Source organism: Anomaloglossus baeobatrachus, chromosome 1, assembly GCF_048569485.1.
Source record: "Anomaloglossus baeobatrachus isolate aAnoBae1 chromosome 1, aAnoBae1.hap1, whole genome shotgun sequence".
Lineage (NCBI taxonomy): Eukaryota > Metazoa > Chordata > Amphibia > Anura > Aromobatidae > Anomaloglossus > Anomaloglossus baeobatrachus.
Window position 1 is genome coordinate 170,735,797 of NC_134353.1, and position 144,179 is coordinate 170,879,975.

Genomic DNA, 144,179 nt, shown 5'->3' on the forward strand with positions numbered 1-144,179 from the left:
CGCAGCCGTCTGTGGGACTCGTCCATCCAGCCGTTTGTTTTACCAGAGACTCCGTGTGTGTTACTGGCTGAGTAAGTACCACCGTGCCCCCTGGCACTGCACTGCCCTACGACCCTGCACCCGGCCAGGCCCCGCAACCCACCTTCAGACCTCCACCACCGGGCCCTGGGACCACCAAAACCCCCCCTACCCACGGAGGGGAGAAAACATCTCAGCTGCTCCCTGTCAACGCTCCCGGGATCCCCGTACAGAGCAGCGGTGGTGTCCCGACCTCACCACAAACCGTGGGTGGCGTCACGGACAATATCCCTACACCAAAAACCACCCCTTTCACTCACGGGCGAGGAGCGCCGCTTGAGTCCCCGGGATCCGGCCCACCGCTCGAGCCACCGACCGAGCAAGCAGCAGCAGCCGGATCTGAGCAGTGGGTGAGCGCAGCATCACCTCCCCGCCCGCGACACACACAACACAGCCCCACACACTGCTGTATGCTCACCTGTCGAGGGCCACCGCTGATTCTGTTGTCAGCCCTTTACTGCAGTTGAATGCTTTGTGGAGCCATAAAGCATTCAACTGCAGTAAAGCTATGACATCAACCTGCAGTGGCCGCTCCGTACACCACACGCTATCACGGAGGAGTCTGTCTGCTGCAGCTGGAGGCTCCACGGGCATGGAGGATAGGTGAGACACGGCATAATAGGGGACAGAAGGGAACCAGCAAGAGCACATTACTAAACTATGTGCTCATTGCTGCAGGGGAAAGATCAGCCTCCCTTCACCAGATCTGTATGCCCCATCCCACCTCACCAGATCTGTATACCCCCAGCCCCACCAGTGGCGTAGCAAGGGGGGGGGCGGAGGGGCGGTCCGTGTCAGAGGGGTGGCATTTTGGCCACTCACCTTCAGTTCTGCTGCCCCCGGGCCAAGTTCCGGGGACCGCAGTCCTCGCAGACTACAGCGTCCTCCTGGTTTGAGCTTCATCTGTGGGCGGAGCTACTCAGTCCCACAGATGAAGGAGGCGCAGTGCCAGCCAGCGACCTCCGGCGCTGTGTGGGCCCCCTCTCCTCCGTGACCGAGCGGTAAGTGCTACCCCTCCCCCCTCCTCGACCTGTATGTTCCCTCCCAGCCACCCGGTTTATGGGCCCCAGTGAGCTGTATGGGCTTCTCCCCTCCCCCAGGTGTATTCCCTGCCCCCCCCAGCCATGTGTGCTGGCCCCCAAGAGCCGAGTGTGTGGACCCCCAAGAGCCACGTGTGTGGGCCCCCAAGAGCCACGTGTGTGGGCCCCCAAGAGCCGAGTGTGTGTCTATATGTGCAGCAATTTGTGTGTGTCTGTATGTATTTAGCAGAGCTGTGTGTGTCTGTATGTATGCAGTAGAGCTGTGTGTGTCTGTATGTATGCAGTAGAGCTGTGTGTGTCTGTATGTATGCAGTAGAGCTTGTGTGTCTGTATGTATGCTGCAGAGTTGTGTGTCTGTCTGTATGTATCCTGTAGAGTTGTGTGTCTGTCTGTATGTAGGCTACAGAGTTGTGTGTCTATCTGTATGTATGTTGCAGAGTTGTGTGTGTGTCTGTATGTATGTAGCAGCTGCAGAGTTGTGTGTCTGTCTGTATGTATGCTGCAGAGTTGTGTGTGTCTGTATGTATGCAGCAGAGTTGTGTGTCTGTATGTTTGCAGCAGAGTTGTGTGTGCCTGTCTGTATGCAGCAGAGTTCTGTGTGTCTGTCTGTATGGAGCTGAGTTGCGTGTGTCTGTCTGTATGCAGCAGAGTTGCGTGTGTCTGTCTGTATGCAGCAGAGTTGCGTGTGTCTGTCTGTATGCAGCAGAGTTGCATGTGTCTGTCTGTATGCAGCAGAGTTGTGTGTGTCTGTCTGTATGCAGCGGAATTGCATGTATCTGTCTGTATGCAGCAGAGTTGTGTGTGTCTGTATGCAGCAGAATTGCATGTGTCTGTCTGTATGCAGCAGAGTTGCGTGTGTCTGTCTGTATGCAGCAGAGTTGCGTGTGTCTGTCTGTGTGCAGCAGAGTTGCGTGTGTCTGTATGTATGCAGCAGTTGCGTGTGTCGGTATGTATGCAGCAGAGTTGCGTGTGTCTGTATGTATGCAGCAGAGTTGCATGTGTCTGTATGTATGCAGCAGAGTTCCGTGTGTCTGTATGTATACAGCAGAGTTGTGTGTCTGTCTGTAAGTATGCAGCAGAGTTGTGTGTCTGTCTGTATGTATGCTGCAGAGTTGTGTGTCTGTATGTATGCAGCAGAGTTGTGTGTGTCTGTATGCAGCAGAGTTGTGTGTGTCTGTATGCAGCAGAGTTGTATCTGTATGTATGCAGTAGAGCTGTGTATGTATGTATGTAGTAGAGCTGTGTCTGTATGTATGCAGCAGAGTTGTGTGTCTGTATGTATGCATCAGAGTTGTGTGTGTGTGTCTGCATGTATGCAGCAGAGTTGTGTGTGTGTCTGCCTGTATGTATGCAGCAGAGTTGTGTGTGTCTGTATGTATGCAGTAGAGCTGTGTGTGTCTGTATGTATGCAGCAGACCTGTGTGTGTCTGTATGTATGCAGCAGAGCTGTGTGTCTGTATGTATACAGCAGAGCTGTGTGTGTGTCTATGTATGCAGCAGAGCTGTGTGTGTGTCTGTATGTATGCAGCAGAGCTGTGTGTGTGTCTGTATGTATGTGTGGCACCCCAGGGTTCAGTTGCCACAAATATACCTGCACCTGGGCAGGGAAGGATCTCCACATTAGGTAATCCCACATACAACATTTCCACTCCAAGCCTGGAAGGGGAGCTCTACAAGTCGAGTTCAGGTGAGGTCCCCTTTAAATCCAGGTTTGGAGGCGGAGTGAGAGAGACAGTTGACAGTTGGAGAAGAGGAGACTGTGCGAGCAGAGAGTGAGGGAAGACATCAAAATGGAGAGGGCAGTGCTTAGCCCGCACAAGTAACTGTGTGACCACCTGAGGGATCAAGAGTGAGGCAAAAGAGGAGAGACCGGGGAGGTGGAGCCAGATCCGTTCATCCCCAAGGAAAAGCGCTGCTTATCGGACACCGGCGTCCGAGATTGTGAGGGATCTAATCTGCCCAGCAATAAAGACCGGGGGCCAGGGAGACTGCAGATCTCCTGGCCGCAGCAGCATCTGAAGGCAAAGCCGCTACACAGAGCTTAGGGACCGCAGTGAGTACAGCAGTGCCCCTTAGAGAAGCTCCCGCTGCCTGCCATACAAGTGAAGACAGTGAGAGAGGGACAAGGTATAGCTACAGGCAGCCTAGTACGAAGGAGAGACACAGCGCAGCAGGGAGGCCACACAACTGACCTGGTGCAGAGATCCTGAACTGTTCCCAGATTACCCAAAATCTGTAACATCAGAAACTGAACCCATTTTTAATAACACTTGCAAGTAAAACCTGGTCAGAGTTAATGAATTGGTGTGACGCACTTTATTTCTTTCATCTGAGAAGCCATAGGCTGCTGCACTAAAGTGACAGTTGAAAAGGCTGTGAAGAAAAACCGCCATATCTGTGTACTACTAAAACTGCCCTGGGGACCCCGCTTCACCTACGGGAAGCGTAAACAACTGGCTGCCTAACCATCACCCCAGAGGTCTGACCTGCAGCCCCAGTAACCATACTGGAACGGTAGGTGGCGTCACGAAATACTTTTATTTATTTATTTATTTTTCTTTATTATTTTTTTTATTTTTATTATTTATTGACTTTCAGCGACCACCAGGGCCACGGAACCGGGCACAGGCCCCCGTGACATAATCCCATTAACCAACACCCAGAACCGAGTACCCCACGGCCCTGGGGCGGGTCAGCTTTTGGCGTCACGAACAGTATCTGGACAAGGCCCAGTAACCCTGGGTAACGTGTGCCTTGAAAACTGTTTAATAATAACTGAACTTTGCCGCCATTTTGAGCATTTGAAAAACTAACTGAGCCACAGTGAGGATGGAGATGCAAGGCGATGCTGATGCCACTGGAGCAGCTGCAGCACCTGAAGCTGTAGCCCCGATCATGCCGCTTGCTCTGCCGTATGTCCCAGGGGCGGCATGGTTACCGCAATATGCTGGGGAGCCCAATACCCTAGCTGAATTTAGCGAAAAGATGTGCAATTTCCTGGATATATACTCTATGACTGACAAGCAAAAAGTGTCTGTTTTGCTGGGGCAACTGATGGGTGCAGCAGAGCGAGAGGTTAAATCCTGGCTGAATACAGATAAAAGGACAATAACCCAGTTATTTGCTAATTTAAAAGCTGCTTTTGAAACTCGTACTGTAGCTGAACTAAGAATGAGGTTTTACAACTGCAAACAAAGACCGCAGGATAGCATACGGTCTGCATGCATTGAACCTTCAGGAGGCGCTGCAGGCTGTAAAGCAGGTAGACCCTGAAAGTGCACGAAAGGAAGATAAAATGTTAATTGAACAATTTCTTGAGGGGCTACATTCACCAATTCATCAAACACAGCTGCGTCTATGGGTCATGGAGCATCCGAGTCTAGACTTTGTAACTCTAAAGAACCGGGCCATTAGAGCACTGCGAGTCCCTGTGACTACAGACCCCGCACCTCAACCGCGGCAAGCCATCACCTCTCCCTCAGAGGTGGCGTCCCTTTCCTTAACTCCAGCAGAAATCAATGGACAGGCTGTAATACCTGGTGCCTCTGATGACTTGCGTTCCCAGGTACAGCAGCTGACAAAAGATGTGGCCATGCTCCTAAAGGCCATGCAACTCCAGCAGAAACCACAGTCGTCGGAGAGGATCCAGTTGGCTAACAGCCCTGAGGACATCCCGTGGATACGAGTAAGGAGGAACCCACCGCCCAGAGGAAGACCCAACGACCGCTACGACTCGTCAGGACAGCCTATCTGCCGCCGTTGTAACGAGGCAGGCCACTTTGCCAGGTCATGTCCTTTAAACCAGCGACTCCTGGGACAGCGGGCTGGCCACCAGGAATAAAACAACCAGGCCCATCGAACTGGAGCGATAGATATGTGGGAGGACGACCATTCCTATCTATCGTGCTAGATGGGATTCCCACAATTGCTCTATTGGACACTGGCTCACAGGTGACGACGATCCCGCATATCCTTTACAAAAGATTTTGGGCCGATTCTGAGCTCACTCGCCCAGACCCAGACCTTACTATATATACTGCTAATGGACAGCTGGTATCACAAGTAGGGTACAAGGAGGTGACAATAAAGGTGGGGAGGGAGGAGCTAAAGGGCCAAGGACTTATTGTGGTGGATACTGATTGTCGTGAAAGAAATCCAACAATGATATTAGGTACTAATGTTGTTGAAAATTGTCTAGGAGAAGTTATTTTCTTGCTCCAGCAGGTTGCAGAAACTGCCAGCATCGGGCAGCAGAGGGTCCTACAGAAAGAAATCAAAGTCCTTCTGCAGAGACAACAGGTAGAGTTGTCTGGTGGAGAAATCGGCAGTGTACGGGTAAGCGACCCGTTCCCCATTGTGTTACCCCCAAGAAGTGAAGTGATGATTTGGTGTCGGGCAGCTATAGGCCTCAGAGGGCGGGATTACCAGGCAATGGTAGAGCCCATGTACTCAGATAGTATGCCCACAGTCCTGACAGCCAGGGGAATAGTTGATGTACGCAAAGGGAGGGTACCTGTACGAGTTTTAAACTGTGGAGAGGAAGAGGTCAAGCTACCCAGATATGCTACTGTTGTCAAGTTGTTCACTTTCAACAACAACTCAATTCAGGCAGTGGAACCCTTGACCCCGTCCGACCAGGCGGAGGACAACAGCTCCAAGGGACAGCTGGAGGACTGGTGTCAGAAGCTGCATGTCGGCACTGATTCCACCCCTTCTTACCAAAGGCACAGAGTTTATCGGGTGGTGAAGGAATATGAACGGGTCTTTAGTAAGCATCCATTAGACTTTGGGCGGATAAAAGGGGTACACCATCGCATACCCACGGGAGACCATCCGCCTGTAAAAGAGAGATACAGGCCTATCCCACCAGCTCACTATCAGTGTGCTAAAGATATGTTACGGGAAATGAAGGAAGCTGGGGTTATTAGAGATAGTTGTAGCCCTTGGTCAGCTCCACTTGTCCTGGTAAGAAAGAAAGATGGCACAATGAGGATGTGCGTTGATTATAGGCAGATAAACCGCATAAAACACAAGGATGCTTACCCGTTGCCCCGCATTGAGGAATCACTTGCTGCACTGAAAGCTGCTAATTTCTTTTCCACCTTAGATCTTACCAGTGGGTATTGGCAGGTTTCCATGGCAGAAGAAGATCGAGAGAAGACCGCATTCACGACGCCGATGGGTCTGTGTGAGCTCTACAGCATGCCGTTTGGACTCTGCAATGCACCCAGCACGTTCCAAAGGCTTATGGAGTGTTGCCTGGGGCACCGAAACTTCGAGACTGTACTGATATATCTTGATGACGTCATCGTGTATTCCAAGACGTATGAGGAACATCTGGAGCTCCTGGCCGAGGTGTTTGAAGCATTGTCAAAGTTTGGTATGAAACTAAAGCCTTCAAAATGCCATTTGCTGAAGCCGAAGGTTCAGTATCTTGGGCATGTGGTCAGTGCGGATGGTGTGGCACCAGACCCTGAAAAGGTCACTGCTATCAGAGACTGGCCAAAGCCAACAACCGTCAAAGAGGTGCGTCAGTTCTTGGGGCTGGTAGGATACTACAGGAGGTTCATAAAGGACTTCACGAAAATAGCGGCTGATTTGCAAGATCTCCTGGTAGGCCAGACCAAAAAGGGCAAGACTTCCGGCCCTCCGTTTGAATGGGGTGAGAAAGAAGAAGACTCCTTCAAGCACATGAAGTGGGCCCTGACCGGTGAGGAAATCCTGGCCTACCCTGATTATAATCTGCCATTCGTGCTGTACACAGATGCCAGTAATGTGGGATTGGGAGCTGTGCTGTCGCAGGTGCAGAATGGCAAAGAACGTGTAATTGCCTTTGCAAGCAGGAAGCTCCGATCTACTGAGAGAAACCCAGAAAACTACAGTTCGTTCAAGCTGGAATTCCTGGCCTTAGTCTGGGCCATCACTGAACGATTCAAGCACTACCTGGCATCTGCGAAGTTTACCATATTTACGGATAACAACCCGCTTACTCACTTGGACTCCGCAAAACTAGGTGCACTAGAGCAGCGATGGATGGCCCGGTTGTCAAACTGTGACTTCACCATCAAATATCGGGCAGGCCTCAAAAATGCTAACGCTGATGCATTGTCGAGAATGCCCCATTTACCAGATGCAGGAGAAGACTCGGATGAGCTAGAAGAGATAGAGCTGCCGGCTTTTCACCGCAACAGTGCATCCCAGTGTAACCAAGGTGTTAAAGGCAAACGCCAAGAGGCCACGCTGAACCCGTTACCTTACCACGGGTGGGAGGAAACGCAAGACAGCGATCCGGCTGTTCGCCTAGTTAAAGAGCTAATAATCCAACCAGAATCAAGTCTTAGCCCAGATGCCCCACCGGAAGCGCAGCACCTGTGGAAGGAAAAGAGAAGATTGTTCATCTACAGGGGTAGGCTATGCAGACATTACATCAACCCCCGAACCTATGAGAGGGTGTGGCAAATAGTGGTACCGAAGAGAGATGTTCAGATGGTGCTGGAGGCATACCATGATGGAGCAGGACACTTTGGGTGGAAGAAGCTTGAGGTACTGTTACGCAACAGATTCTATTGGGTTGGCATGAGAACTACCATTGAGAACTGGTGCCGAAACTGTGGCCCATGCAACCTGAGAAGAAAGGATCGTGACAGTCAAAGAGCTCCACTACAACCAATTGTCACCAAGCAGCCGCTGGAACTTGTAGCCTTGGACCATGTGAAATTGACACCCAGTAGATCTGGCTATACGTATGCCCTCACTATGGTGGACCACTATTCCCGGTTTCTAGTGGTAGTACCTGTAAAGGACTTGACAGCAAGAACCGCAGCGAGAACCTTTCAAGCCTACTTCTGCAGACCACATGGCTACTCGGAACAGGTGTTGACGGATCAAGGTTCTGCGTTCGAAGCTGAAGTGTTCCAGGAGTTTTGCAACCTGTATGGATGTAAGAAAATCCGAACCACACCGAATCACCCACAGACAAACGGCATGTGTGAGAAAATGAACCTGGTTGTTATAGACCTGTTGAAAACCTTGCCCTTGGAAGAAAGAAGCATGTGGCCAGAGAAGTTGCCTGATTTAGTGGACATGTACAACAACATCCCTGTGAGTTCCACCAATTGCACGCCAGCATACTTGATGAGAGCAAGACCCGGGAAGTTACCAGTTGACTTAGAAATGGGAATTGTTGTTCCTGAAACCAGTTCACCTGAAGCTGATTGAGACACTAAGCGCCAAGAGCAGTACAAAAAGGTACAGGAGTGCGTAGAAAGAAGACTAGACCAAGTTAGAGAAAGGCAAGAGAAAGATTATAACAAGAATGCACCAGCTGCTCCAGCTCCAGCTAATACCTGGAGAGATGGTTCTAAAAAGAAAAAGAAAGACCCATAAGCTTGATGACCAGTGGGAAGCAGAACCATACACAGTATTGCCCTCTAAATTTGACAACAAGAAAATCTGCTTAATCAGCAAGGATAAGGGAAAAACGTCAGCAGCAGTTTCTAGAGACCACCTTAAAAAATGTCCTGAACAGTTGAAGCAAAAAGAAGTAATCCCCTGTATACCTCAACCTAAAGAGGAAAAGAAAGAGAAGATGATAAGAACAGTACTTGGTGATTTTCCTGAAAGTTGGCCTCAGTACAATGGAGCCATAATTATACCATTATTGACTGGCGCTCAACCAGTAGAAGTCCCAGAAAGACTGGAAGAACCGGTCAACGTTTCAGAAGAACTACCTGTCGCAGTAGAACCAGAGAACCCTGCTATTTATTTGTTTATTGCAACTAAGTAAATCCGTAACCGTCAAGCGTGTTGAGCCTGCAGGACTTTTTGCATGAACTTCTGCATCTTCTTGAACTTTTATGGACCAATGAACCACAGAACTGGTAGTGGTCAAAAACTTTCTTATATATACCATACTCACATTTTGCAGCGGAAGGACCGCATTTTTCTGTTTTATTGTTTTTTGTAATTTTTATTTTTTTAAGACTTTGTAATACTCTTTATTATTGCTAATGTTTTATAAGTTTGTGTTTCCAGTCCAGGAGTACTGAATTTAACTAAGGGGGAATGTGGCACCCCAGGGTTCAGTTGCCACAAATATACCTGCACCTGGGCAGGGAAGGATCTCCACATTAGGTAATCCCACATACAACATTTCCACTCCAAGCCTGGAAGGGGTGCTCTACAAGTCGAGTTCAGGTGAGGTCCCCTTTAAATCCAGGTTTGGAGGCGGAGTCAGAGAGACAGTTGACAGTTGGAGAAAAGGAGACTGTGCGAGCAGAGAGTGAGGGAAGACATCAAAATGGAGAGGGCAGTGCTTAGCCCGCACATGTAACTGTGTGACCACCTGAGGGATCAAGAGTGAGGCAAAAGAGGAGAGACCGGGTAGGTGGAGCCAGATCGGTTCATCCCCAAGGAACAGCGCTGATTATCGGACACCGGTGTCCGAGATTGTGAGGGATCTAATCTGCCCAGCAATAAAGACCGGGGGCCAGGGAGACCGCAGATCTCCTGGCCGCAGCAGCATCTGAAGGCAAAGCCGCTACACAGAGCTTAGGGACCACAGTGAGTACAGCAGTGCCCCTTAGAGAAGCTCCCGCCGCCTGCCATACAGGTGAAGACAGTGAGAGAGGGGCAAGGTATAGCTACAGGCAGCCTAGTACGAAGGAGAGACACAGCGCAGCAGGGAGGCCACACAAATAACCTGGTGCAGAGATCCTGAACTGTTCCCAGATTACCCAAAATCTGTAACATCAGAAACTGAACCCATTTTTAATAACACCTGCAAGTAAAACCTGGACAGAGTTAATGAATTGGTGTGACGCACTTTATTTCTTTCATCTGAGAAGCCATAGGCTGCTGCACTAAAGTGACAGTTGAAAAGGCTGTGAAGAAAAACCGCCATATCTGTGTACTACTAAAACTGCCCTGGGGACCCCGCTTCACCTACGGGAAGCGTAAACAACTGACTGCCTAACCATCACCCCAGAGGTCTGACCTGCAGCCCCAGTAACCATACTGAAACCGTAGGTAGCGTCACAAAATACTTTTATTTATTTATTTATTTTTCTTTATTATTTTTTTTATTTTTTTATTTTTATTATTTATTGGCTTTCAGTGACCACCAGGGCCACGGAACCGGGCACAGGCCCCCGTGACATAATCCCATTGACCAACACCCAGAACCGAGTACCCTACGGCCCTGGGGCGGGTCATATGCAGCTGAGCTGTGTGTGTCTGTATGTATGCAGCTGAGCTGTGTCTGTCTTTATGTATGCAGCAGAGCTGTGTGTGTGTCTATATGTATGTAGCAGAGCTGTGTGTTTGTCTGTATGTATGCAGCAGAGCTGTATGTGTCTATATGTATGCAGCAGAGCTGTGTGTGAGTGTGTGTGTGTCTGTATGTATGCAGCAGAGCTGTGTGTGTATAATAGGCCTACATATGTGTGTAAAAAGGTGGAGAAAGTCTAGGACTAAAGGGTGCTTTACAAGCTGCGACATCGCTAGCAATGTCGCGAGCAATAGCACCCGCTCCCGTCGTTGGTGCGATATGTGGGGATCGCTACCATAGCGAACATTATTGCTACAGCAGCGTCACACGCACATACCTGTTCTGCGACGTCGCTGTGACCGCCGAACAATCCCTCCTTCAAGGGGGAGGTGCGTTCGGTGTCACAGCGATGTCACAAAATGGCCTTCCAATAGAAGAGGAGGGGAGGAGATGAGTGGGACGTAACACCCACCTCCTTCCTTCCTCATTGCCGGTGGACGGAGGTAAGGGAGATGATCGTCGCTCCTGCGGTGTCACACATAGTGATGTATGGTGCCGCAGGAACGAGGAACAACCTCGCTATGTACGAGACAACGATTTTTGATAAATGAATGACCTCTCATATACCAACGATTTTTGTCTCTTTTGTGATCGTTTAAGGTCGCTCCTGCCTGTCACACACTGCGATGTCTCTAACAGCGCCGGATGTGCGTCACAAAGACCGTGACCCCGACGATATATCGTTAGTAGAGTTGAGCGATATTCGAGGTTCGAGGTTCGCCAATTTCATGTTCGAGTGATTTTGGGGGTGCTCGAGATCGAACTCGAGCTTTTTGCTAAAAGCTCGACAGTTCGAGTTACGTTCGAGAACGGTTCGATCACCAAAAGCAGGGCTTTTTACAGCTACAGTGTGCAGGGAGTTATCGCTGGCAGCCTGCGGTAAGCTGGTAACCAAGATAAATATGGGGTATCCAAGCAAAGCGCTTTGCTTGGTAACCCGATATTTACCCTAGTTACATGTGCAGGGAGCCGAAACTTCCCCACTGGGCTCCGCCCCCTCCTGCACTCGGCATGTACACACACACACAGACTCACACTCACCTGTCCCCAGCCATGCAGTCCCCGGCACTGACGTCCTCAGCGCCACATGGCCCCGCTAGGCTCCACCCACTTTGCACTCCGCCGCCCATTCACATGACCTTGCTAGGCTCCACCCACTTCCCACTCCGCCGCTTGCACACATGGCCCCGCTAGGCTCCACCCACTTCGCACTCCGCACACATTACCCCGCTTAGCTCCACCCACCTCACACTCCACACACATTACCCCGCTTGGCTCCACCCACCTGGCTCTCTGCACACATTACCCCGCTTGGCTCCACCCACCTCGCATTCTGCACACATGGCCTCGCTTGGCTCCACCCACCTCGCACTCCGCACACATTACACTGCTTAGCTCCACCCACCTCGCACTCCGCACACATTACCCTGCTTGGCTCCACCCATCCAGCGCTCCGCACACATTACCCTGCTCGGCTTACCTGCGGTGATGAAGTCCCGCCCTCCCGACCTCAGCGCTGTCACTGTCCTCCATTGCTGCCGCTTCACATTTCCTCTCGCTGACGACCCAAGACTGTGACTAGCGGTGACGTCACAGGCTCCCGCGATACTTGGCTGTGAAGGCGGCAGTCATTGAAGGCAGTGACAGGTCTGCTGTCAGCAGTGCAGGAGATCGTCGCCGCAGGTAATGTACCTCGCTCCAGACAGCAGCACTTGTCATGCCCTGCAGTGACCTGGGCTGATCTATTGATGTTAGCTCAGGGCACTGCATTGCTCTCCCAGCCAATGGGGAACAGAATGCTCTTCATTGACTGGGACAGTGACTATGGTATGGATCGTCATGGAAACCCCTTGGATTACAGCAGACCTGGATTTGTTTTTCTTTCTAATAAATTGGTGAAAGAGGGAATGTTTTGTGCAGTGTTTTTTCAAATAAAAATGTGTTTGTAGTCTATTTTTTTTATTACTGACTGGGTTGGTGATGTTGGGTATCTGATAGACGCCTGACCTCACGAACCCCAGGGCTTGATGTCAGGTGACATTACACATCTGGTATTAACCCTATATATTACCCCGTTTGCCACCGCACCAGGGCATGGGATGAGCTGGGGCGAAGCACCAGGATTGGCACGACTAATGGATGTGTCACTTCTGGGGCGGCTGCGGCCTGCTATTTTTAGGCTGGGGAGAGTCCAATAACCATGGACCTCCCTAGTTTGAGAATATCAGGCCCAAGCTGTCCGCTTTACCTTGGCTGGTGATCCAATTTTTGGGGGACCCTCACGTGTTTTGTTTTTTTTTAAATTATTTATTTATTTTTATTTGGGCGGCACGGTGGCTCAGTGGTTAGCACTGCAGTCTTGCAGCGCTGGGGTCCTGGGTTCTAATCCCACCAAGGACAACATCTGCAAGGAGTTTGTATGTTCTCCCCGTGTTTGTGTGGGTTTCCTCCGGGTACTCCGGTTTCCTCCCACACTACAAAGACATACAGATAGGGACTGTAGATTGTGAGCCCCAAAGGGGACAGTGTTGCCAATGTATGTAAAGTGCTGTGGAATTAATAGTGCTATATAAAATGAATAAAATAAAAAATTTAATTTAAAATAACAGCGTAGGGTGCCTTCAGTTTTGGATTACCAGCCAAGGTGAAGCTGCCAGCTGTCTGCTTTACCCTAGGTGGCTACAAAAATAGGGGGAACCCCACGTCATTTTTTTAAAATGTATTTGTTTTTTTTTTGTAAATACAAGGCTAAGCACCCCTTAGTGCCACACGAAAGTCACCAAAGGGTGCAAAATTACAAAACGCAGGAGAGTGGGAAATTATGTGTCTTTCTGCCATTATAATGACAGAAAAGACTGTTATGAAGTGTACAAGCACAGGAAAAAGCGTTCAACCAGAGCGCTCTACACTGTGAAAAGCAGTAGAAAATGGCACTGGAGTGAACATGTGACCGCCTCATGTAGGTTGAAGCTATGGATCCTGGGTAAAGTTATGTATTTTCCATCCTTCAGTTTTTTTGCAGTACGCAAAAAAAATGGAAGGCACATGGATGACAAACAGATGACATACGGACCGTAAACGGAACGGAAATGGATGCCACACGGATGCACCCGTGAAAAAAAAGGACCGTTTTTTGCGGACCGCAAAAAACGATCGGTCGTGTGAATGTAGTCTTATTCTGATCTGCCGTTTATAAACAGCAGGCAGAAATAAGTGAATAGCGCCCCCCAGCGTCAGAAAATCTCCGGGGTTTCAGGGGGTAGCTGAGACCCTGGAGATCATGATTAAGGCCGGTTTTTCCGGTCCCCGCTCACGTGATCAGTTACAGTAAATGACAGCGCCAGTAAAAAATTATTTATCTCCCATCTGGCATGAACAAACATGTTCCTCCCCGGTCCCCTCTGGTCCCCCGGTGTCACCAAAGTGTCCTCCCCCTACCCCCTCCCGGACATCCAAGATGGCCACGCGCACAGCAGCGCGCTGGCCGCATTCACCCTACTCCTCTGATTTCTGTCGCATGTGCCATGACAGATGCAACAGAAAACTCCTCGCCAGGCCCTGCCAGGTCACCCCCTATAACCCCACCGGTGTTCCCCGGTGTCCCACGGTATCTGTGCAGTGTTTATCCCCCGCAGCCCCCTCCTTCACAATAGATGCTGCTGCATGCACAAACCAGCTGTCAGCTCAGCTTCTTGCGTTCAAACACAGTGAGTGGTGGTAACCATGCATCTGTAAGCTACTGCAATGCCCTGCTCATGAGGTAAGGAACATAGTTAATCAGGAGAGCTATACTACATTTCCAAATGGAGGTATTTGATTTTATAGTTGCCCTGCTGAACAACTACCAAATATGAGAGTCTGTTATACGCCACAAGAAAACATGTCTAAATAGCAAGCTCTGTTGTTTAGTATTCATTCAGCTGGATAACTGGACTTAAAGGGGTATTCCATCTCCAAGATCCTATCCCCAATATATAGTAGGTGGAATAGCAATAATATCAGCAAATACCAATATTTGGAAATGTAGAATAGCTCTCCTGATTATGCATGCCCTTACCTCATGAGCAGGGCATTGCAGCTTTGGTAGCAACACTTATGACATGGACTCTGCTGCTGTGGACCCGGGGAGAGTGGGAGCAGATTCATTGCACCCACACTCCTCACATGGAGGGTCTCCCCTCCTAGAAAATGGGGGATACGTTCCCTGAGCGTGTCCCCCCATATTCTAGATGGTCCAGAGTCATCGTGGGACCCCCCTCTTTTTTTTTTCCTTACAATAAATTGGTGAAAGAGGGAATGTTTTGGGGAGTGTTTATTCAAATACATTTTTTTTGTCTATTTTCTTTGTTAGTACTGACAGCTTGTGATGTCGGGTATCTGATAGACGCCATAACATCACAAACTGCTGGGCTTGATGTCAGGTGACCTTACAGCTAGTATCAACCCCATTTATTACCCCGTTTGCCACTACACCAGGGCACGGGATGAGCTGGGGTGAAGCGCCAGGATTGGCGCATCTAGTGGATGTGCCACTTCTGGGGTGCCTGAGGCCTGCTATTTTTAGGCTGTGAAGTGCCAATAACTATGGACCTTCCCACTCTGAGAATACCAGACCACAGCTGTCCGCTTTACCTTGGCTGGTGATCCAATTTGGGGGGAACTTTACGTTTTTTGTAATTATTATTATTTATAAAATAATTATAAAAAAGAGCCTGGGGTGACCTCCACATTGGATCCCCAACCACAGTAAAGCTGCCAGTTGTGGTTTTCAGGCTACAGCCATCTGCTTTACCTTAGCTGGCTATTAAAAATGGGGGGACCCCATGTCATTTTTTTTTAACTATTTTTTTAAATAAAAAAAAATGAATGGGCTTCCCTGTATTTTGATTGCCAGCCAAGGTAACACCAGGCAGACGGGTTTGGCAACCCATAGCGTCTGCTTTAACTGCACTGAGAATCAAAAATACCGCTGGGTGCTACGTCATTTTAATGATTTATTTTTACAGCACTGTCATGTCAGGCAATCAAAATACAGGGAAGCCCATTTTTTTTAGTTATTTAAATAAATAACAAAAAAAAATATATGGGCTCCCGCTGCATTTTTTGTATTGCTTCATAAGGGTAAACCAAGCAGCCACTGGCTGCTAACCCCCACTGCTTGGTGTTACCTTCACTGGCAATGGAAAATCCAGGGAAGCATTTTTTATAAAAAAGAAAAAATTACGTGAGCTTCGCCATATTTTTGTATGCTAGCCAGGTACAGCAGGCAGGTATGGGCTGCCCCCAACCCCCGGCTGCCTATTTGTACCCGGCTGGGAACTAAAAATATAGGGAAGCCTTTTTTTTAATTATTTCATGAATTTCATGAAATAATAAAAAAAAAAAAACGATGTAGGCTTCGCCCCATTTTTGTGTCCAGCCGGGTACAACTAGGCAGCTGGGGATTGGAATCCGCAGCACAGGTTAGCCCGAGGTTTTTGGGCCCCTCTGCTGCGAATTGCAGTCCGCAGCCGCCCCAGAAAATGGCGCTCTCATAGAAGCGCCGTCATCTGGCGCTGTATCCAACTCTTCCAGCTGCCCTCGTGAGGGTGGCTTGCTGGGTAATAATGAGTCAATACTAGCTTTGTTTTACTAGCTAGTATTAAGCCAGAGATTCTTAATGTCAGGCAAGTTTGATCCGGCCATTAAGAATCTCCAATAAAGGGTTATAAAAAGACACCACACAGAGAAAAAATACTTTAATAGAAATAAATATACAGACACACTTAGAGACTCCATGTTTATTACTCCCTCTTATCTCTCCACGATCCATGGTCTTCTGTCTTCTTTCTCCTTCAACACATGCAGCTCTGCTCCATCAGCAGCACTGCATGGGAGAAAGACGCTGCTCCCCGTGCAGGCTTTTCACTCCGTGAGTGATCAGTGCTGCTGGCTGTTAGCGGTAACATCACCGCTGACAGACGGGTTGCCATTGGAACGGTGGTCTGATCACGTGATTCCCGATGCCGCTGCGGCTGTTAGCGGTGACGTCACCGCTAACAGGCGCGTTGCTATGGCAACGGTGATCTCCGTTATTCACCGGCTGAGTCAGTCGGTCAATAAGGGAACCGGGAAGTAGAACGGGGAGTCGACCGTGTGCCAGAGCATGTTGCTGATACACGGAGATACACAAATGTGCACCATGTACCGGAGAGATGCAATGACAGGACCTAGCATGACGTCCAAGCCATGTGACCAGTCTGTAGCCAATGAGATAATAGACATGTGACTGGTCACATGCTATTTTGACGTCACAATAGCTCCTGTTATCACTGCTGGTTACCGGGAAGACGCAGCGATTATCCGATGGAAAAGCTGCGGGAGACAGAGTGCAGGACGGGTGGCGGGGACAGGTAAGTGTTATGGCAATGTTTATTAACTGTATGTGTACATTTATAATGTGTTTTTATGTGTTTGCGATTCCCTCCCATTGTTTCCTATGGGGTTCGAGAGTTCAACGTACGGTTCGACGAACGGTTCGTCGAACGGGGCACCATTCGGCGAACCGAACTTGAACTCTAGGGGGTGGCTCATCTCTAATCGTTAGCGATGTCGCAGCGTGTAAATGGCTCTTTATAGCAGCAGTCTACAATTAGATCTTTGATTGTAGTTCCATGAAAAATAAATATTTTAATGGCTTTCCGGATTTTTGAAGGGTCCTGGATTATTGACGGCCAACGAAGGAGGGTGGCAAATTTGACGACCGCCCCAGGCGGCAAAAGCAGTAGCTACGCCACTGAGCTCCCCCCACCAGATCTGTATACCCCCAGCCCCCTCCTACCAGATCTGTATGCCCCCAGTCCCCCCTACCAGATTTGTATGATCCCAGCCCCCCCCCCACGAGATCTGTATACCCCCAGTCCCCCCCACTAGATCTGTATGCCCCCAGCCCCCCCACCGGATCTATGTGCCCCCAGCCCCACCCACCAGATCTGTATGCCTCCAGCCCCCCCACCAGATCTGTATGACTCCAGCCCCCCCACCAGATCTGTATGCCACCACCCCCCACCAGATCTGTAGGCCCCTAGTCCCCCACCAGATCTGTAGGCTCCCACCGCCCCACCAGATCTGTAGAACCCCCACCCCACCCAACAGATCTGTATGCCCCCAGCCCCCCCCACCAGATCTGTATGCCCCCAGCCCACCTCACCAGATCTGTATGCCCCCAGCCCCCACCAGATTTGTATGCCCTCAGCCCATCCACCAGATTCCTATACCCCCAGCCCCTCCACCAGATCTGTATGCCCCCCACCAGATCTTAATGCCTCCAGCCCCCCTCACCAGATCTGCATGCCCCCAGCCCCACTCACCACTGCTCCTGTCAGCACCACTAAGCATAGAGAGATGTTTCTTTCACCGCACTCCCGATGCGATAACATTGGGCCTATTTCTAGTAATTAAAATAAATCCGGATGAAAACCATACAAGGAAGAGAAAAAAGTACTCTTACTGTGTGTATAGTGAAAAATTAGTGAAGGAAACGAATAAATCTACATCTCTGTGCATGATAAAAAAAGTTGAATAATAAATTAGTTTGTGATAGTTGATCAAAAGATTTTTGATAATTAAAATTAACTATATATATATATACAGTATATATATATATATATATATATATATATATATGTGTGTGTGTGTGTGTGTGTGTGTGTGAAAATCATGATAGTTGGTATTGGACCAAAATATGAATTGTCGGAAAAAGTGATTTGTGTGGAGTGAAAGGTGTTTGGAATGGTATTAGAACTCATGGATAGGTGGAGGGATGTTTAAAACGATGTAGGGCAACATTGATATGCCATTCAGAAACTAAAACAGACTGCGGTATCTGTTCTTTTTGAAGGAAAGAGAGTTAGTCCCTGAAGGGGTTAAAATAATGAAAAAATGAAGATAACATTTAATATAAATATGAATGTATTCAAATATATTGAAATATGTGAGGGTTATAAAATATATTAACACTTAGTGGAGATTATAAGAGAAAAAGGAATTCTTTTTATTTTATATTATATGGTGGTATGTAGGTAAAGAAAGTTCACTGAGTGAACCTCTCAAACTAAAAATCAATCTGTATGGAAAAAAGTAGTGAGATTGTATGCGTGTACCAGCGTAGGAGCAGACACATAGAGCGTACTCCAGGTAATTATCTGGTGTAAGTTCATCTGAGTTCAGGGTGTGGGAAAAAAAATCATGTGCGCCTGCACTTACCATTGATTTTCCACTGGAAAGCGGTCAGGAGATGTTAGTACAGGTTGGTAAGTGCAATACCAATATTCAATTTTTTTTTTAAAAGATAAAGGAACACGAAGACCTGTGAAAAAAACCCTCATATAAAATCACATTAAAATTACATATAAAAGAAAATTATGTAGACAAAACAATTTTTTTTTTTATAAAAAGATTCAAATTAATGAAATAAATCTGTAATCTCATTTAACCCTATTGGTTTTAAGGTGGTTAATTTGTAAATCTAATAAGTTACCTTCCTGCTGAGAACATCCAAACGATTAGGAATATTTTTAGGAACTTGTTCAATGAGAGTGATTTTTAAGGCAATATGTTTATTATGATGCAAGACGCAGTGTCTTGAAAGCCCATGTTGCATAAATCCTATTTTAATATTATGCCTATGGGAGTTTAGGTGATTGTGCAGGGCTTGTGTGGTCCTCCCAATATATTGTTTACCGCAATCGCAGTCTATTAAATATATTACATAGTCCGATTGACAAGTGAGCCTACTCTTAATTTGGAAGATTTCAGTGCAGGAAGGAGACGAAAAAGAGAATCTCTTATACTGTATCGATTTACAACAAAGACAATTACTTGTAAAACATTTAAATGACCCTACAGGATTAGTTTGTTGATGATTATTAGCTGTCCCTTTTAATCTGCTTTGGGCTATGATGTTTTTGATAGTGGGGGCTCTACGAAATGTAACCCCTGGGATCTTGGGCTTGACCTCCTTCAAAAAAGGGTAATTCAGGAGGATTTTCCAGTGCTTCAGTAATATATTCTTTATAGTACGATTATCTGTACTGAAGGTTATAATAAAATTAGACGTAAAGACAGTATTAGATGTGGACGTAACTGATTTATTTTCATTTTGGACCAGATCTATTTGTTTTAAACCAGTAGTCTGTTTAAATGCTTTTTTCAGGAGTCATTTGGGATAATCCTTATCAAGGAACCTATTTTTTAGAATATTGGCTTGTGATTTGAAGTCTTCATGATTGTATTGATTTAGAGGTATATTAGTGAGCCATTTTGGATAGTGATTGCTAGTATAATGGTTATAGTCATTGCTATCAACTCCCTTGAAGAAAGTGCTAGTGATGATTTTTTCTTCACAATGCCTTATGGTCAAGTCCAAAAAAATAATTTTATCTCTATCAAAGGATGGTGTAAACGTTAGTCCCCAATTATTGTTTTCAATAGATTTTAGGAATGCACCAATGTTATTTTCGCTATTGTCAAAAATGAAAAAGAGATTGTCAATGAATCTCTTGTAGAGGATGATATATTTGAAAAAATTAGAATTATAAATGTATATAGATTCAAAAATTCCCATAAACAAATTTGCATAACTTGGTGCGCCCTTTGACCCCATAGCTGTCCCGAGCTGCTGTTGATACATTTTTGTTATGATCCGGAACCATGGAAGACCACCATAAATCATTCGTAAAAGGTGACAAGAGAATTGGCAACTACTCTGGCCACCATCCCCTTACTAACCATCAACACTAGAAATAGCCGAGCGGTGAATTAACATCCTGTGCACCGTGAACCCAGCCAGAGAACTAGCTATGCTAAAGGAAGGAAAGATGAATAACTCTCTGCCTCATAAAATACATAGCCAAAGAATAGCAAGCCCCCCACATTCAAAGACTGCGGTGATATAGGAAAACACAATACACAGATAGATGATAGGATTAGCAAAAATGAGGCCCTACTGACTACATAGGACAGGATAGGAAAGGGACTGATGGTGGCCAGACAAAAACCCAACAAAAATCCAAAAACATGTTAGTACAAAACGCCCTCAGATTGCTAGATCTGAACTCCGTCCTATACCAGGCGCTCTTCTCATACCAATGAACACAAAGCAGTTACCATACAAATTCAAGAAGCAACAAACACATGGACTTATAGGAGCACTACTCCAAACATAGATGCAGGGAGCTTCCCAGCTAAGCAACTAAGAGGGAAGATTCCTGCATGCAAATAAACTGACAATAACCACAGTAAATGACAAACTCAGATAAGAGCAAAAAGAACCAAACAACAAATAAAGAGCCAAGCACTTATCTGGGGAAGATGTGGTCTGGAGCAGGATGAAGCAGGCTGGTGTACAAAGAACAACTGACATCCGGCATAGCCTGCTAGCAGACCAGGGTTTAAATAGTCAGATAGTTAGCAATGGAAACGCCCATTGCTCAACACACACCTGGTCTCTGCCCAAACCATTCCTGGCCACAAGAGGGAGCCTCACAGCAGCAAAAGCATAACTGACATTCACAACAGTACCCCCCCCTTGAGGAGGGGTCACCGAACCCTCACCAACGCCACCGGGTCGCTTAGGATGAGCATGATGGAAGGCGCGAACCAACCTGTACGCATGAATGTCAGAAGCCACAACCCAAGAGTTATCCTTCTGCCCATAACCCTTCCATTTCACAAGGTACTGAAGCTTTCGCCTACTGCAACGGGAATCCAGAATTTTTTCAACCTCATACTCCTGATCCCCTTGTACCAAACCAGGGTCAGGAGGCGCTGCTGCAGGAACTGTTGGCTCCACATGTCTCTTCAACAAGGACTTATGGAAGACATTGTGAATCTTAAATGACACAGGCCGAGTCAAATGGAAAGATACAGGGTTGATAATCTCCAAATCTTATAAGGTCCAATAAATCTGGGCTTAATTTTAAGAGAAGGAACTCTCATAGGAATATTTTTAGAGGACAACCACACCATGTCCCCCCCTTTAAACCAGGGACCAACAGTCCGACACCGGTTGGCAAATTTCTGGGCATATTCTTGGGTTTGAAACAATTTATCCACTACCTGCCCCCAAATCTGCTGCATTCTGTTTACAACCGAATCCACCCCTGGACAGTCAGATGCCTCAAGTTGCCCCAAGAGGAACCTGGGGTGATACCCAAAATTGCAGAAAAATGGGGACACCAATGTGGTAGAGCTAGCTCTATTGTTAAGGGCAAATTCAGCCAAAGGCAAAAACGAAACCCAGTCACCCTGATCCGCAGAAACAGGGTCTGGTTAGCCCTTCCAGTCTGACTGTTGGTCTGAGGATGAAACGCCGAGGAGAAAGACAGCTGAACACCCAATTTGGAACAAAAAAATCCTCCAAAATTTGGATACAAACTGCACCCCTCTGTCAGAAACAATGTTTTCGGGAATACCATGCAAACGAACATGTTGGAAAAACAAAGGCACCAACTCTGATGAAGACGGCAACTTAGACAGGAAAACCAAGTGGACCATCTTGGAGAATCTATCACAGATAACCCAAATCACAGTCATGTTCTGAGAGATGGGAAGCTCTGATATAAAATCCATAGAGATGTGCATCCAAGGTCTCTTAGGTACAGGCAAAGGCAATAATAGCCCATTAGAACGTGAACAACAGGGCTTGGACCTAGAAAAAACTCCACACGACTGCACAAAACTACGGACATCCCGGGACATTGAAGGCCACCAAAAAGAGTGTCTCACAAGATCCCAAGTACCAAAAATGCCAGGATGACCTGCCAAAACAGAGCAATGAACCTCAGAGACAACTCGGTCTCTCCATTGGTCCGGGACAAACAGTTTCCCCATAGGACATCTCTCAGGCTTATCCCCCTGAAATTCCGCCAGTGCCTACCGCAGATCAGGTGAAATGGCCAAGGAAACTACACCATCATTCAGGATAGTAGACGGCTCGACAACCTCCAAAGAGTCAGCACAGAAACTCCTGGAAAGGGCATCGGCCTTAACATTCTTGGAGCCTGGCAAAAAAAGAGAACAAAAAATTAAACCGGGTAAAAAACAAAGCCCACCTGGCCTGCCGAGGATTCAACCTCTTGGTAGATTCCAGATAGGTAAGATTCTTGTGGTCCATAAGCATCACAACTTGATGTCTAGCCCCCTCCAACCAATGCCTCCACTCTTCAAATGCCCACTTTATAGCCAATAATTCCCGGTTCCCCACATCATAATTCCATTCAGAAGGAGCAAACTTCCGAGAGAAAAAGGCACAGGGCTTAAGTTTACCCGAAGTAGCGTCTCGTTGAGACAAAACAGCTCCTGCTCTGATCTCTGAGGCATTGATCTCAACCTGAAATAGGCGAGACACATCAGGTTGCTGCAGGACTGGGGCAGAAGTGAATCACCTTTAAAGCTCCTGGAAGGCCACAATCGCCTCTGGGGTCCAATGCTCAGCATCAGCTCCCATCTTGGTCAAATCTGTCAGAGGTTTGACAATGGCAGAAAAATTGGCTATAAATTTACGGTTAAAATTAGCAAACCCCAAAAACTGCTGCAGGGATTTTAGAGAAGTCGGTTGCACCCAGTCGTAAATAGCCTGAACCTTAACTGGGTCCATTTCGATAGCGGAGGGAGACAAGATGAACCCCAAAAAGGAAATTATTTGCACCCCAAAAGGCACTTTGACCCCTTAACGTACAATGCATTATCCTTAAGTGTCTGAAAAACAGTCCGTACTTGCCCAACATGAGAGTCCCAATCATCAGAAAAAATCAAGATATCATCCAAATAGACAATCAAAAATTTATCAATAAGGTCCCGAAAAATATCATTCATGAAGGCCTGGAAGACGGAGGGGGCATTAGTGAGCTCAAAAGCCATCACTAGGTACTTAAAATGCCCCTCAGGATTATTAAAAGCCGTCTTCCATTCATCACCCTCCTTAATATGGATCAGATTATACGCACCCTTAAGATCCAGTTTCGTAAACCATTTGGCACTCTTCACTCTAGAGAAAAGATCCAACATCAGAGGCAAAGGGTACTGATATTTGATCGTAATTTTATTAAGAAGACGGTAATCAATACAAGGTCTCAACGACGCATCCTTCTTAGCAACAAAGAAAAAGCCAGCACCCAACAGAGAAGAAGAGGGCCGAATGTGCCCCTTCTCCAATGATTCCCTGATGTATGACCGCATGGCATCATGTTCGGGCACAGACAAGTTGAAAATCCGCCCCTTGGGAAATTTACAACCGGGCACCAGCTCAATGGCACAGTCACAGTCCCAGTGTGAGGGCAGAGAATCAGATTCCTGGTCATTAAATACATCACGGAAATCAGACAAGAAGTCCGGAACATCAACTGCCTGAGCAGATGTGGACGACACGGAAAGGTCCTGATGCACACCTTGACAACCCCAACTAGCTACCGACAAGGATCTCCAGTCAAGAACACGGTTATGGGTCTGCAACCACGGACGTCCTAGTACCAAGGTATCCTGTAGATTATGCAATACTAAAAATTTACAAGTTTCCTGATGCGCTGGTGCAACTGTCATAGGCACCTGGGTCCAAAATTTGGGTTTATTTTCTGCCAAAGGGGTAGCATCAATGCCCCTTAAAGGAATAGGAGCTTGCAAAGGAACCATGGGGAAACCACAATCCCTAGCAAGCCCAAAATCCATCAAATTGAGCGTTGCCCCTGAGTCCACAAAGGCCAATGCAGAAAATGAAGACAATGAGCAAATCAATGTGACAGACAAAAGAAACTTTGGTTGCAAAGAACCCACAGTAACAGAGCTAGCCAATCTCCTTTCACGTTTAGGACAGTGAGAGATAGTGTGAGAAGCGTTTCCACAATAGAAGCATAGTCTATTCTTCCGTCTGAACCCCTGCCGACTAGCTTTAGAAAGGACCCTATCACACTCCAATGGCTCCAAAGGCTGTTCCACAGGCACAAAACCAGCAGGTATCTTCCTGCACTCATGTAACCGCCTATTAATCTGAATGGCTAAGGTCATAGAGGCATCAAGACCAGAAGGGATGGGGAATCCCACCATTACATCCTTCACAGTATCAGCAATACCCTTTCGAAAAAGAGCCACAAGTGCGTCATCATTCCATTTGGTAAGGACCGCCCACTTTCGAAATTTTTGACAAAAAGTTTTTGCAGAATCCAGACCCTAAGTTAAGGACAACAAGGCCTTTTCTGCTTGGTCTACAATATTGGGTTCATCATATAATAATCCCAAGGCCTGTAAAGCACTGAGAATCGGATCATCAGACGCCAAAGAGAAGGCCCAGTCCTGAGGGTCACCACGCAGTAGGAAGACGACAATCTTGATCTATTGTACGGGATTCCCTGAGGACTTAGGGCGCAGGTCAAAAAAAAATTTACAATTATTTTTGAAGCTCAAAAGCAAGATGAATAACTCTCTGCCTCAGAAAATAGATAAAGAATAGCAAGCCCCCCACATTCAAAGACTGCGGTGATATAGGAAAACACAATACACAGATAGATGATAGGATTAGCAAAAGTGAGGCCCTACTGACTAAATAGGACAGGATAGGAAAGGGACTGATGGTGGCCAGAGAAAAACCCTACACAAATCCAAAAACCTGATAGTACAAAAAGCCCTCAGATCGCTAGATCTGAACTCCGTCCTATACCAGGCGCTCTTGTCATACCAATGAACAGAAAGCAGGAACCATACAAATTCAAGAAGCAACAAACACATGGACTTATCGGAGCAATACTGCAAACATAGCTGCAGGGAGCTTCCCAGCTAAGCAACTGAGAGGGAAGATTCCTGCATGCAAATAAACTGACAATAACCACAGTAAATGACAAACTCATATAAGAACAAAAAGAACCAAACAACAAATAAAGAGCCAAGCACTTATCTGAGGAAGATGTGGTCTGGAGCAGGATGAAGCAGGCTGGTGTAAGAAAGAACAACTGACATCCGGCATAGCCTGCTCGCAGACCAGGGTTTAAATAGGCAGAAAGTTAGCAATGGAAACGCCCATTGCTCAACACACATGGTCTCTGTCCAAACCATTCCTGGCCACAAGAGGGAGCCTCACAGCAGCAAAAGCATAACTGACATTTACAACACATTTTATTGAGAAATCTGAAGAAATTATTGTTTAAAATGAATGTAACCCCTTTTAGAATGAAATTCTTTTGCTCAAGAGGCAATCTATTATCAGATTTTAAAAAAAATCAGGCAAAAAACACCTAGGTTGTGCGGAATATTAGTGTATAATGCTGAAACATCCATAGAGATGAATATATAGGATTGTTGCCATGATATTCGTTTTATTGAGATCAATGAGATGTGCTTAGTCCCTCAGATAGCTTTTTAAACCCAGCACATGTGGTCATATTATCTGGTCAATATATGCAGCTAGATTAGAGGTAAGGAAATTTATTCCTGAAATGATTGGTCTGCCCGGGGGATTGAACAAATGTTTATGAATCTTAGGTAAGTGGTACATAAAAGCAATATTGGGATTTTTTATATCAAGGAATTTTTTCTCTGAGGGAGAGAATATATTGAATTTCTCAGCTTCAGATATAAGTTTAGAATATTCGAGGATGGCTTTCTCATATTTGGACAATTCAACAACCTTATAATGTAGGGTATTTGACAGAAGATTCATTGCTTCCTGTATATACGTCTCTCTGTCCTGAATCACTATACCCCCGCCTTTATCAGGAGACCGTATGACAATGTCCCTATTATTTTTAAGGGAATGGAGTGTGTTTATTTCTGCTTTGGTGAGATTGTTTTTAGTTTTAGAACGGGTGATGGGTATGTTTTTGAGATCCTCTAAGACAAGGTCGCAAAAGGTCTTGAGATGATGTCCCTTGCTTTCGATAGGATAAAAATTGGATCTAGGTTTAAGGCTGGTATGCAGAAAATTGCTTTCAATATTTTTAGTATTATGGGGTCATTTGAATTGCCTTTTAAGGAAAAATGTCTGGTTAAGTTTCCTTATATAGGCTTGGAAATCGAGAAAAATTCAAAAATCATCTGTGACATTGGATGAACAAAAGGATAATCCTTTTTTAATAACATCTATTTCTTCGGGTTTGAGTGTATAAGAGGATAAATTGAAAATATTACTTTTGACAGTCTTTTTTAAGGTTATTTTCTGCCTTTTTGCTGGATTTTAATTCCTCCTCGACATCCTCTGGAATGCTTTTTCTTTTGGCCATTTTTGGAGTTAGATAGTTTTTTTATCGTATTTGAATTTTCCACCACTATCATATTGGCCGGCTGTGGAGGCTCAGTGCTCAAGGAGAGCAAGGAGGGAGGTGGATTAGAAACCTGTGTTTCTGAGAGGTATAAAATCATCATGAACAGAGAGGTCAAGAAGATCAATAAAATCTTTGTCTGTATCATTGAATTGTACAGTATTGTTAGGTTCCAAAGGTACCGTTGTGGTCCTTTGGTTACGAATTCTATCTATTTGGGATTTAATCAAGGCCAGTTGTTTGCGAGTATTTTCAATACTCCAAGGTAATGATTCCTCAATCCCGTTAGAGGTGTTTTTAGGGGTTTCCACAAACACATCATTTTCAATGTCAGTGACTGGGTTCTGGACCTTGGTAATGACGGGACTACGTGTGATTTTATTGGTATTATCAATATTGATATTGGCGTCATTATCAACAGTGGTATGATCAACCCTATTGGTTTTGGTCCCTTCAGTTTTGTTTACACTGTTAGCTCTTTTATGAAATTTACTGTTAAAAAAGTTTTTTGTAGAGCTATTACATCATAATGGTTGTTTTACAGTAACTTTAGTGTTGTTATTAGCATTAGAACTACCATTACTAGAATTAATTTTATCCTGTCTATCACGTAATTTTTTGGTCTTTCTTATGATTGTATCATGTTCGAGTTGTGTAAGTTTGGTGTTGACCTCAGAATTAAGATGCTTAAATTCTGGGTGCAAATCAAAACAATTTAAACTGTTATAAATCTCAGCAATGTTCACTGTTGCTTCCTTAGCAATATCAGTCCGTTTTTTGAACAGGCATTGCAGCATACTTTGCATGCAGGAGTTGAGGATATTTTCCCATTCAGAAGTGAATATAGAATCATATGGAACAGTAGATATATGATTAATTCTGAGTCCTCTAGGGCACAGTTTTTCTTCCAAATAAATTGAAAGAAACCTGGCATCTGGACTATAATGTAATTCCTCTTTGAGGAAATCCTATAAGCGTAAAAATAGTTTCCTCATAGCCTCAGTCTCTTCAAAAGAGAAGGAAATAGGTACCTCAGAAAGTACCTCATCGATTATGGAATTAGGAGTCCCAACAGTGTGTAGGATCAGTCGTTCTCAGCAGGATAAACGAGAGTTGAAATATTCCATGGATGTGATGTTTACATATTCACTCCAGTCTTTTCAAAGCGCCTCACAGTAATTAGTGATACATTTACTGCTACAAAAGAAATAAATAATACAAATCTATAAATATCTACATTTCTTTTTAGTAATGCTGCAACAAAATAGACATACAATTGTCAAATAACGGATACTATGTAGTTACTGAACAACATCCACCAGACTCCCTGCTGCTGTGTCCACGGAAAAAAGAGACCCAGTCAGGCTGGAACCCAGGGATAGCAGAGGAAACAAACTGTGGACAAGAAAGCGCAATAAAGTCTTAACTGGTAAACAGTAAGAAAGGAAGTTAATGGAAAAACTCACCTATAGGGGTTGTGCCAGTCACAACTCCTATATTGGCGTGATCACAGGGGGAATCAGCTGCAGCCCTGAAAATGTATGGATATATGTGGTTGTAGAGGAGACCGGGTTTTATGCCGCGCTTTTCACCAATTCCGGGAGGCAGATAGGGTTAATCCATGTCTTTTATTAAACAAGAACAGGTCTACGCGTTTCAAGGGACTCAGCCCTCTTCCTCAGGACATGTGTTAATGACAGGGTAATGCAGTCTGGAGAGACAAGCCAGTACTTATATGCTCGTCATATTGACCCTGTGATCACGCCAATATAGGAGTTGTGACTGGCACAACCTCTATAGTTGAGTTTTTCCATTAACTTTCTTTCTTACTGTTTATCAGTTAAGACTCTATTGCGCTTTCTTGTCCTCAGTTTGTTTCCTCTGGGAGCCATCTATTGGCTGTCTATACAGCAGCGTTGTACCATTGATGTGAATAGAACAATGCTGGAATACCTTCAAGAACCTCTTAGAAAAGTACAAACTAATGACAGTGAAAGTAGCAGGGCCTGACGCTCACTGAGCACCACAGGACCTGACATTAGCTGAGCACCGCAGGGCCTGATGCTCGCTAAGTACCGCAGGGCCTGACGCTCGCTGAGCACCACAGGGCCTGATGCTCGCTGAGCACCGCAGGGCCAGCAAACATTGGAATCAGCCGCAGCCAACAAACCAAAGAGCGCCAGAGTAAACAGTAATACTGTAAAAAATAGTCTTTTCAAAGCGCCTCACAGTAATTAGTGATACATTTACTGCTACAAAAGAAATAAATAATACAAATCTATAAATATCTACATTTCTTTTTAGTAATGCTGCAACAAAATAGACATACAATTGTCAAATAACGGATACTATGTAGTGTTACTGAACAACATCCACCATACCAAGACCAACAATAGTACTATGTATAATACTATGCCACACCATGACCAAATATTATTACCATATATGACTCGCCCGCCCCAGGGCATTAGGTGACTCAGTGTCAGGCCGGACTAGTCCGGGGTAGTCAGCGGTGGCGGGGCCTGGCTCTATGACCCTGGCGGAGTCAATTAATGTGGTTGATGGGGGAAGTGATGATGGGAGTTGTAGTTTATTGAAATTCGTGATGCCACCTGTGGAATTGTGCGGCTATGGAGCCGTAGCTGCTGGAAGGGACCTCCGGGACTGATGTTGTGGCAGCTAAGGTGTTTCTTGCTCCCCACAGGTGGAGCGGGTACCTCGGGGCAACCTTTGGAAAAGTCAATGGTGTTTATTTAGGAGGTGCGAGAAAAAGCACACGACACAGGACTTGCAGTTAAGATGTTTACTCACTGTTAGTCTCAACACTGCAGCTAACCGGTTACCTGCGGTATGTCAGGATCCGCCGTCAAGGGCCTCTGCCGATCCTGAATAGTTCACGGGTCAGTACCGGTGCACCCCTCAATGTGTCCTTTCTGGCTGTCTCGCTAGCTCCGAACTGCACTAGGCTGTCCTACGCCTCCGCCACCGAGCCTGTCCAAAGTGTGGCTGACCTAGGTCTTCTATTGCTCCCCCTGTAGGTGATCTGTGGCAGGTTATGGTCTCGGGCACGTGAAGCGATCTACAGGGCCTTCAGTTTCGCTGAAAGTAATGTCTTCCTTCTTTCTGCCTAGGGACCGTCCCTGTGTTGCAGCCGGATCCCTCCACCCGGTATTTCTAGTGGAACAGGTCCATGGGACGTTCGTACTTCCGTGGCACCCTGGAATCCCTTCTATCGGTGTCACCTGGGCCTAGCAAGACCCCAGGATCTCCACCAGGAACCTCCTGCTGACTTGGTCTTTCTGTCCGCTGTCACTTTCCTGAGAGCCCACCTCACACACTCCTCGACTCCTTCTCTCCCCCTTGTCTCTCTCTGACTGACTTTCAACTTGAACTAACTGGTTCCTCACACCACTCCCCGACTCCTCCCACACTCCCCCTTGCTAGGCTCCACCCCCTCTTAGGCCAGTGAATGGGACTTAAGGCCCCATAACCAGGTATACTGGTCGTTACTCTCAGCATTAATGGAGTGCCTGCCTTAAACCCTGACCCGGTGTGTGACCTACCAATTGGTGTGTGCTGGTTTTGTCTGTGAACCGGTAGATGACCCCCTTCCTATTCAGAATGGGATACCACACCTCTGGCTAAGGTGCAGTACCTCTGTGGCAACGAAAGCCTCAGGGGCGCCACATATAGAGTCTAAATATAACCACCATCCTGTTACTGAGAAAAGCACAGGGGTGATACACACAGTGATGTCACAGCACAGGGCAGTTTCTTTCTGTAATGTTACAGGCAGACATTTGAACATTTTAATTATCACTAGAGATGAGCCACCCCCCTTGCGTTTGAGTTCAGTTTGTCTAACTGAGTCTCCATTCGACGAACGTTCGACGAACCGTTCGACGAATCACTCAAACCCCATTGAAAACAATGGCAAGCAAACACAAACACATAAAAACATATATAAAATACCTTGAAAGTTGTCCAAAAGGTGACAACAACTCCCAAGACACCACAAACACATGGGAAAGTGACAAGGACATATACTCATGCGAAAAAAAAGAGCTGGATGAGTAAAAAGAGGAGGAGACACAGATATAGGCATGTCATGCCCTTCTAAAATCATGTAAAACACAGCAAGTGGACTCCAACCAGAGTCTCCATTTTTCCCAAAAATTAGGCCACAGACACCACTTTAGTGGCATCACTTGTCCCCCAGTTGCAAACTTGACAGGCAGATTTTCATGAAGCACAATCCAAATCCACAAGCCTTTACTCTCCCCAGGATGACACCGGGGTAGCAAAGTCCTTGCTGAACCATGACTTGTTCATCTTGGCTCATTGTTAAAAACACAGCAAGGGGACTCCAAGCAGAGTTTCCATTTTTTCCAAAAATTGGGCCACACACACACCACTTTAGTGGCATCACTTGTGCCCCAGTTGCAAACTGGATGTGTTGATTTGCATTAAGCACATTAAAAAATACGCCAGCCTTAACTGTCCCCAGGATGACACCGGGGTAGGTAGCAAAGTCCTTTCTGAACCATGACTTGTTCATCTTGGCAAATTGTTAAAAACACAGCAAGGGGACTCCAAATAGTCTCCCTTTTTTCCAAAAATTGGGCCACACACACCACTTCAGTGGCACCACTTGTGCCCCAGTTGCAAACTGGATGTGTTGATTTGCATCAAGCACATTCAAAAATACGCCAGCCTTAACTGTCCCCAGGATGACACCGCGGTAGGTAGCAAAGTCCTTGCTGAACCATGACTTGTTCATCTTGGCTCATTGTTAAAAACACAGCAAGGGGACTCCAAGCAGAGTCTTCCTTTTTCCAAAAATTGGGCCACACACACCACTTTAGTGGCATCACTTGTGCCCCAGTTGCAAACTGGATGTGTTGATTTGCATCAAGCACATTCAAAAATATGCCAGCCTTTACTCTCCCCAGGATGACACAGGGGTAGCAAAGTCCTTGCTGATCCATGACTTGTTCATCTTGATGAATATTAGTCTGTCCACATTGTCACTGGACAGACGTGTGCGCTTATCTGTCAGCACACACCCAGCAGCACTGAAGACACGTTCAGAGACAACGCTGGCTGCGGGACACGACAAGATCTCCAAGGCGTAAGTGGCAAGCTCAGGCCATTTTTCAAGATTGGAAGCCCAAAATGAGCAAGGCTCCAGTTGCACAGTCATGGCATCGATGTTCATTTTGAGATACTCCTGTATCATCCTCTCCAGCCGTTGACTATGTGTCAGACTTCTTGTCTCTTGTGGCCTTGCAAAGGATGGTCTAAAAAAATTATGAAACGATTCCATAAAATTGCTGTTACCACCAGATACGGTGTTGCTGGTACGGTTTGACTGATGATGACGAGACAGTCCCATGTTTGGCAAGTTACAACTGGGAGATTCACTTTGTGCACCACTGGTGTTTGGTGGAAAAGTCGAGCTAAGATTGCGTAACAGCTTCTGCTGATACTCCTGCATACGTGCGTCCCTTTCTATGGCTGGAATTATTTCGCCAAATTTGGACTTGTAGCGTGGATTTAAGAGTGTGGCAATCCAGTTGTCATCATTACTTCTAATTCGGACAATCCGAGGGTCATGTTGTAGGTAGTGCAGCAAGAAGGTGCTCATGTGTCTTGCGCATCCCTGCGGACCAAGTCCTTGCTGTGTTTGTGGCGGCGAGGTGATAACCGTGCTTCCTTCCTCTGACATCTCCCCCCAACCTCGAACAACCGAAATTTGACCAAGGTCTCCCTCATCTACTGAGTCTTCCATGCCCATTGCCAGCTTGTCCTCCATTTCTTCCTGGGCTCCTGCACCGTCCTCAACAGTTTGGCTGCTATGATGCGCCCTTGTTAATCCCTATCCTCCACCGTCCCATGCCTGCCGCCTTGATGATTCAGAACGTCTGGACCTTGCAGATCTTTGTAGCCCTTCTGCATATGAATCCTCCTGTACTTCCTCCCCTTCCTCTTGTCCCACCTTCTGACTCCGAATAGTGTTTAGAGTGTGCTCCAGCATGTAAATGACTGTAATTGTCATGCTGATAATGGCATTGTCAGCGCTAAACATATTCGTCACCATGTCAAAACTATGCAGAAGGGTGCATAGGTCCTTGATCTGAGACCACTCCAGCAGCGTGATCTTCCCCACCTCTGCATCTCGTTGGCCCAGGCTATATGTCATAACTAGAGATGAGCGAACCGGTCGTGGTTCGGCTCGAGTTCGGTTCGTCGAACGGAGGTCCCGTTCGAGTTCGGTTCGTCGAACGTTCGACGAACCAAACTCGAACCTATAGGATATAATGGGAGGCAATCACAAACACATAAAAATGCATGATAAATGTACACAAACAGTTAATAAACATTGCCATAACACTTACCGGTCCCCGCGATCCCTCCTGCACTCTGTCTCCTGCTGCTATTCCATCCGATGATCGCTGAATCCTCTCGGTGACCAGCACTGCCAGCAGTGATGCAGGACCTATCGTGACGTCAAAATAGCCATGTGACCAGTCACGTGGCTATTATCTCATTGGCTACAGACTGGTCACATGACTATGACGTGTCATGTAGGACCTGCGAGTGCATCTCTCCGGTACACGGTGCATATTTGTGTATCGCCGTGTACCGGCAACATGCTCTAGCACACGGTCGACTCCCCGTTCCGTTAGGGACCGGCTGACACAGCCGGTCATTAACGGAGATCACCGTTGCCATAGCAACGCAGTTAGCGGTGATGTCACCGCTAACCGCAGCTCCGGGAGCACCGTTGCTATGGTAACGCATCTGTCAGCGTTACCACTGACAGCCAGCAGCATTGATCACTCACGGAGTGAAGGCTGCACGGGGAGCAGCAGCGTCTTCCCCCATGCAGCAGTGATGGAGCACAGCTGCATTTGTTGAACGAGAAAGACAGAAGACCATGGATCGGGGAGGGCTGACAGAGGGTAATAAAGATGGAGTCTCTAATGTGTCTGTCTATTTATTTCTATTAAAGTATTTTTTCTCTGTGTGTTTTTTTTTTAACCCTTTATTGGAGATTCTTAATGGCCGGGTCAAACGTGCCTGACATTAAGAATCTCTGGCTTAATACTGGCTAGTAAAACAAAGCCAGTATTAACTCATGATTACCCAACAAGCCACATGGCTCCAGGGCTGTTGGAAGAGTTGGATACAGCGCCAGATGATGGCGCTTCTATAAGAGCGCCATTTTCTGGGGCGGTTGCGGACTGCAATTCGCAGGAGAGGCGCCCAGAAACCTCGGGCTAACCTGTGCTGCGGATTCCAATCCCCAGCTGCCTAGTTGTACCTGGCTGGACACAAAAATGGGGCGAAGCCCACGTCATTTGTTTTTTAATTATTTCATGAAATAAGTGAAATAATTAAAAAAAACGGGCTTCCCTATATTTTTGGTTCCCAGCCGGGTACAAATAGGCAACTGGGGGTTGGAGGCAGCCCGTGGCTGCCTGCTGTACCTGGCTAGCATACAAAAATATGGCGAAGCCCACATCATTTTTTTGGTGGGCAAAAAACTTCTGCATACAGTCCTGGATGGATATACCAAGTAGTCTACAGACAATTGTTAGCGCTTGACCCCAAAAACCATTAAATCTGCAGCTAGGTTTGTAGGCAAAAAATCCTCTTTAATTTGCCTGGAATCAGAAATGAATTTTAATTGAGATTTTTTAAAATAAAAAATCCCCAATAAACCAGCGCTGATAAGAGGTTTTTTTATTAATATTTTATACTTTTTATTGCTATCCTTGTTTTAGACACAAATTTATTCAAAACAATTCACACAATAGAACAAGGAAAAAGAAAGAAGAATAAACCACATATGGTAGAAAAAAAATAAAAGTAAAAATAAAGAATAAGTAATTGATAGTGCAGCAAACAGATACCAGGTGTCTGGTTGCAGTACCCCGGCTAGTAGTAGAACAATTATTAAATCTAGTATAGAATATTAAGTGATGCTTCAAGGCATATGATATTTAATGCCAATTGAAACTATCACTGCAATATGATTTTTCAGATACCTGGAGAGTTTTTTTCAATCCATAAGCAAAAAGGTTTTTAATAGAGGCTTAAATTATAAGCAGCAATTTCAGCGTTCCAAGTGCCTTTAAATGAATTTGAAGAAACTGCACTTCAGGATTGTAGTGAGGATGAGGTGCCCCAGCTCATCAAGTGTTCCAATAGGAGTTTACCTCATCCTCACTACAATCCTGAAGTGCAGTTTCTTCAAATTCATTTAAAGGCACTTGGAACGCTGAAATTGCTGCCTGAACTTGACTGCAGGTAAACTCCTATTGGAACACTTGATGAGCTGGGGCACCTCATCCTCACTACAATCCTGAAGTGCAGTTTCTTCAAATTCATTTAAGGCACTTGGAACGCTGAAATTGCTTCCTGAACTTGACTATTTGTACCCGGCTGGGAACCAAAAATAAAGGGAAGCCCTTTTTTATTATTTCATGAATTTCATGAAATAATTAGAAAACAAATGACGTAGGCTTCGCCCCATTTTTGTGTCCAGCCAGGTACAACTAGGTAGCTGGGGATTGGAATCCGCAGCACAGGTTGGCCTGATCTTTCTGGGCCCCACTGCTGCGAATTGCAGTCTGCAGGCGCCTCAGAAAATGGCACTTTTCATAGAAGCGCCATCTTCTGGCGCTGTATCCAACTCTTCCAGCACCTGCCTGCTATACCTGGCTAGCATACAAAAATATGGCGAAGCTCACGTCCTTTTTTTGTAGTTTTTTGGCAAAAAAAATAAAAAATGCTTCCCTGGATTTTACATTGCCAGTGAAGGTAACACCAAGCAGTGGGGGTTAGCAGCCAGTAGCTGCTTGGATTACCCTTAGCTAGCAATACAAAAAATGCAGCGGGAGCCCATATATATTTTTTTTAATTATTTATTTAAATAACTAAAAACAAAATGGGCTTCCCTGTATTTTGATTGATGGACATCACAGTGCTGTAAAAATAAATCTTTAAAAAAAATGACGTAGCGCTCCGCGGTATTTTTGATTCTCAGCGCAGATAAAGCAGAGAGCTATGGGTTGCCACCCCCATCTGCCTGCCGTTACCTTGGTTGGCAATCAAAATACAGGGAAGCCCATTAATTTTTTCTATTTAAAAAATAGTTAAAAAAAATGACGTTGGGTCCCCCCATTTTTGATAGCCAGCTAGGGTAAAGCAGACGGCTGTAGCCTGAAAACCACAGCTGGCAGCTTTACCGTGGTTGGGGATCCAATGTGGAGGTCCCCCCAGGCTCTTTTTTTATAATTATTTTATAAATATTAATAATTACACAAAAAAAGTAGGGTCCCCCCCAAATTGGATCACCAGCCAAGGTAAAGCGGACAGCTGTGGTCTGGTATTCTCAGGGTGGGAAGGTCCATAGTTATTGGGCCTTCACAGCCTAAAAATAGCAGGCCGCAGGCACCCCAGACGTGGCGCATCCACTAGATGCGCCAATCCTGGCGCTTCACCCCAGCTCATCCCGTGCCCTGGTGCAGTGGCAAACGGGGTAATAAATCGGGTTGATACTAGCTGTAAGGTCATCTGACATCAAGCCCAGCAGTTTGTGATGTCATGGCGTCTATTAGATACCCAACATCATAAACTGTCAGTACTAACAAAAAAAAATCGACAAAAGAAATTTATTTGAAAAAACAGTCCCCAAAACATTTCCTCTTTCACCAATTTCTTGTAAGAAAAAAAATAAAGGGGTCCCACGACGACTCTGGACCGTCTAGAATATGGGGGGGGGAGACACTCAGGGAACGTATCCCCCATTTTCTAGGAGTGCAGACCCTTCATGTGAGGAGTGTGGGTGCAATGAATCTGCACTCCCTCTCCCCGGGTCCACAGCAGCAGAGTCCATGTCGTAATGGTTGCTACCAAAGCTGCAATGCCCTGCTCATGAGGTAAGGGCATGCCTAATCAGGAGAAATATTCTACATTTCCAAATATTGGTATTTGCTGATATTATTGCTATTCCACCTACTATATATTGGGGATAGGATCTTGGAGATGGAATACCCCTTTAAGTCCAGTTATCCAGCTGAATGAATACTTAACAACAGAGCTCGCTATTTAGATGTGTTTTCTTGTGGCGTATAACGGACTCTCATGTTTGGTAGTCGTTCAGCAGGGAAACTATAAAAGCAAATCCCTCCATTTGGAAATGTAGTATATAGCTCTCCTGATCAATTATATTCCTTACCTCATGAGCAGGGCATTGCAGTAATAATAATAATTTATTCATTTATATAGCGTTATTAATTCCATAGCGCTGTATGTCTTTGGAGTGTGGGAGGAAACCGGAGTACCCAGAGGAAACCCACGCAAACACGGGGAGAACATACAAACTCTTTGCAGATGGTGTCCTTGGTGAGAATTGAACCCAGGACCTCAGCGCTGCAAGACTGCAGTGCTAACCACTGAGCCACCGTGCCACCCATTTAGCTTACGGATGCATAACCACCACTCACTGTGTCTGAACACAGGAAGCTGAGCTGACAGCTGCTCTGTGCATGCGGCAGCGTCTATTGTGAAGGAGAGGGCCGTGGGGGGATCAACGCTGCACAGGTACCGTGGGACACCGGGGAACACTGGTGGGGTTATAGGGGGTGACCTGGCAGGGCCTGGGGAGGAGTTTTCTGTCGCATGTGTCATGGCACATGCGACAGAAATCAGAGGAGTAGGGTTAATGTGGCCGGCGCGCTGCTGTGCGCGCGGCCATATTGGATTTCTGGGTGGGCATCAGGGGGGGCACTTTGGCGACAACGGGGGACCGGAGGGGACCGGGGAGGAGATTTATCATGTTTGTTCATGCCAGATGGGAGATAAATAATTTTTTACCGGCGCTGTCATTTACTGTAACGTGATCATCGGTGTACGGTGTATACCTGTGATCACGTGAGCGGGGATCGGAAAAACCGTCCTGAATCATGATCTCCAGGGTCTCAGCTAGCCCTGAAACCCCGGAGATTTTCTGACGCTGGGGGGCGTTATTCACTTATTTCTGCCTGCTGTTTATAAATGGCAGATCAGAATAAGGCTACATTAACACGACCGATCCATTTTTGCGGTCTGCAAAAAACAGTCCATTTTTTTTCATGGGTGCATCCGTGTGGCATCCGTTTCCGTTCCGTAGACGGTCCGTATGTCATCTGTTTGTCATCCGTGTGCCTTCCGTTTTTTTTGTGTACTGCAAAAAAACTGAAGGAGGGTAAATGCATAAATTTACCCAGGATCCATAGCTTCATCCTACATGAGGCGGTCACATGTTCACTCCAGTGACCTTTTCTACTGCTTTTCACAGCGTAGAGCGCTCTGGTGATTTTCCTGTGCTTGTGCACTTCATATCAGTCTTTTCTGTCATTATAATGGCAGAAAGACACATAATGTCCCACTCTCCTGCATTTTGTAATTTTGCACCCTTTGGTGCCTTTCATGTGGCACTAAGGGGTGCTTAGCTTTGTATTTAGCCAAAAAAATGAAAAAAAAAAATGACGTAGGGTTCCCCCTATTTTTTTAGCCAGCTAGGGTAAAGCAGACGGCTGCAGCCTGCAGACCACAGCTGGCAACCTCACCTTGGCTGGTAATCCAAAACTGAGGGCACCCCACGCTGTTATTTTAAATTAAATAAATAATTAAAAAAAAAAACACGTAGGGGTCCCCCCAAAATTGGATCACCAGCCAAGGTAAAGCAGACAGCTGGGGTCTGATATTCTCAGACTAGGGAGGTCCATGGTTATTGGACTCTCCCCAGCCTAAAAATAGCAGGCCGCAGCCGCCCCAGAAGTGGCGCATCCATTAGATGTGCCAATCCTGGTGCTTCGCCCCAGCTCATCCCGCGCCCTGGTGCGGTGGCAAACGGGGTAATATATGGGGTTAATACCAGATGTGTAATGTCACCTGGCATCAAGCCCTGGGGTTGGTGAGGTCAGGCGTCTATCAGATACCCGACATCACCAACCCAGTCAGTAATAAAAAAAAATAGACGACAAACACATTTTTATTTGAAAAAATACTCCCCAATACAATCCCTCTTTAACCAATTTATTAGAAAGAAAAGCAAATCCAGGTCTGGTGTAATCCAAGGGGTTGCCATGACGATCCACACTGTCCCAGTCAATGAAGAGCAGGATGTTCCCCATTGGCTGGGAGAGCAGTGCAGTGACCTGAGCTAACATCAATGGGTCAGCCCAGGTCACTGCAGGGGATGACAAGTGCTGCAGTCAGCGAGGTACATTACCTGCGCTGATCTCCTGCACTGCTGACAGCACCTGTCACTGAGTTCAATGACCTTCACAGCAAAGTATCGCGAGAGGCCCGTGACGTCACTGCTAGTCAGTCTCGGGTCGGAAGCGAGAGAAGGTGATGTGACAAGCGGCGGCCATGGAGGACAGTGACAGCGCTGAGGTCGGGACTTCATCACCGCAGGTAAGCCGAGCGGGACCATGTGTGCAGAGTGCCAGGAGGACGTCAGTGTCGTGGACTGCATGGCTGGGGACGTGTGTGTGTGTGTGTGTGTGTGTATGTATGTGTAGATGCCGCGTGCAGGAGGGGGCGGAGCGAGCTGAGCGGGGAAGTGTGGGCTTCCTGCACGTAACTAGGATAAACATCGGGTTACTAACCAAAGCGCTTTGCTTGGATACCCGATGTTTATCTTGGTTACCAGCTTCTGGCAGGCTGCCAGCGATGGCTCCTGCACACTGTAGCTGTAAAAAGCCCTGCTTTTTGCTGCTAGAACCGTTCTCGAACGTATCTAGAACTATCGAGCTTTAGCAAAAAGCTCGAGTTCTAGTTCTATGTAGAACAGCCCCCAAAATCACTCAAGCCGCGAACTGGAGAACCTCAAACCGCGAACCGCGCTCAACTCTAGTCATAACGTATTGCACCAGGGCTCGGTGGTGGTGCCACAGTCGCTGCAACATGTGGAGAGTCGAATTCCAGCGTGTCGGCACATCACATTTCAGGCGATGAACTGTCAGGCCGAAAGACTTCTGTAGCGATGCAAGCCGGTCAGCTGCGCCGGTTGAACGGCGGAAGTGAGCAGAGAGTGACCGTGCTCTGTGCAGGATTCCATCTAGGCCGAGATAGTGGGTTAAAAATTGCTGGACAACAAGGTTCAACATGTGAGCCATACAAAGCACGTGTGTCACCTTGCCCCGGCGTAGGGCCGCACCCAGGTTTGCAGCATTGTTGCACACGGCCTTCCCTGGCTGCAGGTTGAGAGGAGACAACCATTTACTAAACTCGCTCTCCAGAGCTGACCACAACTCCTCAGCTGTGTGACTCTTATTTCCCAGACATTTCAACGTAAAGACCGCCTGATGCCGTTGAGCTCTGCTGCCAGCATAGTAAGGAGGTGTGCGGGATTCCTTGTGTGCAGTTACAACGTGGGTGGCCTGACCAGGCAGGCTTGGGGCAGAGGTGGAGAACCCAGACGAGGTTGAGAAGGCAGAAGCAGTGGAGGAACTTCGACATACAGAGGATTGACGCACAAGTCGTGGGGATGGCAAGACTTGTACAGCAGACCCTTCTCCATCTCGCACCATAGTTACCCAGTGCCCAGTCAGCGACATATAACGCCCCTGTCCATGCTTACTGGTCCAAGTATTGGTGGTGAAATGTACCCTGTCACACACAGAGTTTCTCAAGGAAGCGGTGATGTTGTGTGCGACATGCTAGTGTAGCGCGCACACACCTTTCTTGGAGAAGTAGTGGCAACTGGGCATCTGATACTGGGGCACTGCGATGGACATATGGTCTCAAAAATCTTCTGTGTCCACCAGGCGGAAAGGCAGCAATTCTGTAGCCAACAGCTTGCAGAGGATGAAAGTCAACCTCTTAGCTTTGTCATGGCTCAGAGGAACTGGCCTTTTAATTGTCCACATCTGAGGGACTAAGATCTGGCTGCTGTGCAGAGACGGTGTGGAGTAGGGTGTCCCTGGAAAACTGCTGGTTTGTGAGGAAAGTGCAGGCGGAGACATGATATTGCCTTCATCCAAAGTTGGTGCTCTCGATGTCTGAGGGAGCTCTACAACAGCACCTGTTTTCCCTCCCAAAACAACTGATGACCTGCCAAGCAAACTGCCTGTTGCAGTTAAAGAGGGGGAAGGTCTGCGTAGAAAAACATGTGTGACAGCTGTCCCCACAGTCATAGAGGATGAAGAGCGCGCGGATGCACTTAAAGCGGCAGACGGTGTTTGGCGCGCTCCGCTAGGCCGCATTGTAGCACAGTGAGCTTCCCACTGGGACTTATGCTTGTTATTCATGTGATGGTTCATGGACGAAGTAGTCAAACTAGTGAGTTTTTCGCCTCTACTTACAGATTGGCGACAAAGCCTACAGATCATATTAGTTGGGTGATCCTTTGCGATGTCAAAAAAGGACCAGGCAATACAACTATTAGAGCCCATGTGACCTGCAGAGCCACCCCGACTTGTGCTCAGAAGTAGAGTTGTGGCTGAGGATGCAGTTGTTGACGTGCTTCCAGTACTCCGTCTTTGTCCAGGAATGCTCAAGCTAACCTCGTCGTCAGTCTCATCCTCTTCCACCGCCTATGGTGACCTCCTCAAGTGCCTGACTGTGGGTTGAGAGTAAATGGGATCTAGAACTTCATCATCAACTGTTGTGTTTGCACTCCCCTCGCCCTCAGACCTCACCTCTTCCTGCCCCGACTGAATAGTTAAGTTGTCATTTTAATCAGGTATCTGATTCTCATCGTCATGAGTATATTCCTCATTGTCTCCACCAACAGGTGTTACAGTTTGTGAATGAGGGTCTACATTATGCTCAGAAACTTGGTCATCAGGGCCTGAATCAGACTCATAAAGCTTCTGGGCATCACTGCAGACCATTTCCTGGTCTGTACTCACTGTAGCTTGGGAGCAGACCTTTGATTCACAGGCTATAGTGTGACTGAACAGCTCTGCAGACTCCCCATCTCTGTTACAACATACTCAGCAGGGCGGGTGGAGACTTGAGAGCTGGAAGAAAGCAAGTACGATTGGGATGACAACTCAGAGGACTGTTGTTTTTTGGATGTTGAAGTTGAGGTGGAGGAGAAGCCACTTGTTGGAGCACTTGAGATCCATTCAAGCATGTTCTTTTTTTGTGCATCATCTACCTTTGTTAAAGTAGTTCTGTTCCGTAAAAAAGGAGCACATCAGATTGTCTACGGAAAGTAGTAGACATCTTACTTTTGCTTGAAGATGACCTTTCTCCAGCAGATGTTACTGTAGCTTCACCACCTTCCCCACGGACACAAACTTTTTTCCCCTTTCCAACACGCCTGTTCCCCTTTCCACCAGCATCTGTCCTTTTGCCACTCATTTTGTTTGTGACCAGATTGGACACTTAAAATGTCGTAGCAAAAATGGAGAGGTGGTGTACAATACAAAGGTGGTCTAGCTTTATTGACAGCTGAAGAACCAACACTGACTATCCCTGACATTGCAACTATGGCCCTAAAACTGGCAGCACTGTTTGCTATAAAAATTGCGTAGCAAAAATGGGCAGGTGTGTAGAATGCAGAGGTGGTGTACCTTACTTGGCACCAGAGGAACACTAAGTTAGTATCCCAGACACTTTTAGTATGCCACTAAGTGTCAGCACTGTTTGCTATAAAAATTGCGTAAAATGGGCAGGTGTGTAGAATGCACAGGTGGTGTACCTTGCTTGGCACCAGAGGAACACTAAGTTAGTATCCCAGACACTTTTAGTATGCCACTAAGTGTCAGCACTGTTTGCTATAAAAATTGCATAGCAAAAATGGGCAGGTGTATAGAATGCACAGGTGGTGTACCTTGCTTGGCACCACAGGAACACTAAGTTAGTATCCCAGACACTTTTAGTATGCCACTAAGTGTCAGCACTGTTTGCTATAAAAATTGCGTAGCAAAAATGGGCAGGTGTGTAGAATGCAGAGGTGGTGTACCTTACTTGGCACCAGAGGAACACTAAGTTAGTATCCCAGACACTTTTAGTATGTCACTAAGTGTCAGCACTGTTTGCTATTAAAATTGCGTAAAATGGGCAGGTGTGTAGAATGCACAGGTGGTGTACCTTGCTTGGCACCAGAGGAACACTAAGTTAGTATCCCAGACACTTTTAGTATGCCACTAAGTGTCAGCACTGTTTGCTATAAAAATTGCATAGCAAAAATGGGCAGGTGTATAGAATGCACAGGTGGTGTACCTTGCTTGGCACCACAGGAACACTAAGTTAGTATCCCAGACACTTTTAGTATGCCACTAAGTGTCAGCACTGTTTGCTATAAAAATTGCGTAACAAAAATGGGCAGGTGTGTAGAATGCAGAGGTGGTGTACCTTGCTTGGCACCAGAGGAACACTAAGTTAGTATCTCAGACACTTTTAGTATGCCACTAAGTGTCACCACAGTTTGCTATAAAAATTGCGTAGCAAAAATGGGCAGGTGTGTAGAATGCAGAGGTGCTGTAGGTAGCAGGACAGCAAAGGAAGCCTCAGTTTCTATCCCTGCCAATGAAAAAATGCAGCAAGGAATTACCTGAGCTGATGTAGCCAGACGCTGTTATCTAAAGCCCTGCACAGCGTTGGCACGGACCTGCCTAGCAACAATGCCTATGAACGGCTGTAATGCAGCCCTGAAAAGGGCTGAAATTAGAAGTAGTCTCCAATCCCTAAAGTGCTGTGTAGATTGCACTGTATGTCTATAGCTCACACAGCAGCAGCAGCTGTTTGTTCGGTTCTCCGGTTCTATCCTCTTTGCTTTGCTCTTTATTTGCTCTGCTCATTCTGCTCTCTGCTGCTTCTCCCTCTTTTATGTGCTCCTCCTCCAGCACTGTATTTTCCTTTTCCTCTTTTGTTTTTCCCACGCTGTACTGAACAAGCTTTGCCCCCTCTCCTGTTTGGCTGTTCTCTTTTTGGTATCTCTCACAGCTCTCTGACTGGAAGAAGATGCTGCCTGGCCAGTCCCTCGTCCCTCCTTCAGTAGAGGTCGCGCAGTGTGGGTGAATCTGCATCTCTATGTTGCAGCTGCCAGCCAGCCTGCAGCTATACAAATAGTGTCACCCCCAGCAGCTTTAATCAGCTGCTTGGTGACGGTCCTGGGGGGCATGATGCTGGAAATGATGAAAGTGAAAGCGCACACGGGCCACTCCCAGCTCATGGGCCCCATAGCAGTGGTCTGCCTCTATTGACGGTACGCCACTGTTCCTCTTAATAAATCATAAGCATCTACCTCCAAAACACCATGTTACCAAGACCGGTGAGAAAATTGCCGTTCTTGATGAATTGAAGCCTTATCCCTTAATAGAAGTGATATTACTGGAATTATTCTTCTCAGAGACTCAATATCATTTTTATTTCATTTTTGTCCAGAATGAATGACAGGAGAACATACATATTGCAAATATTATTTTTAATTGCATTACAATTTGCTATTTAAAAACAATACAAATTTTGCAAAGTGCTAAAGAGTTTGACAAAGGATTAAACTTTATTATATTAGTTTTATAGATTTAGTAGATGTAGAAACCGGCGTTGCCTGGTATAGTAACTGTCTCTCTGTCTCTCTCCCAGTCTCTCTCCCAGTCTTTGTTTCTCTCCCAGTCTCTGTCTGTCTCTCTATCTCTTTGTCTGTCTTTGTCTGTCTGTCTCTTTCCCTGTCTGTCTCTCTTTCCCTGTCCATCTCTGTCTGTCTATCTCTTTCCCTGTCTGTCTCTGTCTGTGTCTTTCCCTGTTTGTCTCTGTCTGTGTCTTTCCCTGTCTGTCTTTTTCAGTGTCTGTCCATCTCTCTTTCCCTGTCTGCCTCTCTCTTTTCCTGCCTGTTTCTCTATCTCTTTCCCTGTCTGTCTCTGTCTGTCTCTTTTCCTGCCTGTCTCTTTCCCTGCCTGTCTCTTTCCCTGTCTGTCGCTTTCCTTGTCTGTCTCTTTCCCTATCTGATTATTTCCCTGTCTGTCTCTTTCCCTCTCTCTTTTTCTATTTGTCTGTCTCTTTCCCTGTCTGTCTCTTTCCCTGGCTGCATTGTGATACGCCAACATTCCATTTAAGGGCGCCGCTGTGAATTCTTCTGAAGCTCTGGCTGCACTGTGCTTCCCAGCTCCATTGACTTTAACGGAGGCAGGCTTTTTGGAAAATTACTCTAAAGCTCAGGATTAAAATTTCCCCTAAAAACATAGTCTACGACATTCCCTGAGTCAAATGGCGTGTCTGTGCAAAATTTTGTGATTGTACATGCAACGGTGCAAATTCCTTTTGCAGACATACATACATACATATATACATACAATCAGCTTTATATAATAGATGTAAAAATAAAAAACCTTAGAAGATTCCCAAAGAATCAATCTGTAGCTTTCTACCATACTTGAAGATTTAATTCCTCAGCATTTTAAGACTTCCGATTGCGGTCATAGAATTGGCACAGTCTTGTTACTATCCAAAGGCTAAAAGCCGACCTGACCTCCTTCACACGTCTGTGTTTCCGGCACGTGTGACGCCCATTCTCACATATACCGGAGACACGAACACACATAGACCCATTGAAATCAATGGGTTTGCACACATGTGCGTGTACATGTCCGTTTTTCTCCACTAGCACAGCTGTCACACCGATGTGCTCCGTGTGACATCAATGTGACACATACCAGAGAAAACACGTCTGTGAAATTAAATGATTTTCTATACTCGCCTGTCTACACCGCTGACGTCTCAACCACTGCTGTCACTTGGTCACTTGCTTCCGACCCCTGCTCATTATGGTCTTTGTATATTCACTGCACCACAGCCTGGAAGCAGCAGCAGTGCCGGACACAGCAGCACCATGGACAGGTAAGTACAGTGCTTTTTTTGCGGCAGTACATGGTGGTACGGCGTACCTGAAAATCTGAAGTGCGCTGAGGGCCAGCACCTCTGGCTCTGTCCACATGTCTAATTTGTAAACTGTACAAATTAGCCATGTGTGGTGCGGAGGCACAAGCAGAGCAGCTACTGGAGCTGCAGGACCTGCGATGATGTCATGTACATGTGACTCGGGTGGGCAGAGCCATGGAGTTTTGCCCAGCAGGAAAGAAGCTGGAGAAGATGGAGGAGTGCAGGGTATGTGAGAGAGGGGTGCAGAGGGCGGCAGGCTGTTCAGGGGGAAGAAGGATGCAGGGGGGATAGAGATCAGGGGTATGGAGAATTGAGAAACGAGGGGGATGGGGGATGGAGAGATCAGGGGGATCGAGGATGGAAGGAGCATGGGGATGGAGGATGGAGAGACCAGGGGGATGGAGAATGGAGGGAGCAGGGGGATGGAGGATGGATGGAACAGGGGGGTGGAGAATGGGGGGAGCAGGGTTCATTGAGTTTTGTTTCGTCAAACTTGTCTTAGGCCCGTTTCACATGTCAGTGAAAAACACTGACGTTTTTCACTGGCGTGTAAAACACTCACATGTCCCACCATGTGCCATGAATCACGGCACACGTGGGTTGTCTAAGTGCAATCCGGGCTCCGTTGTCCGTGGCCCATGATTGCACTTAGAAATCAACTCACCTCTGTGTGCTCCCGCTCTCCATGGTGCTGATCGCTCCCGCTGTGCAGCATCCGGTCGGCGCTGACCCCTGCAGCAGCTGCTTCCGGGTCGGCTGTGTCGTGCATCATGAATATGCGCGACAATCATGAGCCGGCTCAGAAGCAGCAGGCTGCACGGGCTGCAGAGGACATCGCTGGAGTCGGGTGAGTAAAAATGATTTTTATTTTATAAGCACGTTTTTTTCTGGCACTTGTTTCATGGATCACACGTGGTCCGTGGGACATCAGTGATGCCAGAAAAAAATGGACATGTCTCCGTGCAGCAATCACGGACATGGGTGAATGCTGCACGGAGACACGTTCAGTGAAAAATCACTGATGTTTGAGCAGACCCATTCATTATAATGGGTCTGCGTATGTCAGTGATTATGGTACGTTTAAAAAAAAGCACAAACGTACCAGAATCACTGACATGTGAAAAGGGCCTTAGATGAATAAAATAATGCACTATTTCTCGGTCGGTGCGGCTCCAGCATGCAAAAGACCCCGAACAGACGTGGAGACAGAAACAAATGGACACTTCGAGGTCAGCGATCAGCCATTGCCAGAAACAATAAAGAACGAACTCGAGACGTCCTGGCTGATGAAAATTTGGTTGAAATTTGGCGTTTCTTTCTTATAGAAAACAGCCTAGGTAAGTCGAAAACCATATTTTGCAAGTGAAAAAAAAAAATTATTATACAGTATTAGTCATTTTTTATTTTTCTTTTGAAATCTGAATGACATAGTTTTTGATTGAAATTAGCGTACAGACTACAAAACTGAATAATGAGAAACAGGGCCCCACCGTTCTTTGGACAAGTTGAGCAGTTTGCTCAGGCGGCACTATATTCAGGGGGGCGGCAATGCGAGCGGGGGGCAGAGCTGTATGGGGACTGCCGTTTTCCGCCACCCAGTGACTCAACAGGTTATCCGTGCACAGGATCTTTCGGCCACCCGACAGCACGACAGCACGCCCCTCCCCACTCCTCAATCTTGGCCGCCGGCGCTCCTTGCCTCAGAGATGCGTACCAGCAAATATTTTTTTACAAAAAAAGCGCTGGGTAAGTATAAAAGTTCCTGCTGTCCATGCACTATGCGGATGTCACATAGATAGCACACTGCCAACACATGCAGAACACACATACAGACACATACACACACACACATATGCACCTTCACCACGGACCATGCAAAATGCGTGTATTTTGCGTTTTCATTTTGCATTTGCATTTTGCATTTGCAGTTTTGCACGGACGTGTGAAAGAGGCCATAGACTGATTTCACAATACTATCAGAAAGTTATGTGTTTGCAACTAGAAAACCCCATTAATGCATATTAAAAGATAATATAATGACAAGAATGCGATTGTAGAAAGCAAGTGCACAGGCAGGCGTACACCGGAAGCTCGCTTGATCTCTTCTTAAGCTTTTCTCATCATCCATTCAGATTTTTGCCGATTATTTTTTTAACAACATGGACAAGGTGAGATTATACGGTTTCTCATCCACTTATTCTGCAGATTAAAAAAGTTTATTAGTGTCAGTCACAAATAGGCATCTTGCACTTAAACATAAAATAACAACATTTAGCCAATGCCAAATATATGATCATACTTAAGTTGTTATTTAATATCAGCACAACTTGACAGGATAATCTGATGATGTTACCATATCTACATCTCCAGTAAATTATAAGTCATTGGTTTGTATGTTTTAACTAAACATCAGCGAATCTTTTGAAATTCAACTTTCCGCAGCTTCTCCTAATGTTATCCAAAAATTTCAATTGCGGCAAAGTGTTTCACTGCTAATTGAAAGTGTCTGCCCTTAAAACTAATGGTCATATTGCGTGAAATAGTTAATAATCAACATTTACAATATGTTGGCATTGTATTTTAAAAGTCTATGGGGCCGTTTAATAAAGACTGGCCTAGCGCACAATTGTGATACGCCAGTCTTGGTGAAATAGAAAGTGCCGATTTCATTAAGAGGCGCACGTCGCTCACTGTCACCAGGTTTTTTCCTTATAAGCTGTGACCACCACCAGTAAGCCTTTATATACAGAATTCTAGAATACTGTATATAAGAGTCTAGGCCGATCTGTATAATGTTAAAAAGACGTTTTATTATACTCACCTGTGGGGCGGTTGGGTCCGATGGCCGTCACTGGTCTCCTCCTTCCTTGCTCTATGTGCATGACACGTCCTACGTCATCCACACAGAGTCCGCCATTGCACTCCTCTGCACTCGCACTTCTCTCTGCTCTGCTGGGAGCAGATCAAAGCACTGTAGTGCGCATGCGCAGGTGATCTTTGATCTTTCCCTGCTCCTGTGCATTACAATACTTTGCTTCGCCCGCAGCAGGGCAGAGTGAAGTGTGCATGCACAGGAGCACAATCGCGGACTCTGTGTAGATGAAGTAGGACGTGTCATGCACATGAAGCAAGGAGGGCAGTGATCACAAGAAGATAGGACACGCCGGACCAAGAGCAGTGACGCCCATTAGACCCAACCACCCCGCAGGTAAATATAATAAAAGATGTTTTTACCTTATACAGAGCAGCAAGGGCTCTTATATACAGTATTCTAGAATGCTGTACATAAGAGCTAAATAGTGGTGGCCGCAGATTAATGATAGGTTTCCTTTAATGAATTTGGTGCTGCTTCTAATTGGTGTGCACCTACATAGACTGTAGTTAAATTTCTGGTGTACACAGAGGTTCCATTAATCATGAGTTTGGGGGGTGATTGTGATTAAAAATATGTTAACTTTTTTCCTTCTCAAATGGCTTTTTATGTTACTTACATATTGTTTAATATTGTTTATTTTTCTAACTACAAATTCTACTTTTCAGGTTACAGGAGGAGATCACACATCATCTTTTTTTGTTTCCCTTTCCAACTCGGCCTCACCATTGACAGAGTCAAACTTGCAAAAAGTTGCAACAATTTTGCGCAAAAAAGTTCAAGTGCTGTTACATCATTTTCTGGCAAAAAAGCTTTGATGAATCGGCCCCTATTTAGTTTTTTGTGACTTTTATAAGTTTTACAGCAATTTTAAAGAAACTTTCAGAAATGTATTTTTTGGAGTCAATTCAATTCTGAGGTGTCTTTGAGGGGCCAATGCAGAAGCTCTGCACAGATAACCTCATTTTTAAAGTGCATCCTTTATAATAGTCCTGGCAGGACCTGTTGAAGCGCATTAGAGATCGAAATGGCAGTTGTCCAGACGCTGCCCGCATCCCCCTGTTCACCTACATTGTTTTATGTGATGAAGAAATAAAGAGGATTTTATGCATTTGGTAAATGCCACACTCATTTTTTTTATTTCTTGTAATGGACTATAGCTTCATTTATGTTTAATGTTTGCACAATAAAAACATTTCCAAAAAACAAAAACATTTTCATGTTGCTAGATTCTGAGACACATAACCTTTTTTTGTTGATTAGAGTTGTATGAGGAGTTATTGTTTGAAGGACAAGTTGCAGTTTTTATTGGTTTTGGGCGAATGTGATCAATTAAATTGACATCGTGACATTAAATTAATGAATCAGTCATTTATTTTTAATGATCTTTTTATGATGTGCATTGATAAATGGCAGGCTCATGTTATAGTTTAGTTTGTTGTAGGCACAGTGATCTCAAATATGTATAGTTTATTTATATTTTATCACTTTTTATTTTTACAATAGAATCAGGTGTATGAAGGCCTGTTTTTGTGCTCTGGACATTTTTTTGCTTTTTATTACATTTTTTCAATACAAAAAAACCCAAAACAGCAAGTCTAGCTTTTTTAATGGTGTTTACAAGAAGCGCCAAATGACAAGCTAATTCTTTAGTTTAAGTAATTGCAGATGCGACAATTAATATGTACTTTTTTTCCTTCTTAACCCCTTTACTCCCAAGCCTGTTTTCACCTTCATGACCAGGCCATTTTTTTTTCAATTCTGACCAGTTTCACTTAGTAATGTAATAAATCTTAACCTCTTCACGACCAAGGATGTACCAGTACGTCCTTGACTGTACAGTACTGTTTGGCTGCACCACAGGGCTCGGGAGGAAAGAAGCGCCATTTCATTTTTAGAGCACAGATTTTCCTTGAATAGTTTGCGGACTCTATTTGCAGAGTCCCTAAGTGTCAGAACAGAAGAAATCCCTCAAGTGACCAAATTTTGGAAATTACACACCTCTGGAAATTCGTCTATGGGTGTTGGGACAATTTAGTCTCAGGAAAAAATCCACGGTGTCAAACACAGGGAATTTTGCAGAAATAAAAATTGCAAGTAGGTTCTTGTCGTGCCCAGCACATTTTCTGCCGACACAGTCATGTGAGGACTTGTTATTTGTAGGATGAGTTGGAGTTTTTATTGGTACCATTTTGGGCCACATAATATTTTTTGATCGCTTTTTATTCTGCTTTTTGTGTGGCACAATCAAGAAGAAACAACAATTCAAGAATTACTTTTTTTTACTTTTTTTTATGCCATTCACCATGTCATAAAAGTGATAAAACAGCTTTATTCTTTGGGTCAGTTTGATTAAAGCAATAACATATTTACATAGTTTTTTTATGTTTTGCCGCTATCACAACATAAAAACTATTTAAAAAAAAAACAAAACAGTTTTTGCATTCTTGTAATCTGAGAACTAAAGCTTTTTTAATTTTTTCGCTGATGGTTCTCTATAGAGGCTTGTTTTTTGTGGTACCATTTTTATTTATGACTTTTTGATCACTTTTTATTCCACTTTTTTGTCAGCAGTACGATGAAAAAAAATAGTTTTTGCTGCTTATTTATTTTTTTACTGTGTCCACTGAAAGGGATTGGTTGTTACAGACACGGTGATAAAAAATATGTGTCCTTTTTTTTACATAATTATAACTATTTATTGGAATCATTTTTTTGTTCTATATTTTCAGATTTATCTATTTTTTTACTTTTTTTGCTTTTATATTTTTAGTCCCTATATATTTTACTGCTCTGATCGCAGCTGCAATGTACTGCACTGATCGGCCATTGCAGTACAGTTAAACTATGAGAGCTGCACTATGAGAAGCTTCAATGATCATGCTGCAGGCTGGTGCCGGAGGTCATCATGACAACCTCGAGTCACCATGGCGGTGATTATATCACGGGGTATGGATCGGAGAGGAGATTGAGCGCAATCCCTCTCCCAATATCCTAAGTGCCACAATCGATATCGATTGTGGCATTTAGGAGGTCAAACAGCCAGGAACAGCAAAGGGACCATCCCTGTCTGTGAGGGCGAGGGACTGGCTGTCAGGAAAGCCAAGTCACTGATGGCAATCATACCAGGCACAGCGCCAGTGCCTCCTCGATCGCCACGACGTACTTATACACCCTTAATCAGGAACTACTTCCTTCCTATGATGTATAGGTATGTCCATGATCATAAAAGTTTTATATTACTAGTTATGTTTTTATACATATTCTTAATTTATTTTTTTTTCAGAAAAATAAACAATATTTTGCAAGTTTCAGGAGGCGCTCATATATCATCTTTCTTCTGTTCCAGCGGGCTGTCAGCTCTCACAGTTTACTCTCTATTTATCGACACTAGGTAAAGTCAGGGGGAAGGGGCAGCATTTTCACAAGCTGTATATCGGCCAGAGTCACAGCTACAGCAGTAATTGGGTTTATTTTCAAGCTGAGAATCTCTGCTTTAATAGGAGACCAGAATCACTCAGTTTGTGATATTTTAAAATAAAAGTCAGCGATGCGAGTTGCCACACAATCCAAAAGTCATATGTATCCCCTAATGATACCAATAAAAATGACAGCTCATCCCACACAAAACATGCCCTCACATAGTTACTATAACTACGAGTATGTAACAAACATTAAAATGAGTCTGAGATAATCTCCGCTTATGTCTTACCTTTAAAATAAGCGCATTCAAAGCGACTTTTGATTGTCCCTGTACTGATTAAGGTGAAGTGGTGAGTTTTTTTTTTAAATGATGCGATCTTGAATAACTCATATCCAGGGATTAGTACCTCTTTTTCCTGGGGAACCTGTGAAAACTTCATTACATTAACCCCATAGCGTGTTTGCATATCGAAGAATGATTTGGTGCCAAATTTTATAGCTTCTGCTTTATCTTCAGAGCTAGAGGAAAACTGACCAAATCGGAGGAAACCCTTTGCACTTTCAGAAGGTACAAAGTAAATATTCACTCCTCTATATACCTGTTTTTTTTTGTCCTTTTTGGCTAACAAGTCCACAGCCTTAGTCAAGTAATAGTGCATTGCCTTAAAATGAAATGCATTCTTGTAATTTTGTATTGAAGTGCCGACATCTCTTGTTGCTTGATTGAAATCCTCATAGATATTACCCGTATAAGCGACCACTGCAATTCCATATTCATCTTTAAAAGCTTTTGGAACCTTAATGGTTGGCTTGATAACTTTCCAATAAGAAGTGGCATCCTTCCAGGAATCATTAAATTCCTGATTGGATTGAAGTTCAGACTGTAATATGCCTGAGACAATTTTATCCATTTTATCTCTGCAACCTTTATATTGATCATCAAATATCTTAGGATTGTCATCCAGTGGTGTCTCCTAGGGAGAAGAAAAAGGTGATTACCCACTTCTACTGACAGGTCTCAGCTTTGCCATAAGGGCTGTATCTATAACATGCAGCAATCTTGTTGTGTAGAAATTTTAGTGTATTAAGATCAAAATTAATAACAGTCTGCAACAGAAATAAATAAAATAAAAGATAATAAATAAATTAAGAATGGTTTAGAAGGAAAATACTCTCCCTTGATGACCAATAGGTCTAATGGATATTCACCCAACCCATGAGATCAACCGAACTGGGATACCCCTCCAAAGATTGTAAAGCTGCCACTGTATAGCTGGACTTACACATTAGGTAGCTGTTAGCAAAACTATTCCTCGACAAACAGTTCTATCTCTAAAATAACCAAAAAACAGATGCGCCCATTTCTCTCATGTACCTATCTTCCCTATGAGAGAGCAGCTGCTAGAATGATCTGAAAGTGGGTAATCTCACTGCCGAATAAAAGAATCAGGCGACTGAATTCTAAATGCCCAATTCAAGCTGACCCGCCCCAGGGCCCTGGGGTACTCGTTTCCGGGTGTTGGTTAATGGGATTATGTCACGGGGGCCTGTGCCCGGTTCTGTGACCCTGGTGGTCGCTGAAAGTCAGTAAATAATAACAATTAAAAAAAAATAAAATTATAAAGAAAAAAATAAAAAAAATAAAAGTATTTCGTGACGCCACCTACGGTTCCAGTATGGTTACTGGGGGTGCAGGTCAGACCTCTGGGGTGATGGTTAGGCAGCCAGTTGTTTACGCTTCCTGTAGGTGAAGCAGGATCCCCAGGGCTGTTTTAGTAGTACACAGATATGGCGGTTTTTCTTCACAGTCTTTTCAACTGTCACTTTAATGCAGCAGCCTATAGCTCCTCAGATGAAGAAATAAAGTGCGTCACACTAATTCATTAACTCTGACCAGGTTTTACTTGCAGGTGTTATTAAAAATGGGTTAAGTTTCTGATGTGACAGTTTTTGGGTAATCTGGGAACAGTTCAGGATCTCTGCACCAGGTTAGTTATGAGGCCTCCATGCTGCGCTGTGTCTCTCCTTGGTCCTAGGCTGCCAGTAGCTATACCTTGTCCCTCTCTTACTGTCTTCACCTGTATGGCAGGCGGCGGGAGCTTCTCTAAGGGGCACTGCTGTACTCACTGCGGTTCCTAAGATCTGTGTAGCGGCTTTGCCTTCAGGTGCTGCTGCGGCCAGTAGATCTGGAGTCTCCCTGGCCTCCGGTCTTTATTTCTGGGTAGATTAGATCCCTCACAATCTCAGACGCCGGTGTCCAGTAATCAGCGCTGTTCATTGGGCATGAACCTGTCTGGCTCCACCTCCCCGGTCACTCCTCTTTTGCCTCACTCCTGATCCCTCAAGCGGTCACACAGTTACTTGTATGGGCTAAGCACAGCCCTCTCCATTTTGATGTCTTCCCTCACTCTCTGCTTGCACAGTCTCCTTTTTTCCAACTGTCAACTGTCTTTTTGCCTCTGCCTCCAAACCTGGATTTCAAAGGGGACCTCACCTGAACTCAACTTGTAGAGCTCCCCCTCCAGGCTTGGAGTGGAAATGTTGTATGTGGGATTACCTGATGTGGAGATCCTTCCCTGCCCAAGGTACAGGTATATTTGTGGCAACTGAACCCTGGGGTGCCACATTCCCCCTTAGTTAAATTCAGTACGCCTGAACTGGAAACACAAACTTATAAAACATTAGCAACAATAAAGAATAGTACAAAGTCTTAAAAAATAAAAATTACAAAAAACAATAAAATGGAAAAATGCAGTCCTTCTGCTGCAAAATGTGAGTATGGTATATATAAGAAAGTTTTTGACCACTACCAGTCCTGTGGTCCACTGGTCCATATGTCAATAAAAGTTCAAGAAGATCCAAAAGTTCATGCAAAAATTCCTGCAGGCTCAATACGCTTGATGGTTACGGATTTACTTAGTTGCAATAAATAAACAAATAAAACATTTTTACATTTTACTAACTACTACACTTTCTTTTTAATATTCTGCTACATAACGGGATGGGGGCTGACCAAAGTTGCTACGGCTGGACCTACGTAATGCCTGCGTCTGTGCAGTGTACTGGTACCTAGTGCTGGTGCTATGCGTGCACTATCTACTAATCTGCATGAGGATCTACGCAATATTGGTATACGTGAATGTTGTCTTAGTCTTACCATAGGACTTGCAGGTTCACAAATAGCAGGGTTTTCTGGTTCTACTGCGACAGGTAGTTCTTCTGAAACTTCGAGAGGTTCTTCCAGTCTTTCTGGGACTTCTACTGGTTGAGCGGTAGTCAATAATGGTATTATTATGGCTCCATTGTACTAAGGCCAACTTTCAGGAAAATCATCAAGTACTGTTCTTATCATCTTCTCTTTCTTTTCCTCCTTAGGTTGATGTGTACAGGGGTGCCTTCTTTTGGCTTCAACTGTTCAGGACATTTCTTAAGGTGGTCTCTAAAAATTGCCGCTGACGTTTTTCCCTTATCCTTGCTGATTAAGCAGATTTTCTTGTTGTCAAAGTTAGAGGGCAATACTGTGTATGGTCCTGCTTCCCACTGGTTATCAAGCTTATGGGTCCTTCTTTTTCTTTTTAGAACCATCTCTCCAGGTATTAAAGGAGTAGCTGGTGCATTCTTGTTATAATATTTCTCTTCCCTTTCTCTAATTTGGTCTAGGCTTCTTTCTACACACTCCTGTACCTTTTTGTACTGCTCTTGGCGCTTAGTGTCCCAATCAGCTTCAGGTGAACTGGTTTCAGGAACGACAATTCCCATTTCTAAGTCAACTGGTAACTTCCCGGGTCTTGCTCTCATCAAGTATGCTGGCGTGCAATTGGTGGAACTCACAGGGATGTTGTTGTACATGTCCACTAAATCAGGCAACTTCTCCGGCCACATGCTTCTTTCTTCCAAGGGCAAGGTTTTCAACAGGTCTATGACCACCTGGTTCATTTTCTCACACATGCCATTGGTCTATGGGTGATTCGGTGTGGTTCGGATTTTCTTACATGCATACAGGTTGCAAAACTCCTGGAACACTTCAGCTTCGAAAGCAGAACCTTGATCCATCAACACTTGTTCCGGGTAGCCATGTGGTCTGTAGAAGTAGGCTTGAAAGGTTCTCGCTGTGGTTCTTGCTGTCCAGTCCTTTACAGGTACTACCACCAGAAACCAGGAATAGTGGTCCAGCATAGGGAGGGCATACATATAACCGGATCTACTGGGTGTCAATTTCACATGGTCCAAGGCTACAAGTTCCAGTGGCTGTTTGGTGACAATTGGCTGTAATTGAGCTCCTTGACTGTCATGGTCATTTCTTTTCAGGTTGCATGGGCCACAGTTTCAGCACCAGTTCTCGTTCTCATGCCAACCCAATAGAATCTGCTGCGTAACAGTACCTCAAGCTTCTTCCATCCCAAGTGTCCTGCTCCGTCATGGTACGCTACCACCACCATCTGAACATCTCTCTTCAGTACCACTATTTGCCACACCCTCTCATAGGTTCGGGGGTTGATGTAATGTCTGCATAGCCTACCTCTGTAGATGAACAATCTGCTCTTTTCCTTCCACAGGTGTTGCACTTCCGGTGGGGCCTCTGGGTTAAGACTTGAGTCTGGTTCGGTTAATAGCTCTTTAACTAGGCGAACAGCCAGATCGCTGTCTTGCGTTTCTTCCCACCCGTGGTAAGGTAGCGGGTTCAGCATGGCCTCTTGGTGTTTGCCTTTAACACGTTGGTTACACTGGGATGCACTGTTGTGGTGAAAAGCCGGCAGTTCTATCTCTTCTAGCTCATCAGAGTCTTCTCCTGCATCTGGTAAATGGGGCATTCTCAACAATGCATCAGCGTTGGCATTTTTGCGGCCTGCCCGATATTTGATGGTGAAGTCATAGTTTGACAAACGGGCCATCCATCGCTGCTCTAGTGCACCTAGTTTTGCGGAGTCCAAGTGAGTAAGCGGGTTGTTATCCATAAATATGGTAAACTTCGCAGACGCCAGGTAGTGCTTGAATCGTTCAGTGATGACCCAGACTAAGGCCAGTAATTCTAGCTTGAACGAGCTGTAATTTTCTGGGTTTCTCTCGGTAGGTCGGAGCTTCCTGCTTGCAAAGGCAATTACTCGTTCTTTACCATTCTGCACCTGTGACAGCACAGCTCCCAATCCCACATTACTGGCATCTGTGTACATCACGAATGGTAGATTATAATCAGGATAGGCCAAGATTTCCTCACCGGTCAGGGCCCATTTCATGTGCTTGAAGGAGTCTTCTTCTTTCTCACCCCATTCAAATGGAGGGCTAGAAGTCTTGTTCTTTTTGGTCTGGCCTACGAGGAGGTCTTGCAAATGCGCCGCTATTTTTGTGAAGTCCTTTATGAACCTCCTGAAGTATCCTACCAGCCCCAAGAACTGACGTACCTCTTTGACGGTTGTTGGCTTCGGCCAGTCTCTGATAGCAAATGGCATTTTGAAGGCTTTAGTTTCATACCAAACATTGACAATGCTTCAAACACCTCGGCCAGGTGCTCCAGATGTTCCTCATACATCTTGGAATACACGATGACGTCATCAAGATATATCAGTACAGTCTCGAAGTTTCTGTGCCCCAGGCAACACTGAATCAGCCTTTTGAACGTGCCTGGTGCATTGCACAGTCTTTACGGCATGCTGTTGAACTCACACAGACCCATCGGCGTCGTGAATGCGGTCTTCTCTCGATCTTTTTCTGCCACAGAAACCTGCCAATACCCACTGGTAAGATCTAAGGTGGAAAAGAAATTAGCAGCTTTCAGTGCAGCAAGTGATTCCTCAATGCGGGGCAACGAGTAAGCATCCTTGTGTGTTATGCGGTTTATCTGCCTATAATCAACGCACATCCTCATTGTGCCATCTTTTTTTCTTACCAGGACAAGTGGGGCTGACCAGGGGCTACAACTATCTCTAATATCTCTAATAACCCCAGCCTCCTTCATTTCCCATAACATATCTTTAGCACACTGATAGTGAGCTGGTGGTATAGGCCTGTGTCTCTCTTTTCTAGGTGGATGGTCTCCCGTGGGTATGCGATGGTGTACCCCTTTTCTCCGTCCAAAGTCTAATGGATGCTTACTAAAAACAAGTTCATATTCCTTCACCACCAGATAAACTCCGTGCCTTTGGCAAGAAGGGGTGGAATCAGTGCCGACATGCAGCTTCTGACACCAGTTCTCCAGTTGTCCCTTGGAGCTCTGGTCCTCCGCCTGGTCGGACAGGGGTCAAGGGTTCCACTGCCTGAATGTAGTTGTTGTTGACAGTGAACAACTTGGCAACTTTAGCATATCTGGGTAGCTTGACCTCTTCCTCTCCACAGTTTAAAACCCGTACAGGTACCCTCCCTTTGCGTACATCAACTATCTCCCTGGCTGTCAGGACTCTGGGCCTACTATCTAAGTACATGGGCTCTACCATTGCCTGGTAATCCTGCCCTCTGAGGCCTATCGCTGCCCGACACCAAATCACTTCACTTCTTGGGGGTAACACAATGGGAATGGGTCGCTTACACTGCCAATTTCTCCACCAGACAACTCTACCTGTTGTCTCTGCAGAAGGGCCTTGATTTCTTTCTGTAGGACCCTCTGCTGCCCAATGCTGGCAGTTTCTGCAACCTGCTGGAGCAAGAAAAGAACTTCTCCTAGACAATTTTCAACAACATTAGTGCCTAATATCATTGTTGGATTTCTTTCACGACAATCAGTATCCACCACAATAAGTCCTTGGCGCTTTAGCTTCTCCCCCCCACCTTTATCGTTACCTCCTTGATCCCTACTTGTGATACTGGCTGTCCATTAGCAGCATATATAGCAAGGTCTGGGTCTGGGCGAGTGAGCTCAGAATCAGCCCAAAATCTTTTGTAAAGGATATGTGGGATCGTCGTCACCTGTGAGCCAGTGTCCAATAGAGCAAGTGTGGGAATGCCATCTAGCACGATAGATAGGAATGGCCGTCCTCCCACATATCTATCTCGCCAGTTCGATGGGCCTGGTTGTTTTATTCCTGGTGATCGGCCCCCTGCCCCAGGAGTCGCTGGTTTTAAAGGACATGACCTGGCAAAGTGGCCCGCCTCATTACAATGGTGGCAGATAGGCTGCCCTGACGAGTTGCAGCGGTTGTTGGGTCTTCCTTTGGGTGGCGGGTTCCTCCTTCCTCGCATCCACGGGACGGCCTCAGGGCTGTCAGCCAACTGGATCCTCTCCGAAGACTGCGGTTTCTGCTGGAGTTGCATGGCCTTTAGGAGCATGGCCACATCTTTTGTCAGCTGCTGTACCTGGGAGCGCAAGTCATCAGAGGCTCCAGGTATTACAGTCTGTGCATTGATTTCTGCAAGAGTTAAGGAAAGGGGCGCCACCTCTGAGGGAGAGATGATGGCTTGCTGCAGCTGAGGTGCGGGGACTGTAGTCACAGGGACTCGCAGCGCTCTAACGGCCCGGTTCTTCAGAGTTACAAAGTCTATACTTGGATGGTCCATGACCCATAGATGCAGCTGTGTTTGATGGATTGGTGAATGTAGCCCCTCAAGAAACTGTTCAATTAACATTTGATCTTCCTCTCGTGCATTTTCAGAGTCTACCTGCTTTACAGCCCGCAGCGCCTCCTGAAGGTTCAATGCATCATCCCGTATGCTATCCTGCGGCCTTTGTTTGCAGTTGTAAAACCTCATTCTAAAGGTACCGTCACACTAAGCGACGCTCCAGCGATCCCACCAGCAACCTGACCTGGCAGGGATCGCTGGAGCGTCGCTACACGGGTTGCTGGTGAGCTGTCAAACAGGCAGATCTCACCAGCAACCAGTGACCAGCCCCCAGCCAGCAGCGACGCGTGGAAGCGATGCTGCACTTGGTAACTAAGGTAGATATCGGGTAACCAAGCCGATATTTACCTTGGTTACCAGCGCACACTGCTTAGCGCTGGCTCCCTGCACTCCTAGCCAGAGTACACATCAGATTAATTACCCGATGTGTAGTCTAGCTATGTGTGCAGGGAGAAGGGAGCCGGCACTGACAGCGTGAGAGCGGCGGACGCTGGTAACGAAGGTAAATATCGGGTAACCAAGGAAAGGGCTTCTTGGTTACCCGATATTTACCTTTGTTACCAGCGTCCGCAGAAGCCGGCTCCTTGCTCACTGCACTTCAGTTGTTGCTCTCTCGCTGTCACACACAGCGATGTGTGCTTCACAGCGGGAGAGCAACAACTAAAAAATGGTCCAGGACATTCAGCAACAACCAGTGACTTCACAGCAGGGGCCAGGTTGTTGCTGGATGTCACACACAGCAACATCGCTAGCAACATCGCTGTTGCGTCACAAAAGTCGTGCCTCAGCAGCGATATTGCTAGCGATGTTGCTTAGTGAGACATGGCCTTTAGCTCAGCTACAGTACGAGTTTCAAAAGCAGCTTTTAGATTAGCAAATATCTGGGTTATTGTCCTTTTATCTGTATTCAGCCAGGATTTAACCTCTCGCTCTGCTGCACCCGTCAGTTGCCCCAGCAAAACAGACACTTTTTGCTTGTCAGTCATAGAGTATATATCCAGGAAATTGCATATCTTTTCCCTAAATTCAGCTAGGGTATTGGGTTCCCCAGCATATTGCGGTAACCATGCTGCCCCCAGGACATACGGCAGAGCAAGCGGCATGATAGGGGCTACAGCTTCAGGTGTTGCAGCTGCTTCAGCGGCATCAGCATCGCCTTGCATCTCCATCCTCGCTGTGGCACGGTTAATTTTTCAAATGCTCAAAATGGCGGCAAAGTTCAGTTATTATTAACCCTTTAGTGACGGAGCTAATTTTCACCTTAATGACCAGACCAAATTTTGCAATTCTGACCAGTGTCACTTCATGAGGTTATAACTCTGGAACGCTTCAACGGATCCCGGTGATTCTGAGATTGTTTTTTCGTCACATATTGGACTTCATGTTAGTACCAAATTTAGGACAATATTTTTTGCGTTTATGAAAAAAATTGAATATTGGCAAAAATTTTGAAAATTTAGCAATTTTCAACTTTTGAATTTGTATACCGTTAAACCAGAGATTTCTGTGACACAAAATAGTTAATAAATAACATTTCCCACATGTCTACTTTACATCAGCACAATTTTGGAAACAAAATTTTTTTTTGTTAGGAAGTTAGAGGGGTTCAAAGTTTATCAGCGGTTTCTCATTTTTACATCAAAATTTACAAAACCATTTTTTTAGGGACCACATCACATTTGAAGTGACTTTGAGGGGCCTAGATGACAGAAAATACCCAAAAGTGACACCATTCTAAAAACTGCACCCCCCAAAGTACTCAAAACCACATTCAAGAAGTTTATTAACCCTTCAGGTGCTTCACATGAACAAAAGCAATGTGGAATGAAAAAAAGCAAAATTTAAATTTTACCTAAAAATGTTGCTCTAACCCAAATTTATTCACTTTTAGAAGAAATAACACAACAAAATGGACCCCAAAACTTGTTCCCCACTTTCTTATGAGTGCGCCGATACCCCACATGTGGTCAGAAACCTGTGTTTGGACAAATGGGAGGGCTCGGAACAGAAGGAGCAATATTTGAATTTTGGAAAGCAAATTTGGCTGAAATAGATTGCGGGCACCATGTTGCATTTACAGGTCCGCTAAGGTACCTAAACAGAAGAAATCCCTCACAAGTGACACCATTTTGGAAACTAGACCCCTCAAGGCTTCTATCTAGGGGTATAGTGAGCATTTTAGATCCACAGGTACATCACAGATTTTGTTAACGTTACGTTGTCATATTGAAAATTTTAATAATTTTCTCAAAAATGTTGCTTTAGCATAAATTTTCTCACTTTTTCAAGAGGTAATTCCAAAAATTTGACCTCAAGGTTTGTTAACCACTTTTTTATGAGCGCGGTGATACCTCACATGTGGTCTGAAACTTTTGTTTGGACAAATGAGAGGGCTTGGAACGAAAGGAGCAATATTTGAATTTTGGAAAGGAAATTTGGCTGAAAAAGATTGCGGGCACCATGTCGCATTTGGAGGTCCCCTAAGGTACCTAAACAGCAGAAACCTCCGCACAAGTGACCCCATTTTGGAAACTAGGCCCCTCAAGGAATTTATCTAGATGTTTGGTGAGTACCCTGAACCCTCAGGTGCTTCATAGAATTTTATAACGTTGAGCCATGAAAAAAAAAAATAAAATTTTACCACAAAATTGTTATTTCAACCAGGTAGCTTTTTTTTTTACAAGAGTAAAAGGAAAAAATTCAGCATAACATTTATTGTGCAATTTCTCCTGAGTTTGGCGATACCTTATATGTGGTGGAAATCAACTGTTTGGGCACATGGCAGGGCTCGGAAGGGAAGGAGTGCCATTTGACTGCAAAATTGGCTGGAATCAATAGCGGACGCCAGGTTGCATTTGGAGAGCCCCTGAGGTGCCTAAACAGTGGCGGTCCCCCACAAGTGACTTCATTCTGGAAACAAGACACCTCAAGGCTTTTATCTAGGTGTATAGTGAGCAGTTTGAATCCACGAGTACTTCACAGAATTTGATAAGCTTAGGTTGCCATATTGAAAATTTTCATTTTTTTCACAAAAATGTTACTTTAGCATCAAATTTCTCACTTTTTCAAGAGACAACAACAAACCGTGGACCCCACAGGTTGTTATCCAATGTCTTATGAGCACAGGGATACCCCACATGTGGCCAAAAACCTCTGTTTGGATAAATGGGAGGGCTTGGAATGGAGGGAGCACCATTTGAATTCTGGAAAAGTTAAAATAAATTGCGGGCACCATGTCACATTTGCAGGGCCCCTTGGGTACCTATACATCAGAAACCCCCCACAAGTGACCCCATTTTGGAAACTGGATTTTATTCAGGAGTATAGTAAGCATTTTGAATCCACAGGTACTTCACAAAAATGTTGCTGTAGCAACAAATGTCTCACTGTTAGGCTATGTGGCCATGATCCAGCGACACGGCGTCTAGTACACAGTGTCAGCCTCCTGCAGAGATGTGAGTGTTGTCCACGGGAGAACGCAGCTGCCCATGCCCACGATTTGGGTTCAGGCCGCTGTGGAGCTCTATGCTACCTGCAGAGAACACTCTTGTCTCCGCAGCATAAATTGACATGCTGAGGCTCGGGAAGCTGCACCACAGGTCGGTTTATGCTGCGGAGAAAAGAAGCACATTGGACACGGGATTTCTAAAAATCCTTCCACTGTGCTTCTACTGCACAACGCAGCGTTATGGACACAGGGACACACTATGGACACACTCTGCGCCCAAAACGCTGCAAACCCCGATTATGGGTGCACAGCCTAAAATGCTACAATGGATGAATGGATAGATGTCAAACATATATAACGTCCCACCCCCTGCATATTCTAAGCTGGCGCCCTTTAGTGCCTTTCATGTGGCACTAAAGGGTGCCTAGCCTTGTATTTAGCCCCCCAAAAAATTAATAATTAAAATAAACGACGTGGGGTCCCCCCTATTTTTGATAGCCAGCTAGGGTAAAGCAGACAGCTGTAGCCTGCAAACCACAGCTGACAGCTTCACCTTGTCTGGTGATCAATTTGGAGGGCTCCCCAGGCGTTTTTTTAAAAAAAAAAAACGTGGGGTCCCCCCCAAATTAGATCACCAGCCAAGGTGAAGCGGACAGCTGGGGTCTGGTATTCTCAGGGTGGGAAGAGCCATGGTTATTGGACTCTTCCCAGCCTAAAAATAGCAGGCCGCAGCCGCCCCAGAAGTGGCGCATCCATTAGATGCGCCAATCCTGGCGCTTCGCCCCAGCTCATCCCGCGCCCTGGTGCGGTGGCAGACGGGGTAATATATGGGGTTGATACCAGCTGTAATGTCACCTGGCATCAAGCCCTGGGGTTAGTGATGTCACGGCATCTAAACAGATACCCGACATCACTAACCCAGTCAGTAATAGAAAAAAACAAGACAAAAAAAAAATTTATTTGAAAAAACACTCCCCGAAACATTCCTCTTTCCCCAATTTATTGAAAATAAAGAAATTCCGGTCGCTGTAATCCATTTTGGAGGTCCCACGCCGACTCTGGATCTTCTAGAATATGGGGGGCACGTTCAGGGAACGTATCCCCCATTTTCTGGAAGAGCAAGCTCTCCAAGAGCAGTGTGGGTGCAGTAATCTGAGAATACTGCACTCACACTGCCCCGGTCCAACCTAGGGCAGAGTGACCTGCAGTAACCTCATTCCAGAATATGAGGGGCACGCTCACAGAACGTACCCCCCATTTTCTGGAACAGCAGTCTCTCCATGTGAGGAGTGTGACTGCAGATTACCGCACTCACCCTCCCCCGGTCCACAGTGGAGCCTGTGCAGCAGCGACGTCAGGGTCCCTGCTTGCAGGGATCCAGCTGACAGCCGCTGTCTGCGCATGCGCCGCCAGCATTGAAGAAGGAGGCGGCGTGATCGCGGGACGGATCACCAGACAGGTAACGTAAGACTGGGGGCTGGGGGGGGTGACGGGGGGTGACCTAGCGGGACCTGGGGACACCTTTCTGTCGCATGTGACGTGTCACATGCGGCAGAAAGAGCAGAATGAATGCGGCCGCGCGCTGTGCGCCGCCATCTTCCACGCTCCGGAGGGGGGAGGGGGGTGGTGACTCTGGAGAACCGGAGGGGGCTCCGGTGACCAGAGGGCTCCGGTGGACCGGAGGAGGGGTCAGGGGGAGGACATTTCCCTCCGATCTGAAATGTTTGATCATTTCAGATCGGAGGGAAATGAATGCAGAGCCGGCGCTGGCGGCAGTTTTCTGTGCTCTTCGGCGCCATTTTGAGTGCTCCGGAGGGGGGGTAGGGGTGGTGGGGGGACTCTCCGGTACCGGGGGCTTTGGGGGCACTAGGGGTTTAGATTTCTTTCTCATCTGACATGTTTGATCATGTCAGATGAAAAAGAAATCAGTTTTACCGGCCATTTCTTTTTTTTTCATGTGTTCGTCGGTATACAGTGTATACCGCCGATCACATGATCGGGGTCCAAAAAAAACACCCCGATTCATAATCTGGGGGGTCTCAGCTACCCCTGGTAGCTGAAACCCCCGAGATTTTCGGTTGCTGGGGGGCGGTACAGGGTTTTTTCGGGCCGCCGCTTTAAAGCGGCGGAACAGAATAAGTACCCTGTTTTGCCGCCGCTTTAAGTCGTACGGCCGTCGTTATGAGGTTAAACAGTTTTCAAGGCACACGTTACCCAGGGTTACTGGGCCTTGTCCAAATCCTGTTCGTGACGCCAAAAGCTGACCCGCCCCAGGGCCGTGGGGTACTCGGTTCCGGGTGTTGTTTAATGGGATTATGTCACGGGGGCCTGTGCCCGGTCCCGTGGCCCTGGTGGTCGCTGAAAGTCAGTAAATAATAACAATTAAAAAAAAATAAAATAAAAGTATTTTGTGATGCCACCTACGGTTCCAGTATGGTTACTGGGGGTGCAGGTCAGACCTCTGGGGTGATGGTTAGGCAGCCAGTTGTTTACGCTTCCTGTAGGTGAAGCAGTATCCCCAGGGCAGTTTTAGTAGAAGACAGATATGGCGGTTTTTCTTCACAGCCTTTTCAACTGTCACTTTAATGCAGCAGCCTATTGCTCCTCAGATGAAGAAATAAAGTATGTCACACCAATTCATTAACTCTGACCAGGTTTTACTTGCAGGTGTTATTAAAAATGGGTTCAGTTTCTGATGTGACAGTTTTTGGGTAATCTGGGAACAGTTCAGGATCTCTGCACCAGGTTAGTTGTGAGGCCTCCATGCTGCGCTGTGTCTCTCCTTGGTCCTAGGCTGCCTGTAGCTATACCTTGTCTCTCTCTCACTGTCTTCACCTGTATGGCAGGTGGCGGGAGCTTCTCTAAGGGGCACTGCTGTACTCACTGTGGTCCCTAAGCTCTGTGTAGCGGCTTTGCCTTCAGGTGCTGCTGCGGCCAGTAGATCTGGAGTCTCCCTGACCTCCGGTCTTTTTTTCTGGGTAGATTAGATCCCTCACAATCTCAGACGCCGGTGTCCGGTAATCAGCGCTGTTCCTTGGGGATGAACCTATCTGGCTCCACCTCCCCGGTCACTCCTCTTTTGCCTCACTCCTGATCCCTCAGGCGGTCACACAGTTACTCATACGGGCTAAGCACAACCCTCTCCATTTTGATGTCTTCCCTCACTCTCTGCTCGCACAGTCTCCTTTTTTCCAACTGTCAACTGTCTTTTTGACTCCGCCTCCAAACCTGGATTTCAAAGGGGACCTCACCTGAACTCAACTTGTAGAGCTCCCCCTCAAGTTATTGGTTTTAATCTGGCACCTGGTGCTAATTTCCTTAATTATCTGTGAAACTCTATGTAACTGGCAGTCTAACTTTCCAGTTAGCAGATAACTTTGCAAAAATAGTGTGCCGTTACAAACTGGCTGAAACCCTCCAGCAGCAGGTTGTCCAGATGAAGGCCAAAGGGGTGACTCTATCAGCTATAGCAAGAGAAGTTGGTTGTTCCAAGACTGTGATTTTGAGAATATTGCATCTTTACAACATCACAAACTTCAGTCCCCCAAGAAGGCTGGTCACCCTCGAAAGACAAATACAAGAGAGGACAGGATAATGCAAAGAATCTCCATGAGTAATTGTTTCAACACTGCAGCTGGAATTTCTCAGCAATTCAGCACTGAACAGAGTAAGGATCTGTCTCGCCATACAGTGTCATGATGTTTAAGAGCATTTGGACTGAAAACCTCTCATTAGCAGAAAGAATCAAAAAGCTAGACTTACTTTTGGTGAGGAGCATATTGTGTGGACAGAGGAGAAGTGGTTCACAGTTCATTTTAGTGAAGAAAGCAAGTTTAATGTATTTGGGTCTGTTGGGAAACATTTTGTTCATCGGCAAACTGGGGAAAGACAGAACCCAAAGTGTGTTAAGAAGTCAGTGAAAGGTGGTGGAAGAAGTGTCATGATTTGAGGAATGCTTTCTGCAGCGGTTGTCTCTCTCAGACAGCTATGTGTATGGCAGAGTGAATGCAAGTGTGTATCAAAACTGTCTTCAACAACACATGGTTTCTTATTTGTGTTCATCACTCAGCCAGCAATTTTCATGCAGGACAATGCCGCCTGTCAAACAGCAAAAGGGGTAGACCAATTCCTTGGAATATAAAACATTGAAACAATGAAATGGCCAACCCAGAGTCCTGATCTAAACCCAATAGAAAACCTCTGGAAAATCCTTGGTGACAAAGTTATGGCCAAGAAACCTACAACAGTCAAAGAACTGTGGAAGAGACTGGAAAAAGAGTGGACCAAAATCACACGAGAGCAGTGTGATAGACTAGTTATGTCCTGTGGCTGCAGATTTGCTGAAGTCATTCAAAGCAAACGCCTGTACACGTCCTACTGATTGGTGACTGTTGTTGCCTTCAGAAAATCTACTTATAATCTTACTCTGTGTTAAAATCATTGCTGTTCTCTAATTATGATCATCCCATTTTGGGCATAAAAATAAAGGTTTTATGTTGATAAACTTTGGAGCTTTTGTAAAACTCTTTTCTAGTGGCATAGTGTACCCTTTACAAAAAACCTTCAAATGTTGATCAATGTAGATTACATTATTTCTGGGAAAAAAAGCTTTTCATACATTGTTCTCTAATTTTGATCTTCAGTGTAGGTTGCATCCCATTTTTACATAAAACTTGACTTACAGGCTGCATGGTAATGGTGGTACACCCATCCCTCAAAACATTAGAATCACTGACAGGTGAAAAGATTAACACTGATGACCAGGGTTGCAAACTATCCAGAAAATCCTTGACAGCCAGTAAAAATAGGTCACTTTTTCCCATCCGTAAAAAAAATGTATGCATTATTCATTTTTTTTAAAGCTGGAGAAACTTGTACTGATTACAATGACTATCATTTTACAGTTTTCAGAGAATGCTGATAGTATCATCATAGCAGCACTATGGGCTATAGACATATATTACTTAAAATGATTTACTATGGTTTTTCTATTTCTCTGTAAAATATGTTCTCTGTCTTTGATTTTTTGGCATAGTTGTCTAGACAAAATATAAAATCAGATTGGCATATCTGATGATTACACCTATCGAGGAGTGGAACACACTAACCGGTAAGTAAATACTGAATTCTTGATGTTGATTAGAGACGAGCAAACCCAAGGTTCAGTGTTTGCACTGAACACCAACTTTACAAAAAAAACATAGTTCAGGTTCGAAGTTCAGGTGTTTTACATATGCAACTCACTCGTGCAAGTATCACTGTGCTCGGCTATGCACAGCGTTCGATCCAATTTGAGCCGTTTGCAGTATTTGAATGACTCACACTGGGGGCAACAGCATGATAGGATGTAGTGTGCATAAAAAAAAATTGAAAAAACCCCCGGAAGTGTTCGGTTTATGGCTGGCTGCATGTGGGCGGAGACCCAAACTGCCCAATTAGTGACTTTTATTGGAGTTCAGGTCAAGTACGGGTCCCATAGCAAACTTTATCTAAAGTCTGGTTGACCTCGCTAAACCAAACTTCCACAAGTTCACTCATCTCTAAGGTTGATGCATTAGAAGATGAAAAAATGGCCAAGTGTAATGATCATGGTAACTTTGACAAGGGTCACATTGAAATACGTAAATGACTAACTTATATCCTCTCTAAAATAGTCAAATTTGAGAGGTCGTATGCAATATCCTTTGATTAGTATCTACCAAGTGTGGCCCATGGAGAGATAACCAGTAAAATCGTAACGGGGCTGAAGACTCGTTGACGCCAAAGACATCTACTGTCATATCTTCACTACAATGTTCATTACTGGTTTACTTATGCTTCTGTATCTTCATTGAATATAGTTCCATCTGCTCACATGTTCTATCATTGGGTATTGTTTAATTTCTGCCTCATTTGTTACCTGTGAAGTCTAACTTTTGCTCCTTAGGCCTCAGTAGTTTCCCATCAGCCTTTACATTAACCTTCCCCTTCTTTTTAACAGCAGCCATCTTTATGCTAGTCAGGCTCATTGTCTCGTGATAGATTTTTAGCTCTTCGAGTTGCTTACCTCAACATAACACAGTTGGTGAGTTATTATGTTTCCCTTGTTAGCTCTCACTGTGTTGTCTGATGCAGCTGCTCTGTTGTTCATGATATCTTGTTTAGCAGTATCTTCTGCCTTTACGACTATTCCCACAATCTACCATGGTATGTAATTACGTTGTATGTGTCATTTACCATGCGTAATGCTATGTACCTCAGATATGTTATATGCTTTGTACTGAGTACTCTCATTTTTCTTGTAGTTTTACACTGATCAATATCAATAAAAGTTGTAAAAGACCTCCTGCATCTACCTCAATGCATCGATAGGAACGAGTTTAGCAGTCTGAGAACTCAGTCTCCCAGAACAGAGGGAGGGTGTCAGAATGCCTGTTGGTCAGTTGTAGCCTAGTATAAAAATTGTATCTAGTATGGGTGATTAAAATTACATGCTATCATAATTTTATTGTAACCAATAAAAGTTTTATTTTAATTGGGTTATATATTAATAAAAAGTTCATCCTCTTTAACCTATTCCTATCATTTTCCTGCATTAGTGGATTGGTGGTATATACCTGTGCTGCTATTAAATAAGGTTAAAACCAGACGTTTACATACAGTATCTAAAAAGACACATCTGCATGTTTTTCTCACTATCTGACATGAAATCAGAATAAACCTTTACCTTTATTGATCAATTAGGAACCAAAATGATTTATATTTGCCAAATATCAAAATATTGAGAGCGAGAGAAAGAGACGGTTTTAAGGCATTTTTATTACTTTGTGCAAAGTCAAAAGTTTACATACACCAAGAATACTATGCCTTTAAACATAATGGGACAGCCCATAAAATTATGGCATGTCTTTGGAAGCTTCTGTTAGGTTTTATTAGCAACATCTGAGCTACTTAGAGACACATCTGTGGATGTATTTCAATGCACACCTGAAACACACTGTTTCTTAGTGCAGAATCAGGGGAAAGTCAAAAGAAACCAGACCAGATTTCAGGAAGAAAATTGTGGACTTGCACAATTCTAAATCATCCGTGGGTACAATTTCCAGATATCTGAAGGTACTTCGTTCATCTGTACAAACAATTATACATATGTACAAACAATATGGGAATGTCCATCCATCATACTGCTCAGGATGGAGACAGGTTCTGTGTACCAGAGTTGAGTGTGCTTTGTTCAGACATGTTCATATCAACCCAAGAACAAAAGCAAAAGACCTTGCGGAGATGCTGATGGAAGCTGGTAAGATCGTGTCATTATCCACAGGGAAACGAGTACAGTACCAACATGGGCTGATAGGCCACTCTGGCAGGAAGAAATTATTACTCCAAAAGAAACATTAAAAAGCCAGATTAATGTTTGTAAATGCACACAGGAACAAAGGCCTTAATTTTTGGAGTCATGTTTGGCCATAATGACCATCATTACGTTTGGAGGAAAAAGGGAAAAGCTTTAAAGCCTAATTAAACATGTTGTGGGGTTGTTTTGCTGCAGGGGGGACTGGTGCACTTCACAAAATAGATGGCATCATGAGAAAAGAAGATTATGTGGCAATACTGAAGCAACATTTTGGAGTGGTCATCACAAAACCCTGATCTATTGAAAATGTATAGGCTAAGCTGAAAAGGCAGGTGCGAGCAAGGAAACCTACAAACATGGCTCTTACACCAGATCTGTCAGGAGGAATGGGCCCAAAATTCCTACCAACTATTGTGAGAAGCCTATGGAAGGATATCCAAAACATATGACCCAAGTTATACAGTTTAACGGCAATGGTACCAAATAATGAAATGTATGCAAACTTTTGATTTTGCAGAAAGTAATAAAAATGCTTAAAACTTTCTCTCTCTCATTATTCTGGCATTTGGCAAATATAAATAATTTTGGTTCCTAATTGACATAAAACGGGAAAGGTTTATTCTGATTTCATGTCAGATAGTGAGAAAAACATGCATATGTGTCTCTTTAGATAGTGTATGTAAACTTCTGGTTTCAACTGTATACTGTATGTTACAAATTAAAAGGGCTAGAACAATTTACGCTATTTAATACACATTACCTCTGCCAGAAGCAACTTCTTAAAGAAAGTAAGGAGTATGAGCACAAATATGTTCCACTTATTCATTTTAGATTCTTTATATCTGCAAAAGAAATGTATAGTCAGGAATTTCTTTAGAATGTTCAGTAGATTCATATCATAATACATGCACAGTCAAGTCAAGGTCAGTATAGCATGACAAGGCTTTCTCTCCCATATTTTGAAAAAAAGATATAGCGTAAGAGCCCATTAAGAAGTCTGGAATTTTTCTCAAACACAATTAAAAAAAGTGTTCACATTTTATCACTTTTTTTTATCAGATTTTATCAGAATTTTGTCTGTAAGTTTTCACCATCAGAAATTCACCAGTTATTCAAGCTTGAAAAAAGAATCTGATGGGGAGTTCTCCAGCTTGTGAAAAACAGACACCATAAGGATGGCATTTGACTTCTATCTGATTCATTCATGAACCTATTGACTGGCATAAACATATAACAAAACTAAGGGGTGTAACTAGGGGGGCATGCGTAGATGAAAAAACACCAAGAAACAGAAGTAGTTGGAACCTGGGCTGACCGCAATCCCTTGACTATCAGACCACACTAGAAGTAGCCGTGGAGAGTTCCTAAAATCCTAGATGGCATGTCAAAGCCTGAGAAACTGTCTACGCCTCACAGAATGAAATGAGGAAATCTATCTTGCCTCAGAGCAGTCCCCAAAGGAGTAGGTAGCCTCCACATATAAAGAATACGGTGATATAGGAAAACACAATACTCAGATAGGAAAAATAGAATTAGCAAAGGTGAGGCCGAACTAACTTGATACAAAGCAAAGGAAAGGAACTGATTGTGGTCAGTGCAAAATCCCTATAGTAAAATACCAAACTCCTGATAGTAAAAAGGCCCTTGAGATCATATGACCTCACCCTCACTATATCAGGTACTCCTGTAAATAATGGGAGAACAAAATACCAAAAGAACACAAGATACAGAAAAGCAAATAATCAAATCAGACAGGGATACAAATCCCTTTTCCTGCAGGAAAGCCAGCACAGGGGAAACCTCCATGCTCAAAACACAATAGCAACAAAATGTCACCTGCAAGAAAACATATACACAGCAAAACAAGGAAAAACAACACCCTAAGTGGTAACCAGAAAGCAAAGCAGAAACTGAAACTTATCTGCAGAGGTCTTGCTCAGGGATACAGGGAAGGACAAATCTCCAAGCCAGGAACAGAGGCAGGGAATATACAATTATAACCGGTGAAGCCGGACTGAAAGTGCTCTCCTATATAGACCAGACCTGTCTGCAATAGGACTTCCCCAATTCCCAATTAACACCGACAACTGTCTGAATCAGTGGCTCAGATTTAGCTCCACTACCATTCCTGGCCACCAGAGGGAGCTTCAGAACAGCACCCACACAGACGACGTTCACAACAGTACACCCCCTTGAGGAGGGGTCACCGAACCCTCACCAGAACCACCGGGTCTGTCAGGATGGGCACAGTGGAATGCACAAACCAATCCGTCAGCATGAACGTCAGAAGCAAAGACCCAAGAACTGTCCTCCTGACCATAACCCTTCCACTTAACAAGACACCGGAATTTTTGCCTATCAAGATGAACCACTGGCTCCACATGTCTCTTCAACAAAGAGGAATGAAAAACATTGTGAATTCTGAATGACTCAAGAAGAGCCAAACAAAAAAATACGGAATTGAGAATCTCTGAAATCATATAGGGCCCAATAAATCAAGGCTTAAATTTAGGCAAGGAAACTCTCATAGAAACATTCCTGGAGGACAACCAAACCATGTCCCCACTTTAAACTGGGGACCAGCGCCGGTTGGCAAACCTTTGAGCATTCTCCTGGGACTGAAACAACCCACTAGAATGTGTACAACCAGGCTTGGATCTGGAACAAATCCTACAAGACTACATGAAACTCCTGACATCTTGAGACAAGGAAAGCCACCAAAAAGATCCACTCACAAGATCCCTGGTGCTCAAAATCCCAGGATGACCAGCAAATGCAGAACAATGAATCTCGGAGAGAACTTTAGTACTCCATTGATCAGGAACATAAAGCTTCCCCACAGGACATCTCTCATGTTTATCCCACTGAAATCTTTGGAGTGCTAACCTTAAATCAGGCGAAATAGCGTATAGGACCACACCTTATTCAGGATGTTAGATGGCTCCACAAAATCCAGAATATCAGCAGAGAAACTCCTAGAGAGAGCATCGGTTTTTATATTCTTAGTGCCCGGAAGAAAAGAGACCACAAAATTGAAATGTGCAAAAAATAGAGCGCACCTAGCCTGCCTAAGATGCAGTCTCTTGGCAGATTCAAGATAGCGTTAAACCACAGCAAATGAGATGAAAAGGTATGATAGACAGAGCAAACCACATAAACAATACCTCTAAAAATATAGTTTTATTAGTAAGAAAGATAAAATATAGACACCATGTGTCTTCCAGACAACAATTATAGACAATGAAGATAATGGGAGTAGTAGCTTAGATGAAAAATAGAAAAGCGTGAGGGAAAAACAATAGATCCGTGGTAGGTATCGGGTTTATAGATGCTAAACTGGATCCTTAGATGACATGACATGACATGACATAATAGGCATAACGCTGTGGAGTGTCCGGAAGTGCGCGTCATTTGAAAGACGCGTGTACAGGCCTATCAGACTGATTCGCTGGATTTACTAACAGGCCGGACGTGACATAGAATGCATCACGCTGCGGAGTGTCCATAGAGGACACCCCCACGTGCTGCATTGTGTATGTACTACCGTGGCATCAAACACACATCAGAGGGGAGAGAAAGCGCTTTTCATTACAGGTATACAGTGGCACCATGGGGGTATTGCTTCCATCCTACGGACGGCTGATTATTCCATTTTTTCCTTTCAGGGCCACTTATTGACATACATTGTTTACTACAGCAGTATACCTATTATGGCTCTGTAGGAAGTCTCTGGAAGGCACTCTCTCTTGCAGGTATATATCCGGCACCCAAGAATCTATTTATTTTTAAAAAATGGGTTTGATTGAGATTTTTTTGTTACTTTGTTACTTTTTATGCAGGAGTCTGTGTGTTGGGACTTTGCATGAGCTAACTTGGAATTATCCCTACTTTGATCTACCGACTACAAAGGGTACTTATACTTATATTGTGAGGAGGTTTTCTCTGTCCTATCGTGGATTTAATTGAAGACTTGTTGTACCTTACAGGTTTTCACTTCATCAATCTGGAGATCATATTTCACCCTATGTGCCCTATCCTACTAAGGAAGACTCAGGTCCTATTCCATGTATTTTTGGTTCTTTTTTTATGGTGATCTTCGGTGTCATGATGGTGCCCCGAAAATGCTCTTTATATATTTTTTCTCTCCAGGCTAAGAGGTATATTTATTTTCCTCTATCAACCCATTACCGTGATGAAGGAATAGGGGACTTTTGAAAAAACTATACAGTATTATCGGCTATCTATATCAGACTAGTCAGCAGACCTGCTGAGTCACTTATATCAACCAACCCTAAGTAAGTCATCTGCTCTGTACACATGAGGCCAGGGATATATCTATTTATCCGATTTTCTATTTATTTAGCGACACATGTCTGTCTTTCCTACAGGTGTCTTCAACCTAATACCCCTGATGAACCCCCATTCATTGCGTTGGAAGGGGGGAGAAACGCGTCGGGATTGCTGCAGGAGCCTGGTAGCTCCATTCTAACAACCTAAAGTTTATTGACTGGAGATTTTGGTCCGGTGAAGAACCTACATCTGACGCTATTATGTATTGTTATATGTGGTCTGTCTAAATACACCTTTGCACATGGTTCTTGGTGGTGGACACAAGCCAGTGGAGAATAGGGATAGTGAGGGCCAGCCACCTGGAGCGGGGGGGTCCAAAAAAGTACGACACCCTCCGCTGGTAGAAAGGGTCATCTAAGGATCCAGTTTAGCATCTATAAACCCGATAGCTACCACGGATCTATTGTTTTTCCCTCACGCTTTTCTATTTTTCACCTAAGCTACTACTCACATTGTCTTCATTGTCTATAATTGTTGTCTGGAAGACACATGGTGTCTATATTTTATCTTTCTTACTAATAAAACTATATTTTTAGAGGTATTGTTTATGTGGTTTGCTCTGTCTATCATACCTTTTCATCTCATTTGCTGTGGTTTAACGTAGTCTAATGGCAGGCTTTCTATCAGGACCAATTAATACAAACAGGTGGTTGGATGACGCCGATGAAGTGTTTTCAGATAAGGTGTCAGACAGCCAGGGGACCGGTAAGGTCCCCATCAGAAACCTCTTTTCAGAACTATTGAATGTGTATAAGCTTAACATTAAATCCTGGTGGGAGGTGCAATCCCTGGAACGATATATAAAACAAAGGATTGTCCCCCATGGCCTAAGAATCAACCTAGTTCCAGCAGAATGGTCAAGAACCGAGAGACTTATTGGTAGGTGGGAGGAAGAGCTTACCAATTCCTCCATCAGACTGATGACAATTCTCCTTAAGGAGGAGAAAGTCACGCTGGAAAACAGTTCCAAAACCCTACAAAATCTAAGGGAAGAGGCGATTAAATTCAAGGGGGATCCTGAGTTTGTAACAAGAGAGACATCTTTACAATTGTCAGTTGATAAGTACCAACAGAATCTAAAAACCAGGATACAAAAACACTTTCTAAGAGATCTGGGTGACTATTCAGATCAAAAGGAGCCCTCTATTGGGGTGACGGCCCCCCCGGTGGATATCTCATCCTCGGACTGCTCTGAGTCCGAATCCCAGGGTGTTACAGGGGGCTGTCTGATAATAAAACCTAAAGGAGTATCAGACAGTCAGGGTCCACCGTGCAAAGACTCTGCTGCAGACTATGGCAAAGTGCAATACCTCTGTTAAACTCACAGAGGAATATAATTAGTAAATAAGGCAATTCCTCCCTTACTTGGAGGGTGTGTGGAATGGTCTCTGTTAATAATCACAGAGACAAAGGCAGTGAGTGTGAAATGGCACCTACCTAGGTCCGTTCCTCTAGTGGTGCCAGGAGACGGACAGCAGCGTAAGCCGCACAAAGCTCCTACCTGTGTTCGCTCCACTAGTGTGCGAGGACATGAACCACTAGATATGGCACCTGCCTAGGTCCGCTCTTCTAGTGGTGCAAAAGAGACGAACAGCAGCGTAAGCCGCACAAAGCTCCGACCTGCGTTCGCTCCACTAGTGTGCGAGGACACGAACCACTAGATATGGCACATACCTAGGTCCGCTCTTCTAGTGGTGCAAAAGAGACAGACAGCAGCATAAGCCACACAAAGCTCCTACCTCTGTTCGCTCCCCTAGTGTGCGAGGATACGAACAACTGCCAGATGCAGTATAAGGAACGTTACCCTAGCGGCAATGTCCACCTACGAGTAGAATCACATGGCCCAGCCGGACCATGTGCCTCAGGCACCTGCCTATGTCCGCTCCCCTAAGAGGTAAGGATACGGACTGCAGCCGAAGCTGTAAGGTATAAGAATGCTACCCTGCCGGTAGCGCTCACCTAGCATAGACAGAGAGATGCCTAGAGGAACGTGCACAGAGCGTCTACTCTCATGCATGAACCAAGAGGACTGAGCGCCGTGCGGCGTGCATCAGTGTCTTATATAGACTCTGTGCCTCATCCAAGATGGAGGACACCAGAGCCAATCCGCTGCCAGAACGACAGGAATGACGTCACGCTGGCTTATCACCGAGCAAAGCGTCACAAGCACATGACTAGCGACCAATCGCCATAGAAGGTGTCAGAGACATGTGACCACGTGTCACAAGGACATGACCAGCGGCCAATCGGCATAGAAGGTGTCAGAGACATGTGACCTCGTGTCAGCGATGATGTCACTCGCACATATGCAATGGCTCCAAGATAGGACTTAGTCTCCAGCGCTTGCACATGTGCAGTAGCAAGAAATCTGGACATAGTCTCCAGTGCTCGCACATGTGCAGTAGCAAGAAATCTGGACATAGACTCCAGTGCCACAGCAACCATAACACAGGGATGACTTGAGTGGAATAAGGGCAGGGGGAAAAGGAATTATCAGGGGAGACAAAACAACTGGGAGAGACAGGGGAATAGGAACCGACAATGGGGTCGACCATTTGGGAGATCTGGTTTACCACCATCTTGGGGTATCCTATCAAACTGCGGTCCAACAAAGAACTACAGACTATGTAACCCCCCTACAATATCCCCTCCTGGACAACCTACCCCTCTGGGCCCCCAACAAGGGGCTTCCACTTATTTTTTAGGGGGACGAGATCCCTACAATTTACGACATCAGAATCAGAAAACTACCCGGAAAAAGTAGACTCCCACTCGATCTTAGAGAATCAGATTATTAATCTATCTTGCTACCACCTGTCCAACATAACATTGAAAGACGAGTTTTGGGTTATGGGCTTTCATTTGTTCCGACTGTAAGGTTTGATCCCATCACCTGGGTGAAAGATATTGAATTATTCGTTAGAAAATGAAAGTGGAAAAATTTTTTTGCACACAATGACGAGGCTGAATGTGCCCGTCTGGGCATCCCCCCTGAGATGTTAGAGGATGTCCGTTTACTATCTAGCCTGGGTGAGGTGAGTGGGGAGAATCTAGGATTGGGGCCCTTTACCAACCTTAAGCCCAAAAACAAAAAGATGCCACCCAGTATGGACTTTAGCAGCCTTGATATCTTTTCCAAGTTGGTGGCAAACAATCTTCGTGCAATCCAACCTAAATTAAGATCAGTAAAGTCCAACTTGACTATGGAAGAATGGAAGGCATTGTTGAAAATGGAAAGGAATACACAAATCACCATCAAGCCATCTGACAAAGGTGGGAACTTGGTGGTTATGGATACTGGGGATTACCCAGGCATGTGCAAAAGAATTTCAGCAGATAGGACTGTGACGACATGGACTCTCATGGGTTAAAGTTTCTTAAAATTCAGCCAGACAGGATGATAGATTGTTTATAGACGGGGGATAAGTCCCTCATTGTTTTTACAAGACTCTTGTTGACTCATGTAATTGTGTTGGCCACTGAAAGCCAGACGTTTCTCCAGACTCTTCCAGTAATCATTGTAATGTAGTTGTGTATTGCTAATGTGATTACCTTAGTAGCCATTATCAGTCTGTGCATTCCAGACTACATGTATACCCTCAGTCTTTCTGTAGACATCATTTGGATGATAATTGTCCATGCAGCTTGAGATTCATCCAATGGGAGAGGCGATCTTGTCCAACCAATCGATGAGGACGCAGTGTTACGCCCATGGTTAAGGAGGTTGACGTTCAGTTGGGATGAGCCTTGAGCCACGCTGTCTTTCTAAAGGCGGTTGGTTCAGTGGACGAGAGCACCCACTGAGCCCTGTGTCTCCACAAGGACCACCTATGAAATTCTCGCCAGGGACCCCACATTTGAATATTTGGAAGAGCAACAGGCTCTCTTAAATGAGGCTCTTGAATCCAGACTTATCTCTAATAAAGAATTTGAATTTTTATATCAGAAGTTTCCTGTTTCCGCCACTTTCTATGCGATCCCTAAGATTCACAAGGGGTTACACCCACTTAGGGGTCATCCCATTGTTTCAGGGATTGATGCCTTTGCCCAGAACTCCAGCATATATTTAGATACGATCTTACGTCCCTTTGTTACCAGCCTACCCTCCTACATTAGGGACACTAGCAATCTTATATCCAAATTGGAGGGTATTGTTTTGGACCCCGACACCATTCTGGCATCTATTGATGTAGAGCAGCTCTACAGCAGCATCCCCCACGACAAGGGTCTGGTGGCAGTACAAGCTTTCCTCTTCACACGTAGGAACCAATGTCGTGAACATAGTAGATTCATTATTGACTTGCTGCGATATATCTTGACACATAACTATTTCTCATTCGACGGCAAGATCTACCACCAGCTCAGGGGCACGGCGATGGGGAGCCCATGTGTCCCCACCTATGCCAACATGTTCCTGGGCTGGTGGGAGGATACCCATGTTTTTACGGACGAGGATGTCATCTTTTCTGGGGGCGTTATATTGATGACATCCTTGTCGGGGGGGGGGGGGTGAGTCACTTTTTACATGCTTCCTGGAGAAACTGAATCTAAACAACATTGGTCTGAGATTTACGTTCGAGATGAGCACTGACGCTTTGGCCTTCCTAGATTTGAAAATCAGTAAGGATTTGGAGGAGAAGCTTGCTACAACTATTTACAGAAAGCCTACAGCACCAATGACCTTCTCAGATCGGAGAGCTATCATCCAGCGGCCCTGAGAAGAGGTATCCCTAAGGGACAATTTCTTCGACTTAGAAGAAATTGTTCTTCCCTTAACAAATTTGAACGTCAGGCACAAGACATGAAAAAACGATTCCAGCAAAGAGGTTACCCGCAGCGGGTTCTTGAACCTGCGTATAAACATGCACAGTCAAGGAGTGAACTACTTAGGCCAAAAGACAAACCGGGTGATCACCAGACCACAAGATTAGTGGCTACATTTGACGACCAAAACCATAGGGTTATGGAGATACTGAGACGTTACTGGCCCATTTTAAAATCTGATCCAGATATAGGAAAATGCATCTCCCCCTACCCAAGCGTGACCTTCAGGAGGGGGAGATCCCTTAGGGATCACCTGACGCACAGTCACTTCATTTACCCTAGAGGAGAGGGGACAGGGCTTGATCGAAAACCACAGGGCACCTTCAGATGTGGCAGATGCAGTTACTGCATCTATATAAACCAAAGCAAAGAATTTTCTAACCTGTGCACTGGCAGGGTCTTTAGGATTAGAGACTTTGCCAACTGTAGGACCCAGGGGGTGGTTTACCTCTGCACCTGTAGCTGTCCCATGGGATATGTTGGTAAAACCAGGAGACAGCTGCGGGTGAGAATTGGGGAACACCTTGGTGATATCAGCCACAAGAGGGATACGGCCATCTCTCGTCATGTTAACGAGTACCACGATGGTGACACAAGGGCCATTTCCTTTCAGGTGATAGAGGTGGTTGAGAAACCTTTACGTGGAGGAGACTGGGACAGAATTATCTTACAGCATGAGGCGAGGTGGATTTTTCTGCTGGATGTAGTCTCCCCGGGGGTAATGAATGAAAACATTAGCTATGTAAGCTTTATCTAACCACATAGGTAGTATCATAACTGGTAGAAAGCTTTGGTATCCTAATCTCCTTGTGGGTCATTCATACCCACCTCTTTCTACGTATTTTTAACTTTATCTTTTCCTTGGTCCTCTGTGTTCGGTCTCTGCAGATAGGGGCCTACAGCATATCAATTAAACTGCTAATCTTAACTGTGGTAGATACTCTATTTGCCTTAGCTATCTGAGGGTAAATGAGCAGTCCATGTGAAACTGTTAGCACAGGTGGGAGATACCCACATGGCAACTATACATGTCATTTGGGAATATAATTTTCTATACGGAGTTTATTATCAGTGCTTATATCCAACTATATTAATCAATACAGGCCTCAGTTGTTGAAAGAGATGTTCTTGGGGACGCTCTGCAACGTGACATGCATTGCATATCGTCTAAGTATTTGTCCCCCTCTGATGTGTTCATTGCGTCTGGGAACGCCCGCTATTCAAATGAGGGATGACGCATACTCCCGGCCACAGTAGTACATACACAATGCAACACGTAGGGGGGTGTCCTCTATGGACACTCCGCAGCGTGATGCATTTTACGTCACGTCCAGCCTGTTAATAAATCCAGTGAATCAGTCTGATTGGCCTGTACACGCGTCTTTCAAATGACGCGCACTTCCGGACCCTCCACAGCGTTATGCCTATTACGTCATGTCCGGCCTGTCAGAAAATCCAGGAAACAAGCCTGATAGGCCAATACACACGTCATTCAAATGACGCGCATTTACGGTCACGTCATTAGGCGGGTCCTTTGCTTCCATAGGACCATTCTCCCTGTCACTCCTATTGGGGAACAGAGAATGGGAGATACCAGGTACGTCATGAGGCGGGTCCTTATTCTCATAGGACTTTTCTCCCTGTCATTCTTTATGTGAACAGGGAGTGGGCGGTACTGTCCCCCACCGCTTCCGGTACGCGGGGAGTTTAAAGAAGCCTTCAGAATGGGTCCAAACATAGGACACCGTTATCACATCGGATACAGTCACTGCAACCTGGACTTCCAGCACCACTCCCTGCGCTTAGACGTGTATCAGCACTCGGGACCTTTTAGGTCTTTGCAGGTGGAGTTGTCGGGGGACTGTTTTGGGTATGTACTCTCTTCTTTCCTGGGGGGGCATTTTGTTTGAACTTTAAGGGGCATCCCAGTGATCTGGAATTATTATATTCCTGTAGGATTATAAGGAGCTTTTCTTGGATCTTCTACTTCCAGATTGAAACGGCTAGAGAGAAAGCGCTTTTCATTACAGGTATACAGTGGCACCATGGGGGGATTGCTTCCATCCTACGGATGGCTGATTATTCCATTTTTTCCTTTCAGGGCCACTTATTGACATACTGTTACAGGGGGCTGTCTGATAATAAAACCTAAAGGAGTATCAGACAGTCAGGGTCCATCGTGCAAAGACTCTGCTGCAGACTATGGCAGAGTGCAATACCTCTGTTAAACTCACAGAGGAATATAATTAGTAAATAAGGCAATTCCTCCCTTACTTGGAGGGTGTGTGGAATGGTCTCTGTTAGTAATCACAGAGACAAAGGCAGTGAGTGTGAAATGGCACCTACCTAGGTCCGTTCCTCTAGTGGTGCCAGGAGACGGACAGCAGCGTAAGCCGCACAAAGCTCCTACCTGCGTTCGCTCCACTAGTGTGCGAGGACACGAACCACTAGATATGGCACCTGCCTAGGTCCGCTCTTCTAGTGGTGCAAAAGAGACGGACAGCAGCATAAGCCGCACAAAGCTCCTACCTCTGTTCACTCCCCTAGTGTGCGAGGATACGAACAACTGCCAGACGCAGTATAAGGAACGTTACCCTAGCGGCAACGTCCACCAGACAGACAGAGAGATGCCTAGAGGAACGTGCACAGAGCGTCTACTCTCATGCATGAACCAAGAGGACTGAGTGCCGTGCGGTGTGCGTCAGGGTCTTATATAGACTCTGTGCCTCATCCAAGATGGAGGACACCAGAGCCAATCCGCTGCCAGAACGACAGGAATGACGTCACGCTGGCCTATCACCGAGCAAAGCGTCACAAGCACATGACCAGCGACCAATCGGCATAGAAGGTGTCAGAGACATGTGACCACGTGTCACAAGCACATGACCAGCGGCCAATCGGCATAGAAGGTGTCAGAGACATGTGACCTCGTGTCAGCGATGATGTCACCCGCACATGTGCAATAGAGATGAGCGAACCGGTCGCGGTTCGGCTCGAGGTTGGTTCGCCGAACGGACCTCCCGTTCGAGTTCGGTTCGTCGAACGTTCGACGAACCGAACTCGAACTGCATAGGAAACAATGGCAGGCAATCACAAACACAGAAAAACACCTAGAAAACACCCTCAAAGGTGTCCAAAAGGTCACAAACAACTCACAACACATGGGAAAGTGACAAGGACATATACTCATGCGAAAACAAAAGAGCTGGACAAGGAAAAAGAGGAGGACACACAGATATATGAGTATATGCAAGGAAACATGCCATTATTGTGCAACTTGAGCCCTGCTCATTCTTGGCTTCCAATCTTGATAAATTGCCTGAGCTCGCCACGTACGTCTTGGGGATCTTGTCGTGTCCTGCAGCCAGCGTTCTCTCGGAACCTGTCTTCAGTGCTGCTGTGGGTCTGCTGGCAGATAAGCACACGTGTCTGTCCACTGACAATGTGGACATGGCTCTCAGAGGACTTTTCTTCCCCGGGGTCAGCCAGGGGACGGGAAAGGCACGCGTATTTTTGAGAGTGCTTCATGCAAAGCATCTTTTTCTTTTTCAAAAGGGGGCTCAACCGATGCCAGTCAAGTGGGGTGTGTGTGGCCCAGTGAGTGGCAACGAGGGAGACTGTGGTTGGAGTCCCCTCGCTGTGTTTCTAAAAGAACCAAGATGAACAAGTCATGGCTCTCAGAGGACTTTTCTTCCCCGGGGTCAGCCAGGGGACGGGAAAGGCACGCGTATTTTTGAGAGTGCTTCATGCAAAGCATCTTTTTCTTTTTCAAAAGGGGGCTCAACCGATGCCAGTCAAGTGGGGTGTGTGTGGCCCAGTGAGTGGCAACGAGGGAGACTGTGGTTGGAGTCCCCTCGCTGTGTTTCTAAAAGAACCAAGATGAACAAGTCATGGCTCTCAGAGGACTTTTCTTCCCCGGGGTCAGCCAGGGGACGGGAAAGGCACGCGTATTTTTGAGAGTGCTTCATGCAAAGCATCTTTTTCTTTTTCAAAAGGGGGCTCAACCGATGCCAGTCAAGTGGGGTGTGTGTGGCCCAGTGAGTGGCAACGAGGGAGACTGTGGTTGGAGTCCCCTCGCTGTGTTTCTAAAAGAACCAAGATGAACAAGTCATGGCTCTCAGAGGACTTTTCTTCCCCGGGGTCAGCCAGGGGACGGGAAAGGCACGCGTATTTTTGAGAGTGCTTCATGCAAAGCATCTTTTTCTTTTTCAAAAGGGGGCTCAACCGATGCCAGTCAAGTGGGGTGTGTGTGGCCCAGTGAGTGGCAACGAGGGAGACTGTGGTTGGAGTCCCCTCGCTGTGTTTCTAAAAGAACCAAGATGAACAAGTCATGGCTCTCAGAGGACTTTTCTTCCCCGGGGTCAGCCAGGGGACGGGAAAGGCACGCGTATTTTTGAGAGTGCTTCATGCAAAGCATCTTTTTCTTTTTCAAAAGGGGGCTCAACCGATGCCAGTCAAGTGGGGTGTGTGTGGCCCAGTGAGTGGCAACGAGGGAGACTGTGGTTGGAGTCCCCTCGCTGTGTTTCTAAAAGAACCAAGATGAACAAGTCATGGCTCTCAGAGGACTTTTCTTCCCCGGGGTCAGCCAGGGGACGGGAAAGGCACGCGTATTTTTGAGAGTGCTTCATGCAAAGCATCTTTTTCTTTTTCAAAAGGGGGCTCAACCGATGCCAGTCAAGTGGGGTGTGTGTGGCCCAGTGAGTGGCAACGAGGGAGACTGTGGTTGGAGTCCCCTCGCTGTGTTTCTAAAAGAACCAAGATGAACAAGTCATGGCTCTCAGAGGACTTTTCTTCCCCGGGGTAAGCCAGGGGACGGGAAAGGCACGCGTATTTTTGAGAGTGCTTCATGCAAAGCATCTTTTTCTTTTTCAAAAGGGGGCTCAACCGATGCCAGTCAAGTGGGGTGTGTGTGGCCCAGTGAGTGGCAACGAGGGAGACTGTGGTTGGAGTCCCCTCGCTGTGTTTCTAAAAGAACCAAGATGAACAAGTCATGGCTCTCAGAGGACTTTTCTTCCCCGGGGTCAGCCAGGGGACGGGAAAGGCACGCGTATTTTTGAGAGTGCTTCATGCAAAGCATCTTTTTCTTTTTCAAAAGGGGGCTCAACCGATGCCAGTCAAGTGGGGTGTGTGTGGCCCAGTGAGTGGCAACGAGGGAGACTGTGGTTGGAGTCCCCTCGCTGTGTTTCTAAAAGAACCAAGATGAACAAGTCATGGCTCTCAGAGGACTTTTCTTCCCCGGGGTCAGCCAGGGGACGGGAAAGGCACGCGTATTTTTGAGAGTGCTTCATGCAAAGCATCTTTTTCTTTTTCAAAAGGGGGCTCAACCGATGCCAGTCAAGTGGGGTGTGTGTGGCCCAGTGAGTGGCAACGAGGGAGACTGTGGTTGGAGTCCCCTCGCTGTGTTTCTAAAAGAACCAAGATGAACAAGTCATGGCTCTCAGAGGACTTTTCTTCCCCGGGGTCAGCCAGGGGACGGGAAAGGCACGCGTATTTTTGAGAGTGCTTCATGCAAAGCATCTTTTTCTTTTTCAAAAGGGGGCTCAACCGATGCCAGTCAAGTGGGGTGTGTGTGGCCCAGTGAGTGGCAACGAGGGAGACTGTGGTTGGAGTCCCCTCGCTGTGTTTCTAAAAGAACCAAGATGAACAAGTCATGGCTCTCAGAGGACTTTTCTTCCCCGGGGTCAGCCAGGGGACGGGAAAGGCACGCGTATTTTTGAGAGTGCTTCATGCAAAGCATCTTTTTCTTTTTCAAAAGGGGGCTCAACCGATGCCAGTCAAGTGGGGTGTGTGTGGCCCAGTGAGTGGCAACGAGGGAGACTGTGGTTGGAGTCCCCTCGCTGTGTTTCTAAAAGAACCAAGATGAACAAGTCATGGCTCTCAGAGGACTTTTCTTCCCCGGGGTCAGCCAGGGGACGGGAAAGGCACGCGTATTTTTGAGAGTGCTTCATGCAAAGCATCTTTTTCTTTTTCAAAAGGGGGCTCAACCGATGCCAGTCAAGTGGGGTGTGTGTGGCCCAGTGAGTGGCAACGAGGGAGACTGTGGTTGGAGTCCCCTCGCTGTGTTTCTAAAAGAACCAAGATGAACAAGTCATGGCTCTCAGAGGACTTTTCTTCCCCGGGGTCAGCCAGGGGACGGGAAAGGCACGCGTATTTTTGAGAGTGCTTCATGCAAAGCATCTTTTTCTTTTTCAAAAGGGGGCTCAACCGATGCCAGTCAAGTGGGGTGTGTGTGGCCCAGTGAGTGGCAACGAGGGAGACTGTGGTTGGAGTCCCCTCGCTGTGTTTCTAAAAGAACCAAGATGAACAAGTCATGGCTCTCAGAGGACTTTTCTTCCCCGGGGTCAGCCAGGGGACGGGAAAGGCACGCGTATTTTTGAGAGTGCTTCATGCAAAGCATCTTTTTCTTTTTCAAAAGGGGGCTCAACCGATGCCAGTCAAGTGGGGTGTGTGTGGCCCAGTGAGTGGCAACGAGGGAGACTGTGGTTGGAGTCCCCTCGCTGTGTTTCTAAAAGAACCAAGATGAACAAGTCATGGCTCTCAGAGGACTTTTCTTCCCCGGGGTCAGCCAGGGGACGGGAAAGGCACGCGTATTTTTGAGAGTGTTTCATGCAAAGCATCTTTTTCTTTTTCAAAAGGGGGCTCAACCGATGCCAGTCAAGTGGGGTGTGTGTGGCCCAGTGAGTGGCAACGAGGGAGACTGTGGTTGGAGTCCCCTCGCTGTGTTTCTAAAAGAACCAAGATGAACAAGTCATGGCTCTCAGAGGACTTTTCTTCCCCGGGGTCAGCCAGGGGACGGGAAAGGCACGCGTATTTTTGAGAGTGCTTCATGCAAAGCATCTTTTTCTTTTTCAAAAGGGGGCTCAACCGATGCCAGTCAAGTGGGGTGTGTGTGGCCCAGTGAGTGGCAACGAGGGAGACTGTGGTTGGAGTCCCCTCGCTGTGTTTCTAAAAGAACCAAGATGAACAAGTCATGGCTCTCAGAGGACTTTTCTTCCCCGGGGTCAGCCAGGGGACGGGAAAGGCACGCGTATTTTTGAGAGTGCTTCATGCAAAGCATCTTTTTCTTTTTCAAAAGGGGGCTCAACCGATGCCAGTCAAGTGGGGTGTGTGTGGCCCAGTGAGTGGCAACGAGGGAGACTGTGGTTGGAGTCCCCTCGCTGTGTTTCTAAAAGAACCAAGATGAACAAGTCATGGCTCTCAGAGGACTTTTCTTCCCCGGGGTCAGCCAGGGGACGGGAAAGGCACGCGTATTTTTGAGAGTGCTTCATGCAAAGCATCTTTTTCTTTTTCAAAAGGGGGCTCAACCGATGCCAGTCAAGTGGGGTGTGTGTGGCCCAGTGAGTGGCAACGAGGGAGACTGTGGTTGGAGTCCCCTCGCTGTGTTTCTAAAAGAACCAAGATGAACAAGTCATGGCTCTCAGAGGACTTTTCTTCCCCGGGGTCAGCCAGGGGACGGGAAAGGCACGCGTATTTTTGAGAGTGCTTCATGCAAAGCATCTTTTTCTTTTTCAAAAGGGGGCTCAACCGATGCCAGTCAAGTGGGGTGTGTGTGGCCCAGTGAGTGGCAACGAGGGAGACTGTGGTTGGAGTCCCCTCGCTGTGTTTCTAAAAGAACCAAGATGAACAAGTCATGGCTCTCAGAGGACTTTTCTTCCCCGGGGTCAGCCAGGGGACGGGAAAGGCACGCGTATTTTTGAGAGTGCTTCATGCAAAGCATCTTTTTCTTTTTCAAAAGGGGGCTCAACCGATGCCAGTCAAGTGGGGTGTGTGTGGCCCAGTGAGTGGCAACGAGGGAGACTGTGGTTGGAGTCCCCTCGCTGTGTTTCTAAAAGAACCAAGATGAACAAGTCATGGCTCTCAGAGGACTTTTCTTCCCCGGGGTCAGCCAGGGGACGGGAAAGGCACGCGTATTTTTGAGAGTGCTTCATGCAAAGCATCTTTTTCTTTTTCAAAAGGGGGCTCAACCGATGCCAGTCAAGTGGGGTGTGTGTGGCCCAGTGAGTGGCAACGAGGGAGACTGTGGTTGGAGTCCCCTCGCTGTGTTTCTAAAAGAACCAAGATGAACAAGTCATGGCTCTCAGAGGACTTTTCTTCCCCGGGGTCAGCCAGGGGACGGGAAAGGCACGCGTATTTTTGAGAGTGCTTCATGCAAAGCATCTTTTTCTTTTTCAAAAGGGGGCTCAACCGATGCCAGTCAAGTGGGGTGTGTGTGGCCCAGTGAGTGGCAACGAGGGAGACTGTGGTTGGAGTCCCCTCGCTGTGTTATACATGCTTTTAGAAGGGCATGACATGGCTTGGAGGTTGACTTTCATAAAATGCAAACTGTTGGCTACCAAAATGCTGCCTTTCCAACAACTGTGGTTATAGGCAATGAGGAACATACTGATGAAGATGAGACGCAGATACCCGATTGGGATGACAACTTAAATATTCGGTCAGGGCAAGAAGAAACTCGGTCTGAGGGGGAGGGGAGTGCAAACACAACAATTGATGATGAAGTTCTAGATCCCACCTACTGTCAACCCACAGTCAGACACTCGAGGAGGTCAATAGAGGCGGTGGAGGAGGATGCAACCGACGTCGAAGTAACCTGGCGCCTTCCTGGACACAGTCGGAGCACTGGTAGCACGTCTACAACTGCATCCTCAGCCACCACTCTGCCTCTGAGCATTATTCGGGGTGGATCAACAGGTCGCATGGCCTCTAAGCCTTGCCTAGCCTGGTCCTTTTTTGACATAAAAAAAGATCGGCCAAATTATGTGATCTGTAACATTTGCCATGGTTATCTTAGTAGAGGTCAAAACCTCAGCAGTTTGACAACTTCTTCCATGAATCGTCACATGAATAAATATCATATGGCCTGGTGGGAAGCTCACCGTGCTGCAATGCGGCCTAGTGGAGCCAACCATCCACCGCCTGCCCCTTCCAGGGCATCCGCGCGCTCGTCATCTTCTAGGACTGTGGGGACAGCTGTCACACCTGTTTTTCCACCCACAACTTCCACCACTGTAACCGCAACAGGCAGTTTGCTTGGTAGGTCGTCAGTTGGTTTGGAAGGGGAAACAAGTGAGTGTGTACAGCTCTCTCAGACATCGATAGCACCAACTTTGGATGAAGGCAACATCATGTCTCCGCCTGCACTTTCCTCCCAAAGCTGCATTTTTCCAGGGACACCCTACTCAACACCGTCTACACACAGCAGCCAGATCTCTGTCCCTCAGATGTGGTCAAATAAAAGGCCACTTCCTTCGACCCATGACAAAGCGAAGAGGTTGACTCTATCCCTCTGTAAGCTGTTGGCTACAGAAATGCTGCCTTTCCGCCTAGTGGACACACAGGATTTTAGAGACCTTATATCTGTCGCTGTGCCCCAGTACCAGATGCCTAGTCGCCACTACTTCTCTAAGAAAGGTGTGCCCGCGCTACACCAGCATGTCGCACACAATATCACCGCTTCCTTGAGAAACTCTGTGTGTGAACGGGTGAATTTCAGCACCGATACTTGGACCAGTAAGCATGGACAGGGACGTTACATGTCGCTGACTGGGCACTGGGTAACTATGGTGATAGATGGTGAAGGGTCTGCTGCACAAGTCTTGCCGTCCCCACGACTTGTGTGTCAATCCTCTGTCTGTCCAAGTTCCGCCACTGCTTCTGCATCCTCCACCTCATCTGGGTCCTCCACCTCCGCCCCAAGCCTGCCTGGTCAGGCCACCAGCGTTCTCACTGCGCAGAAGGAATCACGCACCCCTCATTACTATGCTGGCAGCAGAGCGCAACGGCATCAGGCGGTCTTTAGCTTGACATGTCTTGGGAATAAGAGTCACACAGCTGAGGAGTTGTGGTCAGCTCTGCGGTCCGAGTTTAATAAATGGTTGTCTCCACTCAACCTGCAGCCTGGTAAGGCCGTGTGCGACAATGCTGCAAACCTGGGTGCGGCCCTTCGCCTGGGCAAGGTGACACACGTGCCTTGTATGGCTCACGTGTTGAACCTTGTTGTCCAGCAATTTTTAACACACTATCCCGGCCTAGATGGCCTTCTGACCAGGGCACGGAAACTGTCTGCAGTGCTCACTTCCGCCGTTCAAGCGCCGCAGCTGAGCGACTTGCATCGCTCCAGAAGTCTTTCGGCCTGCCGGTTCATCGCCTGAAATGCGATGTGGCGACACGCTGGAATTCAACTCTCCACATGTTACAGCGACTGTGGCAGCACCGCAGAGCCCTGGTGCAATACGTCATGACGTATAGCCTGGGCCAACGAGATGCAGAGGTGGGGCAGATCACCCTGATGGAGTGATCTCAGATCACGGACCTATGCACCCTTCTGCACAGTTTCGACATGGCGACGAATATGTTTAGCGCTGACAATGCCATTATCAGCATGACGATTCCAGTCATTTACATGCTGGAGCACACGCTAAACACTATTCGGAGTCAGGGGGTGGGACAACAGGAAGGGGAGGAACTACAGGAGGATTCATATGCGCAAGACACAACAACATCACCAAGGTCCAGACGTTCATCATCACCAACGCGGCAGGCATGGGACCATGGGGGACAGGGATCAACAAGGGCGCATGGTAGCAGGCGAGATGTTGAGGAAGGTGCAGGAGGACATGAAGATATGGAGGACGAACTGTCCATGGACATGGAAGACTCAGCTGATGAGGGGGACCTTGGTCAAATTTAAGTTGAAAGAGGTTGGGGGGAGATGACAGAGGAAGAAAGAACGGTTAGCACCTCTATGCCACAAACACAGCGTGGACTTGGTCCGCATGGCTGCGCAAGACACATGAGTGCCTTCTTGTTGCACTACCTCCAACATGACCCTCGTATTGTCAAAATTAGAAGTGATGATGACTACTGGCTTGCCACACTATTAGATCCCCGGGACAAGTCCAAATTTTGTGACATAATTCCACCCATAGAAAGGGACGCACGTATGCAGGAGTATCAGCAGAAGCTGTTACTCGATCTTAGCTCGGCTTTTCCACCAAACAACCGTGCAGGTGAAGGGAGTGATTCTCCCAGTTGTAACTTGACAAACATGGGACGGCCTCGTCATCTTCAACAGTCTACCCGTACCAGTAGGACCGTATCTGGTGCTGGTAACAGCAATTTTATGGAATCTTTTCATAATTTTTTTAGACCCTCCTTTGCAAGGCCACCAGAGACATCAAGTGTGTCACATAGTCAACGGATGGAGAGGATGATACAGGAGTATCTCCAAATGAACATCGATGCAATGACTTTGCAAATGGAGCCTTGCTCCTTTTGTGCTTCAAATCTAGAAAAATGTCAAGAGCTCTCCAGTTACGCCTTGAAGATTTTGTCGTGTCCAGCTGCCAGCGTTGTCTCTGAACGTGTCTTCAGTGCTGCTGGGTGTGTGCTGACAGATAAGCGCACGCGTCTGTCCAGTGACAATGTGGACAGACTGACGTTCATCAAAATGAACAAGTCATGGATCCAGAAGGAATTTACTACCCCTGTGTCATCCTGGGGAGAGTAAATGCTTGTGGATTTGGAATGTGCTTGATGCAAATCAAAACATCCTGTTTGCAACTAGGGCACAAGTCCTGCCACTGATGGGGTGTCTGTGTGCCCAATTTGGGGAAAAAAGGTAGACTCCGCTTGGAGTAACCCTTGCTTGCTGTGTTTTTTAAAAATGATACAAGATGAACAGATCTGAAGGCAAGATGAAGGCAACATCATGTCTCCGCCTGCACTTTTCTCACAAACCTGCATTTTTCCAGGGACACCCTACTCAACACCGTCTACAGACAGCAGCCAGATCTCTGTCCCTCAGATGTGGTCAAATAAAAGGCCACTTACTGCGACCCATGACAAAGCTAAGTGGTTGACTCTATCCCTCTGTAAGCTGTTGGCTACCGAAATGCTGCCTTTACGCGTAGTGGACACACAGGATTTTACAGACCTTATGTCTGTCGCTGTGCCCCAGTACCAGATGCCCAATCACCACTGCTTCTCCAAGAAAAGCATGCCCGCGCTACACCAGCATGTCGCACACAACATCACCACTTCCTTGAGAAAATCTGTGTGCGACAGGGTGCATTTCAACACAGATACTTGGACCAGTAAGCATAGACAGGGTCATTACATGTCACTGACTGGGCACTGGCAAACTATGGTGAGAGATGGAGAAGGGTCTGCTGTACAAGTCTTGCCGTCCCCACGAGTTGTTTCAATCCTTGTTCTGTATGTAGAAGTTAATACACTGCTTCTGCCTCTTCAACCTCGTGTGGGTCCTCTACCTTGGCGCAAACCCTGTGTGGTCAGGCCACCCTTCCTTGCAACTGCGCACAAGGACTACCACACACCTCCTTACTATGCTGGCAGCAGAGCTCAATGCCATCAGGCGGTCAAAGTTTTACTTTGAAATGTATGGGAAATGTGAGTCACACCGCTATTACAGAGAATAGTAGTCAGGCAGGGTCAAAACATTAATTGAGGAACAGGAACAGAATGGGACGGCCAGGAAAGAATCAGAAAACAAGCAGAGGTGAAATGCGTATCGGCCAACAAGGTACATAAACAGCAAGCAGGAAAAATAGTCAGGTAACAAGCACACAAAATCATAAAACTGAACTGGGGGTAAAATTAACCAGAGGTTCATAGCTATGTCTGGCAGTGGTCTGCAGACAGGATGGGCATAAAAAAGGGTGTGGTGTCTTCCCATTGGTTGTAGCTGAATGATGGTACTTCATCTGTGAGATACCCACCAGCTACATTCAGCCAGAGATTCTGCATCTGTCAAGGTAATGCAGCCCAGTGGGTGAGCATAACCTGCGTCCACCTGCGCCGCTGGCATCGACTACTCTCCCATCATCAGCACTATTCATGAAAGGAACACGTTGTCACCTGGCGACCGGAGTACAAATTGACGGAGCGGACTCCGTTGGTGACTTAACAGCCGTGTGCGGCAATGATGCAAACCTGGCTGCGGGCCATCCTCAGGGCAATGTGACACACGTGCCTTTTAGGGCTCACGTGTTGAACCGAATTCGCCAGCAATTTTTAAAACACCATCACGGCCTACATGGCCTTGTGCAGTGGGCACGCTCGCTATGTGCTCACTTCCATCGTGCGCACACAGCAGCTCAACAACTTTCATCACTCCGGAAGTCTTAGGGTCTGGCAGTTAAACGCCGTAAATGCGATGTTTCGACACGCAGGAATTGGAATCTGCACATGTTGCAGCGTGTGTGGCAGCACCGCAGAGCCCTGCTGAAATACGGTAAGACATATAGCCTGGGATAACTTGATCCAGAGGTGGTGCAGATCACGCTGCTGGAGTGGTGTCAGATCAAGGACCTATGCACCCTGCTACACAGTTTTGAAATGTCGACGAAGATGTTTAGCACTGGCAATGTCATTCTCAGCGTGACAATTCTGGTCATCTACATGATGGAGCACACTGTAATTATTATTCGGAGTCAGGTGTTGGGACAAGAGGAAGGGGAGGAAGTACAGGAGGAGTCATATGCGGAAGGGATAACAAGATCTACGAGGTCCAGATGGTCAGCGGCACCTATGCGGCAGTCATGGTGAGGGAGAGGGATTAACAAGGGCGCATAGTATCAGCAAAAAGTGTTGATGAAAGTGCAGGAGCCCATGAAGAAATGGAGGACGAACTGGCGATGGGCATGGAAGACTCAGCAGATGAGTGAGAGCTTGCTCACATTTCGGTTGTGCGAGGTTGGGGGGAGAGGGCAGAGGAAGGATGCACGATTCTCACCTCTCTGCCACCAACACACCAAGGACTTGGTCCTCCTGGATGCACAAGACACATGAGCGCCTTCTTGCTGCACTACCTACATGACCCTCGGATTGTATGAATTTGAACTAATCCTGAATACTGGGTTGCCACACTGTTAGATCCCCGGTACAAGACAAAATTTGGCGAACTAATTCCTGCCATAGAAATAGACGCACGTATACAGGAGTATCTGCAGAATGTGGTACGCAATCTTAGATCTACTTGTCCACTAAACACCAGTGCTGCACAGAGTGAATCTCAACGCTTTGTCATGGATAGGAGGAAATGGTCTTTTACTTGTCCACATCGGAGGGACCGAGGGATGGCTGCTGTGCTGAGATGGCGTTGAGTACGGTGTCCCTGCACAGTTGCACTTTTGGTCATATCCCAAAATGAGTTGAAAAAGGACAGATGCTGTTGGAAAGGGGAACAGGTGTGTTGGAAAGGGGAAAAAAGTTTTGGTCCGTGGATTTGGTGGTTAAGCAACTGTAACATTTGCTGAAGAAACAACATCTGTTACAGTGGGACTGGCAGATTTGGATAAAGTGGTATATAATCTGTGACCGCTATATAACGAAAATTAATAAGAAAAGAAAGAGAAAGGTATATATCCCCATCAGCAGTCAGTGTCCACCGTGCTCCCAGTTGGAAAAGGAGAGGTTGGCAACTTGAAGGTTTGGTGGAGGATACAGAGCTGTGTGGCTATGAAACTAATAGTAGCCTGAACCGAGTTAGACGCCATTCGGATCTGGAGACTGTGAGCCCTGTTAGCGTCACAGGGTCCACATGCCCACCCAGCCCAGGAACTCCCTGTTAACAACACAGGGGCCATTGAGTACGCTGACCGTGTGCGTAGGGGCCACACCTGTGGACAGCAGGCGCATCAGCAGCAGCAGGCCTGTTAATGCCACTGGGCTGCACAAGCAGGACTGTTAGGACAGGAGCTGGTCTTAACCGTTCTGCGTTACCAACTGTGGTGGTGGCCTGCATCCACCACCCGATCCCTGCCTACCTCTGGCCTAAAGCCGCAATGGGTTCAACACATGGAGGTGTGCTCTTTCGGAGCATAATAGAAGACTGCGCACCTCCTTGTTGGCTCCAGCCCCTTTTATAACCTGGGTCCGCCCCAAACCAGGGTGAACCACAATGCACCTCCTGGAGACAAAAGTAGAGTGACACGTCATGAGTGGCATAACTAGCGTCCTATTTGGAAACGCAACTTCAATGATGACCTCATGGCTGCCATGACCCAAACACCTCACCAGTCATCGTCTGAGCATCAATAATGCGGTGACAAGTCATAGGTGTGGGCCTCTGCAAGCCATTTGGGAGGACACCTGATGCCCTGTGGTCTATATGGGACCCCCACATCAGGGCCAGGGCCAAAGAGTTCATTACCGGACCTAGTCTCTGATGCAGGAAGTGCCTGAGCATGCTCAGTAGCATGAAATACAGTCTCTGAAAAAAGACTATCAGCTTTAGCATGGTGTCTATGCCCAAAACAGGACTTATACCCGGCACGGAATGCAAGCACCTGTGCAAAGAGGCTTTTCACACTTAGTGTGGGAGCATGCGCTGTATCCCGAAATGAAAACTTAGCGTCAGGAATGGCACAGTCAGGCTGAGCATACTCACTAGGCGAAACACTGTAATTATGCTGCAGCTGGGGTACATCGGCACACGCATGCGCACTAGCTGCCTCTCCACACTTAGACGTGGAGGGGAAATTTGTCTTGGAGATGCTGTCTATGAACAGAAGGAAAAGCTAAAGGAAGCCTGACTTTCTATCCCTCCGAATTATGAAATGCAGCAATGAATTCCATGAGTTTGCTATAACATTAGCGTAGCAAAATGTGCATGAGGGTGTGATGTAGAGGTGCTAGAAATAGCTTGTCACCAGTGGGGCACTAATGGAATACAACAGCCAGTTCTATGATGCCACAAAATGGCAGTATTTTGTGCTATCATTATAGCTTATTAAAAACAGAGCACGAGGTTGTCATGCAGAGGTGCTGCACATAGATTTGCAGTAGTGTGAATTGACAAAAGTACAATAGCCACGTTTAGGATACAACTAGGTACAGTGAGTGTTTGCTAGTATAATGGCTGAGTTTAAAAAAGTTTGAGTGTGCAATGCAGGCAGATGTCCTGCAAATAACGTTCCAATACTGTGAATTGACAAAAGTACAATAGCCACGTTTAGGATACAACTAGGTACAGTGAGTGTTTGCTAGTATAATGGCTGAGTTTAAAAAAGTTTGAGTGTGCAATGCAGGCAGACGTGCTGCTAATAACGTTCCAATACTGTGAATTGACAAAAGTACAATAGCCACGTTTAGGATACAACTAGGTACAGTGAGTGTTTGCTAGTATAATGGCTGAGTTTAAAAAAGTTTGAGTGTGCAATGCAGGCAGACGTCCTGCAAATAACGTTCCAATACTGTGAATTGACAAAAGTACAATAGCCACGTTTAGGATACAACTAGGTACAGTGAGTGTTTGCTAGTATAATGGCTGAGTTTAAAAAAGTTTGAGTGTGCAATGCAGGCAGACGTTCTGCAAATAACGTTCCAATACTGTGAATTGACAAAAGTACAATAGCCACGTTTAGGATACAACTAGGTACAGTGAGTGTTTGCTAGTATAATGGCTGAGTTTAAAAAAGTTTGAGTGTGCAAGGCAGGCAGATGTCCTGCAAATAACGTTCCAATACTGTGAATTGACAAAAGTACAATAGCCACGTTTACGATACAACTAGGTACAGTGAGTGTTTGCTAGTATAATGGCTGAGTTTAAAAAAGTTTGAGTGTGCAATGCAGGCAGACGTGCTGCAAATAACGTTCCAATACTGTGAATTGACAAAAGTACAATAGCCACGTTTAGGATACAACTAGGTACAGTGAGTGTTTGCTAGTATAATGGCTGAGTTTAAAAAAGTTTGAGTGTGCAAGGCAGGCAGATGTCCTGCAAATAACGTTCCAATACTGTGAATTGACAAAAGTACAATAGCCACGTTTAGGATACAACTAGGTACAGTGAGTGTTTGCTAGTATAATGGCTGAGTTTAAAAAAGTTTGAGTGTGCAATGCAGGCAGACGTGCTGCTAATAACGTTCCAATACTGTGAATTGACAAAAGTACAATAGCCACGTTTAGGATACAACTAGGTACAGTGAGTGTTTGCTAGTATAATGGCTGAGTTTAAAAAAGTTTGAGTGTGCAATGCAGGCAGACGTCCTGCAAATAACGTTCCAATACTGTGAATTGACAAAAGTACAATAGCCACGTTTAGGATACAACTAGGTACAGTGAGTGTTTGCTAGTATAATGGCTGAGTTTAAAAAAGTTTGAGTGTGCAATGCAGGCAGATGTCCTGCAAATAACGTTCCAATACTGTGAATTGACAAAAGTACAATAGCCACGTTTAGGATACAACTAGGTACAGTGAGTGTTTGCTAGTATAATGGCTGAGTTTAAAAAAGTTTGAGTGTGCAATGCAGGCAGATGTCCTGCAAATAACGTTCCAATACTGTGAATTGACAAAAGTACAATAGCCACGTTTAGGATACAACTAGGTACAGTGAGTGTTTGCTAGTATAATGGCTGAGTTTAAAAAAGTTTGAGTGTGCAATGCAGGCAGATGTCCTGCAAATAACGTTCCAATACTGTGAATTGACAAAAGTACAATAGCCACGTTTAGGATACAACTAGGTACAGTGAGTGTTTGCTAGTATAATGGCTGAGTTTAAAAAAGTTTGAGTGTGCAATGCAGGCAGATGTCCTGCAAATAACGTTCCAATACTGTGAATTGACAAAAGTACAATAGCCACGTTTAGGATACAACTAGGTACAGTGAGTGTTTGCTAGTATAATGGCTGAGTTTAAAAAAGTTTGAGTGTGCAAGGCAGGCAGATGTCCTGCAAATAACGTTCCAATACTGTGAATTGACAAAAGTACAATAGCCACGTTTAGGATACAACTAGGTACAGTGAGTGTTTGCTAGTATAATGGCTGAGTTTAAAAAAGTTTGAGTGTGCAATGCAGGCAGATGTCCTGCAAATAACGTTCCAATACTGTGAATTGACAAAAGTACAATAGCCACGTTTAGGATACAACTAGGTACAGTGAGTGTTTGCTAGTATAATGGCTGAGTTTAAAAAAGTTAGAGTGTGCAATGCAGGCAGATGTCATGCAAATAACGTTCCAATACTGTGAATTGACAAAAGTCCAATAGCCACGTATAGGATGCCACTAGGTACACTGAGTGTTTGCTAGTATAATGGCTTCGTTATAATTAGTTGGAGTGTGCAACGCAGGCAGATGCGCTCTGCAAATGTCTTGGCACTAGTGGGACTATAGCAAAGTCCAATAGCCACGTATAGGATGCCACTAGGTACACTGAGTGTTTGCTAGTAAAATTGCTTAGTTTAAAAAAGTTGTAGTGTGCAATGCAGGCAGACGTGCTCTGCAAATGTCTTTGCACTAGTGGGACTATAGCAAAGTCCAATAGCCACGTATAGGATGCCACTAGGTACACTGAGTGTTTGCTAGTAAAATTGCTTAGTTTAAAAAAGTTGTAGTGTGCAATGCAGGCAGACGTGCTCTGCAAATGTCTTTGCACTAGTGGGACTATAGCAAAGTCCAATAGCCACGTATAGGATGCCACTAGGTACACTGAGTGTTTGCTAGTAAAATTGCTTAGTTTAAAAAACTTGGAGTGTGCAATGCAGGCAGATGTGCTCTGCTAATGTCTTTGCACTAGTGGGACTATAGCAAAGTCCAATAGCCACGTTTAGGATGCCACTAGGTACACTGAGTGTTTGCTAGTAAAATTGATTAGTTTAAAAAAGTTGTAGTGTGCAATGCAGGCAGACGTGCTCTGCAAATGTCTTTGCACTAGTGGGACTATAGCAAAGTCCAATAGCCACGTATAGGATGCCACTAGGTACACTGAGTGTTTGCTAGTAAAATTGCTTAGTTTAAAAAAGTTGTAGTGTGCAATGCAGGCAGACGTGCTCTGCAAATGTCTTTGCACTAGTGGGACTATAGCAAAGTCCAATAGCCACGTATAGGATGCCACTAGGTACACTGAGTGTTTGCTAGTAAAATTGCTTAGTTTAAAAAACTTGGAGTGTGCAATGCAGGCAGATGTGCTCTGCTAATGTCTTTGCACTAGTGGGACTATAGCAAAGTCCAATAGCCACATATAGGATGCCACTAGGTACACTGAGTGTTTGCTAGTATAATGGCTTCGTTATAATTAGTTGGAGTGTGCAACGCAGGCAGATGCGCTCTGCAAATGTCTTGGCACTAGTGGGACTATAGCAAAGTCCAATAGCCACGTATAGGATGCCACTAGGTACACTGAGTGTTTGCTAGTAAAATTGCTTAGTTTAAAAAAGTTGTAGTGTGCAATGCAGGCAGACGTGCTCTGCAAATGTCTTTGCACTAGTGGGACTATAGCAAAGTCCAATAGCCACGTATAGGATGCCACTAGGTACACTGAGTGTTTGCTAGTAAAATTGCTTAGTTTAAAAAACTTGGAGTGTGCAATGCAGGCAGATGTGCTCTGCTAATGTCTTTGCACTAGTGGGACTATAGCAAAGTCCAATAGCCACGTTTAGGATGCCACTAGGTACACTGAGTGTTTGCTAGTAAAATTGATTAGTTTAAAAAAGTTGTAGTGTGCAATGCAGGCAGACGTGCTCTGCAAATGTCTTTGCACTAGTGGGACTATAGCAAAGTCCAATAGCCACGTTTAGGATGCCACTAGGTACACTGAGTGTTTGCTAGTATAATGGCTTACTTAGAATGAGTTGGAGTGTGCAGAGGACAAGAGGGTACAGTGGCAGGATTGTGGTGCTCTGGGTAGAGGAATGGAAGCCTGCCTTTCTATTCCCTCCTAATGGTGAAATGCAGGGAGGAAATCCCTGACCTGGGCTACACAGACGCTGTTGCTGTTTGCAGGACCTGTCACTTATGGCTCTCTGACCCTGCCGCTTTGAGCCCTTAAAAGGACTGCTAGAATGTGCTCTCCCTAAGCTGTCTAACGCTGTGTATGCAGCGCATACAGCTGTATCGGCTATAGGACTCAGGAGGACGGAGCTGCGACACTGATGTCTGACACCAAAGACGCAGAAGGCAGATAATGGCGTTCGTGAAGAAAATGTCCGGTTTTATAATGCAGGGACATGTGACATGCAGATCCTATCACACATGCCGTTGCTTCTCTGGCTCAAAGTCCACTTAGGTGTGTGTGTGTCTGTGATTGGCTGACATGCTGGCCCGCCCCACAAGACGCGCGCGCTTAGGGAAGGAAGACAAGAAAAAAAAAAAAAAAAATGGCGATCGCCATTATAGAAACAGCAGTGATCTGAAGGCGCTGTTCACGCACACTATACACTGAAATGTGATAATAGTTTAATTCACAGAGTGACTTACACTATTACAGCAGAAACCAAGCTAGGATTTAGCTGTTTTTTGGCTGCTAGAACCGTTCTCGAACGTTTCTAGAACTATCGAGCTTTTGCAAAAAGCTCGAGTTCTAGTTCGATCTAGAACATGCCCCAAAATCACTCGAGCCGCGAACTGGAGAACCACGAACCACGAACCGCGCTCAACTCTAATGTGCAATGGCTCCAAGATAGGACTTAGTCTCCAGCGCTTGCACATGTGCAGTAGCAAGAAATCTGGACATAGTCTCCAGTGCTCGCACATGTGCAGTAGCAAGAAATCTGGACATAAACTCCAGTGCCACAGCAACCGTAACACATACATTGTTTACTACAGCAGTATACCTATTATGGCTCTGTAGGAAGTCTCTGGAAGGCACTCTCTCTTGCAGGTATATATCCGGCACCCAAGAATCTATTTATTTTTAAAAAATGGGTTTGATTGAGATTTTTTTGTTACTTTGTTACTTTTTATGCAGGAGTCTGTGTGTTGGGACTTTGCATGAGCTAACTTGGAATTATCCCTACTTTGATCTACCGACTACAAAGGGTACTTATACTTATATTGTGAGGAGGTTTTCTCTGTCCTATCATGGATTTAATTGAAGACTTGTTGTACCTTACAGGTTTTCACTTCATCAATCTGGAGATCATATTTCACCCTATGTGCCCTATCCTACTAAGGAAGACTCAGGTCCTATTCCATGTATTTTTGGTTCTTTTTTATGGTGATCTTCGGTGTCATGATGGTGCCCCGAAAATGCTCTTTATATATTTTTTCTCTCCAGGCTAAGAGGTATATTTATTTTCCTCTATAAACCCATTATCGTGATGAAGGAATAGGGGACTTTTGAAAAAACTATACAGTATTATCGGCTATCTATATCAGACTAGTCAGCAGACCTGCTGAGTCACTTATATCAACCAACCCTAAGTAAGTCATCTGCTCTGTACACATGAGGCCAGGGATATATCTATTTATCCGATTTTCTATTTATTTAGCGACACATGTCTGTCTTTCCTACAGGTGTCTTCAACCTAATACCCCTGATGAACCCCCCATTCATTGCGTTGGAAGGGGGAAGAAACGCGTCGGGAGAGCTGCAGGAGCCTACTTAGGCAGGCCCGGTAGCTCCATTATAACAACCTAAAGTTTATTGACTGGAGATTTTGGTCCGGTGAAGAATCTACATCTAACGCTATTATGTATTGTTATATGTGGTCTGTCTAAATACACCTTTGCACATGGTTTTTGGTGGTGGACACAAGCCAGTGGAGAATAGGGATAGTGAGGGCCAGCCACCTGGAGCGGGGGGGGTCCAAAAAAGTACGACACCCTCCGCTGGTAGGAAGGGTCATCTAAGGATCCAGTTTAGCATCTATAAACCCGATACCTACCACGGATCTATTGTTTTTCCCTCACGCTTTTCTATTTTTCATCTAAGCTACTACTCACATTGTCTTCATTGTCAATAATTGCTGTCTGGAAGACACATGGTGTCTATATTTTATCTTTCTTACTAATAAAACTATATTTTTAGAGGTATTGTTTATGTGGTTTGCTCAGATTCAAGATAGGTCAAATTCCTATGATCAGTGAGCACCACAATTTGATGTCTCGCCCCCTCCAGCCAGTGTCTCCATTCCTCAAAGGCCCACTTCATTGCCATTAATTCCCGATTACCAACATCATAATTTCGTTCAGATGGAGAAAACTTCAGAGAGATTTAGGTACAAGGATAAGCTTGGAAGTTCCACCTGTTCCAATCTCTGAGGCATCTATCTCCACTTGAAATGGAAGAGAAACATCAGGTTGCTGCAGGACTGGGGCAGAAGTGAACCTCTTTTTAAGCTCATGAAAGGCCATAATTGCTTCTGAAGTCCAATTGTCAACATCCGCTCCTTTTTTGGTCAAATCAGTCAAAGGCTTAACCACACTCGAGAAATTGCCTATAAATTTACTATAGAAATTGGCAAAGCCCAGACATTTTTGAAGGGATTTCAAAGAGGTTGGCTGAACCCAGTCATAAATAGCCTGAAACTTGACCGGATCCATTTCAATAGAAGCTGGGGACAAAATAAACCCCAAAAAGGAAATTTTCTGCACACCAAAGAGACATTTTGATCCCTTAATGAACAATGAATGTTCCCTAAGTATCTGAAAAACTTTCCGGACCTGCTGCACATGAGCATCCCAATCATCAGAAAAAATCAAGATATTATCCAAATAGACAATCAGGAAATTGCCAATTAGCTCCCGAAAAATATCATTCATGAATGATTGAAAGACGTAGCAAAACAAGGAAAAACAACACCCTAAGGTGTAAACCAGAAAGCAAGGCAAAAAACTGAAACTTATCTGCAGCGGTCTTGCTCAGGGATACAGGGAAGGACAAATCTCCAGGCCAGGAACAGAGACAGGGAATACACAATTATAACCGGCGTCAGTCGGGCTGAAAGTGCTCTCCTATATAGACCACACTTGTCTGCAATAGCACTTCCCCAATTCCCAATTAACACCAACACCTGTGTGAGTCAATGGCTCAGATTTAGCTCCACTACCATTCTTGGCCACCAGAGTGAGCTTCAGAACAGCACCCACACAGACAACGTTCACAACACATGGGGTCACCATCAGGTAGGCGGCCACCTGATGTGGCGGTCTGAGGTATCGCCCAAGTGGCTGCATTTTGCTGCCACCATACTGGGATTCAGCCATTCTCTGAGCCAGCTCACAGAAGGTATAACATGTCGACTCCTCCCAGCAATCAATTGTACTTGCATCTTAAAGGCACGAGTAGAATTGAAGCACTTACTGTTGATAACTCTGCTGACATCTATGATTGTGCTGCACAGGCGCAAAGAACATTTGTTGGTGTGGTAAGTGCTTGAGTGGAGCTGAAGACACCAAAGATTTGTTGTAATTAGGGGAAGGGAAATTTGAGTAAATTATGGGGAGCAATGGTGGGGAAGAAATGGATTCATGAACAAAATGGGGAACAAGCAGGGGGTGATTGGTGCGTTAACAGTATGGATGGGGTATGTAAGAGGAGACAGTAACAAAAGTGAGCGGGGGAATTGTTGCAAATAAAATATTGTAAGTGAGAGGGCAGGAATGGGTATGGACATAGTATGGGGAGTGATGGGGGAGGAATGTATGATGAAACAGTATGGTGAGTGAGGGGATAAAGAGTACAGACAGTATGGGCTGTGTATGGGGGAATGTATGAGGGTGGCATTGCATGCATGAACAGTATGGGGAGGGAGATGTATGTGGAGACTGTATGGAAAGTAAGGGGGAATGTGTGAAGAAACAGTATGAGTATTGAGGGGGGGGGAATGGGTATAGAAACAATATGGAGAGTGGAGTTATATGAGGAAACAGTTGGGGGAATGTGTGAGGAACCACTATGGTAAGCAAGGAGGGAATGGGTGCACACACAGTATTTTGATTGAGATGGGAAATGTATGAGAAAACAGCATGGTGAGCAAGGGGGGAAGATGAGGAAATTATGGTGATGAAGGTTGGGGAATCGTTATGGACACAATATTGGGAGCAAGGGGGGAATGGGTGTGGAAACAGTATGGGGAGCAGGTGTGATGTGTGAGGAGGCATTAAAGAGAGAGATGGGTTAAATATGTGAGGAGACAATATGATGAACAGGGCAGTATATATTAGGAGACAAGATGAGGAGGGGGAATGTATGAGGAGACTATTGAGCGGAGTAGTGTGAGTAGAAAGTACTTACGGTCATGTGACAACTAACTTTTCTTCCTACTTCTCTAAATGAAGCAAGAGCTGTAGTTTTCCACTGAACATTGAAAGTATTAGAAAGAGCAGCTTGTTGGAACATGTCTGTAAGTGTGTAAATTGCATATGCATGGTCACAAGATGACTACTTAAACCGCTTGTACAGGAGGGTGGACAGAAAACAATTATCTTCTCCAGGGTACCAGAAAATCTATATCCGCCTCTCACTAAAATTTATAGTGATGCAATTGTTTACAAGTTTAATAGTATACAGCCCAAGATAAATCTGTCTTGTGCTTTTTTGCTAATTGTACATATAAACACAACACAAACCCAAAAGCCCAGATCTACAATAGCGACCAAAAGTTTTGCTTTTGTATTAATTCTGTCTGGCTGTTGTGATTCCATTTTCCTAGTAATTTTAGTAAATAGGACACAAATGGTTGTCAGCTCTAAGGATGAAAATTGTTTGTTGAAATTGTTTTATTCCTTTTACGTGTTAGTTTTCCACATTTGTTGGGCCAAATGTTTTTCATATTTTGTCATGGGCAGTTTAATTTTGCCTATTTTGTGTGTGTGTGTGTGGTTTTTGGATAAAACATGGCAAAAACAAAGCCAAATTTATCATGAGATGTCAGGAAGCTTATTGTTCAGATAGTGAAGTCAGGCAAAAGCCACAAAGAGGTAGCTATGGAATTCAACTGTTCTCAGAGTCAAGTGTCACAAATAATAAAGAAAGAAAAAGAAGGTTGAGGAACAGCTGACAAACCTATAAGTGGACAACCATGGAAAATTTCCTTTAATGCAGATCACATTATTAAGAAAAAGTCTGTATTTGATGTTTATAAAAGTGCTGTACAGATTTTGCACAAAATGAACCAAGAATATGGGGTAAAAGTGAGTCGCCAAACTGTGGTGCAACAACTAACAGCAGTAAGCGTCAATGCACGAGTTCCTGTCAAGAGGCCTTTCATCTCTGCAAAGAACTGGAAGGTGCGACTTGAGTTTGCCAAAGAACAAAGGCAATGGAAAGAGACAGATTGGTCTAAAGTTTTGCTCTCAGATGAATCCAAGTTCAGTCTGTTTGGCAGTGATGGCAAGCATGATGTATACTGCCAAATTGGAAAACGTAATGGTGTAAGGTACCAAACACCTACAGTGAAACATGGTGGTGGCAATGTCATGGTTTGGAGCTGCTTTTCTGCATCTACTATTGGCCTTCTGCATAGAATTGATAGAAATATGAATGTAACTATGTACAAGGGTATACTGGAGAATGTAATGCTGCCACATGGTAAAAACAAAGTAGGCAGAGGCTGGAAATTCCAGCAAGACAATGATCCTAATCAGACATCCAATTTAGTAAAAAATTGGTTTGCTAATCAAATCAAATGACCATATCTATATTCAAAAGAATTTTGGTTAAATTTAAGGTCTTCATGCACTTTCAATTCATCACCAGGAAAATTGCATCACAACAACCAGACAGAAGTGATCAAACTTTAAAAAAAAATGCTAAACTTTTGGTTGCTACTGTATCAGAATTGCAAATTTGCTATAACTTAAAAGTTACAGTAACTTTGCTCTGCATATTTTTAGAAGGATTATTAAAAAAACTTGCTCATTGAAAATAAGTACACAATTTTGCATAAAATGTATATGAACAATGTTTATCTGCATTTTCGTGTATAAGTAAAAACATAGATTATATTGCGCTATTGACTGTATTTACAAATATTGTCTTTCTAGGCTTCTAGTTAAACCACCTCACCTGATGGGAATTCAGTTTCTCTGGTCGACACTCTGTGCCTGGTCCTTCAGTTATTGGGCTGTTCGCTTTTTAAATCATTTTACTTCCTTATTCAGACAATGTCCCAACATAAGACGGTTATAAAATTCTGATGAAAGGAGACTAAATTGTGAAAAAGCCACAAAGCTGATAAACTGCGCAATTTCTGTTGAAGAAAAGTTAGCCATTACACTAGGCAACAAAATTTCAAAAGTTGTCTGGTTCAGATATCAAATTAGCCATTTCTTAATGATTTTTATCTGCTGAAGTCAAATATAAGAAAAACTGTTATTTGCCTCTAGTTTCCATGAAATCGAAGAGTTTGTGTTTTACTGTTACGTAAATTAATAAATAACTATATAGTCACTAGAAGGTGGCCCGATTCTAACGCATCGGGTAGTCTAGAATTTACGTATTGTGTAGTTAATGTATGATTTTTGTTATATATATAAATATATATATATATATATATATACCGTGCCTACAAGTAGTATTCAACCCCCTGCAGATTTAGCAGGTTTACACATTCGGAATTAACTTGGCATTGTGACATTTGGACTGTAGATCAGCCTGGAAGTGTGAAATGCACTGCAGCAAAAAAGAATGTTATTTCTTTTTTTATTTTTTTTTTAAATTGTGAAAAGTTTATTCAGAGGGTCATTTATTATTCAACCCCTCAAACCACAAGAATTCTGTTTGGTTCCCCTAAAGTATTAAGAAGTATTTCAGGCACAAAGAACAATGAGCTTCACATGTTTGGATTAATTATCTCTTTTTCCAGCCTTTTCTGACTAATTAAGACCCTCCCCAAACTTGTGAACAGCACTCATACTTGGTCAACATGGGAAAGACAAAGGAGCATTCCAAGGCCATCAGAGACAAGATCGTGGAGGGTCACAAGGCTGTCAAGGGGTACAAACCCTTTCCAAGGAGTTGGGCCTACCTGTCTCCACTGTTGGGAGCATCATCCGGAAGTGGAAGGCTTATGGAACTACTGTTAGCCTTCCACGGCCTGGACAGCCTTTGAAAGTTTTCACCCGTGCCGAGGCCAGGCTTGTCCGAAGAGTCAAGGCTAACCCAAGGACAACAAGGAAGGAGCTCCGGGAAGATCTCATGGCAGTGGGGACATTGGTTTCAGTCAATACCATAAGTAACGTACTCCACCGCAATGGTCTCCATTCCAGACGAGTCCGTAAGGTACCTTTACTTTCAAAGCGTCATGTCAAGGCTCGCCTACAGTTTGCTCATGATCACTTGGAGGACTCTGAGACAGACTGGTTCAAGGTTCTCTGGTCTGATGAGACCAAGATCGAGATCTTTGGTGCCAACCACACACGTGACGTTTGGAGACTGGATGGCACTGCATACGACCCCAAGAATACCATCCCTACAGTCAAGCATGGTGGTGGCAGCATCATGCTGTGGGGCTGTTTCTCAGCCAAGGGGCCTGGCCATCTGGTCCGCATCCATGGGAAGATGGATAGCACGGCCTACCTGGAGATTTTGGCCAAGAACCTCCGCTCCTCCATCAAGGATCTTAAGATGGGTCGTCATTTCATCTTCCAACAAGACAACGACCCAAAGCACACAGCCAAGAAAACCAAGGCCTGGTTCAAGAGGGAAAAAATCAAGGTGTTGCAGTGGCCTAGTCAGTCTCCTGACCTTAACCCAATTGAAAACTTGTGGAAGGAGCTCAAGATTAAAGTCCACATGAGACACCCAAAGAGCCTAGATAACTTGGAGAAGATCTGCATGGAGGAATGGGCCAAGATAACTCCAGAGACCTGTGCCGGCCTGATCAGGTCTTATAAAAGACGATTATTAGCTGTAATTGCAAACAAGGTTTATTCCACAAAATATTAAACCTAGGGGTTGAATAATAATTGACCCACACTTTTATGTTGAAAATTTATTAAAATTTAACTGAGCAACATAACTTGTTGGTTTGTAAGATTTATGCATCTGTTAATAAATCCTGCTCTTGTTTGAAGTTTGCAGGCTCTAACTTATTTGCATCTTATCAAACCTGCTAAATCTGCAGGGGGTTGAATACTACTTGTAGGCACTGTATATATATATATATATATATATATATATATATAGATGTTGTTGTGTGTAGTTACCAAGTGTTTGTGTAGGGCGCTGTAAATGTTCTGGGTGTTGTCTGGGTGTGGGGGTGTGTGAGAGCGGTGTTGTATGTGTGTTGCGTTGTGTGTGTTGCGTTGTTTGTGGAGCGCCGTGTGTCTGCAGTGTTCTGTGTGTGTGGAGCTGTGTGTGTTGCGCGGTTTGTGTGGGTGTGGAGTGCGTGTGTGTGTTTTGGGGGAGGTATATTTTGTGCAGTGTGTATGTTGCACGGTATGTGCGTATATTTATGTATGCCGCGGTGTTTGTGTGTTGGGTGTTGTGTGTGTGCGGCGTTGTCTGTGTGTGTGTGTGGGTGTCTGTGTAGGGCGGTGTTTGTAGTTCCCAGTGTGTGTGTGGTGTGTTGTGCGGTGCGCGTGTGGCGGTGTGTGTGTGTGTTTTGGGGGGAGGTGTGCACCCCCATTGTGCTCCATCCCCCATGCTGCGCATCCCCATCGTGCTCCATCCCCATGCTGCGCACCCCCATCGTGCTCCATCCCCCATGCTGCGCACCCCCCATCGTGCTCCATCCCCCATGCTGCACACCCCCATCGTGCTCCATCTCCCATGCTGCGCACCCCCCATTGTACTCCATCCCCCATGCTGCGCACCCCCCTTCGTGCTCCATCCCCCATGCTGCGCACCCCTTATCGTGCTCCATCCCCCATGCTGCGCACCCCCCATCGTGCTCCATCCCCCATGCTGCACACCCCCCATCGTGCTCAATCCTCCATGCTGCACCCCCCATTGTGCTCCATCCTCCATGCTGCGCACCCCCCATCGTGCTCCATGCCCCATGCTGCGCACCCCTCATTGTGCTCCATCCCTCATGCTGCGCACCCCTCATCGTGCTCCATCCCCCATGCTGCGCACCCCTCATCGTGCTCCATCCCTCATGCTGCGCACCTCCCATCGTGTTCCATCCCCCATGCTGCGCACCCCCCATCGTGCTCCATCCCCCATGCTGCGCACCCCCCATCATGCTTCATCCCCCATGCTGCGCATCCCCCATCGTGCTCCATCCCCCATGCTGCGCACCCCCTATTGTACTCCATCCCCCATGCTGCGCACCCCCCATCGTGTTCCATCCGCCATGCTGCGCACCCCCATCGTGCTCCATCCCCCATGCTGCGCACCCCCCATTGTGCTTCATCCCCCATGCTGCGCACCTCCTCATCGTGCTCCATCCCCCATGCTGCGCACCCCCTATTGTACTCCATCCCCCATGCTGCGCACCCCCCATCGTGCTCCATCCCCCATGCTGCGCACCCCCCATCGTGCTCCATCCGACATGCTACGCACCTTCCATCGTGCTCCATCCGACATACTGCGCACTCCCCATCGTGCTCCATCCCCATGCTGCGCACCCCCCATCGTGCGCCATCCCCCATGCTGCACACCCCCCATCGTGCTCAATCCTCCATGCTGCACCCCCATCGTGCTCCATGCCCCATGCTGCGCACCCCTCATTGTGCTCCATCCCTCATGCTGCGCACCCCTCATCGTGCTCCATCCCCCATGCTGCGCACCCCTCATCGTGCTCCATCCCTCATGCTGCGCACCTCCCATCGTGTTCCATCCCCCATGCTGCGCACCCCCCATCGTGCTCCATCCCCCATGCTGCGCACCCCCCATCGTGCTTCATCCCCCATGCTGCGCATCCCCCATCGTGCTCCATCCCCCATGCTGCGCACCCCCTATTGTACTCCATCCCCCATGCTGCGCACCCCCCATCGTGTTCCATCCGCCATGCTGCGCACCCCCATCGTGCTCCATCCCCCATGCTGCGCACCCCCCATTGTGCTTCATCCCCCATGCTGCGCACCCCCTCATCGTGCTGCATCCCCCATGCTGCGCACCCCCTATTGTACTCCATCCCCCATGCTGCGCACCCCCCATCGTGCTCCATCCCCCATGCTGCGCACCCCCCATCGTGCTCCATCCGACATGCTACGCACCTTCCATCGTGCTCCATCCGACATACTGCGCACCCCCCATCGTGCTCCATCCCCATGCTGCGCACCCCCCATCGTGCGCCATCCCCCATGCTGCACACCCCCCATCGTGCTCAATCCTCCATGCTGCACACCCCCCATTGTGCTCCATCCTCCATGCTGCGCACCCCCCATCGTGCTCCATCCCCATGCTGCGCACCCCCCATCGTGCGCCATCCCCCATGCTGCACACCCCCCATCGTGCTCAATCCTCCATGCTGCACACCCCCCATTGTGCTCCATCCTCCATGCTGCGCACCCCTCATCGTGCTCCATCCCCCATGCTGCGCACCCCTCATCGTGCTCCATCCCCCATGCTGCACACCTCCCATCGAGCTCCATCCCCCATGCTGCGCACCCCTCATCGTGCTCCATCCCCCATGCTGCGCACCCCTCATCGTGCTCCATCCCCCATGCTGCACACCCCCCATCGTGCTCAATCCTCCATGCTGCACACCCCCCATTGTGCTCCATCCTCCATGCTGCGCACCCCTCATCGTGCTCCATCCCCCATGCTGCGCACCCCTCATCGTGCTCCATCCCCCATGCTGCGCACCCCCCATCGTGCGCCATCCCCCATGCTGCACACCCCCCATCGTGCTCAATCCTCCATGCTGCACACCCCCCATTGTGCTCCATCCTCCATGCTGCGCACCCCTCATCGTGCTCCATCCCCCATGCTGCGCACCCCTCATCGTGCTCCATCCCCCATGCTGCGCACCCCCCATCGTGCTCCATCCCCCATGCTGCGCACCCCTCATCGTGCTCCATCCCCCATGCTGCGCACCCCTCATCGTGCTCCATCCCCCATGCTGCGCACCTCCCATCGTGTTCCATCCCCCATGCTGCGCACCCCCCATTGTGCTCCATCCCCTATGCTGAGCACCCACCATCATGCTTCATCCCCCATGCTGCGCACCCCCCATCATGCTCCATCCCCCATGCTGCGCACCCCCTATTGTACTCCAACCCCCATGCTGCGCACCCCCTATCGTGCTCCATCCCCCATGCTGCGCACCCCCCATCGTGCTCCATCCAACATGCTGCACACCCCCCATCGTGCTCCATCCCCCATGCTGCGCACCCCTCATCGTGCTCCATCCCCCATGCTGCGCACCTCCCATCGTGTTCCATCCCCCATGCTGCGCAGCCCCCATCGTGCTCCATCCCCCATGCTGCTCACCCCCTATTGTACTCCAACCCCCATGCTGCGCACCCCCTATCGTGTTCCATCTCCCATGCTGCGCACCCCCCATCGTGCTCCATCTGCCATGCTGCGCACCCCCCATCGTGCTCCATCCCCCAAGCTACGCACCCCCATCGTGCTCCATCTCCCATGCTGCACACCCCCCATCGTGCTCCATCCCCCATGCTGCGCACCCCCCATCGTGCTACGTCTCCCATGCTGCGCACCCCCCATCGTGCTCCATCCTCCATGCTGCACACCCCCCATCTTGCTCCATCCTCCATGCTGCACACCCCCTATCATGCTCCATCCCCCATGCTGGGGCCGCCGGGGGCGGGTCCGAGCGTGGCAACGTGTGCCAGGGGCGGGGCTGAGCGGGCGAGGCATCAGCGTATGCCGGCTCCCTGCACATGTGTACCGGGAGCCGGTGTATGCTGGTAACCATGATACACATCGGGTAACTAAGGGAAGCGGTTCCTATAGTTACGCGATGTGTATCATGGTTACCAGCGTACACCGGCTCCGTCACGATCTCAGCATCGCAAGGTTATGTCCGCTGGGGGCGGGGCCTAGTGTGCCAACGTGTGGCAGGGGCGAGCGGGCGAGGCGTCAGCGTATGCCGGTTCCCTGCACATGTGTACCGGGAGCCGGTGTACGCTGGAGCGGGCGATGCGTGCGGAGGGCCGGGTGCCGGCTCCCTGCACATGTGTATCGGGAGCCAGTGTACGCTGCAGCGGGCGATGCGTGCGGAGGGCCGGGTGCCGGCTCCCTGCACATGTGTACAGGGAGCCGGTGTACGCTGCAGCGGGCGATGCGTGCGGAGGGCCGGGGCGAGCGGCTAATCCATGCGGGGGACGGGGCCAGGCCGAGGCGAGCAGCCAGTCCGTGGGGGGCGGGGCCAGGCCGAGCCCAGCAGCCAATCCAACAGTTGTCACTGAAATGACACTGTCACGGTGACACAATTTTGGAGCAAGACAGACAGACAGACTGAATAAGGCAATTATATATATAGATTACTTCTACAAATATAAAACCGCACATGTATTATCAAACAAATTTTATTAGATGTATTCAGAGGAAACTCAAGTGTATTTAAATCTACTATATAATTAATTAATTCACGTCTAAGCACTTTGAACAATTATAATTTTAACTATTAATATACGTTATTGCACAGTACAAAATATGTCCTTAGTCACTGGATACTCAGCTCCTTTTTACTTGTCTCTTTTATTCAAGCATTGGATTATATCTCTGGTGATTGTCCAACAGTAGTCTGCAAGCATCAAAGGGTTCCATTTACCCTGATATATTTTTTCCATAGTCGCAATATCCTGGTGAAATCACTCACCGTGCTCGTCACTCACTGCTCTGCAGTTTGGTGCAAAGAAGTCTGGATACTATACTATACTTCTGAAATGCTATTTCTGTATTCTCAGCCTTCTATTTGACACGACCAGATCTAGCAAACTATCTCCCCTCGTCGCTTCATCTACCAACTGACAGAGGTAATTGTCTTGAATTGTAGATAAGAACTTACAGCTTTTAGCACAACCAGAAGATTCTATGTCCCACTGAATGTCTGGATAGTTGAAATACCCCATAATAAGAACCTAATTATTAATATTAGCTGCTTTTTCAATTTGTTCCAGCATTTCACCCTCTACCTGTTCAGGTATGTTAGGAGGCTTATAGCAAACTCCAATTAGCATTTTTTCTATTATACCCCACCCCATGTACATTAACCCATACTGACTCTACATTGTTGCAATTCCCCCAATGTCATCATACTAATGGACAATACTTCAGATAACAGACTTCATAAATGATACACAGACGATGACTATGGGATAGCAGGGAACCGCTCCTAAGCTGTCCCTGAAACTAGGGGCCACTATGCTGGCACATCCTGGCCCTGCTCCTGACTAGCCCTGATCTGACTCCCCCCTAGAGAAGGATGGGACAGGAGTGTGATAAAACCCACAGATAAAGACAGAAAAGGGTAAACCAAAACTCTGTCACAAAGCATGTACACATAAAAGTAATGATAATAAGAGGTACAGGAGGAAAAACAAGAATAGGAAAGGGGCAATAAAACAACAGTGGTAAACTCCACAACTTCTCCAAGCAATGAGCACAATATTCACCAGTAAGTCTGGGACACCACATCTCACAGACCAACATAGGATAAACTACGTATAGCTGGCATGGGTGGAAGGTTTCAAGCAGCATAAATAACAGAAAGCACAAGAGAGAGGTGTTCAATGCCGCGCCAATAGATCACTTCAGGAGATGTTCAGATCAGTGTCACTTTATTGTCATTCAGGTCGACGCGTTTCTGGAGCATCTGCCCCCTTCATCAGGACCACCAGGAATAGAAATAACATCCAATCTGTCTGGGTTAGACGGTACATACAATATATAGACATAGTGACGTCATAGGAACATCCCTCAAAAAGAAAAAAACGAGCGGGAAAGGATGCCACGTTGCAAGTTGTGACGTCCTATATACCCTTGACATACAAGTACACAAAATCACCTGTGTAAAACATATATTGGTTGATAATTGACACATATTCCCCTATAAAAGGGACAAACTATTTTTTATTTTTTATTTATTATTCATATAAAAAGAAAAAAAGAACCTAGAACGTGTATAAAAAACATTTGCTTCTTTCTTAGTATAAGCCAGTGTGTATCAGACTGATTTCATGTACTGAACAAGTAAGCGATCTCCCAGAGAAGGGAGAAGAACCCTAAACCTTCTATATTTTATTTCACCTCATATAGAATGAAGACACGGCATTATCACCTGCCGCCACCAGTGATTAACTCTCTTTCACCCGACAATTGAAAGTGCAGGTGATGTGAAAGACAGAGAAATAGAAAAATCTTAAAGAACCGCTTCTGATCAGTGAACTCAGATCGCAGTTCAAACAAGGGCAAGACCGTGGGAAAAAATAGAAAGGAGCATGCGCCCGAGCCCCGTCAAGATAAGGAGCCGGCAAAAGTTCACGGGAGGGCAAGAGCGTGGGAACCAAACCCACTGCGCATGCTTTGCCCCTGTGAGTCTATGCGACCCAGCACCAACATAATGCACCCATATGACCCTAGCTATTTAGACAAAACGTGAATATAAGCCTGATCACGCAATGATCAGGGTAAAGATATGATCACAGCCACACATTCCAGTAGTGATTAGACACACATCGAAGCCGAGACATATCTCAAAGCCACCCGTGATGTGAAAAACCGGGACAGAAGTATAAACTTAAAACCTAGTACTATATATAACTAAAAGGGGCAGTATTCGCACCCCTACTCAGGACTTCTAGGTGTGAACATATGTACAATACACAAACAGGAGTGCATAAGAAAACATGGAAAACACCAAGGAAATATACCAGGGAAATATAATGACCCAGTAGAAATGGTCCCAAAACCAGGGCAAAGAACGAAAACCAGAAGCCAAATTGTACCACCGCTGCCCTCCACCCGCTAGATCCCATAATTGGGGAAGACCAGGGGCATAAAAGGGACGTTCAGTAATATATCTGACAGCGACAGACGCTAGTTTACCAACCGGAGGTACTTATTTCACACCAGTATAATGAAAGATCGGTCCCCGACAAAGGCACCAACTCCAGAAAAAAAGATTTAGATATATATATATATCTCTAAAAAGACCATGGAGCCCATGTTCTGTTGAAATTCTGTCGGGCCGGACATGTAAAAAATATATATATATAAATACATAAACAGAATAAGGGTAAGGTGACCTTATTAAAACTCACATTAAAAAGAGCCATAAAATTATTGCATCTAAATGAAACATACCAACAATAAAACCATGAAATCAATTGTATTAAAAATATACACATATATATATAAAAAAACATTACCTAAAAAATGTGTATATGTGTAAAACTCAGTGGAACAGGTCAGTGACCTCATTAAGGCCATGGGGTTTTAAAGTATTAAGTTTATAGATCCAGTATGTTTCTTTTTTGTTTAGGGTCTCCATCCTATTCGTGACGAACGAAGGTATATGCTCAATCGGAGTCACCTTCAAGGAGATTTTCTTATCATGACAAATCGTGGTGTGTCGGGACAAACCATGAAGCATGTACCCTACTTTAATGTTGTGCCTATGCGAATTAATACGATTATGAAGGGCTTGTGTGGTCCTCCCTATATAACGTTTGTTACAGTCACATTCAATTAGATAGATGACATAATCCGATTGACATGTCAGGTGCCCTCGTATAACAAAATCCCTACTTCCAGGGCTACATCCAAAGCTGACCCGCCCATGCTGGATCGACCTACAGCACAAGCAATTTTTGGTGAAACACTTATAGGCCCCCATGGGTTTATGGGTCCCTATACAGCTCGGTGGACCCCTTAGCCTGCTAGGGGCCAGCTGGTTTTTTATGGTCAGGGCCCTGCGGAAGGTGACCCCCGGACAGGATGGCAGCACTCCCTTAAGGTACGGGTCATTACATAGTATTGACCAATGTTTTCTTAAAATCCCCTTGATGGCCTCTCCATCACAGCTAAAAGTGGTTAAAAAATTGGATGAAAAACTCCTATTGGTGGTGATGGGCACTATTCCATCAGACCCATTATTATCCACACCAGAGCTCACATTCCGCCCTTGAAGTCTAGCATCTTGATATGCTTTCTTTACCAACGTAAGCGGATACTTTTTGTCCAAGAACCTCTCTTTTAGAATCTTCGCTTGGTCCTTAAAGTCATCATCTAGCGTACAATTCCTCCTTACCCTTTGATATTGATTTTTAGGGACATTAAGTAACCACTTATCATAATGGTTACTCCTAAAATTGATATACCCGTTACTGTCAACTTTTTTAAAAAAGGTTTTCGTGAGGAGAGAACCCTCTGCATGTGAGATGGTAAGATCTAAAAAATTAATAGAGGCCTGTTCCACAGTAGGGGCGAACTTCAGACCCCAACCATTACTTTCTATCCCTTCCAGGAATCTTAAATAGTTGTTTTCGGTATTGTCCCAAATGATGAATAAGTCATCTATATATCTTTTGTAGACAACTACATGCTTAAACAGTTCCGAGGAGTAGATATGTTGTATCTCAAAAAGTCCCATTACTAAATTTGCGAAGGTCGGTGCTGCCTTGGAACCCATAGCAACGCCACAACGTTGATGGTACATGTTGTCCTGGAACATGAAATAGTTATTTTTAGAGATAAACTCCATACTGTCCAAGACAAAGCCTTTTTGTGTCGCAGGTAGACGGTCATCCACCTCTAAAAACTGTTTGATACACTCGAGCCCTAGACTATGCGAAATATTAGTGTACAGTGATGCAATATCTAGAGTCAAAAACAGAAATGACTCCTTCCAAACGACCTCCTTTAGAATATTAATGAGGTGGGGCGAGTCTCTAAGGAAACTCCTTAAATTTGTCACATGTATTCTCAAAATGGAGTCAACATATGCCGCCAAATTCTCGGTCAAGGACCCAATGCCTGAGATAATAGGTCTCCCAGGGGGGTCAATCAGGCATTTATGGATCTTCGGTAGATGGTAATAAAATGCTGTTCTAGGATTTTTAATATCCAAAAATTTGTATTCATTCTGATCAAGAATTCCCCTGTCAAAAGCATTTTTTATTAAAATACGATATGCACCGATGGACTCCTGATATGCAGACACCTGCACTATCTCATAGTGTGCTTTATTGGACAGCATTCTTAAAGCTTCCTGTTTACCTCTTCCCACTACGTCCGTGTCCCTTGAATGTAACCCGATCCCTCCGTCTTCTGTCCTTTCACCAGGCGGTTGTGGGGATGGGATTGTTACAATTGATAACACACATAGGGACAACGTATGTGTGCCTTTTTTACCGCCAGCCAGGAGCACGCAGGTGCCTATCACGGATTTTTTAACACCAAGGACAGGGAAAAGAAAAAACATTTTAGAGGAACCAGAGCAGGGCACAGGCTCAAACAAAAAAGAGAAAAGGAGCACGTGAATAAGGACGACTCCTCTGGCATTTTCAATCTCTCTAGCCATAATCTATCCAAGAGTGAGTTAAAGGTCCTGAAAAAAGGCCTCTCTTTTTGCCCGGCAAGATCGTCCAATGATTTTGAACTTTTTCTGGACTTTCAGAAATTCATTAGAAAACTCACACTCACCAGACACTTTCAAGTCAACAAAACAATACCCACTCCCAAAAATGGTAATACTGATGGTTTCCTACACACTGATTTTAAAGTGAAATCGAATTTTTACCCTATACACAGTGTAGGTCATCATATTAAGACCTTTAATGATCTAGTTTTGGAGGATTTCAAGAGACTCCACAAGAATAGAGTACCACCCAAGGCTAATTTAAGTAGGGAAGAAAAAATGGCTCTGGCATCCCTGAAGAATAATCACAACCTTGTCATCCGTGGTGCGGACAAAGGAGGTGGCATTGTCCTACAGGATAGGAACAGTTATGTACAGGAAGCTTTAAGAATGCTGTCCAATAAAGCACACTATGAGATAATGCAGGTGTCTGCATATCAGGAGTCCATCGGTGCATATCGTATTTTAATAAAAAATGCTTTTGACAGGGGAATTCTTGATCAGAATGAATACAAATTTTTGGATATTAAAAATCCTAGAACAGCATTTTATTACCATCTACCGAAGATCCATAAATGCCTGATTGACCCCCCTGGGAGACCTATTATCTCAGGCATTGGGTCCTTGACCGAGAATTTGGCGGCATATGTTGACTCCATTTTGAGAATACATGTGACAAATTTAAGGAGTTTCCTTAGAGACTCGCCCCACCTCATTAATATTCTAAAGGAGGTCGTTTGGAAGGAGTCATTTCTGTTTTTGACTCTAGATATTGCATCACTGTACACTAATATTTCGCATAGTCTAGGGCTCGAGTGTATCAAACAGTTTTTAGAGGTGGATGACCGTCTACCTGCGACACAAAAAGGCTTTGTCTTGGACAGTATGGAGTTTATCTCTAAAAATAACTATTTCATGTTCCAGGACAACATGTACCATCAACGTTGTGGCGTTGCTATGGGTTCCAAGGCAGCACCGACCTTCGCAAATTTAGTAATGGGACTTTTTGAGATACAACATATCTACTCCTCGGAACTGTTTAAGCATGTAGTTGTCTACAAAAGATATATAGATGACTTATTCATCATTTGGGACAATACCGAAAACAACTATTTAAGATTCCTGGAAGGGATAGAAAGTAATGGTTGGGGTCTGAAGTTCGCCCCTACTGTGGAACAGGCCTCTATTAATTTTTTAGATCTTACCATCTCACATGCAGAGGGTTCTCTCCTCACGAAAACCTTTTTTAAAAAAGTTGACAGTAACGGGTATATCAATTTTAGGAGTAACCATTATGATAAGTGGTTACTTAATGTCCCTAAAAATCAATATCAAAGGGTAAGGAGGAATTGTACGCTAGATGATGACTTTAAGGACCAAGCGAAGATTCTAAAAGAGAGGTTCTTGGACAAAAAGTATCCGCTTACGTTGGTAAAGAAAGCATATCAAGATGCTAGACTTCAAGGGCGGAATGTGAGCTCTGGTGTGGATAATAATGGGTCTGATGGAATAGTGCCCATCACCACCAATAGGAGTTTTTCATCCAATTTTTTAACCACTTTTAGCTGTGATAGAGAGGCCATCAAGGGGATTTTAAGAAAACATTGGTCAATACTATGTAATGACCCGTACCTTAAGGGAGTGCTGCCATCCTGTCCGGGGGTCACCTTCCGCAGGGCCCTGACCATAAAAAACCAGCTGGCCCCTAGCAGGCTAAGGGGTCCACCGAGCTGTATAGGGACCCATAAACCCATGGGGGCCTATAAGTGTTTCACCAAAAATTGCTTGTGCTGTAGGTCGATCCAGCATGGGCGGGTCAGCTTTGGATGTAGCCCTGGAAGTAGGGATTTTGTTATACGAGGGCACCTGACATGTCAATCGGATTATGTCATCTATCTAATTGAATGTGACTGTAACAAACGTTATATAGGGAGGACCACACAAGCCCTTCATAATCGTATTAATTCGCATAGGCACAACATTAAAGTAGGGTACATGCTTCATGGTTTGTCCCGACACACCACGATTTGTCATGATAAGAAAATCTCCTTGAAGGTGACTCCGATTGAGCATATACCTTCGTTCGTCACGAATAGGATGGAGACCCTAAACAAAAAAGAAACATACTGGATCTATAAACTTAATACTTTAAAACCCCATGGCCTTAATGAGGTCACTGACCTGTTCCACTGAGTTTTACACATATACACATTTTTTAGGTAATGTTTTTTTATATATATATGTGTATATTTTTAATACAATTGATTTCATGGTTTTATTGTTGGTATGTTTCATTTAGATGCAATAATTTTATGGCTCTTTTTAATGTGAGTTTTAATAAGGTCACCTTACCCTTATTGTGTTTATGTATTTATATATATATATTTTTTACATGTCCGGCCCGACAGAATTTCAACAGAACATGGGCTCCATGGTCTTTTTAGAGATATATATATATCTAAATCTTTTTTTCTGGAGTTGGTGCCTTTGTCGGGGACCGATCTTTCATTATACTGGTGTGAAATAAGTACCTCCGGTTGGTAAACTAGCGTCTGTCGCTGTCAGATATATTACTGAACGTCCCTTTTATGCCCCTGGTCTTCCCCGATTATGGGATCTAGCGGGTGGAGGGCAGCGGTGGTACAATTTGGCTTCTGGTTTTCGTTCTTTGCCCTGGTTTTGGGACCATTTCTACTGGGTCATTATATTTCCCTGGTATATTTCCTTGGTGTTTTCCATGTTTTCTTATGCACTCCTGTTTGTGTATTGTACATATGTTCACACCTAGAAGTCCTGAGTAGGGGTGCGAATACTGCCCCTTTTAGTTATATATAGTACTAGGTTTTAAGTTTATACTTCTGTCCCGGTTTTTCACATCACGGGTGGCTTTGAGATATGTCTCGGCTTCGATGTTGTCTAATCACTATTGGAATGTGTGGCTGTGATCATATCTTTACCCTGATCATTGCGTGATCAGGCTTATATTCACGTTTTGTCTAAATAGCTAGGGTCATATGGGTGCATTATGTTGGTGCTGGGTCGCATAGACTCACAGGGGCAAAGCATGCGCAGTGGGTTTGGTTCCCACGCTCTTGCCCTCCCGTGAACTTTTGCCGGCTCCTTATCTTGACGGGGCTCGGGCGCATGCTCCTTTCTATTTTTTCCCACGGTCTTGCCCTTGTTTGAACTGCGATCTGAGTTCACTGATCAGAAGCGGTTCTTTAAGATTTTTCTATTTCTCTGTCTTTCACATCACCTGCACTTTCAATTGTCGGGTGAAAGAGAGTTAATCACTGGTGGCGGCAGGTGATAATGCCGTGTCTTCATTCTATATGAGGTGAAATAAAATATAGAAGGTTTAGGGTTCTTCTCCCTTCTCTGGGAGATCGCTTACTTGTTCAGTACATGAAATCAGTCTGATACACACTGGCTTATACTAAGAAAGAAGCTAATGTTTTTTATACACGTTCTAGGTTCTTTTTTTCTTTTTATATGAATAATAAATAAAAAATAAAAAATAGTTTGTCCCTTTTATAGGGGAATATGTGTCAATTATCAACCAATATATGTTTTACACAGGTGACTTTGTGTACTTGTATGTCAAGGGTATATAGGACGTCACAACTTGCAACGTGGCATCCTTTCCCGCTCGTTTTTTTCTGTTTGAGGGATGTTCCTATGACGTCACTATGTCTATATATTGTATGTACCATCTAACCCAGACAGATTGGATGTTATTTCTATTCCTGGTGGTCCTGATGAAGGGGGCAGATGCTCCAGAAACGCGTCGACCTGAATGACAATAAAGTGACACTGATCTGAACATCTCCTGAAGTGATCTATTGGCGCGGCATTGAACACCTCTCTCTTGTGCTTTCTGTTATCTACCGGTTTTGGTGGCTGCAGCCCTGGATCTTTTGATACATGCGATTATAGTAGTTGTGGCTTCTCACAACTACAATTGGTGAGTAGGTTTACTCCCCCCTCCCCACCCCTTACATATTGGGGTAAGACCCTATTGCGCTTGTTTTTCCACAGCTGTTTTCTCTGTGAAGCAGCATAAATAGGCAGAGAGCAGATGTGGTAGACCTCCCAAAAAGATGTGACCAAAGGAGAAAGCAGACCAGCGGAGATTAACTTTTGCTAGCCTTCCTATGAATCAGCACACAGCAGGCCAATGCTTGAGTGTGCCTGTGTTGTGTGTTGATCCCAGAAACCAGAGAAACCATCAGGCGGAGTGTCAGAATTTGCAATCTGAACAGAGCCCAACACCGACATGACATTTGGTGACGTTTGTGCAAAACTCTGTGTGTCACAGACACATCTCAATATCAAAGGCAAAACTAACACAAAAACACAGGGACTTATTAATATCCCTCCATTTTAATTGAGCATTTGATCTTAATTTAATGTGTTAATAATAAAGATTATTGTTATACTATACTGATAAGTTCCTGTGTTTTTCTGTCGGTTTTGCCTTTGATTTTTTTGGGACTTCAAAGATTGTGGCCCTTCTTTTTTGTGGCTGAAATCTCAATATCAACTATCCAGAAGATTAGTTGAATTGCTACAAAGAAGTCACTACTCAAAACTGCAAACAAGTAGAAAATGCTTATTTCAGCTACGTATGTAACACAAAGACTCAATATTAGATGAGTGGAAATCTGTACTGTGGTCTGAGTTGGCCAAAATATTTAGATTTTGGTGCAATTCCCTATGCATTGTGAGACATAAAAAAACATAAACATGTTACCATGGCCTGCAGCATCACAGGAGTTGTCTCCCATAAAACACATATGCGATGTGATTGGTTGACAAGTGAAAAGAAAGTGAAAGCTGCCTGCAGTGGAGCTTGATAATTTGTGTGCAGTGTGCATTTAGCATGGCAGAACATTCCTCATACAATAATACGGTAATCTCATTGAAAGCATTACAGGTTATGTGTAATAGATTGTATAATGGGATGTGGATCCAGGGAACTAGTTTGAATGCAGTTGGTGGAATCCAGGAGGATTTTTCCCTCTAATATGGGGCTATTGGCATCTGCTTCCTGGTGTTTTTGCTTCTTCTGGATCAACAGGTTTAATTTGATGGACAGGTTTATCTTCAAGATAAAAACTATGAACTATAATGGCGTGCATTTCTGTGCATGGCACTCATACTCAATAATAAATAAATTGAGATCTTTTAAAAAAATTTGCTTCCATTTTTTTATAATTTGCATATCATTAACATGTTTATTGATCCTGTGATATCCATAATTCCATGATTTTTCTTCTTGATGTTGCAATTTCAATGTTTAAGAGTATATATATTACAAATTGAAGTGTTAGTTTATTTCTATCAGTTAGTAAAATGCAAAGTAATAGAACAAAAGACCAAATGACAAATTTAAATAAAATCAATACTTGGTGTAACCACCCTTTGCATTTGTGGCGCCCCTGAGGCTTCAATCGCCACAGAGGTACTGCACCTCAGCTAGAGGTGTGGTATCCCATCCTGGGTATGAAAGAGGTCATCCTCCGGTATGCATTCAAAACACACCTCACTCTCAATTAGCAGCTCCCCACTGGATCAGAGTTAGGGTTAGGGCTTGGTGTCACTACAGCTATGTGTAGCCACCACTGGTGGTGGCACCTCCCTTCCCCGAATTCGACCTAGCCTGGGGGGTGGAGTTTAGTTAGTGAGAGGACAGAGTGGTGAGAGGGAGTCGAGAAGAAACAGTGGAGGATTGAAGACCTTTGGACTGGATCTGGTGCAGCTCGACCCAGGCGCAACATAGAAAGAGTACTAGAGCCCACGGGAAGTGCATCATACCCCCCGTGGTCTTGTTCCACATACGACATATTGGAGTGGAGGGACTTGGCCGCAAACAGGGATCTGGTCCCTAGACTAGAGGAGAAGAACCAACATGCTCATCTAATAAAACCGGAGGTCTTGGTCACTTCAAGGGCCGAAGCCAAACCTGCACACAAATCCACTGGAAGGTGTCCACAGAGGGTCAAGGGATAGAACTTCAAGCCACCCGACAGGATCCGCAAGCACTGGCTCAGGACACTGTGTGTATAGGCACGGGATAGCCTGGAGAGAAGTTAGTGCAGGAAGACGACCAGGGAAGGATTATAAGAAAGGTGCACCGGTCTTGACCTCCGAACTACCCGGGATCGACTATAGCCCATCACAGTGGAACCCAGAACTCCAATGGTGGTCACTGACTAGTCGTGTAACCTTGGAACCTGCTACAGTGAGTAAAAACCTTCAGACTGCATCCCTGTGTCGCTCCGTTATTCACCTGTGCCTCCAGCCCTGCACCCCCACCATCTCCGACTACTACTCCCAACCGCCCTGGGGCCCAGCTCTACCTGTGGAGAGCTATACCAACCAAGCTGTGTCACCATGTCACCATCTGCCCCAGAGGTCCCATCCCACAGCGTTGGCTATCTCTGGCGAAGTACCACAGGTGGCGTCACAACAGAGTGTTACTTTATTCCCCCCTGTAAATAACCCCCATCTAACAACCACCGCTTGGGTCACAGAATCAGGCCCTGCCGCCATGACATCCCCAAAGAGTAAGGAACTGCGGCCCGGTAACGAGTAACCCCCATGGCCCCAGTGGGCGCGTCACATTCAGAACAGAATAAAATAATTAATCATTCTATGTACACCCGCACACAGTTTTTGAAGAAACTTGGCAGGGAGGTTGTTATAAACATCTTGAAATTTCAGATTTTCTGTAGATGTAGTCTTTATCAAATCTTTCAGTTCCTTCATGAAACCCACACAAAATCAATGATTTTGATATAAGGGTTCTTTGGTGGCCATATCATCTTTTTCAGGACTCCTTGTTCTTCTTTATGTTGAAAATCATTCTTAATAACATTGGCTGTATTTTTGGGTCATTGTCCTACTACAGATCCGATGATGTTGAGATCAGGGTGCAGCAGGACCCATATCATCACTTACAAGGCTCCTTTCTTTTGATTACAGTGAGGAAAGTTCTTAATGACACTGGCTTTGATGGACTCTTGCCCTGCTGCAGAATAAAAGGATGTGCACATTGAGTCTTTAAGGCCTGAAACACACTTCCATTAAAAACACGCACGTGCCGCGAGACACGTACTTACCCTGCGTGTGGAAAGTACATGTCTCGGGTACGTGTGTTCCACGTGTGTTCTACGTGTGCTATCGCGGATAGAACCGGTAATTTTCATACTCACGTGGACCGCGCTGCTGTCCGTGGTGCTGATCTTCGGTCTCCAGCCCTGCCGTCTCCCCGCTGCTGCCGGCCGCAGTGAAGTGAATATTAAATGAGCATAATGAGCGGTGGTCGGCAGCAAGTGGCAGCAGCGGCAGAGACAGGAGGGCTGAAGAAGGTGAGTAAATGTTTGGGTTTTTTTCACTGACACGTGTGTTTTCTCCAGCGCGTGTCACACGGGACCACATCCACACTACATCCGTGTAGTACGGGTGCGGGCCGTGTGACACCCGTGCTGCCGGAGAAAACGTGGACATGTCAGCGTGTAGAAAAACGCACACACGTACAAACGCACACGGACACACGTTCCGTGCGGTTTTACGTGTGTGTGCCTGCTACCATAGAGTAGCATTGGTGTACGTGTATCCGTGCTGCCGGGACGTGCAAAAACTGACCAAACACGTACCGGCGGCACGGATGTGTGTTGGAGGCCTAAGACACTGATGTACTCGTTAGGTCTTTTCTGAAAAAGACTCTTCAGTAGACTGCCATCAGTGTTCTTTGTGAAGCGTCTTCTTTGATGCCATCCACAACATCTTTTGCAGCTGCTTTGTGGCTGATATTTTTTATTTTAAATGCTGCCAGAAGAATGTTCTTGTCAGTTTTTTTAATCGTTTTCTGGCTTTGATAGCCTAAAACGGTTAAAAGTTCAAAAAGACTGAATATATCCATAGCAAATATTTTTACATTGCAGCGCTCAAATTTCTCTAAATGCCTTGTAAATAAGTGTATAATAATTGAAGATCTCCTAGGACTGTATTGAATCCATTTTGTACTCTTTAAGGCCCCCTTCACACGTGCGTTAAAAACACGTACGTGTTAAGCGGACCGTTTTTCGTGTCCGTGTTACGTTTTTATCATCCGTATTCTTGTTCCGTGTGACATCCGTGTTGCATCCGTATGTCCGTATGTTTCTTCCGTGTGTCCATTTTTTAAGTCCGTGTGTGATCCGTGTCACTTGGGTATGCCATCCGTTTTTGTTGTATGTGTTTCAGTGGTTAGTCATCATCACATTAATTTGTTAATGTGTTGCTGCTGTTAGTAATTGACATTTTACTAATTAAATAAGCCAAGTAACCTGAGCTTGGTGTTGGTTTGATATGCCATAGTGGTTCGTGGTGTTTAGTTAAAAGTGTCCATATCAACTGAGGCTCTGCTTTTTCTAGCATGGATGGTTTCAAGACGTTTTGGTGTTAGGAGATTTATGATTCCGTCTGCAGATATTCCAGAAAGGAGAATGTGGGTGCATCCAATTGTCCTTATGCGTCCTACTCATGGACATTTCCATTGTCTGTATGGTGAATTAAGGCGATACCCTGCTAAATTTCTTGCATATTGCCGATTAACGGACGAAATTTATGATGCAATCTTGGACATTCTCAGGCCTCATCTTCAACTCCAGGACACATGCATGTGCCAATGCATTTCGCCAGAGGAAAGATTGCTTGTTACATTAAGGTAATTTTTTTTTTTTTAAATTTCTTAAATTTAAACATCTTTTATAAAACATTAATATTTTTTAAACAATATTGAACATTCCAAACATTATAACAATATTTACCCCGATTTTACGGTGTACTTTATGGTTTGTTTTGTTTTTTTAAAAATATTAATCATTAATTATTTTTTTTAAATAATTTTGAACCAATTATAAATTTACAATATTAAGATGAAAACGAATTTTTTTTCAGAACTAGACTTGACATATTTAGCATGTTTTTCATTTTTCTTTTTTCTTTTTTTTTTTTATTTTGTTACAATTACAAATTACATAGGTTTCTGGCATGTCATATGGTGCTCTACATTTCGACTTCCGCCTTGGAACATCAACCATCAGTGGGATAGTACGTCAAACCTGTGATGCCTTATGGGAACATCTCCACAATTAAGTAATGCCTCCACCAACAAGAGAAAAATGGCTACACATAGCCCATGGATTTAATGAACTCTGTAAATTTCCACACTGTATTTGGGCTTTGGATGGAAAGCACATTAGAGTTCGGAAGCCACCTAATTCTGGTTCTAGATATATTAATTTTCACAAATATTTTTCGGTTGTCATAGTAGCATTAGTTTACACAAATTATAACTTTATTTATGTAGATATTGGTGCTTATGGAAGTGCCTCCGATGCATGGATTTTTAGGTCCTCGAGATTGGCAAGACGTTTGGTGCCCATGGACTTAAATTTACTTTCTCCATCACCACTGCCTGGTACTTCAGGACCTCCAGGTCCTTTTGTGATGGTGGCAGATGAGGGATTTGCCTTATCTACACATGTAATGAGACCTTTTCCTAGACGTGGAATTGATGATTTAAAATCACAAAGGTAGCCGTTCTCATGTTGAATGTTCTTTTGGGATTCTAGCATCGAAATAGTGCATTTTTCTAACAACCATACAACTGAAGCCAACGAATGTGAAGTCTGTAATAAAAGCTACAATAGTGTTACATAATTTTTATCGAATTCATGAGGGAAATATCATGAGTGACACTTCTACCTCAAATTATTTAGATAATGTAACAAATAATGCTAATGTTAGTCGTCAACCATGTTTGTCTGCTTTGCAAATCAGGAATAACTATGCGTTATTTTGTTGAAAATTAATTTGAATATAGATTTAATTGTGTTTTTAATTTTAAAAAAAATTCCCAAACAATTTTGAAATATGATATTAATATTTCCAAATTTTTTGATTTTTTTTTTGCTTAAAATTTAAAAATTGTGTACATTGCAGTGACATATATTCAATGTTTTATTGTTTCATGTGCCAAATAGTAAAGAAATGTTTGGAACAATGTATTTGGAATGTGTAAACCATTTTTTTTAAATAATTTTGTTTAAAAACATAACGATTGTTATTTTGTTTTTTTTTTGTTTTATTTCTTTATTAATAATTTTACAAAAAAAAACCAGAATTTGAAACATTTAAATAAATATAGACTCATATAGTTTGGTGTAACTTAAATTTTTCATTTATTTTTACTCAAAACTAAGAGGCACGGAGGCAACTATCTGCAGGCCGGACATAACCGCACGAGAAGTATGCTGCCTCCCGGGAGCAAAAATCAAGGATGTGGCCAACAGGATACCAACTATCCTCGGATCCAAGGACGAATACCCGTTCCTATTGATACATGTAGGAACAAACGACACGGCAAGAAATGATCTACCAACTATTTGTGAAGACTTTGAAATTCTGGGGAAGAAAATAAAGGAACGGAACGTACAGGTTGTTTTCTCATCAATCCTCCCAGTCGATGGCCATGGTGTCAGAAGATGGAATAGGATATTAGATTTGAACAACTGGCTACAACGATGGTGCCGGCAGCAAGGATTTGGATTCTTGGACCATGGAGTGAATTACCTCTACGATGGACTTCTCGCAAGAGACGGGATACACCTCACAAAACCTGGGAAACACACGTTCGCCAGAAGGCTTGCCACACTCATCAGGAGGGCTTTAAACTAGAAGATGAGGGGATGGGAGAAAAAACAGCAGACAAGAACATTGAGCAGAAGGACAAACTAATCAAGGGCACAAGATGCCGTAAAGAGGACCCAAGACAGGGTACTAAGAAGGAAGCTAAGAAAAGGGGAGCAAAACTTCTTTGGAAGAACTGGAGCTGGTAATGTATGAGGAAAAATACGACATAGTAGGAATAACTGAGACATGGTTAGATGACAGTTATGACTGGGCGGCTAACCTGCAAGGACATGAATTGTTTAGGAGGGATCGTAAAAAAAGGAAAGGGGGTGGAGTCTGTCTCTATATAAAGTCCAGTTTAAAGCCCAGACTAAGAGAAGATATTCAAGAGGGAAATGAAGAGGTGGAGTCTCTATGGGTGGAGATACAAGGAGGGAAAACTAATAAAATCCTCATAGGGGTTTGTTATAAGCCAACAAATATAACAGAAACCACTGAAAATGTATTATTGAAACAAATAGACAAAGCAGCCAATCACAATGAGGTGATAATTATGGGGGACTTCAACTACCCCGATATAGACTGTGAAACTGAAACCTGCGTATCTCAGAAAGGAAACCGGCTTCTGTCAGTAACTAAGGATAATTATCTGTCCCAACTTGTGCCGGGCCCAACTAGAGGGGCAGCCCTTCTGGACTTAATTTTAAGCAACAGGCCAGATAGAATAACAGACGTTCGAGTGGATGGGCACCTAGGGAATAGAGACCACAATATAATACAATTCCACTTGTCCTTCAGTAAGGTGCCTTGTAGGGGGGTTACAAAAACGCTGAATTTCAGGAAAGCAAAGTTTGATCAGCTTAGAGAAGACCTTCGCCAAATTGATTGGGACAATGTCCTCAAAAATAGGAGCACAGAAAATAAGTGGGAAATTTTTAAATCGGTATTAAACACCCACTGCGAGCGAGCCATACCATACGGAAATAAAAGGGCTAGGAACAGGAGAAAACCAATGTGGCTAAATAAGGATGTAAAAGGGACAATGAATAATAAGAAAAAGGCATTTACAAAACTAAAACAAAAAAGCAGCGAAGAAGCATTAAAAAGATATAGAGAACAAAATAAAATGTGTAAAAAACAAATACATTTAGCAAAAGTAGAAACTGAGAGACACATTGCTAAGGAAAGCAAAACAAATCCCAAACTATTCTTTAATTATATAAACAGAAAAAAGATTAAAATTGATGGTGTTGGCCCTTTAAAGAATAATGAGGGTAAAATCATAGAAAGCGATGTGGGAAAAGCAAATGTTTTAAATACTTTTTTCTCAACTGTGTTCACACAGGAAAAGCATATGCCACGGGAAATGCAGAGTGATCATGTAAACGCTTCATTAAGTATGACCTGCCTAAGCCAGGAAGAAGTGCAGAACCGACTTAGTACATTAAAATTGACAAATCACCAGGCCCTGATGGCATTCACCCTCGGGTATTAAGGGAGTTAAGTAATGTGATAGACAGGCCTCTATTCCTTATATTTAAAGACTCTATAGAAACTGAGTCTGTTCCACTGGATTGGCGGCTAGCAAATGTGGTACCAATATTCAAAAAAGGGTGTAAAAGGGAACCTGGAAACTATAGGCCGGTAAGCTTAACATCTGTTGTGGGTAAAATGTTTGAAGGGTTTTTAAGGGATACTATTATGGAATGTCTCAATGTTAATAATTGTTTAACTCCATATCAACATGGATTTATGAAGGATCGCTCCTGTCAAACTAACCTGATCAGCTTCTATGAGGATGTAAGCTCTCACATGGACCGAGGAGAATCATTGGATGTCATTTATCTCGACTTCGGTAAAGCATTTGACACTGTCCCACATAAAAGACTGCTAAGTAAAATGAGAAAGCTTGGGCTCGGGGAAAATGTGTGTAGATGGGTAGGTAGCTGGCTTAGTGGCAGAAAACAAAGAGTGGTTATTAATGGCGCATACTCAGATTGGGCCAGGGTTACTTGTGGGGTGCCACAGGGGTCTGTATTGGGCCCCCTACTATTTAATATATTTATTAATGATCTGGTGGATGGTTTACAGAGTAAAATATCAGTATTTGCAGATGATACAAAACTATGTAAGGTAGTTAACACAAAGGAGGACAGTTTGCAACTACAGATGGATTTGAGTAAATTGGAGAATTGGGCTGAAAAATGGCAAATGAGGTTTAACACAGATAAGTGTAAGGTTATGCACATGGGAAGGAGAAACAGATGCTACGATTACTTACTAAATGGGAAACCGCTGGGGAAATCAGACATGGAAAAAGACTTAGGCATCTTAGTCAATAAGATTCTAAATTGGAGTGCCCAGTGTCAGGCAGCAGCCACCAAAGCAAATAGGGTGATGGGATGCATTATAAGAGGTCTGGGGGCACGAGATGAAAACATCATTCTCCCTCTGTACAAATCACTCGTCAGACCACACTTGGAGTATTGTGTGCAATTTTGGGCACCGGTGCTCAAGAAAGACATTACTGAACTTGAAAGGGTTCAGAGGCGGGCTACTAAAATAATAAATGGAGTGGGTGCATTACAATACACGGAAAGGTTATCAAAATTAGGTCTATTTACTCTAGAAAAGAAAAGACTTAGGGGAGACCTAATAAATATGTAAAAATATATCAGAGGGCCATATAGAGATCTCTCCCATGATCTGTTTGTACCAAGGACTATGACAAGAACAAGGGGGCATTCTCTTCGATTGGAGGAAAGAAAATTCCTACATCAGCATAGAAGAGGGTTCTTCACGGTAAGAGCAGTGAGGCTCTGGAACTTTCTTCCGGAGGAAGGGGTGATGGCCAACTCACTGAATGAATTTAAGAGAGGAATGGATGCTTTTCTTGATAGCAAAAGTATAGAAGGTTATAAATAGCATAATCTTACAGGTAGATAGAAGAGCGACCTAGATTATTAGAGGAATGGGTGGGCTGCAACACCAAGACAGGTTATTAAACTTGGGGTTATTTAGTTTGGAAAAACAAAGGCTTAGGGGGGATCTAATCACAATGTATAAACATATGAGGGGACAGTACAGAGACCTTTCCAAACACTGGAACACGGGAGCATCCGCTACGTCTCGAGAAAAGAAGGTTTAATCATAACCACAGACGAGGATTCTTTACTGTACGAGCAGTGAGACTATGGAACTCTCTGCCGCATGGTGTTGTAATGAGTGATTCACTACTAACATTTAAGCAGAGCCTGGACGCCTTTCTTGAAAAAATATAATATAAAACAAATATTTTTTTATTAATTTTTAATATGTAGTAACATATTTGTAAGGTTCACGTTTCCAAAATATCACACTAACACTTTATGTAACATATTGTCATTCTTTACAATATTAAACATAAAATAATACAATTTTCAAGAAGAATTTTTGAAAATTTTGTCAAAATTCTAGACAAGTATAAAATAAATTACTAAAAAAAAATCTAAATTTTAATAAAAAAAAACCCAAAGCCAATCATTATATATTATCACTCACATTACTATATCTATATATATGGCAAGCTTAATGGGCAAATTTAAAGGAACACATCTTTACCTTACATTAGCAAAAAAGTATGTTTGCTAGATGTTTTTGTTTTAACAATTAACAAAATTATGAGAGATGTGACACATATGGACCTAATCTATTAAGTCATCAAGACTTGGAACTGTCTTCTGTGTCGAAGTGTTATTAGATTCAGGTTCTGAGATTGTTTGGGACACATATGTAGTGGTTTGAGTCTTATTGACGCATGTGGCTACATTGGGTTCCTGAGCTGATGTTGTTTGTAACATGTGTGAAGATGACGCATACATGGGTTGTGGCATTGTTTGTGCAAACATTAGTGGTGTTTGAATTTGTGGCTGTTGTGTGTATGAGATATTTGTCGGAAATTATGGGCCCTGTAGGAATGGTTGTGTAGCATTTTGCCCAAAAATAAAAGACTGTGGGTATGTAGGTATTTGGCTTGCTGTCTGTGTTGAATGTTTGTGGGATTAATGTATGTTTCTGCTTGTGTTGGATGGTGAAGGTAATTTAGTGGGAACATTTGACTTGGAGGTTGAGTCATATGAGTCATCATATTGTTACTTTGGCCAGACACCATAGTTGTAATAGATGTCAGGGGTCTATTACTGATGTTTTGTGCGTCACTAATTTGAGCAGATTGGTTGGCAATGATGGATACAAGAGAAGTTGATGGCTGATTTGCCAGATTTTGGGCTAAGAGTGGTGCTGAAACATCCAGGGTAGAAGCATTATAGTTAGTACGCCATAGCTCTATGGCTAATAGGACTTGGTTGGGCAGAGGAGTTGATTGGCATGCTGAAATTAAAGTAAGTATTGCAGCTCTTAAGCGTTCCTGGTGGTCCGAATGTACTTTAGCCATACATGGTGCAAGGGATCTGCAGAATCTCTCCATATCACTTTCTGGCAATAATGAGTTCATTATTGCCATTACTCGTGTATCTATTATTTCAGGCAGTGACCTGATATCCTCTGGATATCTTAGCCTACGTGCCTGATATGTGTTTGTTTGTAAACGTTGCACCAAATTTGAAATGGAAGATGGTGGGACATTAGCAGAAGTGGGTTGTGTTGTGATGTGTGGCTGATTAGTTGTGGTCTCTGCACCTGCCTCGCTTGATACCTGATCTGTATTAATATTTTGTGTGTTCTGGCTTTCTGTGACATTTGGAAGTGGCTGGTCCACCTCTGATGCTGAAGTCGCTGGAGCAGATTGTGCTGCTGATGGGATGTCATACGAATCTTGAAATTTATCTTCAGTTCTTGGGAACAAAATTTTTTTTAACAAATTTGAAAATTTACTCAAAAAATTCCATTTGATAGTCCAACAAAATAAATAAACCAATTTTTGTTAACATTTTTTTAAGAAATTCAAGACTTACTGAGTAACCTACATTATAGGCCGAAGAAATTCTAAGTTTTCAAAATAAACATATTCTTCTTCCGCGTGTTTGCTGATGTTGATGGAATAGGATTAAATTCCTGCCTATACTGGTCCCGGGCAGATCTCCATCTCCGTTTAACCAAATCCACTTAGTCCATAAAAATTGTTGAGAAGTGGTCCACAATATGATGATTTTGAAATCAGTGATGAAAATTATAAGTGGGCAAAAAAAAAAAAAATTAGTAAGAGAAAAAATCTACCAACACCAACATTTTTTGCATTTTCATTTTAAAAAAACAAAAAAAAACTAAATTTTAACTTAAAGAACACACACAGAAAAAAATATATATATTATTTTAAAAAACATTTAAACTTACCAAATCTTGCTCTTTTCCCTGGTGAACAACGGTCCCATCCATTGTTTGGGTATAGCTCCGCTGCTACCACCTTCCATGTGCGCTCGACAATTGCACGGTCCCGGTAGCCTTCTGTCCTAGTGTCCCATAATTCTGGGTGTCCCTCCACTACAGAAATTATTCGTTCTGTATCCACACATGGACCCATGGAGTTTAAAGAATCAAATCCAAATGATAACAAGAATACTGCAGACAACTAGCCTCACACTCGTTTCCTCACTGTGTCCTGGCAGCACAATGAGTTTTGCAACAGCACTTATCAAATTATAGCCACCTGGTTCAAAATGTAACAATCATTTCCATAATTGGTAAAAAAACGGACACGGACAACACGGAGATGCATCCGTGTCACGTACGTGTGCTCACGGACCCATAGACTTTCATTGGGTGCGTGTGTGCGCGTTTCATGCAGAAAATAGACATGCATGCGTGTAATACGGATACACATACGTATCACGCACACGGGCACACGGACCGTATGGAAAAACACACGTGTAGCTCCAAACATTGAATAACATTGGAGTACATGTGTCCGTGTCTCCAGTACATACGGAAATGGACCAAACACGTACCGGAGACATGGACGTGTGAAGGGGGCCTAATGCAAACACAGCCTTATTGATGTCAAAGTAACCTCAACCTGTCTGGCTATGTGAAAACTAATGGTAACCGGTGTTAAATAACAGGATATTTTAACAACACAATGCAATATCAGACTTGTTAGCATAATTAAATTGTAGAAGCAGTTAAAAAAATCATCCCTTTTTGGGAGGGTGCAGTTACCTACCATGCTGGTGTACATGCACAACCCTTGCAAATGAAGGAAGCCATTGCTTATTTACATGGAAAAATTATCCCTTGGGAAGTTCTAAGAACTTTTTTCTTTGATAAATGAAAATGTGAAAGCTTTTTCACAAGGACATCAAAACATATTTCATTATTCAGGTGTAGTCATCAATTTTGTAAGTGAAAAAGTAATCATTTCCAGCAATGATTGAAACATTTAGCCACTTTTTCAGATCTACAAGTTTGCCACTTTAAAAATAAATAAACAATTACCAAGTTTTTCATAAAGCTTTCCAAAAATCATTCTTTTTAAGGGAGCAGGAACAACCTGGCTGTTTTTAAAGTGAAGCAATATCTTGTTGTCAATACGTTTTTTATAAAAAATAGCCCTATCTTGTGAACTATTTGATGTTTGTGTACCTTCAAGAGAGTACAAGCAGTGAATCCTCCCGGTACCGTCACCGCCGCTTCCACCTCCAGTCCTGTGCATGTCAGCTGCCGTGTGGTGCCATGTCTGGGCGGGAGGTGGAAGCGGCTGCGAAAACAAAAGTGAACAGTAGAAAAAAAAAAAAGTTATACTCACCTGTCTGCAGCCTCCCGGTACCATGCCCGCTCCCATCTCCTCTCACGGTATCGCCGCTCCGGGTGTGTGCAGTCTCCCCGGGCAGTACGATAGATGCAGGACCTGGTGATGGATCACCTGATGCAGTCACCTGACGCATCAGGTGATCGTAAGTCTCGGGCTGACGCCAGCGGCCGGCCGGCTTCACCTATCGGCGGATGCGTCAGGAAACTTCATCCCTGATTACCGGCAGGTGCTGCAGCGATCGGACGGGATCAGAGTCCGCTGCAGGAGCTGCCGGTAATCAGCACATAAGTGAGTATTTTTTTTTTTTGCACCGATGCATCTGCTGATTGTATAAACGGCTTTTATACAATCAGCTGATGTGTGATGTGATTCAGCCCCTAGAACCTGACACATTATCTGATCGCTTTGCCTTCCAGCAAACCGATCAGATGATATTGGATCCGGATTGGACGGCGCGGGACCCTTGACCCAGGATTACTGCGGAGGGGGGTTCTTTATTTCAATAAAGATGGAGTCACTAATTGTGTTGTGTTTTATTTCTAATAAAAATATTTTTCTGTGTTGTGTTTTTTTTTTATCTTTACTAGAAATTCATGGTGGCCATGTCTAATATTGGCGTGACACCATGAATTTCGGGCTTAGGGCCAGCTATACAGCTAGCCCTAACCCCATTATTACCCAGCGAGTCACCCGGCATCAGGACAGCTGGAAGAGTTGGATACAGCGCCAGAAGATGGCGCTTCTATGAAAGCGCCATTTTCTGGGGTGGCTGCGGGACTGCAATTCACAGCGGGGGTGCCCAGAAAGCATGGGCACCCTGCACTGTGGATTCCAATCCCCAGCTGCCTAGTTGTACCCGGCTGGACTCAAAAATTGGGCGAAGCTCACGTCATTTTTTTTTTAAATTATTTCATGAAATTCATGAACTAATTAAAAAAAAAAGGGCTTCCCTATATTTTTGGTTCCCAGCCGGGTACAAATAGGCAGCTGGGAGTTGGGGGCAGCCCGTACCTGCCTGCTGTACCCGGCTAGCATACAAAAATATGGCGAAGCCCACGTCATTTTTTTTGTTTGGGGGGCAAGGAAATCCTGCATACAGTCCTGGAAGGAGGATGCTGAGCCTTGTAGTTCGACAGCTGCTGTCTGCTCTCCTGCATACACTATTGGATGGAGGATGCTGAGACTTGTAGTTCGACAGCTGCTGTCTGCTCTCCTGCATACACTATTGGATGGAGGATGCTGAGCCTTGTAGGTCTGCTCCCCCTGACTCTCCCTCAAGCATACAGTCCTGGATGGAGCATGCTGAGCCTTGTAGTTCTGCAGCTGCTGTCTGCTCTCCTGCATACACTATTGGATGGAGCATGCTGAGCCTTGTAGTTCTGCAGCTGTCTGCTCTTCTGCATACACTAGTGGAGAATGAAGAACACATTGAAGAAGGAAATGACATCAGACCTTTTTTTTTTGTTCACTGATAAAAAACGCATAAAGACGCAGTGAGCAAAAACGCAGCAAAATGCAGCAAAAAAAGCGTGCGTTTTTTGCCGCGTTTTTTTGCCGCGGGTGCGTTTTTGTGCGGTTTTTGCCGCAAAAAACGCACAAAAATGCAGCGTCAAAAAAACGCAGAGTGTGAACCTAGCCTTAGGCTGTTTCAAAGGCAGATAAGACATCTGGTCCATCATATCAAAGATACCATAGCTATTGCTGCTGCCACCTCGGCTCCTTATTGTAGGCCTAATGCTGACACAAGAGCGAGAAACGTGGGTCTGCACCAGTGATTGCATCTGGGTCTACTGGTCAGTCATGCGGGTGGAAAATTTAATTGATCAAGTAACAGACTTATCCTGCTAATAAGCTAATTAGGACTCCCCTTTAGAAGCGGGAAAAAATTACCCGATTTTTCTTTTATAGAAATAGCTTAAAAGCATGGCTATCCATTAGGCATCCCACTACTTGATAGTAATAATACCTCCTGACATTTCACAATCATTTCAACATTTACCTTGCCATCCTGACTAGCATGACTGAGTGCTCCATTGTTTCATTTTAGTCACTCTGCTGCAACGGTTAGTCGTCATGGCCAGCATAGTCATCATTATTTTCACTGTGACTGTCAACCTCGTCCCCTGCCTGTACCAATTCTATGTCCTCCTCAACTTTCATCTGCTGCTGCGCATCCTCCTCCTCCAAATCCTGCTGCATAAAACATTGACTTTTAGGGTAAGGGTTTTGCTCTTTCTCTGTCTCCTATCACATTCTGGTGACAGGGGGACAGGGAGTGATAGATATCAGGGGGATAACTTTATTGATTCCACCCTTGGCCCTACTGACAAATTTGGTTGCTGCCTTCAGTAGGTGACAGGCATCCCCCATAAGCTGCCAATGATGAATCTCAAAGAAAATCATGCTCAAATTGGCCTGATGCATAATATAGTCTCATTTCTATATGATGCTAGTACAGATACTCCAACATATGCTGCATCAAATTCCAGAGGATTACCATGTCACAAATCAGGCATCGTCCAAGCAGAATATTCTGTTTTTGCAAGGTCAGGAGGGCGTGCTTTGCAGTATAACAATGGTTGAAATCAGTTTACACTTTCCTGGCCATAGCCACCACCATCCTAAATCGGGAATATTTGTGAAAGCACCTGGAGATGGAAGCAGACATAGCTCTAAGTACAAAGGCTTTAGCACCTGTTCGCGTTTAAGCTACATTACTGTCACTACATATATTCACCAAATGGGTAATTAAAAACATGTGTAGTCCATGGCCAAAGTTGTTGTTCTTAGGGTCTTTGGTGCAGCTCACTTTGGAGTGCAAAGAAAATCAAGAGATCAGCTTATGTTCTCCTAAATATGGGAATAAAGTCTGGGCCCCCATTTCCTCAAGAAATAATGGTGGCTTGGTATCTTCAAGCCAGTCTGAGCTCACAATATACAGTTAGGTCCAGAAATATTTGGATAGTGACACAATTTTCGCGAGTTGGGCTCTGCATGCCACCACATTGGATTTGAAATGAAACCTCTACAACAGAATTCAAGTGCAGATTGTAACATTTAATTTGAAGGTTTGAACAAAAATATCTGATAGAAATTGTAGGAATTGTACACATTTCTTTACAAACACTCCACATTTTAGGAGGTCAAAAGTAATTGGACAAATAAACCAAACCCAAACAAAATATTTTTATTTTCAATATTTTGTTGCGAATCCTTTGGAGGCAATCACTGCCTTAAGTCTGGAACCCATGGACATCACCAAACGCTGGGTTTCCTCCTTCTTAATGCTTTGCCAGGCCTTTACAGCCGCAGCCTTCAGGTCTTGCTTGTTTGTGGGTCTTTCCGTCTTATGTCTGGATTTGAGCAAGTGAATTGCATGCTCAATTGGGTTAAGATCTGGTGATTGACATGGCCATTGCAGAATGTTCCACTTTTTTGCACTCATGAACTCCTGGGTAGCTTTGGCTGTATGCTTGGGGTCATTGTCCATCTGTACTATGAAGCGCCGTCCGATCAACTTTGCGGCATTTGGCTGAATCTGGGCTGAAAGTATATCCCGATACACTTCAGAATTCATCCGGCTACTCTTGTCTGCTGTTATGTCATCAATAAATACAAGTGACCCAGTGCCATTGAAAGCCATGCATGCCCATGCCATCACGTTGCCTCCACCATGTTTTACAGAGGATGTGGTGTGCCTTGGATCATGTGCCGTTCCCTTTCTTCTCCAAACTTTTTTCTTCCCATCATTCTGGTACAGGTTGATCTTTGTCTCATCTGTCCATAGAATACTTTTGCAGAACTGAGCTGGCTTCATGAGGTGTTTTTCAGCAAATTTAACTCTGGCCTGTCTATTTTTGGAATTGATGAATGGTTTGCATCAAGATGTGAACCCTTTGTATTTACTTTCATGGAGTCTTCTCTTTACTGTTGACTTAGAGACAGATACACCTACTTCACTGAGAGTGTTCTGGACTTCAGTTGATGTTGTGAACGGGTTCTTCTTCACCAAAGAAAGTATGCGGCGATCATCCACCACTGTTGTCATCCGTGGACGCCCAGGCCTTTTTGAGTTCCCAAGCTTACCAGTCAATTCCTTTTTTCTCAGAATGTACCCGACTGTTGATTTTGCTACTCCAAGCATGTCTGCTATCTCTCTGATGGATTTTTTCTTTTTTTTCAGCCTCAGGATGTTCTGCTTCACCTCAATTGAGAGTTCCTTAGACCGCATGTTGTCTGGTCACAGCAACAGCTTCCAAATGCAAAACCACACACCTGTAATCAACCCCAGACCTTTTAACTACTTTATTGATTACAGGTTAACGAGGGAGACACCTTCAGAGTTAATTGCAGCCCTTAGAGTCCCTTGTCCAATTACTTTTGGTCCCTTGAAAAAGAGGAGGCTATGCATTACAGAGCTATGATTCCTAAACCCTTTCTCCGATTTGGATGTGAAAACTCTCATATTGCAGCTGGGAGTGTGCACTTTCAGCCCATATTATATATATAATTGTATTTCTGAACATGTTTTTGTAAACAGCTAAAATAACAAAACTTGTGTCACTGTCCAAATATTTCTGGCCCTGACTGTACTATTTTGAAAAGGCTGCCGACTCCACAAGGTGCAATACAAATGTTATGATGATGACCTTACAATACAAGTAGTGATGGGCTGACTTGCAGATATCCGGGATCGGCAGGTCTAACTGGGTTTAAAAAAAAAAATATAAAAAAAGTTCTGATTCCTAATATCTGTCTGGATGCTGATCCCCATATAAGTCTATGGGGAGCAGAATACAACGCTTAAAAATGGTGGTAGAAGAGATAGGGGGATTGGAGCGAATGCATTATGCTTACTGGTCTCCGGCTCCTCAGCTGTAACTGCTTCTGGGGCCTTTCATTCTACTTCTGGGATCTACTCATTTACCTTCATACATATTCACTGCTTCTGCCACCCACCGCCAGTTCCTGCATCTGCGATTGGTTACAGTCAGACGCGTCCTCACCCTGTGTTACAGCGTGTTTGGCTGCTTAAAATCACCTACTCTGTCTGCTCATCAATTGGTGTAAAAATAAATAAATAAATAAAAGGGGTTGTCCAGGTTTGTGATGAATGTTTGCATTCATTCTATGTGACTGCATACTTATTAATCCTCACAGCGCATGTGCTGCATGCTGTCAAGATTCTCTGGTGGTAGGGGTGACAGCTGGAGGTCCTGTGGTTTGCATAAATGCGGTCATGTACCGGTTAGACCGATTCATGACCTTGGTCAATCTAATTGAATTGAGCAAGGCAGGACTGTTATGATTCAGGGACCGAGGAGGATCAAAAAATGCAGAAATCCAAAAGGTAACAGAGTGGCTGGAACCTTAACGGACTGCAGACCTAATCCTGACACACAACTAGAAGTAGCCGTGGTACGAGCCTACGATGACCTAGTCGTACAAAGCTAGAAAAACAGATTCAGCAAAGGTGAGGCCCAAACTATCTTTATAGGAAAAGATAGGAAGAAGCACTATATGCGCCCTAAAAACCCTAATAAATACCAGCACGACTGATATGGAAAAACCTTGAGGGCACACGACCTCTCTCCCACTAGATCAGCACTCAGATGTTACTGGGATATACAAACACTAATATAGATGAGGGAATTAATTAATACCAAGCATGACAAAACACAACAAATTGCAGAATCAGGGAGCTAAATATACAGATACTCCCAGCAGGGAATGATCCAATTCCACCAAGAACTCCACACAGACAAAATAGGAATCAAGCATAGTATCAAAGCAGAAAAAAACAACAAGAAAATGGAAACAATAAGCAGAAGCACAAGACCACTTATTTGAGAAGAGTTCTGGTAGTGAGCAGGGCTGATTTCTGAATGTCCTTAACACACAGGATATCCATTGAGCACTGGCAAGTAACAGGAGGAAACTGCTCATTTATATAGTCCAATCAGAAATGCCTTATTGCCAGTCCTCCAAAGGTGTGTGGCTTTCATTCTCAAATCAACTGCACCGCCAGCACTGACCACAAGAGGGAGCCCCAAACTGGAAAATGTATTCACAACAGTAACCCTCCCCTTGAGGAGGGGTCACCGAACCCTCACCAGAACCCCAAGGTTTGTCAGGATGGGCTCGATGAAAAGCACGGATCAAGCGATCAGCATGTATGTCGGAAGCAACCACCCAAGAATTGTCCTCCTGATCATAACCTTTCCACTTGACCAGATACTGGAGCTTCTGTCTAGCAATATGGGAATCCAAAATTTTTTCCACTACATATTCCAGATCCCCTTCGACCAACACAGGATCAGGAGGCGCAGCCATGGGCACCACCGGTTCAACATATTTCTTCAACAAAGACTTATGAAAGACATTGTGAATCTTGAAAGTCTCTGTAAGAGCCAAACAGAAAGAAACAGGATTAATTATCCTCGAAACTTTATTAAGTCCAATAAACCTTGACTTAAACTTCGGAGAAGAAACTCTCATAGGAACATGTCTGGAAGACAACCAGACCAAGTCAGCTACCTCAAACCGGGGACCCACAGTCCTATGTCGGTTGGCAAACCGTTCGGCATTTTCCTGGGAGTGGGACAATTTATCCACCACTTGATCCCAAATATGCTGCATTTTCTCTACTGCTGAATCAACACCCGGGCAGGCGGAAGCCTCCATCTGCCCCGAAGAAAACCGAGAATGAAACCCGAAATTGCAAAAAAAAGGAGACATCAAAGTGGCTGAACTAGCTCTGTTATTATGAGCAAACTCAGCCATGGACAAAAAAGACTACATATAACTGAATAGGATAACTGAAGTGAGCACTAATATATATATTATGAGTGCAAGCCAAAAATTACATACTATATACGGATAAGGCTGCACATCAAACTTAGATAATAGTATAATGCCTCAAGCATATGGACAAATATTGGAATATACAATGAAAAATGCTACTTGCTAATTTGAACATGTGAATAATGAATTGCATACCTGCCATGAATATTAGGAAAAAGGAGATATTTAGCAATCGCATTGATCAATGTAACTGAGCCCCAAGGCCTTGTCAAGGCATATCTCTATATTGGGGTCCCTAGCTCTGTGACCCTAACTGTGTGTCATCTCATTGCAATTAAAAACTGCTATGGGTGGAGAGGGGTAACTAAGGACTTTCTTATATAGGAGATGGAAAAAACATGGCCGAAAGGGGCGGAGCTGTGTTCACATTCAGAAAAAAAACTACATATAACTGAATAGGATAACTGAAGTGAGCACTAATATATATATTATGAGTGCAAGCCAAAAATTACATACTATATACGGATAAGGCTGCACATCAAACTTAGATAATAGTATAATGCCTCAAGCATATGGACAAATATTGGAATATACAATGAAAAATGCTACTTGCTAATTTGAACATGTGAATAATGAATTGCATACCTGCCATGAATATTAGGAAAAAGGAGATATTTAGCAATCGCATTGATCAATGTAACTGAGCCCCAAGGCCTTGTCAAGGCATATCTCTATATTGGGGTCCCTAGCTCTGTGACCCTAACTGTGTGTCATCTCATTGCAATTAAAAACTGCTATGGGTGGAGAGGGGTAACTAAGGACTTTCTTATATAGGAGATGGAAAAAACATGGCCGAAAGGGGCGGAGCTGTGTTCACATTCAGAAAAAAAACTACATATAACTGAATAGGATAACTGAAGTGAGCACTAATATATATATTATGAGTGCAAGCCAAAAATTACATACTATATACGGATAAGGCTGCACATCAAACTTAGATAATAGTATAATGCCTCAAGCATATGGACAAATATTGGAATATACAATGAAAAATGCTACTTGCTAATTTGAACATGTGAATAATGAATTGCATACCTGCCATGAATATTAGGAAAAAGGAGATATTTAGCAATCGCATTGATCAATGTAACTGAGCCCCAAGGCCTCATCAAGGCATATCTCTATATTGGGGTCCCTAGCTCTGTGACCCTAACTGTGTGTCATCTCATTGCAATTAAAAACTGCTATGGGTGGAGAGGGGTAACTAAGGACTTTCTTATATAGGAGATGGAAAAAACATGGCCGAAAGGGGCGAAGCTGTGTTCACATTCAGAAAAAAAACTACATATAACTGAATAGGATAACTGAAGTGATCACTAATATATATATTATGCGTGCAAGCCAAAAATTACATACTATATACGGATAAGGCTGCACATCAAACTTAGATAATAGTATAATGCCTCAAGCATATGGACAAATATTGGAATATACAATGAAAAATGCTACTTGCTAATTTGAACATGTGAATAATGAATTGCATACCTGCCATGAATATTAGGAAAAAGGAGATATTTAGCAATCGCATTGATCAATGTAACTGAGCCCCAAGGTCTCGTCAAGGCATATCTCTATATTGGGGTCCCTAGCTCTGTGACCCTAACTGTGTGTCATCTCATTGCAATTAAAAACTGCTATGGGTGGAGAGGGGTAACTAAGGACTTTCTTATATAGGAGATGGAAAAAACATGGCCGAAAGGGGCGGAGCTGTGTTCACATTCAGAAAAAAAACTACATATAACTGAATAGGATAACTGAAGTGAGCACTAATATATATATTATGAGTGCAAGCCAAAAATTATATACTATATACGGATAAGGCTGCACATCAAACTTAGATAATAGTATAATGCCTCAAGCATATGGACAAATATTGGAATATACAATGAAAAATGCTACTTGCTAATTTGAACATGTGAATAATGAATTGCATACCTGCCATGAATATTAGGAAAAAGGAGATATTTAGCAATCGCATTGATCAATGTAACTGAGCCCCAAGGTCTCGTCAAGGCATATCTCTATATTGGGGTCCCTAGCTCTGTGACCCTAACTGTGTGTCATCTCATTGCAATTAAAAACTGCTATGGGTGGAGAGGGGTAACTAAGGACTTTCTTATATAGGAGATGGAAAAAACATGGCCGAAAGGGGCGGAGCTGTGTTCACATTCAGAAAAAAAACTACATATAACTGAATAGGATAACTGAAGTGAGCACTAATATATATATTATGAGTGCAAGCCAAAAATTATATACTATATACGGATAAGGCTGCACATCAAACTTAGATAATAGTATAATGCCTCAAGCATATGGACAAATATTGGAATATACAATGAAAAATGCTACTTGCTAATTTGAACATGTGAATAATGAATTGCATACCTGCCATGAATATTAGGAAAAAGGAGATATTTAGCAATCGCATTGATCAATGTAACTGAGCCCCAAGGCCTCGTCAAGGCATATCTCTATATTGGGGTCCCTAGCTCTGTGACCCTAACTGTGTGTCATCTCATTGCAATTAAAAACTGCTATGGGTGGAGAGGGGTAACTAAGGACTTTCTTATATAGGAGATGGAAAAAACATGGCCGAAAGGGGCGGAGCTGTGTTCACATTCAGAAAAAAAACTACATATAACTGAATAGGATAACTGAAGTGAGCACTAATATATATATTATGAGTGCAAGCCAAAAATTACATACTATATACGGATAAGGCTGCACATCAAACTTAGATAATAGTATAATGCCTCAAGCATATGGACAAATATTGGAATATACAATGAAAAATGCTACTTGCTAATTTGAACATGTGAATAATGAATTGCATACCTGCCATGAATATTAGGAAAAAGGAGATATTTAGCAATCGCATTGATCAATGTAACTGAGCCCCAAGGCCTCGTCAAGGCATATCTCTATATTGGGGTCCCTAGCTCTGTAACCCTAACTGTGTGTCATCTCATTGCAATTAAAAACTGCTATGGGTGGAGAGGGGTAACTAAGGACTTTCTTATATAGGAGATGGAAAAAACATGGCCGAAAGGGGCGGAGCTGTGTTCACATTCAGAAAAAAAACTACATATAACTGAATAGGATAACTGAAGTGAGCACTAATATATATATTATGAGTGCGAGCCAAAAATTACATACTATATACGGATAAGGCTGCACATCAAACTTAGATAGTAGTATAATGCCTCAAGCATATGGACAAATATTGGAATATACAATGAAAAATGCTACTTGCTAATTTGAACATGTGAATAATGAATTGCA

General features: G+C 44.9%; 1 protein-coding gene across 1 annotated transcript; it reads right to left on the reverse strand.

Annotated features, from left to right (window-relative positions):
* Positions 1-44,152: 44,152 nt before the first annotated feature.
* LOC142309610 (ecto-ADP-ribosyltransferase 5-like) lies at positions 44,153-105,254 on the reverse strand. The gene is made up of 4 exons (XM_075347201.1): positions 105,175-105,254; positions 71,011-71,092; positions 52,208-52,892; positions 44,153-47,822 (listed from the first exon to the last, which is right to left on the reverse strand). The coding sequence occupies exons 2-4, from the start codon at positions 71,074-71,076 to the stop codon at positions 47,818-47,820; spliced, it is 756 nt and encodes a 251-aa protein (XP_075203316.1). The 5' UTR covers positions 71,077-71,092; positions 105,175-105,254; the 3' UTR covers positions 44,153-47,817.
* Positions 105,255-144,179: the final 38,925 nt, after the last annotated feature.

Excerpts from the sequence above, each read along its gene's own strand:
- LOC142309610 (XM_075347201.1), bottom strand. The coding sequence starts at position 71,076 with ATGAATAAGTGGAACATATTTGTGCTCATACTCCTTACTTTCTTTAAG. Across the intron at positions 52,893-71,010 it reads AGAAGTTGCTTCTGGCAGAG|GAGACACCACTGGATGACAA; the intron begins GTAATGTGTATT and ends TCTTCTCCCTAG.